The sequence below is a fragment of the Bombina bombina genome, chromosome 8, assembly GCF_027579735.1.
Source record: "Bombina bombina isolate aBomBom1 chromosome 8, aBomBom1.pri, whole genome shotgun sequence".
Lineage (NCBI taxonomy): Eukaryota > Metazoa > Chordata > Amphibia > Anura > Bombinatoridae > Bombina > Bombina bombina.
The window spans coordinates 100,890,867-101,035,045 of NC_069506.1; the positions used below are offsets into that span (position 1 = coordinate 100,890,867).

At 39.7% G+C, this 144,179-nt stretch overlaps 1 protein-coding gene across 1 annotated transcript; it reads right to left on the reverse strand.

Moving 5' to 3' along the window:
- Positions 1-22,876: 22,876 nt before the first annotated feature.
- On the reverse strand, positions 22,877-115,134 carry VSIG2 (V-set and immunoglobulin domain containing 2). Its single transcript, XM_053690967.1, has 6 exons — positions 114,993-115,134; positions 106,186-106,367; positions 95,623-95,830; positions 55,914-56,066; positions 32,247-32,366; positions 22,877-23,001 (listed from the first exon to the last, which is right to left on the reverse strand). The coding sequence occupies exons 1-6, from the start codon at positions 115,132-115,134 to the stop codon at positions 22,877-22,879; spliced, it is 930 nt and encodes a 309-aa protein (XP_053546942.1).
- Between the last annotated feature and the right edge of the window lie 29,045 nt (positions 115,135-144,179).

The window sequence follows — 144,179 nt, forward strand, 5'->3', positions numbered from 1 at the left end:
GCAACTGATTCTGCTACTGTCAGCAAAGGCCCTACCACCAAAAGAAAATCACAGTTTTATTCTATGCAACATAGAGGAAATGCGATTGAAACCTTTTATAATAGGGTTGAAAAGGACCTAATTATGTTAAAAGATAGAATATAGTGATTAGAAAAGCATATAAGGAGGGAATGAGAGTGGTATTAGACCGTACACACTATATACAGGAAATGTAATTTAAGTAATAACAAAGATTATTTGATTGTGAAGGGGGACCCTATGTCCCTTTTTCAACAAGAACTGAAACATCTTTTGCATGATGGGTTGGAACAGGGCATTTTGGACACTGATACGGTGGATTATCTATATAACATCCTAAAATTCCCCTATTCCACCACCTCCCAAAAGTTCACAAGTCCCTTGACAATATTCAGGGATGTACTATAGTCAGTGGGGTAGATTCCCTTCTGGCTATATTGTCTCAATGGCTGGACTAAATTCTTCAACCCCTGGTCTTGTCTTTCCCCTCTTATCTGAAGGACACTAAGCATGTCCTGAAAGTGATGAATGATCTCAAATGGAGTAATAAGTTTATTTGGCTCACTGTAGATGCAGTCTCTTTGTATTCTTGTATCCACCACAACAAAGGCATGGAAGTTATTTGCTTTTTCTTTTAAAATGTTACTGACCATTCAGAATCATTCAATCTCTTTGTGATTTGGGTTGTAGCCTTTTTATTGACACACAATTTCTTCCAATTTGAGGAGGTATTCTATCTCCAAAGATGTGGTACAGCCATGGGAGCAAAATTTGCTCCATCTTTTGCTAATCTATATCTTGGCTGGTGGGAGTTTTCCACATCTTTGGAGATATAAACCCCTATAGAGAGTTTATTACCATCTACAAAAGATATATAGATGATCTTCTCTTTATCTGGTCAGGTCCTGAACAACTTATAGAGTCTTTTGTGGATTGGTTAAAATTTGATAGAATTGGGCCTTCGTTTTACCTTTGAATCAAATAAAAAACAAATTATCTTTCTAGATCTTACTTTGGTGGGCCAAATGAATGGCACAATATAATCTACGGTGTACCAAAAACCTATAGCAGGTAATTCCCTACTATATGGTACAAGCTGTCATCCTAAACATATACCCTTTGGCTTAGCTAAAGGGCTAAAGGAGAATTTGTACACCTCAAAAGGAATTGTTTAGAGAATGAGGATTACAACAGACTAGCAGAGGAGTTAGAACTTAGATTGAGGGACAGAAGGTATCCCTCACAAGCAATTAAAAGGGCAAAATTGTCGGTTTAAGCTAGATCCAGAGAGGAATTGCTGGGTCAAAAAATGTTTTTGGGGTTGTGACAATTGTCACTGAGCATAGTGTGCAATATCCAGAAATATGCAACATTATCCGTAAACATTTTTCTATGCTGGCTGTGGAGGACAATATGGTTGAGGTAGTTAAACAAGGGCTTAGATGCTTATATAGGAAAAGTCCTACTCTAGGATCTATCCTCTTTCCCATACAGTTGAAGCCTATTAAGGAAAGTATGAGCTCCTTGTTAAAACATTTAGGAATGTACAGGTGTGGACATCACAGATGTAAACCTTTACGTTGTTTAAGACACACAAGCCTTATCATATATAGGGTCTTGTCTCAACTGCACCTCAAATTATGTTGTCTATTTAATAGAGTGTGCCCATTGTAGAGTCCAATATGTCAGACTTACAACCCGTAATGTAAAAACCATAATCAGGGAACATTTTTCATCTTTCAGTTTCATCTACCCTTCTTGTTCAACATTTTGGCATAAAATACCATAATAACTTAAATACCTTTTCATGGTGTGCCATTGAAAAAGCTCGGAAACCTAAGAGAGGGGGAGATCTAGATCATATGTATCTAAAAGAGAGGCATATTGGATTTTTACACTGGGCACAAGATATCCATCAGGTCTGAACTCCCGTTATGATGTCATGAATCATTGGCAATAGTCTCATCATTAGTATTTGAACTCCTGTTAAGATGTTATGAATCATTGGCAAAAGTCCAATCTTATGTAATTAGCTACCATTTGATATTTTCTCTCTCATATATTCCCTTAGATATCTTTAGTGATTGATACATTAATAACCAAGTTAACAATCTAGGCATGTATTGTTTAGGAGAATTATATCTAGTATTATCTTGCACTAGATTTAGTTTATTTTGTTCAGCTCAATGTATTAATTGAAAGGAGGATTTTTGATGATCTGGGAGTCATCTATTTCTCTTAGTGAGTATGTTCACTTTGAATAAAACATATGTATGAAATTACGTAGAAATAAGTCATCAAGCGCAAGTCAGAAAATTTGAATTAAATTGTATTACGGTATTGAAGATTGTATATCATGATTTGCCATAACACTTTATACTTTAATTACACTGATAAAATAGAGTATATATAATATTCAGGATGTCTGCATTATTGTATCTATCAGATGGTAAGAAACAAGAGCTTCAGTGAGTCAAATTAATACTTAGTCCATTATTTTTGCAATAATGTACCCACTAGATGGAAACAATTGTATAAAGATCAAGCTCTAGTTTGGTACAATGTATATGTAATCATATGTACTCACTTGGTACACTTCGCTTGTATATATTTCTCTATATTTTCTATAATTTTTTGTATCCATGCTATAGTTCATTCTGAGCAAGACAATGATACTATTGGCTTCCTCAACATGGGTGTAATTTAGTTTTAACCAATGATAGTGTGTTTAACCTTTTAAAAAGTTCCACATAGCACAGTAAGCTATGACTACGGCCCAGAGCCGAAAAGCGTTAGCCAGTCTGTGTTACGCTATGTTGATGTCTGTACAGGTTTGCTGTAACCTATTTTAATTTGTATTAATAAAATGAAGATTTATCGTTAGACGGCTTTTACTCTTTTTTTGACTACCAGCCTGATTGCCATCAGAACACTTATACAACACATCAGGGCAGGTGTTGCCCCATTGGACAATCACAGAGTCACGTGAGTCAAATGAATCGACAGGGTCTACCGTGAAGATGCCACTACTTGGAAGCTGGATGTTACGTCGGTGTGTTGGAAAGCTGTTTTGTTATTGCTCACACAGGACAGGCAATACCAGCAATGGTGAATTGAGCCAGCGGAATTGACCTACATGATAAGCCAGAATTAAGGTACTATTGTTGTCGACTTTGCTGTGTGGTCTGGGAGACTGAAAGCAGTGCTTCAGGGCATACCTTTGTTATGACTTTTAAATAATTTGATAATTTACAAAGGATTGTCTAGCATTGTTTGTTGTTTGATCTGTGTGTTTTAAAAACATGTTTTGTGTGTTTTTAGTGCCTGCTATGTGTTATTTTACCCTATTACTAATTTGTGACTCCTTATCCCACTACTTACTGACCTTTCCAGGAACCTACCACTATTTTTTAAAGTAGTACGTTCACAATTTACCATATACTGAGGCCTACTTATCAAGCCTTCAACTGTGCTGCATTCGCCGGCACCAATACGCTCGCCTGACATCACCTAACATTGCGGCCGCAGACCTGAATACGCTCTCCATATTTATATAAAAAGCTGTCAAAAAGCTGCGCGCCAAGTACGGGGCGATGAGCAGTGGATTGTTGTTAACTAACAGTCATCGATCTCGCTGCTATTTGACTTTTTCCCAGCTTTATTTATATACTGTAACTAAACACCGCCACTATACTAAACTGTTTAACCCCTATCCCGCCGCAACTAAATAAAGTTATTAACCCCTATCCCGCTGCTCCCGGAGCCCACCGCAACTCTAATAAACTTATTAACCTAAACCTAACAACCACTTAAATTTACATTAAATATTAACTCATCCCAATCTTATAATAAATTAAAACTTACCTGTAGATTTAAATTAAACTATTAATTAATCTACCCTAACTGTTATACTAAGATTACATTAAACTATATTAAACTATTAATTAATCTACCCTAACTATTAGACTAAAATTACAATAAACTATATTAAACTAATAATTAACCTACCCTAACTGTTATACTAAAATGACATTAAGCTACAAATTAAATTAAATATATTATATAGTTAAAAACCTAACCCTACTCAAATTATTTTAATCTACTATTAAAAATTACAAAGTTACAAAAACTAACAAATAAGTTAGACAAAATAACAAACACTAAGTTACACAAAATAAGATCCACTTACAGTTTCTGAAGACCCACATCCATCCTCAACGAAGCCGGCAGAAGTCCTCAACAAAGCCGGCAGAAGTCTTCATCCAAGCGGGCCGAAGTCTTCTTCCAGACGGCATCTTCTATCTTCATCCATCCAGCGCGGAGCGGCTTCATCTTCAAGACACCCGGCGCGGAACATCCTCTTCTTTCGACGTCTTCTTCTGAATTAAGTTTCCCTTTAAATGACGTCATCCATGATGGCGTCCCTTAGATTCTGATTGGCTGATAGATTTCTATCAGCCAATCGGAATTAAGGTTGAAAAAATCTTATTGGATGTTGCAATCAGCCAATAGGATTGAGCTTTCATCCTATTGGCTGATCCAATCAGCCAATAGGATTGAGCTCACATTCTATTGGCTGATTGGAATAGCCAATAGAATGCAAGCTCAATCCTATTGGCTGATTGCAACAGCCAATAGGATTTTTTCAACCTTAATTAGACTAAATAGAATTCTATCAGCCAATCAGAATCTAAGGGACACCATCTTGGATTATGTCAATTAAGGGAACCTTCATTGTTGAAGAAGACGTCGATTGAAGAGGATGCCTTGAAGATGGAGTCGCTCCGTGCCGGATGGATGAAGATAGAAGATGCCGTCTGGATGAAGACTTCTGCCGGCTTGGATGAAGACTTCTGCCGGCTTCGCTGAGGACTTCTGCCGCTTCGTTGAGGATGGATGTCAGGTCTTCAGAAACTGTAAGTGGATCTTTGGGGGTTAGTGTTAGTTTTTTTAAGGGTTTATTGGGTGGATTTTATTTTTAGATTAGGGTTTGGGCAAGGAAAAAGAGCTAAATTCCCTTTTAAGGGCAATTCCCATACAAATGCCCTTTTCAGGACAATGGGGAGCTTAGGTTTTTTAGCTTAGGTTTTTATTTGGGGGGGTTGGTTGTGTGGGTGGTGGGTTTTACTTTTGGGGGGTATTTGTATTTTTTTTTACAGGTAAAAGAGCTGATTACTTTGGGGCAATGCCCCGCAAAAGGCCCTTTTAAGGGCCATTGGTAGTTTATTGTAGGCTAGGGTTTTTTTTATTTTGGGGGGGCTTTTTTATTTTTATAGGGCTCTTAGATTAGGTGTAATTAGTTTAAATATGTTATAAATTATTTTTTATTTTGTGTAACTTAGTGTTTATTTTTTGTAACTTAGTGTTTGTTATTTTGTGTAACTTAGTTGTTAGTTTTTTGTAATTTAGTCATTTTTAATAGTAGATTAAAATTATTTGAGTAGGGTTAGGTTTTTAAATATGTAATATAGTTAATTTAATTTGTAGTTTAATGTAATTTTAGTATAACAGTTAGGGTAGGTTAATTATTAGTTTAATATAGTTTATTGTAATTTTAGTCTAATAGTTAGGGTAGATTAATTAATAGTTTAATATAGTTTAATGCAATCTTAGTATAACAGTTAGGGTAGATTAATTAATAGTTTAATTTAAATCTACAGGTACGTTTAAATGTATTATAAGATAGGGATGAGTTAATATTTAATGTAAATTTAAGTGGCTGTTAGGTTTAGGGGTTAATAGGTTAATTTAGTTTTTGGCGATGTGGGGGACTGGCTGTTTAGGGGTTAATAGGTTTAGTAAGTGGTACTGATGTGGGAGGCCAGGGGTTTAGGGGTTAATAACTTTATTTAGTTTCTGTGGGCTCTGGGAGCAGCGGGATAGGGGTTAATACTTTTATGTAGGTGTCGGTGGTGTCGGGGCGTCAAATTAGGGGTTAATAAGTATAATGTAGGTGTTGGCGGTGTCGGGCTGCAGATTAGGAGTTAATAAGTATAATGTAGGTGGCGGCGGTGTCGGGGCAGCAGATTAGGGGTGTTTAGACTCGGGGGTTATGTTAGGGTGTTAGGTGTAAACATAACTTTTATTCTCCCATAGGAATCAATGGGATATCGGGCAACAGCGGACATGAGCTTTCGCTGCTTTCAGACTACCATTGATTCCTATGACATCCACCGCCTCCAAGGCGGTAGATTGAAAAGAAGGTCGCTGGGCCGGAATAGTGGCGAGCGTACCTGGTAGATATTTGTTAACTAGCAAAAGTAGTCAGATAGTGCCGAATTTGCATTCGGAACATCTGTAATGACGTAAGCCTCAATCTGTGTCGGACTGAAACCGACGGATCGTATGTTACGTCACAAAATTCAACTTTTGCCGGTCTGTAGGCTTTGATAAATTAGGTACATCAAGCTTGACACAATTACGCTGCGGAATTCCAGCGTATTTGCGGTTGACGGCTTGATAAATAGGCCTCTATATCTCATCATATGAAACCTCACACTTTTTTTTAATTTTCTGGCCAAATGTCAACATTATTTTCTGCACATATTTAGCTTCATGCAGTTTACAAACCTCAATTCATTTCCAGGATAATTGTTTTTACGAGGCTTCTTTTGCTTTTTTCTGTAGTATAGCAGATAATATACTATAGCGGCAATCAACAGCAAAGCCAGTAAAACTCCTATCACAGCTCCAGCAATTGCTCCACCATCATAGTCTGGGGAAAAAAAAAAAAAACTCATTAAAGATGCAACTGCAAATATAAAAAGACATTAAACACATTGATATTGTACTATTAATATGTTTGGTTATGTATAGTAAAAAAAACTTTGCTTACTGTTTTATAATTTTTTTTTTACTTTTGTTATTTATTTTGTCTCTTTTTCCTGTAATTGAAGTCTGAATATTGGGAAAATACCTGATGAAGTGCAGATTTCAGACTTAAAGGGACACTGAACCCAATTTTTTTCTTTCGTGATTCAGATAGAGCATTACATTTTAAGCAACTTTCTAATTTACTCCAATTATCGCATTTTCTTCATTCTCTTGGTATCTTTATTTGAAATGCAAGAATGTAAGTTTAGATGCCGGCCCATTTTTAGTGAACAACCTGGGTTGTTCTTGCTGATTGGTGGATACATTTATCCACCAATAAAAAGAGTGCTGTCCAGAGGCTGAACAAAAAAAAAAGCTTAGATGTCTTCTTTTTCAAATAAATATAGCAAGAGAACAAAGAAAAATTGATAATAGCAGTAAATTAGAAAGTTGCTTAAAATTGCATGCTCTATCTGAATCACAAAAGATAAAATTTGCGTTCAGTGTTCCTTTAACACTGATATATTACACACATTCATTGTTTCCACACTCTTATGGCTCCTGAACAGCTGTTCCTGATTTACCTCTGCAAAGAAGGAAATTTAGGATTTTATATATGTGGGCTTTGCCCTTATTCAAGATGGTTGCTGCAATTACTGTATTAGGAAGAGTAATGGCTTCTGGGAGGGAAATGCTCTGGATACAAGACACAGAGTTTAAACTGAGATAGAGAGTAAACAGTTAAATTCTTGTCTCCAAGCTGGAAGAAGTGATTTAAACTGGATGTTCAACTATTAATCACAGCTCAGTCATTTCTACAACTGGATGCTGCAGAGATTGTGAGCACTATTTATAAACTGTGTATAATATTTGTATATGGGTTGTCTAAAAATACTATTTGTGGGATTTCCAAAATGCACTAGATGCTTTTACTGCTCATTTTATATCTGGATTGTTTTTATTTTATATATGGATGGTTAATAAAATAAAATGTTTAGGATTTTCAAATGCGTGTTAAATCCGATTTTAAATATTTTTGGGTCAGATTACAAGGGGCGCGTTAAATGCATTTTTCACTTGTGCGCTAACTGTTCTCAAAAGTCAATTTTAATGCGGCTGGGTTTGCATGCGTATTACAAGTTGAAAGTAAAAAGTTAGCGCACAAGCGAAAGTTCAGGCATAACTAACTAACAGGGCTTTGGATAAGGCTACCACTACACTAATTTCTCCCTATAGACTTCTATGGAGTTTGCTATTAAAAAAATCCTAGCAGTCATAGCTTGTGTGCTAACAGAACACCACACTAGACCAACAGCGCTAAACCCGAAATGAGTATAAAATACTTTACATTCCAATGTTCTTCACATAGAAGAAAATGTTATTTTTATATATATATATATATATATATATATATATATATATATATATATATAATTATTTTTATTGTAAATATATATATATATATATATATATATATATATATATATATATATATGTATATATGTATATGCCCGCTACCTTGTTTGGCTACGCTTTTCAATTAGGTAGGTTATTTTCACGCAATGTTGCTTCGGTTTACTACTCGAGGGGCGTGGACTTTGGGTCACTATGCGGCTACTGTGTTTGCCAGAGAGTATGCTGTGATGTAGCGATTATTTGTCTCCTGGGTTTACCATCTACATAGGATGGTTTAGATATACTTGTCACTAGATAGATGCACTTTTTGCACTGGGGATATTATGAATATGATTTACACTTATCCTGACATGATTGACATTTTTTGTATATATTATGCTGTGTTGATATTATCACCTGTATGCAATGATGATGATTTGTGATACCTTTTGTGATTGGTTGCAGGGGAAGTGGGAGGGACTTGTATGTTCATTTAAGCACTGATTTGTTCACTTTTTGGTTGTCTGAGGAAGGAGTGAATGCTCCGAAACGTTACACAATAAAAGGTTGCTGTGATTTAAATCCAGAGAGTGCAATTGCTGGACTGTATTTATTGTGAAATTTTTGCACCCTGGTATTTGTTCCTTGAGCGAGTGGGAGTGCGCTTCTTCACCTATATTGAAATATATGTATATGCTTATATATGTTAATTTGTGTATATACACATAAATATATATGTATGTGTGTGTATGTGTGTATATATACCCTGCATAACGTACCCCCTTCACTGCGCTAGGAGCTCTGTCGTGTCTATCAGCATCACAACAAGGCTTCCATTGGAGCCTATGGAAGGGCACTATTGTGAGTGTAAAGCTTCCATGCAATGGTGCTCACATTGTGCTCAACTTGTAATACCAGCCGGTATTACTGAATGGAGCGCAAATATCGCGCTTGCGAAAGCGCAATTTTGCGCTCCACTTGTAATCTAGCCCAAAATGGAAGAAGTGGCTTTGGAACTTTATTATCCTTTATGTTATGTTATGCTTTCATTCTAATTTATACTTGTTTGGAAGAAACCATCAGATTGTTTGAGAAGTGCCTTTTCATTACTGGGAATTTATGAGTATCAAATTATACCACTTAAAGGGACATTAAAGGGATATTAAACCCCACATTTTTCTTTTGTGATTCAGACAGAATATGCCATTTTTAAAAAGTTTCCAATTTACTTTTATTATCAAATGTTCTTCTTTCCCACAATATTCTGTGTTGAAGGGATACCTAGGTAGGCATCTGTAGCACTACATGGCAGGAAATAGTTCTGTCATCTAGTGCTCTTGCAACAATCTTGCAGAACTGCTGCTATAAAGTGCTCCAGAAATGGGCCGGCTCCTAAGAATTACATTCCTGCTTTTAACAAAAGGTACCAAGAGAATGAACAAAAATTGTTTATAGAAGTAAATTAGAAAATGGTTTCCATGCTGTATCTAAATCCTTAAAGAATAATTTGGGGTTTCCTATCCCTTTAAAGTAAAAATTTAACGTTTATGGTTTAGATAGAATATGCAATTTTAAACAACTTTGCAGTTTCCTTTAATTACTAAATTTGCTTTGTTCTCCTGGTATCCTTGCTTGAAATTTGTCTATGCAAGTTTATAGAAGCTCAGGAGTGTGCACATGTCTTTAGTACTCTATAGCAGCAGCGATTGTAACAGATGTTAACACTGCTACATAAAATGTTGCAAAACACTGCTGCCTTAGTGTACTAAAGACATGTGCCCGCTCCTAAGCCTATATGACCCTAAATAGATTTACTCTTTAACAAAGGATACCAAAAGAACAAAGCACATTTGACAATAAAAGTATGTGTGCATGAATGCTATTATTGTTCTGCTTGATGTTTTTTAGTCTTCCTGCCGAATTCCTTGAAAACGGATGTCGTAAATGCTACTGTAGTATAGTTTGAGTAGTGTATTTTGAATGAATTATCAAGATTCAGTACAAGGTAATTAGAACATTAAAGGGACAGTCTAGTCAAAATTAAACTTTCATGATTCAGATAAGGCTGCAATTTTAAACAACTATCCAATTTACTTTTATCATCAAATTTACTTTGTTCTCTTGGTATTCTTTTTTGAAAGCTGAATCTAGGTAGGCTCAAACTGATTTCTAAACCGTTAAACCCATCTCAGTGCATTTTGACAGTTTTTCCCAGTTAGACAGTGCTAGCATGTAGATAACATTGTGCTCCCTCCCATGGAGTTATGTAGGAGTCAGCACTGATTGGCTAAAATGCATGTCTGCCAAAAGCACTGAGATAAGGAGGCAGTCTGCAGAGACTTAGAAAAAAAGTAATCTCAGAGGTGATACGTGTATTAATATCACAGTGTTGGTTATGCAAAAATGGGCAATGGGTTAAATAGATTATCTATCTTTTTAAACAATACACATTTTCAAGTAGACTGTCTCTTTAATTATGAAAGGTGCACAGATCGTGTATATTTGTGCTTGACTTGTGCAGAAGTAGATAAAACATTTTAAAAAGTAGATCCCATGTGACTAAAGTCTGGGAGGCTTAGTGTTAAGCATTATAACTAAGTGTTCAACAGCACTGCTGTAAGGACACTTTTCTAACATTTTGGCCTAGTTTGCAAGTGGAGTGCAAAAATATAAAAATAACACACTTATCCCATACATTGCTTAAAGGGACAGTCAAGTCCAAAAAAACCTTTCATGATTCAAATAGGGCATATAATTTTAAACAACTTTTCAATTTACTTTTATCACCAATTTTGCTTTGTTCTCTTGGTATTCTTAGTTGAAAGCTAAACCTAGGAGGTTCATATGCTAATTTCTTAGACCTTGAAGGCCGCCTCTAATCTAAATGCATTTTGACAGTTTTTCACCACTAGAGGGCATTAGTTCATGTGTTTCATTGAGACAACATTGAGCTCATGCACATGAATTTACTGAGGAATGAGTACTGATTGGCTAAAATGCAAGTCTGTCAAAATAATTAAATAAGGGGGCAGTCTGCAGAGGCTTAGATACAAGGTAATTAAAGAGGTAAAATGTGTATTATTATAACTGTGTTGGTTATGCAAAACTGGGGAATGGATAATTAAGGGATTATCTAAACAACAGAAATTCTGGTGTTGACTGTCCCTTTAAGTTAAATCAATAACACTTTTATTTTTCAGCACATATTACAAGTTCAAAGTAATAAATTTGCGCTTGAGTGAAAGCCTAGGATTAGTTAAATCCCTATGGGGGTGTGCTGAAAAACTAATTTTGGCTTTTGTTCGAGCACTAAGCTGAAGGTGTGAAAACTGAAGTTCTTCGCTAACATTTAAACTATGCTTATTGAGATACATATAGCTTTTTATTGAAATAAATGTTTTAACAGTAATTTAAAGGGCTATGGTATATGACAAAGTGTTGGTTTGGGAACTGCTCAGAAATGTACATGCAGCAGAGAGGGGCATCCACCCAGGGCTCCGCAGTTTGGGGGCCCCGCAATGTCAAGGGTGAGAGTATGAGACGGTGCAACATATACCCTGTATTTAGTGCTTATGGTATTAGGAGGTGTCATTTAGGCCCTGATGTTCAAAATTGCTGAGATGTGGCGAAGTATATTCAAAAGGGATCCAACGCGATGTCGAGAAAGCTGGCAAAATATTCCAAGTGACTGACATTGTTTAAAGGCATTTTACTATACATTGCGATGGATGTCAACACTGGTGAAATATTCCAAGCATCATTGTCACTGACATCGGTGATATAAAGTAAAGGATCTATTTTAAATAGATCACCAAACCTAATAAACATAATTATGAACCCCTAAACAGCCAGTACCCCACCACAATAAACTCCCTACTTTGCTTAACCCCTAAACTGCCAATACCCCACCACATTATCCTCTTAACCTACTTAACCCCTACATTGCTAATACCCCACCCAATTATCCCCCTAATCTACTTAACCCTTAAACTGCCACAACCCCACTGAAAACTACCCACAAACTACCCTTAGACTATGGAACCCCCTAACAACTAATCCCCAAGACCACTAACCTAACACCCTCTAAAATACACAAAATAAAATAAATTAAAAAAAACTTGAGTTATGCGTATACTAAAAAAAATAAAAATAAAAAGCCCTATACTAACACTAAAACTAACTCTAAAAATTGCCCTAAGAAGGGCATTTTGTACTGCATTACCCTAAAGTGATTTATCTATTTTGTTTTTCAAATTAAAATCCCTATTCTAAAACCAAAGTAACCCCCACCGCCAAAAAAGCCTATCTTAAAAACCTATACAAAAAATTGCCCTTAGAATGGCATTTGGTTGGGCATTTCCGTTAGAAATCTAAGTTAAAAAAAAAAAAAGCTGCGTTAGGATTCTTTGGTAAATCTTTTTTACCTTTTGCTTGTATTACCAGACTATTGATTGATGGCCTTAAACTTTGCTGAACAGATTAATTGTGTTTCAGTGCATTACATGATCCAGTTTATTTCCTTTTAATAATGTACATATTTATATTAACAATATTAATCAAATATTGTATAACCTTCACATATTAACTTTGTGTGATCTTTTTATCTCATGTAATATATACTTTTTATGTGATCTGGAACCCAAGATGCAGTGAAGTTGATTAAACCACTCTTAGAGAAAATATGAAGGATAACAAACTTTTTTTTTTGAGTAAACAAAGGCAAAGGTGAAAGAGAACTAACTGAAACAGCTGGTTTTAGCTGAAGTTGCCCAAGACTGGATACAAATGTTGCAAATAGTTACAAAAATGAGAATCCTTTGCAGGAACTGGAGAATTTAGCTTAAGCAAATACAGGTTTAAAAGAGGATAAGGCCTAGGAACTCCTGACTGTTGCACAGTAAGGTTGAAAAATTACCAAGCAAAGTGTAAGTGAAGGTAAGTACCTTATATACGCTTGAAGGAGGTACTTGATGAGGCACTTAAAGGAATATACATAGAAATGCTAAGAACTGCCGAATATCTCTGACAGTATGCCCTACTTCAATGAGCCACTCCGTGGATCAAGGGCTAGGCTGCTCCGAATTCCGTCTATGAAATATAGACACTAAACAAGAGGCCGATAAGTTGTGTGAAGGTTCCCAAGTGTCATCATTGTGAGAAAAACCCTTCCAATGTACCAAATATTGTAATTGGCCACAAATCTTTCCAGAATCCACTATACATTCAACCTCAAAATCCTGATCTGCCGTGATCTGCAAGGGTGAAGTTTTGAAACCTATAGGAGGGTTTCTGGTAGGTTTATATGGTTTCAACAGCGAAACATGGAAGGTATGGTGAATCTTATATGTGGCCGAAAGGTCTAGAACAACAGCGTTGGCATTGATTATCCTGGTTATTTAGAATGGACCGATGAACAAGCCACTGAGTTTCTTGCTAGGTGTATTCAACTTCAAGTGTTTTGTGGACAACCAAACATGATCCTCAATGGTATAGGTTGGAGGTTTCGTTTGTTTTCTGTCATAATAGATCTTCTGTCGTAACTAAGCCGCTTTAATATTGTCTTGCAGGTTTTTCAGACCTTCTTTGAGATTGTTGATAACATCATTCACTAGGGGGCAATTGCTTTGATTATCTGGGAAGAAATGTGTTTTAGGATGGAAACCATAGTTTGAATAAAAAGGAGTAGATTAAATTGAGCTATTGGTTGAATTATTGTATGCAAACTCAGCAGTTGCAAGTAGGGTGGTCCAGTTGCCTTGTTGGGGGGGGGGGGGGTAAGCAGTGCTGTACCTGTTACTGATTTAGAACATCTTACATAGCTGGGTCCAGAATTTGGAAGTAAATTGTGATCCTCTGTCTGAGGTGATGCTTAAGGGGATTCCATGGAGTTTGATGATGTTTTCAAAGAAGAGTTGAGCAGTTTGACTAGCAGTGGGAAGGCAATGATAAGGAATAAAGTGGGCCATCTTAGTCAACAAATCCACAACCACCAGAATGGTAGTATTCTTACCGTAACAAGGTAATTCCACCATTCCTATGTCATCCCAAGGTCTGTTTGGTATGGGCAGGGACATGAGTAATCCATATGGAGGTGTCCGGGAATTTTTTAATTGTGCACAAGTACTACAGCCTTCAATGTATTCTTTTACTGACTGAAACATGTTGGGCCACCAAAATGATCTGGACATCAATTCCAGAGTTTTGTTAATGCCTGGATGTCCACTTAATGGAGAGTAGTGAATTTGTTGTAGGATAGTTGTACGCATGGATGAAGGTACATACAATCGGTTATGATGGTATAATAATCCATCTGTATGCAAATCTAAATTAGAAGGTCTTAACTAGGAGTCCTCAGATTTAGCAGTTTTGATTGCATCAAAGTTCTGGATGGTAATACCCAAGAAGTTATCAGAACTCAAAATGTTTGCTGGCTGTATCAAGGATTCAGGCTTGGGATCTTTCCTGGATAAGCTGCCAGCTTTTACATTCTTTGTAGCAGGTCTATATGTGATGAGGAAATGGAAGCATGCAAATAACTAACTCCACCTCAATTGTCTAGAAGTTAAAGTCTTGCTGGTCTTTAAATACTCAAGATTTTTATGATCAGAATATATTCGTATGGGTAAATCAGTGTAAGGTTTCCACTCCTGGTTTTCCTTTTTTCTTCTACAGCTCACCTTACACCTCTATTTAAGTCATGTCTCCGCCCCAAACAAGTGCTTAGTTATTAACTTCATATCAGCTAAGCTCTATGCATCTATTTCTTAACCTGTGCATTATTTCATGATTTGAAGATATTTGCTACTTCAAGTTATTGGATTACAATTACCAGCAGGAACTGTTACTACAAACTGCTACCCAGTGAACGAATTTATTTCATCTAAGTTACTTTTACTCTGAGGATTGGATCTTTTTCATCAGACACCTGCAAGCAGTACAAACCGGGACTTTCAAGGAATAACCGCAAGTAACATAAAATCTTAAGTTGCTGCCACACAGTTAACTGATATAAATTGCTGCAATTGTTATCATATTGCTACTTCTGTTTCAATATAACTTTTTGTAACAAACCAATTTCACTATAACGCTAAGGAACAGCTCTGACGTCATCAGCAGGGGAACTCCTGTGTACTTGACACGCCCCTGTCAGCAGCTGCAGATTTCTGTGTTCTCTCTCACTACATATTACTCGGTTACTACTACAATAAGGTTAACGGTGGTTAGTCCACATAACTCTTGCTACCTATTTAAACAAAGGTCTCAATATTGAAATTCACTGCTTATCAATCCTGAATATTATTTCAGAAATCTTGTACTTCATTTTCAGTTATATTTTGAAATATTGCTACACATTAATTGTAGCTTATCACTACAAATATATATTCATACTTCAATTCATCATATATTAAAACTCACTCTGAATCATCACAGCCTATGCTGAAATAATAGTCTGTATTTCAAAGTGAAACATTCACACTTTAAGGCAGTTGAGATCCAACATAATAAAACTCATTACAGAATAACTAAGCCATTATTATGGATCCAGCCGAACTCCCACAAATTGTCTTTAACCTATCACAAAGGGTAGACCAACTCAGCCAGGGTCTAAGAGAATTACAATTGGAAAATGAGACTTTGAGAAACGTTATAAAAGATTCCATCAATCCTAAGCTACCAAACCAAGAGACCTCTCCTGAACCCTTTGTTGCTCCTCCAGAATATTTTCAAGGAGACAGAAATCAATACCGCCACTTTAAGAATGCTTGCCTTCTTAATTTTTCTCTCAAGCCTAGGACCTATCCAAATGATAGGGTGAAAGTTCTCTGCATGATAAGCTACTTAAGGGGAGAACCCCGTATATGGGCTGACACACTATTTGAAACTAATAATCCGGTCCTATCCTCCTTTTCTGCATTTCTTGACGTCATGGATGAATTGTATAATGATACCAACCTCCAAATTACAGCTGAGAGCAAAATGAGGAAACTTAAACAAGGTTCCAGACCTGTGGAATATTACATAACTGAGTTCAAACAGTACTCCATTGACTCCCAATGGAATGCCATAGCCCTCAGAAATCAATTTAGGCTTGGTCTTTCCGATGCAGTCAAGGATGAATTAGCCAGAACAGAATTGCCAGAGACACTTGAGGCTCTTATGAAATTAAGTAGCCATATCGATAGAAGATTAAGGGAGAGAAGATCAGAACGGCAATACTCAGACCAGCCATACAAAAAGGAAAAGGTTCCCAGTTCTAACCAACCTACTTTTAGGTCTACTAGTCCCAGCGGAGCTGAAGCTATGGATATCAGCATCTTCAGGGGTCCGCTATCACCGGATGAACGTATGAGAAGAAAGACCCGGGGCCTTTGCATGTATTGTGGTGATCCAGCTCACAGTCTTAAGGACTGCCCTATCATACCTCGGAAAAAGAACAGTAAGTGTAGCACTAACTTTACCTCTCAAGTAGTACTTAATAAATCACTTCACTGTTCTCTACTTTTGTCTTTACAGTGGGCAAGTAAACAGATCTCAGTCCCTGCTATCATTGACACCGGAGCTCAAGGCAACTACATTGACAGCTCATTAGTCTCTATCAATAAAATACCACTGATTAAGAAATTGTCTCCTATTTCTCTTCGTGTTGTTGATGGCTCTGAGATTTCTTCTGGACCTATTACACATCATACCATTCCTCTTTCTGTCACAACATTAAACAATCATCATGAACATCTCTCTTTTGATGTGATTACATCTCCATTATTTCCAATTGTTCTTGGGTTGGCTTGGCTACAACTACATGAACCTCAGATCAGTTGGAAATCTTTAGACATACATTTAAACTCTCAATATTGCCAACAAACTTGTATTAGGCAGTCACTACTTTCTCTGAACCCCACTCCTGACATTCTTGTACCAATTGAATACAGTCACTTTGCTGAGGTTTTCAGTAAAAAAGAGGCTGAAACACTTCCTCCTCATCGATCCTATGACTGCCCCATAGAGTTAAAACCAGGTACAACTCCACCTATAGGACATTTATATCCTCTATGTCAATCCGAATTAGACCATCTGAAAAGCTATTTAGATGAGAATTTGAAGAAAGGATTCATTCGTCCTTCTGTCTCACCAGCTGGTGCTGGTATGTTTTTTGTCCGAAACAAGGATAACTCTTTACGCCCTATTATCGATTTTAGACAACTAAATAAGATCACCATAAAAAATCGCTACCCACTGCCACTCATTCCGGAACTCATAGAGAGACTAAGACATGCCACTATCTATACTAAATTGGATCTGAGGGGCGCATACAACCTTGTACGCATCAGAGAGGGGGATGAATGGCTCACGGCTTTTAGAACAAGATATGGGTTGTATGAATACCTAGTTATGCCTTTCGGACTCACCAACGCACCAGCAACCTTCCAATTCTTTATAAATGACATTTTTCATGATTTACTCGATATTTGTGTCATAGTTTATTTAGATGATATTCTGATTTATTCCTCCAATACTACTGACCACATCAAACACGTTAGTTGGGTTTTATCTCGTCTCCAGGTTCACCGACTTTATGCCAAACTGGAAAAATGCATTTTTCATACTACAACCATAGATTTCCTGGGTTATTCCATCAGCCCTGAAGGCATTCAAATGCAAGAAGGAAAAGTTGAGGCAGTAAAATCCTGGCCAACTCCTATGAACAGAAAAGATCTACAAAAATTCCTCGGATTCAGTAATTATTACAGGAAATTCATCCGAAATTTCTCGAATATTTCGAAACCTCTTACCAAACTTACTAGTTCCAATTGCGTGTTCAGATGGTCGAAAGAAGCTGCTGATGCTTTCAATTTCCTCAAGGAGTCCTTTTCCTCAGCTCCTATTTTAAAGTATCCTGATCCCGATCTACAATATATATTGGAAGTGGATTCTTCGGATTATGCACTCGGTGCAGTCTTATCACAACGTAAGACACTCAAAGAACCTCTATTTCCTATCGGCTTCTTTTCAAAAATTATGTCCTCTGCAGAAATGAATTACTCCATAGGGGATAAAGAATTACTCGCCATCAAAAGAGCTTTGGAATTTTGGAGACATCTCCTAGAAAGTACATCTCATCCCATCATAATTTATACAGACCATCGTAACCTTGAGTTTCTACAGAACAACAAAACTTTATCTGGGAGACAGGTTAGATGGAGCCTCTTCTTCAGTCGTTTTGATTTCCAGATTTTGTATAGACCTGGATCGAAAAATGGAAAGGCAGATGCACTCTCCCGCAGAGATCCTAGACCCATTCCTGAATATACACCTAGTTGTATCCTACCACCCTCTAAATTCCTCGCTTCATTATCTATATCAGTTCCAGACTATGAAGCCGCCTTAGGGTTGGAAAAACAAGCACTTCTGAACTCCCTAATTAAGAAAGATGGATTATATTATCATGGTTCTCAAATTTACGTACCTGAACCACTCAGAGCACAAATTATTAAAGAACACCATGATCCTCCCTTACTTGGTCATGTAGGTATCAGACGCACTAAGGAATTAGTAAGCAGAACTTACTGGTGGCCATCCATGGAAAATTCTATCAAGCTCTACATTCAGCAATGTATTACTTGCTCAGTATCCAAACCCGAGAGAAGACCTCCCTATGGACTCCTCATGCCTTTGGACATACCCAATTCACCCTGGGCTCACATTGGTATGGATTTTATCGTAGAATTACCACCAAGCTCTGGTTTCACCACCATTTTAGTCGTTACTGACCACTTTACTAAAATGGCACATTTTATTGCTTACCACAAGTTGCCTACTTCTTCAGAAACTGCACATTTGTTTCTGAACAACATTGTAAGGCATCACGGTTTACCGACTGTTTTGTTTACAGACAGAGGTAGCCAATTTACCTCAAGGTTTTGGAAGACACTCACTACAAGTCTGCAAATTGAACAACGGCTAAGTACTGCTTTCCACCCACAAACGAACGGACAAACTGAAAGATTGAACCAATGGCTCGAACAATACTTACGTTGCTACTGCTCATACCATCAACATAAATGGTCATCTTTTCTTGCTATGGCAGAATTTTCCTACAATAACACTATCAACAGTACCACCAATTACTCTCCCTTTTTTGCTAATTATGGGTTCAATCCTAGATTCAATTTTCAGCATTCCTCTTCTGAAAATACACCATCTGTTGACGAATTACTACAACGCCTATCTGAAAACTTCCATCATCTATCTACTAACATACAACATGCACAAGCATCTCAGAAAAAGTATTATGACTTAAGACGTAGAGTTGCTCCAAAGTATGAAGTAGGAGACTTCGTGTGGTTGTCAACCAAAAATATCAAGTTACATCTTCCCAAGAAGAAATTGGCTAGTCTATTCATAGGCCCATTCAAGATCACTCACATAGTAAATGAGAATGCAGTTACCTTGGATCTACCTGATAATTTGGTAATACACCCTACCTTCCATGTCTCTTTACTGAAGCCTTATACGGGTCGACACCCTCCTACTCCTCTCCTTCCTCCTGATCCGGTATGCCTGGACACTAACATGTACGAAGTTCAGGATCTCTTGGATTCAAGATATTATAATGGTGAACTTCAGTATCTAGTGAGATGGAAAGGGTTTTCATCTGAAGAAGACTCTTGGGAGCCTCATACTCATATTGATGCTACAAGGCTTGTTGCACGTTTCCATAGACGTTTTCCCCACAGACCAAAACATCCAGCCGTGGTCGGCTTGCTTGAGGGGGGGGACGTGTAAGGTTTCCACTCCTGGTTTTCCTTTTTTCTTCTACAGCTCACCTTACACCTCTATTTAAGTCATGTCTCCGCCCCAAACAAGTGCTTAGTTATTAACTTCATATCAGCTAAGCTCTATGCATCTATTTCTTAACCTGTGCATTATTTCATGATTTGAAGATATTTGCTACTTCAAGTTATTGGATTACAATTACCAGCAGGAACTGTTACTACAAACTGCTACCCAGTGAACGAATTTATTTCATCTAAGTTACTTTTACTCTGAGGATTGGATCTTTTTCATCAGACACCTGCAAGCAGTACAAACCGGGACTTTCAAGGAATAACCGCAAGTAACATAAAATCTTAAGTTGCTGCCACACAGTTAACTGATATAAATTGCTGCAATTGTTATCATATTGCTACTTCTGTTTCAATATAACTTTTTGTAACAAACCAATTTCACTATAACGCTAAGGAACAGCTCTGACGTCATCAGCAGGGGAACTCCTGTGTACTTGACACGCCCCTGTCAGCAGCTGCAGATTTCTGTGTTCTCTCTCACTACATATTACTCGGTTACTACTACAATAAGGTTAACGGTGGTTAGTCCACATAACTCTTGCTACCTATTTAAACAAAGGTCTCAATATTGAAATTCACTGCTTATCAATCCTGAATATTATTTCAGAAATCTTGTACTTCATTTTCAGTTATATTTTGAAATATTGCTACACATTAATTGTAGCTTATCACTACAAATATATATTCATACTTCAATTCATCATATATTAAAACTCACTCTGAATCATCACAGCCTATGCTGAAATAATAGTCTGTATTTCAAAGTGAAACATTCACACTTTAAGGCAGTTGAGATCCAACATAATAAAACTCATTACAATCAGTGCCTTCTAGAAGATGTCTCCAATTCTCCAATGATAACTTGATAGATAGTAGCTCTTTTTCCCCAATGGGATAGATGATTTGTGCGCTGTTCATAGTCTTCGAGTAATAAGCTACTGGATGGAGTGGTTCCTTTATGATTTTATGTTATGAGAGAATAGCCCCTACAGCGTAATCTGAAGCATCCATTTCTAAAGTGTATTGAAGTGCATTAACAGGAAAACTTTTCTTTAGTTGTTCAAAAGATGTCTGAGCTTCCTGTGACCATTGGAAGGATTTTTTCCTCCCAGTTAGTATGGTCAAGGGTTTACTTATGTCAGCGAATCCCTTGCTGAAGTTTTTATAAAAATTAGAAAATCCTAGAAATCTCTGAACTTCCTTTTTATTAGTAGGTCGGGGACAAGTTGTGATAAAATTTTAGACTCATCCATCTGAATCCCAGTGGAGGATACATGGTATCCCAGAAAAGAGATTTGGTTTGAATTGAATATTCACTTTTCGGGTTTGGCGTACAGTTGATGTGATCTAAGACGTGATAGAACTGAACACACATGTTTTTTATGTTCCTCATAACATTTGGAGTATATTAAAATATCATCTAGACACACGTCAAGAAAATATCGGAAAATTTTGTTGATAAAATATTGGAAAGTGGCAGGGGCATTACATAGACTGAACGGCATGACAGTGTACTCATATAAGCGATAACTGGTCCAGAAGGCAGTTGGCCATTCATGACCTGATTTGATGCGGATAAGGTTATAAGCGCCTCTTATCTAGTTTTGTGAATATTTTTGCACCCTGTAGCCGTTCGAACAATTCTGGAATCAGTGGTAGAGGATATGTGTTTTTTACTGTTCTTATTAAGTTCCCTATATTCTATGATAGGCCAAAAGCTGTTGTCCTTATTCCTTACAAAAAACGTTCCCACACCTGCAGCAGAGGAAGAAGGCCTGATGAAACCTTTTTTCAAAATTTCATCAAGGTAGGTCTTAAGATGTTGTAATTCGTCAGTTGATAGTGGAAAAATATGACCATAGGGAATTGTGGAACCAGGTTTTAACTCAATAGGACAGTCATAGATTCTATGGGGTGGTAAAGTGTCAGCTTCTTTTTTGTCGAAAATGTCTGAAAAGTCAATGGAATGGTAACTTCAGTTGTATGGAGAATGGTTGGTGAATTGTAACAGGTGTTCTTACAGTAGTCTGAGTCAAGGGAGAGGGATAAACTGTTCCAGTCTATAGTAGGTTTATGCAATTTGAGCCATGTCAACCCTAAAATGACTGGGAATAGTGGTGATGTGATAACATCAAAAGATAATAATTCTTTGTCACCTTTAGTTGTAGACATTGAAACGGGTATTGTGTGGTGAGTGCTAGGACCAGAGTGTATATAGGATCCGTCAATAATACGAATGACAACCAGAATATCTTTTTTTAACAGTTGCTATTTTATTTTTTATCTACAAGCACTCTGTCTATAAATATTCAGGATGCTCCAGAGTCTATGACGGCTTCAGTTGTTAAGTGTTGGTGATCCCACTTCAAGGAAATAGGTAGAGTACAATAAGACTTGTTGTTAGCATGGGAAGACAAACAATTCTCTATTTTGGGGTACTTACCCTTCTTTTGGCATCATAGGATGGGGCAAGACTTCACGTCATGTTCTTGAGTGGCACAATATAGACAGAGGTAGTTAGTCCTTTGTATAATCTTCTTTTCAGAAGTTAGGTGGGCTCTGGTAAATCCAGTTTCCATGGGCTCTACACTTTGTTTTAAATGAGGTGCTGGTGTAAACAAACCTTTTTTATAACATGGGTAATAGGAGTATTTCTCTGAACGTCTTTCTCAAATACGCCAATCTATGGTAACTGTTAGTGTCATTAGAGCTTCCAAAGTATCAGGTAAATCTTCCCTTGCAAGCTCATCTTTAAGTGTTTCAGACAATCCTAATCTATATTGATTCCTTAATGAAATCTTGTTCTATAATGTTTCTTCGGACCAGTGCTTGAATTCAGCTATGTAATCCTCTACGGGATGTTTTAAAGTCCTCATGGCAGACTCAGCACTGAGTTGTTTGTTAGGGTCCTCATAGAGCAACGCCATAGCTGAAAAAAATTGAGTTGATAATAATAATAGGGTCATTACCCTCAAAATATGTGTCTACCCATGCCCTGGGTTCACCCCTTAAATACGATACGGTTATCAAAACCTTCTGTCTGTCAGTATTGTATGTTTTGGGCTTTAGGGTGATCAAAAGCATACAGGCATTTTTAAATTAGCAGAATTCTGATCTTTCTCCTTTAAATATATCAGAAGGACATGCATGTGGTTATGGGCTGTTTTCTGGGGAGCTAGCTTTAGCAGCTAATGTTTCTTTAATGAAACTTCGTAAATTAGGATTCTCAGTTTGCTGGTCCCTGAGCAAGTAATTCTACTCTCTGTGTTAGGTTATTGACATGGTTAATGATCTCTGCTTGATCCATCTTTTAGGCTCGGTTATATGTGACAATTGCCAGGAATCCTCCTAGGATCTGTAGCAAAAATCCTGTAAGCAGGTAAGAGTCTCAGATCACAATAATCATGATCCCTTACAAGTTCAGAAAAAGTTGTTTTGTAGCTTAGGATAACACCACTAAAATCATTACTTAGAAATTGTGGAGTTAACGAATAAGCATTCATGTGCAAAAAATAGGACTGAAGCACTATTTTAGAAGTGTGGTTATGGTCCTTATTTTAATTGTTACTATATAAAGGGCAGAACAAGTGATCACTGTAATCAAGGAAGTAAACTCTAAATGAGAGAGGCTAAGTTTAATCTGAATCAGAAAGTAATACATAAAGTCAAGGTTACGGTCCTTTTACACAGCAAGCAAGATATCAGACTTAAATGAACGTTCAGGACCATAGAGGTTAATAGGTGGATACAATCATTTGTTGTTTTATAAGATAAGCAATACCTTTTGCAGCTGTAGGAGGTAATTAAAATAACTTAGAATACAGAGAGACAAGCTTGTATATTTGTTGAAGAGGTTGCTGAAAAGGTACTTGAGTAATCCTTATGCGGCTAGTGTCCGTTTAGATTCACAGTGTAATCTAGTGAAGGGAAGCCAGCAGGGAGAGATCAGCAGTCTGTGTCACTGCTACAGGATGGTGTGATGAGAGCATGCAGGCAAAACTCAGCTGATAGGAATTACACGATCTGCCCTGGAAGTGAGCTGAAGTCATCCAAGACTGGATACAAATGTTGCAAATAGTTGCAAAAATTAGAATCCTTTGCAGGAACTGGAGAATGTGCGCATAAAAAAATGCAGGTTTAAAGGAGGATGAGTCCTAGGAACTCCTGACTGAGCAACAATGTTGCACAGTTAGGTTGAAAAATTACCAAGCAAAGTGTAAGTGAAGGTAAGTACCTTATATACACTTGAAGGAGGTACTTGATGAGGCACTTAAAGCAATATACATAGAAGGGCTAAGAACTGCAGAATATCTCTGACAGCGTATCCCGTCCTCCTCTTCACAGAGCCAAGGCCATGCTAATAGGATGCTTGGCGCAGCAGCTCTCATGGCCTACACTAAATGAGAAGGTCCTTTAGTACAGGCCCTGGGAGCTGCCGCACTAAGGGGTTGATGTATCATGTGTCGGGCAGACATGATTCCCTATAGCTGGACATCGCTAGATGCGGACAGCTGCACAAGCATTTCATCAGAAATGCTTGTGCAATGCTGCCCCCCTGCTCACTGGTGGCCAATCGGGAACTAGCAGGGGCTGTCAATCATCCCAATCGTATTAGATCGGGATTAATTCAATCCGCCACCTTTTAGGTTTTACGACCGCTGCTTCTTAACTTAACGAGCCTGAAACAATAGGCCTCCGAAGCAGCATTTGGTGCTTAATAAATGTAGCCCTTAGTCTTCTGTTAGCGTGCGCCCGGGGCTCTGTGAAGAAGGATTGGGATTTGCGCTACTCTCCAGTGCACTAAAGGTAAGTATTTTACACTACAGGTGAACTTTTCCCCCGTAGCAAAGGAACATTTACATTCATTTAAAAAAAACTAATGTAAATTTTCCATGAATGGTCAGCATTTGTTTAGTTTAAAACAAGATAAATACTTTATAGCGCTGCCAACAAATATTTAAAAAAACACATTTTTTGAATGTTTGAAATGAAAGATTCAGCCCAACAGAATTTTTTGCCCCATGCATGCTTCTAAAGATTACTATGAAATCTTGTGTGATTATGGGGAAATAGCACAAGGTCACAGTAAAGCAAATGATAAACTCAGCACTCACCTTGCAGATGACAATAAAAAAATAGTAGCTGAAGGATAACCGCTCACAGAGCACTTATTCTGGTCAGCTGAGGAAATTTTTGAGGTAAAATATCTTCCTTTTTAAAATAGAGATGTTCATGTGATATTTTTAGTCAGCTTTTCACAGATATGCTACATCACTTTCAAGTTATTTAGCATTTGGATAAAAAAAAGTCATGTTTGATGACTGTTGCAAAAGACCAAAGTCAAAATCCTGGGCAGGTGTCGCCATAACAGATAAGATCCTTCCACTGACACCTAATCTAAATATTATTTTTAATAATAATAATAATCCTTCCTTAAACTGAGAAGGAAATAAAGTTATTGGGACAAGCATCCTGATTGGATGTGTAAAGATATGGCTGCTTAAGAAATTGTAAGGTAAAATATCTTCTTTTCTTTCATGTTATTGGCAAGAGTCCATAAACTAGTGACGTATGGGATATACAATCCTACCATGAGGGGCAAAGTTTCCCAAACCTCAAAATGCCTTTAAATACACCCCTCGCCACACCCACAATTCAGTTTTACAAACTTTGCCTCCTATGGAGGTGGTGAAGTAAGTTTGTGCTAAGCTTTCTACGTTGATATGCGCTTCTCAGCATTTTGAAGCCCGGTTCCTCTAAGAGTACAGTGAATGTCAGAGGGATGTGAAGGGAGTATCACCTATTGAATGCAATGGTTTTCCTCATGGGAGATCTATTTCATAGGTTCTCTGTTATCGGTCGTAGAGATTAATCTCCTACCTCCCTTCTTCAGATCGACAATATACTCTCATATTCCATTACCTCTACTGATAACCGTTTCAGTACTGGTTTGGCTGTCTGCTATATGTGTATGGGTGTCTTTCGGTAAGTATATTTTCATTACTTAAGACACTCTCAGCTATGGTTTGGCACTTTATGCATTAATATAAAGTTCTAAATATATGTATTGTACTTATATTTGCCATGAGTCAGGTTTATGTATATTTCCTTTTGCAGACTATCAGTTTCATATTTGGGGAAAAAACATATTTAGGAAATATTTTTCTTACATGGGGTTTAGTCTTTTTTCAAATTGACTACTTTTTTCATTAAATTTAGCGGGCAAAATTAGGCTTGTTAGGCGCAAAATGCCAAAGTTTATTGCGTCATTCTTGGCGCGAGAATTTTTTGGCGCGAAGGTACATCAGATGACGCAAATTCGTCATTTCCGGAGTCTTAGTTGACGCCGAGTTATTTGCACAAGGTTGCGTCTTCAATGACGCGAGTGTGTCATTTCCGGATGTTGTTAGCGCCAAAAAAAATTCAGTTGCGTTGTGCACCATACTTGGTGCCAAATAATTTCATTAAACCCCATTCCTATATGCCTCTTGCCTTTTTCTATGTCAGAGGGCTATGCTGTTTGCATTTTTTTCCCATTCCTGAAACTGCCATATAAGGAAATTCATAATTTTGCTTTATATGTTGTTTTTTCTCTTACATTTGCAAGATGTGTCAATCTGATCCTGTCTCAAAAATCACTGTTGGAACCCTGCTGCCTGATAACAGTTCTACCAAAGCTAAGTGCATTTGTTGTAAATTTGTCGAGATTATATCTCCAGCTGTGGTTTGTAATAGTTGTCATGATAAGCTTTTATATTCAGAGAATGTGTCCATCAGTAATAGTACAATGCCTGTTGTTCCTTTAACTTCTAATGTACATGATATACCTGTGAATTTAAAAGATTTTATTGCTGATGCGATTCAGAAGGCTCTGTCTGCTATCCTGCCTTCTAATAAACGTAAAAGGTCATTTAAAACTTCTCATAAAGTTGATGAAATTTCAAATGACCGACAACATACTGAATTATCCTCTTCTGATGAGGATCTATCTGATTCAGAAGATCCTTCCTCAGATATTGACACTGACAAATCTACTTATTTATTTAAAATGGAGTACATTCATTCCTTGTTAAAAGAGGTGTTGATTACATTGGATATTGAGGAGTCCTCTTGATATTAACGCTAGTAAACGTTTAAATTCTGTTTATAAACCTCCTGTGGTTACTCCAGAGGTTTTTCCAGTTCCTGATGCTATTTCTGATATGATTTCTAAGGAATGGAATAGGCCTGGTACTTCTTTTATTCCTCCTTCAATGTTTAAAAAATCGTATCCTTTGCCAGCAGTTAGATTGGAGTTTTGGTAAAAGATCCCCAAAGTTGATGGGACTATTTCTACTCTTGCTAAACGTACTACTATTCCTATGGAATATAGTACTTCTTTTAAAGACCCTTTAGATAGAAACCTGAATCTTATCTAAGGAAAGCTTATTTATATTCTGGCTATCTTCTCAGGCCTGCCATTTCTATGGCTGATGTTGCAGCTGCATCAACTTTTTGGTTGGAAAGTCTAGCACAACAGGAAATGGATCCTGATTTGTCTAGCATTGTTTGCTTGCTTCAACATGCTAATCATTTTATCTGTGATGCCATTTTTGATATCATCAAAATTGATGTTAAATCTATGTCTTTAGCTATTTTAGCTAGAAGAGCTTTGCGGCTCGAATATTGGAATGCTGACATGGTATCTAAGTCTAGATTACTATCTCTTTCTTTCCAAGGTAATAAGTTATTTGGTTCTCAGTTGGATTCGATTATTTCAACTGTCACCGGGGGGAAGGGAATTTTTTTTGCCTCAGGATAAAAGACCTAAGGGTAAATCTAAAGCTTCTAACCATTTTTGTTCCTTTCAACAAAATAAGGAACATAAACCTAATCCTTCCCCCAAAGAATCTGGTTCCAATTGGAAACCTTATTCAAGTTGGAATAAATCCAGACCGTTTAAGAAACCAAAGTCAGCCCCCAAGTCTGCATGAAGGTGCAGCCCTCATTCCAGCTCAGCTGGTAGGGGGCAGATTAAGATTCTTCCAAAACATTTGGGCAGATTCTGTCCAAAATCAATTGATTCAGAGTATTGTCTCTCAAGGGTACCGAATAGGATTCAGAGTAAGACCTCCTGTGAGAAGATTTTTTCTCTCACGCATCCCAGCAAATCCAGTAAAGGCTCAGGCTTTTCTGAAGTGGGTTTTAGACCTGAAGTTTTCAGGGGTAATCATACCAGTTCCATTTCAGGAACAGGGTCTGGGGTTTTATTCAAATTTATTCATTGTCCCAAAGAAAAATAAATTAATTCAAGCTAGTTCTGGATCAAAAATTTTTGAATCGTTATGTAAGAGTGCCAACTTTCAAAATGGTGACTATAAGGACTATTCTGACTTTTTGTTCAGCAAGAGCATTATATGTCCACAATAGACTTACAGGATGCATATCTTCATATTCCGATTCATCCAGATCATTATCAGTTTCTGAGATTCTCTTTTCTAGACAACCATTACCAATTTGTCGCTCTTCCATTTGGCCTAGCGACAGCTCCAATAATCTTTTCAAAGGTTCTCTGTGCCCTACTCTCTGTAATCAGAGAACTGGGTATTGCGGTGTTTCCATATTTGGAGGATATCTTCGTACTAGCTCAGTCTTTACATTCTGCAGAATCTCACACAAATCAACTAGTGTTGTTTCTTCAAAGACATGGTTGGAGGATCAATTTACCAAAAAGTTCCTTGATTCCTCAGACAAGGGTCACCTTTTTAGGTTTCCAGATAGATTCAGTGTCCATGACTCTGTCTCTAACAGACAAGAGACAAATAAAATTGGTTTCAGCTTGTCGGAACCTTCATTCTCAATCATTCCCTTCAGTAGCTATGTGCATGGAAGTTTTAGGTCTCATGACTGCAGCATCGGACGCGATCCCCTTTGCTCATTTTCATATGGGACCTCTCTAGCTTTGTATGCTGAACCAATGGTGCAGGGATTATACAAATATATCACAATTAATATCCTTAAATCCCAATGTTCGACTCTCTCTGACTTGGAGGTTAGATCACCATTGTATAGTTCAAGCGGCCTCTTTTGTTCATCCAACCTGGACTGTTATCACAACAGATGCAAGTCTTTCAGGTTGGGGAGCTGTTTGGGGATCTCTGACAGCAGAAGGGGTTTGAAAATCTCAAGAGGCGAGGTTACCAATCAATATTTTAGAACTCTGTGCTATTTTCAGGGCTCTTCAGGTTTGGCCTCTGTTGAAGAAAGAACCATTCATTTGTTTTCAGACAGACAATATCACAACTGTGGCATATGTCAATCATCAGGGTGGGACTCACAGTCCCCAAGCTATGAAAGAAGTATCTCGGATATTTTCTTGGGCAGAATACAGCTCCTGTCTAATTTCTGCGGTTCATAACCCAGGTATAGACAATTGGGAAGCGGATTATCTCAGCCATCAGACTTTACATGCTGGGGAGTGGTCGCTCCATCTAGATGTGTTTTCTCAGATTGTTCAGTTGTGGGATCTTCCAGAAATAGATCTGATGGCTTCTCATGTAAACAAGAAACTACCCAGGTACCTGTCCAGGTCCAGGGATCCTCAGGCAGAAGTGGTGGATGCATTATCAGTTCCTTGGTGTTACCAACCTGCTTATATCTTCCTGCCTCTGGTTCTTCTTCCAAGAGTGATTTCCAAGATCATCATGGAACAATCGTTTGTGTTGCTGGTAGCTCCAGCATGTCCTCACAGGTTTTGGTATGCAGATCTTATTCGGATGTCCAGTTGCCAACCTTGGCCACTTCCATTAAGGCCAGACCTTTTTTCTCAAGGTCTGTTTTTCCATCAGGATCTCAAATCATTAAATTTGAAGGTATGGAAATTGAACGCCTAGTGCTTAGTCATAGAGGTTTTTCTGACTCAGTGATTAATACTATGTTACATGCTTGTAAATCTGTTTCTAGGAAGATTTATTATCGAGTTTTGAAGACTTAAAATTCATGGTGTTCTCATAAATTCTCCTGGTATTCTTTTACAATTCCTAGAACTTTACAGTTTCTTCAGGATGGTTTGGATAAGGGTTTGTCTGCAAATTCCATGAAGGGACAAATCTCTGCTCTTTCTGTTTTATTTAACAGAAAGATTGCTAAGCTTCCTGATATTCACTGTTTGTACAGGCTTTGGTCCGTATCAAGCCTGTCATTAAATCAATCTCTCCTCCTTGGAGTCTTAATTTGGTTTTGAAGGCTTTACAGGCTCCTCCGTTTAAGCCTATGCATTATTTGGACATTAAACTACTTTCATGGAAAGTGTTGTTCCTTTTGGCCATCTTTTTTGCTAGAAGAGTTTCCGAATGATCTGCTCTTTCTTGTGAATCTCTTTTTCTGTATTTCCATCAGGATAAGGCAGTTTTGCAGACTTCATTAAAATTTCTACCTAAGGTTGTGAATTCTATAACATTAATAGAGAAATTGTTGTCCCTTCTTTGTGTCCTAATCCTAAGAATTCTTTGGAGAGATCCTTACATTCTTTGGATGTGGTAAGAGCTTTGAAATATGTTGAAGCTACTAAAAATTTCAGCAAGACTTCTAGTCTATTTGTTATCTTTTCTGGTTCTAGGAAAGGTCAAAAGGCTTCTTCCATTTCCTTGGCATCTTGGTTAAAGCTTTTGATTCATCAGGCTTATTTGGAGTCAGGTCAGGCCCCGCCTCAGAGAATTACAGCTCATTCTACTAGATCAGTCTCCACTTCGTGGGCTTTTAAGAATGAAGCTTCAGTTGATCCGATTTTCAAAGCAGCAACTTGGTCTTCTTTGCATACATTTACTAAATTCTACCATTTTGATGTATTTGCTTCTTTGGAAGCAGTTTTTGGTAGAAAAGTTTTTCAGGCAGCTGTTTCAGTTTCATTCCTCTGCTTATGTTTAAGTTTTTTCTTTTCATTATGAAAATAAACTTATAATTTGGGTTGTGGATTAATTTTTTTCAGTGGAAAATGGCTGTTTTTATTTTATCTCTCCCTCTCTAGTGACTCTTCTGTGGAGTTCCACATCTTGGGTATTACTATCCCATACTTCACTAGCTCATGGACTCTTGCCAATTACATGAAAGAAAACATAATTTATGTAAGAACTTACCTGATAAATTAATTTCTTTCATATTGGCAAGAGTCCATGATGCCCATTTTTTTTATGGTGGTTATGATTTTTTGTATAAAGTACAATTATTTCCAAATTCCTTTGTTGATGCTTTTTACTCCTTTCTTTATCACCCCACTACTTGGCTATTCATTAAACTGAATTGTGGGTGTGGTGAGGGGTGTAATTTATAGTCATTTTGAGGCTTGGGAAACTTTGCCCCTCCTGGTAGGATTTTATATCCCATATGTCACTAGCTCATGGACTCTTGCCAATATGATAGAAATGAATTTATTAGGTAAGTTTATACATAAATTATGTTTTTTTACATAGAGCTGTTTATGTAATATTTTCTAAACAGCTTTTTACAGATATGCTGCATCACTTTCAAGTGATTTAGCATTTGGGTATGCTAAAAAAACATTTTTCATGCATTTGATGATGATGCAAAAGATGTCAACACCCTGGACAAGTGTCACCATAACAGATATGATCTTTCCACTGACACCTAATCGGAATATTTATTATTTTTACATTTTAATAAAAATCGAATTTTTCAACTAAAAATGATCATAGATAATAATCTACCTGCTTTTTCCAAGGATAAATATATTAATAATTAGTTTATTTCATGCAACAAATAATAGTTTATCTACATGGGCTAGAAACTAGTTGTCTGAAAGAGAAATGTACAATGACAGTTTAAAAAAGATTTCTTGATTTCTTTCTTCAAAATAATTTACATCTATGAGCACTGTATGTGTTTGACAGCTGCTTATGTTTCAATATAATTTTTTGACTACATAGTATAGTAATTCTTTTTAGGGAAAAACTCATTGCAAGCCATTGATATGAACATTGTCATAACAAGATTTTGTCTAGGCAGTCATTAAAGAAACAAATATCAGTTATTTGTTCTATAAGTATATAGTTATATTGTCTGATTCATTCAGGTATTGTACTAGTTACTTTACATTTAATACCAATACATTTTCTTTTTGGAAATTAAAGTAAAATATATATTTATATATAAAAAACATATTATTAAAAATAAAATTACTTGTTACTGTTATGGTTATTTCACAGTTTGCATTGCCCATCTCATTTGAAGCCACACACTGGTACGTTCCTGAAATCGCTTGTGAGAGGTTGGTGAGAAGGAGGTTTCCAGTTATTTGATCTGTTTTAGGATAAACAAAAAGGAAATGAGTTTAAAGGGACACTCAAGTCAAAATTAAACTTTCATGATTCCGATAGAGCATATCATTTCAAAGAAACTTTCCAATTTACTTCCGTTAACAAAATGTGCACAGTTATTTTATTTTCACACTTTTTGAGTCACCAGCTCCTACTGAACATGTGCAAGAATTCACAGAATATACATATATGCATTTGACTGGATGATGGCTGTCACATGATACAGGAGTAGTGGAAATAGACATAACTTTGAAATTAATTAGAAAACAAATCTACTACTCATTTGAAGTTCAGACTAACAGGCCCATTTATCAAAGGGCTTGCGGACCTGATCCGACACTGCGGATCAGGTCCGCAAGACCCCGCTAAATGCGGAGAGCAATACGCTCTCCGCATTTAACATTGCACCAGCAGCTTATATATTTTCATGTGACAACACTCAAGAAATGACACTTTGCTACAATGTAAATTAGTGAGTGTACAGCCTGTATAACAGTGTAAATTTGCTGTCTTCTCAAAATAACTCAACACACAGCCATTAATGTCTAAATCGTTGGCAACAAAAGTGAGTACACCCCTAAGTGGAAATGTCCAAATTGGGCCTAAAGTGTCAATATTTTGTGTTGCCACCATTATTTTCCATCACTGCCTTAACCCTCTTGGGCATGGAGTTCACCAGAGCTTCACAGGTTGCCACTGGAGTCCTCTTCCACTCCTCCATGATGACATCACAGAGCTGGTGGATGTTAGAGAACTTGCGCTCCCCCAACTTCTGTTTCAGGATGCCTCACAGATGCTCAATAGGCTTTAGGTCTGAAGACATGCTTGGCCAGTCCATCACCTTTACCCTCAGCTTCGTTAGCAAGGCAGTGGTCATCTTGGAGGTGTGTGTTGGGGTTATCATGTTGGAATATTGCCCTCCGAAGGGAGGGGGTCATGCTCAGCTTTAGTATATCACAGTACATGTGGGCATTCATGGTTCCCTCAATGAACTGTAGCTCCGCAGTGCCAGCAGCACTCATGCAGGCCCAGACCATGACACTCCCACCACCATGCTTGACTGTAGGCAAGACACACTTGTCTTTGTACTCCTCAACTGGTTGCCACCACACACACTTGACACCATCTGAACCAAATAATTTTATCTTGGTCTCATCGGACCACAGGACAGGGTTTCAGTAATCCATCTCCTTAGTCTGCTTGTCTTCAGCAAACTGTTTGCGGGCTTTCTTGTGCATCATTTTTAGAAGAGGCTTCCTTCTGGGACGACAGACATGCAGACTAATTTGATGCAGTGTGCAGCATATGGTCTGAGCACTGATTGGCTGACCCCCACCCCTTTAACCTCTGCAGCAATGCTGGCAGCACTCATATATCTATTTCCCAAAGACAACCTCTGGATATGATGCTGACACACGCACTCAACTTCTTTGGTCGACCATGGCGAGGCCTGTTCTGAGTGGAACCTGTCCTGTGAAACCACTGTATGGTCTTGCCCACCGTGCTGCCGCTCAGTTTCAGGGTCTTGGCAATCTTCTTATAGCCTAGGCCATCTTTATGTAGAGCAACAATTTTTTTTTCAGTTCCTCAGAGAGTCCTTTGCCATGAGGTGCCATGTTGAACTTCCAGTGACCAGTATGAGAGAGTGTGAGAGCGATAACCTCAAATTTAACACACCTGCTCCCCATTTACACCTGAGACCTTGTAACACTAATAAGTCACATGACACCGGGGAGTTAAAATGGCTAATTGGGCCCAATTTGGACATTTCCACTTAGGGGTGTACTCACTTTTGTTGCCAACAGTTTAGACATTAATGGCTGTGTGTTGAGTTATTTTGAGGGGACAGCAAATTTACACTGTTATACAGGCTGTACACTCACTACTTTACATTGTAGCAAAGTGTCATTTCTTCAGTGTTGTCACATGAAAAGATGTAATAAAATATTTACAAAAATGTGAGGGGTGTACTCACTTTTGTGAGATACGGTATATACCATATATATATATATATATATATATATATATATATATATATATATATATATATATATATATATATATATATATATATATATATATATATATATATATATATATACATATTTCTCTTGTATAAATTATATTTGCAGGATAATGGTATCCTGTTGTATTCTGCATGTGGTACCTTATATAGGTTTGATCATCTTATTATGTATATTTCACTTAGGAGAGGAGAAGGAAAGGGAAAAACACAAAAAAAAAAACTAAGAAAATGTGAAGTTTTACTTATAGGAAGTTATTTGTGATGTAACATATATGATTGTTTCTCATTATCAATGTGACTGATATTACTTTTCTTTTTTGTATTTTTTTCATACCTTTTGAAATATTGCATGTTTGTCATGTTACATCTTAAACCTCAATAAAAATCATTTAAAAAAAATAGTTAAAAAAAATAATGTTCCACTTGAAACATTCTTCAGTTGACTTCAGATGCTTTAATTTAACATGGAATTCAAAATTAACCTTTTATTATTCACAAAGAAAAACTGTTTTGATCAAATCTACCTGTGTGGCATGGTATCCTTATTTGAAACATATCTCTTTTACATGAGAAAATAATGAGACAGGGTCATGAGCCTGAAAAAAGGAAAGTAAACAATGTATCTGTCATGATTTAGATACAATATGCTATTTTAAACAACTTTCCAATTTACTTCTATTATCAAACTTGCTTCTTTCTGTTGGAATAATTTGTTGAACAGTAAACCTAGGTAGGCTCAGAAGCAGTAATGCACTCCTGGAAGCAAGTTGAACTGTTGGGGTACTGCAAGGCTCTGTCTACGGTCCCCTTCCTTCTCAATCTATAAGTCCCACGGGTTCCAATATCATTTGTATGCAGATGACACTCAAATCTACTTCTCTGCACCAGACCTATCTTCTTTCTTGCTAACCGGTCTCACTAACTGTCTTTCTTACATCTCTTCCTGGATGTCCTCTCACTACCTTAAGCTAAATCTCTCCAAAACTGAGCTCCTTATTTCCCCCCCTTCTTCCAAAATCTCCACCCCCAATCTCTCTATAACTGTCAGTAGCTCCATCATTACCCCTACCCCGCATGCCCGACGTCTTGGGGTCACATTTGACACTGATCTTTCCTTCACTCCTCACATTCAGTCCTTGGCTAAGTCATGCCGCCTCCACCTTAAAAACATCTCTAAAATTAGACATTTCCTTAAACAAGACACAACTAAGATTTTAATCCACTCTCTCATCCTTTCCCGCCTCGAGTACTGCAACTCTGTCCTCCCCAGCTGCCGCCTAGCTCTTTTACAATCCATAATGAATGCCTCTGCCGGGCTCATCTTCCTTACACGTCGCTCTTCATCTGCTGCACCTCTCTGTCAATCCCTTCACTGACCTCCTCTTGCCTCCAGGATTAAACACAAAATTCTGACTCTGACATACAAGGCCCTCAACTGCACTGCTCCCCCCTATATCTCAGACCTTGTCTCCAGATACTCTCCCTCCCATCCCCTTCGCTCTGCTCATGACCGCCTACACTCCTCCTCTCTTGTTATCTCCTCACATTCTCGTTTACAGGACTTGTCCAGACTGGCTCCCATCTTGTGCAACTCTCTGCCTCGCTCCACAAGACTCTCCCCTAGTTTTGAAAGCTTCAAGCACTCCCTAAAGACTCTACTGTTCAGGGATGCATACAACCTACACTAACCTTTATTTATACCAGTTCCTTTTCTCCATTGCTACCCCCTTGAACCCCCTCAGCATGTAAGCCTAAGAGCCCAGCTGTTTGTAGATCAACTTCTTAAGAGCTAACTACAACAGTGCAACTCTTGGCAGGGCCCTCTACCCATTTGATCCCTATAAAAGTTTCCTTGTATACCACCTATGTTTATTGCGCTGCGGAATCTGTTGACACTCTACAAATAACTAATAATAATTAGGGGCTAGATTAAGAGTGGCACACTGATTGTTGCACGTGAGCTATAATGGGTTTATTGCAGGTGTTTGCGCTCACCAGAAGTAGAGCACGTATTACAATTTGAAAGTAAACACATTCGCTCAAACACAATTTAATGTAACGCATGTTGGGTTAGCGGGACATAAGAGTTCTGGTTAACTGTTATGTTAAAATAAAAAGTTGCACAAAAAAACATCAAAAATACATTAATAAGTACAGTGACACTCATAATAAAACCATCTAATATTTTTTATTTTTTTTAAATTGCATTCAAAAGTTATAAGGGCTCAAAGATATGAGGTCACAGGTGTTAGAGAAAAAAAAGGCAGGCAAACACAGAGATATATAGAAGATACATAAAGATGTATATGTATGTATATATATATATATATGTGTGTGTGTGTGGGTGTGTACATATGTATTTATATGTGTATATATGTATTTACAGACATATACACATATAAATAAATACATTTGTACACACATTTAGCCATATATAAGTACATTGGAGCCCTTTGATGTCAAGTAGCAATATTTATATTCAATAAAATGTTTATGTATTTACTGTAAATATTTCACATTACAATGTTCTTCGCATAGGGGAATATGTTCTAGGTATTTTTAAATAGATTTTCCTATATATGTGTGTGTGTGTGTGTGTGTATATATATATATATATATATATATATATATAATTTTACCAAAAATCAGATATATGTCGAAATATGTATTTATGAATAAACATAATATATTCTATGTGAAGAACACTGGAATGTGCAATATTAATTTTTTATGTTTTTTTTTATGTTGGGTTAGCACTCTTGGTTAAATTGTTGGGTGTAAGTTTTTTTCAACTTTTCATGCTCCATTAAAGTCTGTGGGAGAATATAAGTGGTCGCAATATTGTATCTTAGCGCGCAAAAGGCCTTAGTCGCAGTTAATGCACGAATAGGACTGATAATTAGTGCTCCACTCATAATTCAGTCCTAAGTGAGCCAGTGACAAGAGGTATATATGTACAGCCACCAATTCCAGTTAGCTCCAAGTAGTGCATTGCTGCTCATGAGCCTACTTAGGTATGCCTTTAAATAATGGATACCAAAAGAAGGAAACAAATTTCATTATAGAATTGTTTATAGTTGTTATAGTTTATAGTTACGACAAATTTGATTATAGAATTGTTTAGTTGTTATAGTTTATAGTTGTTTAAAATTAAATGCTCTGGGGCCTATTTATTAATGTGCGAGCGGACATGATACGATGTAGCGTATCATGTCCGCTGCACATCGATAAATGCCGATAGCATACGCTGTATCATTACCCAAGCAGTTCTTGAAGTGGCCTCTTGCTTTAGTCCGCCCGATCGTATAAGATCGGGCGGATGGAAGACTGCAGCCTCAGAGGCAGCGGACATGTTATGGAGCAGCGGTCTTTAGACTGCTGCTTCATAATTACTGTTTCCGGTGAGCCTGAAGGCTCGTGCGGAAACAGAGGCATCCAGCTCCATTCGGAGCTTGATAATTCGGCCCCTCTGTCTAAATCATCAAAGTTTATTTTTTATGAAAGGGATATTATATACAGCTCCAACATTGACAAGATACAAGCTCCCAAAATGAGATCCCTAAAAACTCAAAATAAATAGATATATAAGATAAGAGGGAGCACCAATAGGCTAAAATATCTGTATATACTACAATAATAGAAAGAGCAAAATATCAAAAAAAGTTAAGATATCAAAAAAGGTAAGACATACACATAATACATTTATTTTATGTTATACATGATATAGGGTACCCTAAAAATATAAAAACAATGGAAACAGTAAGCAATTACCAAAGAAGGTGAATGACTATCCTCAAATGGAGAGGATAATGTCCAAAGAAAAGTTCAATGTGAATAAATAAATGTCCTCTAAAAAGTTAATATCCTCTGTTAGTGTCCTGTGTATCCAAATTGGAAATCCTATATGGTGACTTCTGGTTGAAAAGTGTAAAAGAAAAGAATAAAAAATAATAATAATAAAAAAAAAAAAGATACAAATATAATGATCCAAAAATGTGATAAAAAAAAAATAAGATAAAAAAATAATGATCCAAAAATGTGATCAAAAGAGTGATGGACTAATAATCCAATGTATCGATACCTGTGAAAACAAAAAATAACATAGTGCAATATTGCTAACAAGTGCTAGAACTAATAGGAAATTAGCTTACCCTATTTGTAGACTCAAGCAGTGACTCTATAGATCGACGTGTTTTGGCCCCACCTTAGGCCTTCCTCAAGATGTCTACTGCTAATACTCATCAAACTTAAATAGTCTGTTAGGACCAATCATAGTCGAGACTTTTCCCGCCTCAATATTGCCCATTTCAGGTACCATTAAATCTAAATGCTGCCCTTAACTAAAATGGTGGCCCCCTCATACTGGAATGGTATCACTTCCGGTATCATTCATGTTTATAGAGGCCATTTCCCCATAGTCGTTATATCCCCAACAGAACATCAAATTGAAGTGGCCTCTTGCTTTAGTGGCCAGAAAAGAAATTACCATTTTGTGTGTTTGCAGATCCGATTTATCGAATCTCTAAATTTCCACGGACGATCGTCAACTTCCGGTATTGATATTAAATCACTTTCGGTAGATGCGTCACTTCCTGTTGTGGCGTAACTTCCGGTTTTGGAAGATATTCATCACTTACGGCAGCTGCTTTATCGTCATTACCGGTATTACAATATGGAATTATGGGAAGTGTAGTTTGGTGAGGGGACTTGCGGAAATACTTGGGCTAATTAATATATGTATTCTAAAAGATTATGAAATTATAACGGAGATAATTAGTTTGCTCGAGTCTTAAGCTGGGTAATAGACAATTACGTCTATCATTGAGAATTAAAATGTTATGTTATACATTCCAAAACTGAACTGGAGTATAATAATAAAACTCAATTATACAGGGAGTGCAGAATTATTAGGCAAGTTGTATTTTTGAGGATTAATTTTATTATTGAACAACAACCAAGTTCTCAGTGAACCCAAAAAACTCATTAATATCAAAGCTGAATAGTTTTGGAAGTAGTTTTTAGTTTGTTTTTAGTTATAGCTATTTTAGGGGGATATCTGTGTGTGCAGGTGACTATTACTGTGCATAATTATTAGGCAACGTAACAAAAAACAAATATATACCCATTTCAATTATTTATTTTTACCAGTGAAACCAATATAACATCTCAACATTCACAAATATACATTTCTGACATTCAAAAACAAAACAAAAACAAATCAGTGACCAATATAGCCACCTTTCTTTGCAAGGACACTCAAAAGCCTGCCATCCATGGATTCTGTCAGTGTTTTGATCTGTTCACCATCAACATTGCGTGCAGCAGCAACCACAGCCTCCCAGACACTGTTCAGAGAGGTGTACTGTTTTCCCTCCTTGTAAATCTCACATTTGATGATGGACCACAGGTTCTCAATGGGGTTCAGATCAGGTGAACAAGGAGGCCATGTCATTAGATTTTCTTCTTTTATACCCTTTCTTGCCAGACACGCTGTGGAGTACTTGGACGCGTGTGATGGAGCATTGTCCTGCATGAAAATCATGTTTTTCTTGAAGGATGCAGACTTCTTCCTGTACCACTGCTTGAAGAAGGTGTCTTCCAGAAACTGGCAGTAGGACTGGGAGTTGAGCTTGACTCCATCCTCAACCCGAAAAGGCCCCACAAGCTCATCTTTGATGATACCAGCCCAAACCAGTACTCCACCTCCACCTTGCTGGCGTCTGAGTCGGACTGGAGCTCTCTGCCCTTTACCAATCCAGCCACGGGCCCATCCATCTGGCCCATCAAGACTCACTCTCATTTCATCAGTCCATAAAACCTTAGAAAAATCAGTCTTGAGATATTTCTTGGCCCAGTCTTGACGTTTCAGCTTGTGTGTCTTGTTCAGTGGTGGTCGTCTTTCAGCCTTTCTTACCTTGGCCATGTCTCTGAGTATTGCACACCTTGTGCTTTTGGGCACTCCAGTGATGTTGCAGCTCTGAAATATGGCCAAACTGGTGGCAAGTGGCATCTTGGCAGCTGCACGCTTGACTTTTCTCAGTTCATGGGCAGTTATTTTGCGCCTTGGTTTTTCCACACGCTTCTTGCGACCCTGTTGACTATTTTGAATGAAACGCTTGATTGTTCGATGATCACGCTTCAGAAGTTTTGCTGCATCCCTCTGCAAGATATCTCACTATTTTTGACTTTTCTGAGCCTGTCAAGTCCTTCTTTTGACCCATTTTGCCAAAGGAAAGGAAGTTGCTTAATAATTATGCACACCTGATATAGGGTGTTGATGTCATTAGAGCACACCCCTTCTCATTACAGAGATGCACATCACCTAATATGCTTTATTGGTAGTAGGCTTTCGAGCCTATACAGCTTGGAGTAAGACAACATGCATAAAGAGGATGATGTGGTCAAAACAAGACAACATGCATAAAGAGGATGATGTACTCATTTGCCTAATAATTCTGTACTCCCTGTATACTAGGGGAATTATAATATTAATCTATTCTAAATCTAAATACTAGTAGTAGCAATGGAAGTTTAAAAACTCTTAAAAACATTTTGTATAAAAACGAATGTCATATAAGCAGAAACAAATTATTGCATCTAAAAAGCACCACTTAATAAGTAAACGGCAATATTGAAAATATTGAGAATATTTTAAAAACAACATTATAAAAAACATAAAAAAAATAAAAATAAATACAATGTTAAAAAATGGAGATGAATGGATACTGAATAATATATAATTTAAAAAGTATAAAATTAGTTAAAAAGATGGCTTGTTATAGTCTTTTGCCATAGTCTCCTCCTCTCCATTGTTTTGGTACATGGCAGATAGCCATATACTTGAGACTTGTATTTTTACCTCCATTTTTATCTTGGAAGTGTTTATATAATGGGACATCATCTCTGTTATGTTTAATGGCTCATAGGTGCTCCCTAATTCTATCTTTAACACTGCATGTGGTCTTTGCTCTCGGGTTGTTTATCTTTATATACCAACAAAGATTTTCTGTCTATTTTATTTACATCTTGAATAGTATTCTCCAATACATCCCCTGAACAGCCTCTTTCCAAAAACCTATCTTTCAAGTTTCGACTGCTCCACTTATATACCTTAGAGCAGTTTTTCTTTACTCTAAGTAGTTGTCCTTTTGGGATGTTGGATTTCCAAACATGATGATGGCAACTAGATTTGTGGATGTAGTTATTACAGTCGACTTTTTTGAAAAAGGTGGAGGTCTTAATTTTACCATTTTCTATCTCAATATTAAGATCTAAGTATGTAATGTTGGTATGACTCAATTCATAAGTAAACTTAAGATTTTGTTCATTTTTGTTCATTACCTCGATTGTGAATTTGAGATCTTCCTCAGTGCCCTGCCATATCATAAAGATATCATATATGTATCAATGGTAGAGGACCAGATCCGCGCTCGCTGGGCAGGAATCCCAAAATATGGTTTCCCATTTACCCATATAAAGGTTCACATGGCTAGGCGCGAATCTGGTCCCCATTGCCGTACTGCACAATTGTTTGTAAAATGTATTATCAAAGTAAAAATAATTATGGGTTAAAATGTAAAAAATACCATCCATAATAAAATCTTTTTGTTCCTCCACCATTGTAATATCTTTATCGTGAAAATATTGCGCTGCTTCTATCCCTTCTTTGTGGGGTATACTCTTATAAAGGGACGTCACATCACAAGTTACTAAAATGTATTTTTCATCCACAGTTATTCTATTTAGTATGTTCAGTAACTGTGTGGAGTCTTTAAGGTATGAGGGTAAGGTGCTAACGTATTTTTGTAAATTCTTATCTATATACTGAGATAAGTTGCTGGTGATGGATCCAATACTGGAGATAATGGGTCTCCCTGGGGGGTTAATTAGTGTTTTGTGTATCTTCAGCAGATAGTAGAAAATGGGGATTTTGGGGTGTTTAATTTTAAGATATCATTTAAAACCACTTTCTGTTTTATACCTTCCAATAATCTTTCTAATTCTGCCTTGAATCTGTTTCTAGGCTCCCCTCTCAGGATTTCATAGGTCTTGGAATCTCCCAGTATTCTCCTGGATTCCATCATATAGGCTTCTATGTCCAATAGCACAATCCCTCCCCCTTTATCGGCTGGTTTAATTATCACACTTTTATTGTTTTCCAGACCTTTGAGAACATTAATCCCCATTTTCTACTATCTGCCGAAATGGTGGAGGAAGAAAAAGATTTTATTATGGATGGTATTGTATACATTTTAACCTATAATTATTTTAACTTTGATAATACATTTTACAAACAACTGTGTGGTACGGCAATGGGGACCAGATTTGCGCCTAGCTATGCAAACCTTTATATGGGTAAATGGGAAACCATATTTTGGAATTCCTGCCCAGCGAGCACGGATCTGGTCCTCTAACATTGATACATAGATGACATCTTTATGATATGGCTGGGCACTGAGGAAGATCTCAAATTCACAATCGAGGTAATGAACAAAATGAACAAAATCTTAATTTTACTTATGAATTGAGTTATACCTACGTTCTTAGATCTTAATATTGAGATAGAAAATGATAATATTGAGACCTCCACCTTTTTCAAAAAAGTCGACTGTAATAACTACAGCCACCAATCTAGTTGCCATCATCATGTTTGGAAATCCAACATCCCAAAAGGACAACTACTTAGAGTAAAGAAAAACTGCTCTAAGGTAGATAAGTGGATGGAGCAGTCAAAACTTTTGAAAGATAGGTTTTTGTAAAGAGGCTACTCATAGGATGTATTAGGGAATACTATTCAAGATGTAAATAAAATAGACAGAGAATCTTTGTTGGTATATAAAGATAAACAACCCGAGAGCAAAGACGAGATCATTGTCCCATTGATCACTAAATATAGTGAAAACCGCACCCTGATTGAAGTATAGTTAAAAATAATTGGTACTTATTGAAACAAGACAATATCTTAGGTGAGAAATTGAGTAATGTCCCTAAATTTATCTATCGAAAGTCTGAAAACCTCAAGTCAATGCTGGCACCAAGTCTACAAAAGACCACAAAGAAAACATTTGAGGCTAACATCAAAGGGGATAGACTTAAAGGCTTCTTCTCTTGTGGATGGTGTAAGGTTTGCCAACATTGCACTAAAAGTGATACATTTGTATCTAACAGTAAAGAGGTTTTTAAGATAAATTACATTATTCGCTGCCAAGATAAAGGGGTGATCTACCTAATCGAATGTGGTTGTGGTCTCCAATATGTTGGACAAGCCACACGCAGTGTTTAAGATAGAATAAGGGAGCACCTATTAGCCATTAAACATAACAGAGACGATATCCCATTATATAAACACCAAGATAAACATGGAGGTAAAAATACAAGTCTCAAGTATATGGCTATCTGCAAAGTACCAAAACAATGGAGAGGAGGAGACTATGGCAAAAGACTATTACAAGCTGAAGCCAAATGGATTTTCTACATTAATTGTATATATCCTTTGGGTCATAATGCCAATATCGAAGTTTTCCATCTTTTTAACTAATTTTATATTTTATACTTTAACAGTATATTATATATTATTCAGTATCCATTCATCTCCATTTTTTTAACATTGTTTTTATTTTTAAATAGAAAATATTATTGTATTTATGTTTTTTATAATGTTGTTTTTCATGTTCTCAATATTTTCAATATTGCCGTTTACTTATGAAGTGGTGCTTTTTAGATGCAATAATTTGTTTCTGCTTATATGAGATTCGTTTTTATACAATATGTTTTTAAGAGTTTTCAAACTTCCATTGCTACTACTAGTATTTAGATTTAGAATAGATTAATATTATAATTCCCCTAGTATATAAGTGAGTTTTATAATTATACTCCAGTTCAATTTTGGAATGTATAAAATAACATTTTAATTCTCAATGATAGACATAATTGTCTATTACCCAGCTTAAGACTTGAGCAAACTAATTATCTCTGTTATAATTTCATAATCTTTTAGAATACATATATTAATTAGCCCAAGTATTTCTGCAAGTCCCCTCACCAAACTACACTTAACATAATTCCATATTGTAATACCAGTAATGACAATAAAGCAGCTGCCGGAAGTGATGAATATCTTCTAAAACCGGAAGTTACGCCACAACAGGAAGTGACGCGTCTACCGGAAGTGATGTAATATCAATACCGGAAGTTGACGATCGTTCGTGGAAATTTAGAGATTCGATAAGTTGGATCTGCAAACACACAAAATGGTAATTTCTTTTCTGGCCACTAAAGCAAGAAGCCACTTCAATTTGATGTTCTGTTGGGGATATAATGACTATGGGGAAATGGCCTCTATAAACATGAATGATACCGGAAGTGATACCATCCCAGTATGAGGGGCCACCATTTTAGTTAAGGGCAGCATTTAGATTTAATGGTACCTGAAATGGGCAATAATGAGGCGGGAAAAGTTTCGACTCTGATTGACCCTAACAGACTATTTAAGTTTGATGAGTATTAGCAATAGACATCTTGAGAGAGGCCTAAGGTGGGGCTGAAATGCGTTGATCTATAGAGTCACTGCTCGAGTCTACAAATAGGGTAAGCTAATTTCCTGTTAGTTCTAGCACTTGTTAGCAATATTGCACTGTTATTTTTTGTTTTCACAGGTATCGATAAATTGGATTATTAGTCCATCACTATTTTGATCAGATGCTTTAATCATTATTTTTGTATCTTATTTTTTTTTTTTAAAAATGTATTATTATTTTTTATTCTTTTAATTTTTATTATTTTTTCACATTGGGATCATTGAACACTTTTCAACCAGGAGTCACCATATAGGATTTCCAATTTGGATACACAGGACACTAACACTAACTAACCATTTGAGGATAGTTATTCACCTTCTTTGGTAATTGCTTACTGTTTCCATTGTTTTTATCTTTTTAGGGTAACCTATATCATGTGCAACAAAATAAATGTATTATATGTATGTCTTACCTTTTTTGATATCTTAACTTTTTTTTTATATTTTACTCTTTCTATTGTAGTAAATACAGATACTTAAGCCTATTGACGCTCCCTCTTATCTTATTAAGTTTAATTTTTACTTTACCCTCATTTTAACAATGTATTACAAAAAAACATTTTTATGAATATATCAAAATTCTTCCCCATTATCACACAGCTTAAAATGGAAGTTTTCATTTCCTATTTTAATTGATTGTTTCCTGAAATGTGATTGTAATATGTTATCTTTACTGATGTTCTATAGGTGCTTTATTTATTTAACCCCTTAAGCACCACAGCACTTTTCCATTTTCTGTCCATTTGGGACCAAGGCTATTTTTACATTTTTGCGGTGTTTGTGTTTAGCTGTAAATTTCCTCTTACTCATTTACTGTACCCACACATATTATATACCATTTTTCTCGCCATTAAATGGACTTTCTAAAGATACCATTATTTTCATCATATCTTATAACTTACTATAATTTTTTTTTTATAAAATATAAGGAAAACATTGAAAAAAACACTTTTTCTAACTTTGACCCCCAAAATCTGTTCCATATCTACAACCACCAAAAAACACCCATGCTAAATAGTTTCTAAATGTTGTTCTGAGTTTAGAAATACCAAATGTTTACATGTTCTTTGCTTTTTTGCAAGTTATAGGGCAATAAATACAAGTAGCACTTTGCTATTTACAAACAACTTTTTTTTTCTTCAAAATTAGTGCTAGTTACATTGGAACACTGATATCTTTCAGGAATCCCTGAATATCCCTTGACATGTATATATATATTTTTTTTAAGACATCCCAAAGTATTGATCAAGGCCCCTTTTGGTATATTTCATGCCACCATTTCACCGCCAAATGCGATCAAATAAAATAAATCGTTCACTTTTTCACAATTTTTTTCACAAACTTTAGGTTTCTCACTGAAATTATTTACAAACAACTTGTGCAATTATGGCATAAATGGTTGTAAATGCTTCTCTGGGATCCCCTTTGTTCAGAAATAGCAGACATTTATGGCTTTGGCGTTGCTTTTTGGTAATTAGAAGGCCGCTAAATGCCACTGCGCATCACACGTGTATTATGCCCAGCAGTGAAGGGGTTAATTAGGGAGCATGTAGGGAGCTTCTAGGGTTAATTTTAGCTTTAGTGTAGTGTAGTAGACAACCCCAAGTATTGATCTAGGCCCATCTTGGTATATTTCATGCCACCATTTCACCGCCAAATGCAATCAAAAAAAATAAATACAATTTTTCACAATTTTAGGTTTCTCACTGAAATTATTTACAAACAGCTTGTGCAATTATGGCGCAAATGGTTGTAAATGCTTCTCTGGGATCCCCTTTGTTCAGAAATAGCAGACATATATGGCTTTGGCGTTGCTTTTTGGTAATTTGAAGGCCGCTAAATGTTGCTGCGCATCACACGTGTATTATGTCTAGCAGTGAAGGGGTTAATTAGGTAGCTTGTAGGGAGCTTGCAGGGTTAATTTTAGCCTTAGTGTAGAGATCATCCTCCCACCTGACACATCACACCCCCTGATCCCTCCCAAACAGCTCTCTTCCCTCCCCCATCCCACAATTGTCCCCGCCATCTTAAGTACTGGCAGAAAGTCTGCCAGTACTAAAATAAGTTATCTTTTATTTTTTTAGCATATTTACATATGCTGCTGTTTAGGATCCCCCCTTAGCCCCCAACCTCTCTCATCCCTCCCCCTCTACCTTATTGGGAGCCATCTTGGGTACTGGCAGCTGTCTCCCAGTACCCAGTTTACAATAAAATAGATTGATTTATTTTTATTTTTTCTGTAGTGTAGCTTCCCCCCCAAAGACCAACCCCCACCCCTCCCAGATCCCTTAGATCATTTTATATTCATTCCCTTCCCCCTTTCTCCCACTTATTAACATTACATTTTTCTGTAGTGTAGCGGTTCTCACCCTCTCCCCCACGTGCATGCGTCCGTGTGTGCCCTCAGCTACCCTGCCCACGATCCCGCTCCCTCTTCAGCCAAGAAGCCATCCATGGCCGCCCACCCGCCTCCCACATCGGATCCCACCCACCAATGATTGCGGCCATCGATGTCCAGTGCAGAGAGGGCCATTGCAGAGAGGTTATTGCAGGATGCCTCGTACGTCCTCGGTCATTAACTGTATTTTTTTTGAGGACGTACGTCATACGTTGTCTGCCCTTAAGGGGTTAATGACCATTTTCACAAAGTGATTAGTTAGACATCAAAACTTGTGCACATGATTTATACATCAATATGTCCAATATGTCTATGACCAAAAGTATGTTGACACCTCTACTAAAATTATTGAGCCATACCCATAGCTAGCAGGTGCATAACATCCAGCACATAGCCATGAAATCTCCATATATAGAAATCTCATAAACTCACTTCTGGCAAAGGTGGCATTCTATGACAGTGCTGCATTTAAAGTCACTGAGCTATTCAGTACGACCCCATTGTACTGCCAATGTTTGTTGTCCTAGACTTCCCTCATCAACTGTAAATGCTATAATGAAGCATCTAGGAGCAACAAAAGCCCAGCCACAAAGTGGTAGACCAGGCAAACTCACAGAGCAGTGCCACTGGGGGCTGAATCTTACAACCTGTAACAATTGTCTCATCTTAGGCATCACTCACTACAGAATTTAAACTGCAAAAACTGTGTCTTCTGGAGCTTCACATCAACCTGAGCTGTTTTTCAATGTTTGGACTAGGCCCTTAGTTTAAGTGAAGGGTCATATTAATGCTACAGGATACAAAGACATTTTAGACCATTGGGTGCTTCCAGTTTTGTGGCAACAGTTTGAGGAAGGCACTTTCCTGTTGCAGCATGACTCTGCCCCTGTGCACAAAGTGAGGTCCATGAAGACATGGCACAGAGCCCTGACCTTAACCCTTTTCAATATTTTGGGATGATTTGGAGCACTGATTGTGAACTAGATCTTTTCATTCAACATTAGTTCATGACGAGCTTCTTACATTTAGCTGGAAGGTCTTTTTAGATGCCATTATTTAAATAGTCCCATAAAAAATCTCTTTACACCTCTCACCATGCCATAGAAGTAATCTTTAGCAGTTTCCTTGGTCTACAACTCCAAAATAAACAACAGTTTTCATCAGACTTTTCTATCTTGGTTAGATGAGACTCACGATTTGGAATAGAAGGCTGAACCTAACTAGGTTTAAGCCTTGTTGAATAACTGATACTATGTCTGATTAAAGCTATTGTCAGGCTTGTATGGCCAACAGATATGTGAAATACACTTTAAGCTTGGCATAAGCTCAAGGGGCTAACTGGTCTACTTTGTCCAAGCATAGCTAAAGAGGGGTTGTGTCTATCCAGGTGTATGCAAACTGTTTCTCAGCTTATGAGAACCTTCAAATATGAACCTGAACTGTGAGAAGAAAAATCTTTTGTGTAAAAAAAACATGACCTTATATAGAAAGAGAAAAATAATCCACCTATTAAAGCAAATATCAAAGAGTACCTCTAATCTCTCTCTCTCTCTCTCTCTCTCTCTCTCTCTCTATCTCTCACTATAGCTGCAGTGAAACATGATCTTAGATTTTTGTCATATTTTTTTTACAAGTACTAAAACTAGACTAATATTGCTGACACACCTGTAGGTACAATAGGCAGGAATTGGCCAGACAGGTAGTATTAGACAGGCAGGTAGTATAGGCAGGTACTGGGTAGGCAGGTGCAATAAGCAGGCATTGGTCAGTAAGGTATAATAGGCAATTAGGCGTATATTCACTAGGAACCGACAATAGGCCAATATTAGCCAGGCATGTAAAATAGGCAGGTACAGGCCAAGTGGGTGCTATATGCAGGTTTAGGTTAGACTATAAAAAGATTATGGTCACCAGGAGCTAGTCACAGGATCATTGAGCAGATAGACATGACAAAGAGAGAATGCTATTGGCTGGTAGCAATAGAAAGGGAGCTCTGCATCTCCATTGGAGAAACATACAACTGTACCTGTAGCATCACTTGAAATGTCATTCTACCTCCATGTGCAATGACTCATTAAATTACAATAACTATCTCAGCTGTTGGTTATCATTTAGTGACCCTATAAACAAAGTTGCTTTCTACACAAGCTCCTCAATCTCTACAAAAAGATTGATTTCTTCAAGTATAGTGGGATTGTTGGAGCCACTGTTAGCATGAAAGCCCTCTACATCCCTGAAGCCCTGATCTACAGGCACATAAGTATTACTTACATCACTCTGTCCATAGGATTTTTTTTTTACAATGCAATTGCTAAAAATCTCTAAGTTATTTACAATTCTTCTGCATTTCAGTTTTGTTTCTGGTGCACGTAGTTAAATTAAAAAGCTATGCTGTTACATTTAACATTTCACAATAAGTCAATATTATTGTGAGATGTTTATCCCAATCTTATTTGAACTATGTAAGTATATTTAGCAGACAGAAGTTTTCATTTAAATTTAAAAGCATATTTAACAGGCATTTTGTGCAGCATAAATATAAGTCAATATTATTGTGAGATGTCTATCCCAATCTTATTTGAACTATGCAAGTATATTTAGCAGACAGAAGTATATATAAATATGCTATAAATATGTGGACTTAAGTGGCTGGATGTGCACCAATACTTTTTTGTTGTCTTGTAATTGTTTTGGTCACTTTGGTAGCACTCCCACAATATGTTTGTTAAGATTAAACAGTCCTTTTGTGGTGTGCTTAACCAAAAAAAAAAAAAAAAAAAAACCCTTGTTGTAACTTTTGAATAGTGAGTTGACCAAATCCCCCCCCCCCCTCTTTTGATTAATGCACACCACCCAGCCCAGGTGTGTTCCAGACAATATAACTGTGGTATACATATAAAGCTAGGGAGTTTCACTCTGTGTAAACATGATTTGCTGCAGTGTGGAAACTGATTAGTGTTAGGACCAGTCTAATGTGGGACACCTTGTAAGTGGTGACTGGCTTAGCAGAATATGATCATATTGTGTGACTAAGATCCCTATTTTTAATTTTAATTTAAACAGGCAATTTTTTGCAGCATAAATATAAGTCAATATTATTGTGAGATGTTTATCCCAATTTTATTTGAACTATGTAAGTATATTTAGCAGACAGAAGTTTTCATTTAAATTTAAAAGCATATTTAACAGGCATTTTTTGCAGCATAAATATAAGTCAATATTATTGTGAGATGTCTATCCCAATCTTATTTGAACTATGTAAGTATATTTAGCAGACAGAAGTATATATAAATATGCTATAAATATGTGGATGTGCACCAATACTTTTTTTGTCACATATGAAATACTATAAGCTTTTACATGTAACGTAGGTCTTTAAATGTATAGCTTTATAAACAGTTTACAATTTGTTGAAGCATGTCAGTTTGATTTGAAGAAAATCCATGTAGCTTGCAAAAACCTTGTTTGTAAAATAATCTTGACTTACTATTTGGAAGCTTAGTCTTTTCATAGCAACACTGAATATATATATATATATTCTTATTTCTTTTCCCAGGTTTGATGTCAACCTCTTATTTAGTTTACTATAGAATCTTGTGACAGGCCTAATTACAGATCTTAGTATAGAAACACAAAACAGAATAGTCATGCTCAAAGGCAATAGGACCTTAAACAGCTTATTTGTACCCAAATATAATGTGACCCAGTAGTAAAATAATCTGCACCCAACAGTCATTCTAATATAAGAAAGAGTGAACAAAAAACATAATTAGAACAAGAGATTGCCTTGCTTAAGCACTTGAGGAATGTAGGCTTGAGGAGTTCTTATACAAATGGGTCTGGTTGCCTAGCAACTGAAAATATCTAGTACACTTAACATATACAGTACAAATGTCCTTTTTTTTGCCTAAAAAAGAATGTTAAAACTGTTTGAAATTAACAGGAAGTGAATGTTTGTGCAGTTTATCTATGGGACATAGGGTCACCAGTTAATTATAAAGACTCTCACAGCTTTATTAGTAGACACATCCCACAAACAAAAGAACACAAGTATCTCTAATAGATTATAAATTCTGATATTATACAATACAAATAAAAATAAATTATTATAGTAATAATGAAAAAAATATTTCTTCAGTACAGGACTGTAGTCTCACATTTTCATCAGAACTTGAATACAATGTAAAGAGAGATTTATGAAGAAGAAGAAACTTCTGAACATTATTTAAATAAAGTTTCTACCTACCCATCCTACTGTAAAGAATACATTCCATAGTCCAGTTGAAAAACATGACAGAAAACTATTTAACATTACTGGTCTATTTTGATACAAATAAAATAATTGCAAAGCTCATCTGCAATTTGTCCCTTAAAAAACTCAACTAACAGTATATCCACAGAAGCAGGGGAATCTGGGTAAGTGTCTAAAAAAGAGCATCACAATATTAGAAAAAATAAATTTTGAAGACTCCCTTGTAATACAGTGAAATGTATATTTATGTACCATATGTATTTGTGTCTTAAAAATATTTATACTTACTGGGGCCTAGATTTAGAGTTTGGCGGTAGCTGTGAAAACCAGCGTTAGAGGCTCCTAACGCTGGTTTTAGGCTACCTCCGGTATTTGGAGTCAGTCAGGAAAGGGTCTAACGCTCACTTTTCAGCCGCGACTTTTCCATACCGCAGATCCCCTTACGTCATTTGCGTATCCTATCTTTTCAATGGGATCTTCCTAACTCCGGTATTTAGAGTTGTGTCTGAAGTGAGTGTTAGAATTCTAACGACAAAACTCCAGCCGCAGAAAAAAGTCCGTAGTTAAGAGCTTTCTGGGCTAACGCCGGTTCATAAAGCTCTTAACTACTGTGCTCTAAAGTACACTAACACCCATAAACTACCTATGTACCGTTAAACCGAGGTCCCCCCACATCGCCGCCACTCGATTAAATTTTTTTAACCCCTAATCTGCCGACCGCCACCTACGTTATACTTATGTACCCCTAATCTGCTGCCCCTAACACCGCCGACCCCTATATTATATTTATTAACCCCTAACCTGCCCCCCACAACGTCGCCGCCAGCTACCTACAATAATTAACCCCTAATCTGCCGACCGCCACCTACGTTATACTTATGTACCCCTAATCTGCTGCTGCCCCTAACACCGCCGACCCCTATATTATATTTATTAACCCCTAATCTGCCCCCTCAACGTCGCCTCCACCTGCCTACACTTATTAACCCCTAATCCGCCTCACTCCCGCCTCAATAACCCTATAATAAATAGTATTAACCCCTAATCTGCCCTCCCTAACATCGCCGACACCTAACTTCAATTATTAACCCCTAATCTGCCGACCGAATCTCGCCGCTACTGTAATAAATGGATTAACCCCTAAAGCTAAGTCTAACCCTAACCCTAACACCCCCCTAAATTAAATATAATTTAAATCTAACGAAATAAATTAATTCTTATTAAATAAATTATTCCTATTTAAAGCTAAATACTTACCTGTAAAATAAACCCTAATATAGCTACAATATAAATTATAATTATATTATAGCTATTTTAGGATTTATATTTATTTTACAGGTAACTTTGTATTTATTTTAACCAGGTACAATAGCTATTAAATAGTTAAGAACTATTTAATAGCTAAAATAGTTAAAATAATTACAAAATTACCTGTAAAATAAATCCTAACCTAAGTTACAATTAAACCTAACACTAGACTATCAATAAATTAATTAAATACAATACCTACAATTATCTACAATTAAACCTAACACTACACTATCAATAAATGAATTAAATACAATATCTACAAATAAATACAATTAAATAAACTAACTAAAGTACAAAAAATAAAAAAGAACTAAGTTACAAAAAATAAAAAAATATTTACAAACATTAGAAAAATATTACAACAATTTTAAACTAATTACACCTACTCTAAGCCCCCTAATAAAATAACTAATTACACCTACTCTAAGCCCCCCAAAATAAAAAAAATGCCCTACCCTATTCTAAATTACAAAAGTTCAAAGCTCTTTTACCTTACCAGCCCTGAACAGGGCCCTTTGCGGGGCATGCCCCAAGAAATTCAGCTCTTTTGCCTGTAAAAAAACACATACAATACCCCCCCCCACATTACAACCCACCACCCACATACCCCTAATCTAACCCAAACCCCCCTTAAATAAACCTAACACTAAGCCCCTGAAGATCTTCCTACCTTATCAGAATCAAGTTCAATCCGATTGGCTGATCCGATCAGCCAATCAGATTGAGCTCGCATTCTATTGGCTGTTCCGATCAACCAATAGAATGCGAGCTCAATCTGATTGGCTGATCGGATCAGCCAATCGGATTGAACTTGATTCTGATTGGCTGATTCCATCAGCCAATCAGAATTTTCCTACCTTAATTCCGATTGGCTGATAGAATCCTATCAGCCAATCGGAATTCGAGGGACGCCATCTTGGATGACGTCCCTTTAAGGAACCGTCATTCTTCAGTTGGACGTCGTCGGAAGAAGATGGGTCCGCGCTGGAGGTCTTCACAATGGAGCCGGTCCTCATCGGATGAAGATAGAAGATGCCGCTTGGAAGAAGATGGTTGCCGGTCCGGATCTACTCTTCTTCCAGGATAGGATGAAGACTTTGGACCCTCTTCTGGACTTCTTCAGCCGTCGGATGATGGATGTCTAGCCCCCGCTTGGGCTTGGATGAAGATTTTGGAGCCAGGACGCATCGGTGATACCGGTGAGGTGAAGATAAGGTAGGAAGATCTTCAGGGGCTTAGTGTTAGGTTTATTTAAGGGGAGTTTGGGTTAGATTAGGGGTATGTGGGTGGTGGGTTGCAATGTTGGGGGGGGGTATTGTATGTGTTTTTTTGCAGGCAAAAGAGCTGAATTTCTTGGGGCAAGCCCCGCAAAGGGCCCTGTTCAGGGCTGGTAAGGTAAAAGAGCTTTGAACTTTTGTAATTTAGAATAGGGTAGGGCATTTTTTTATTTTGGGGGGCTTTGTTATTTTATTAGGGGGCTTAGAGTAGGTGTAATTAGTTTAAAATTGTTGTAATATTTTTCTAATGTTTGTAAATATTTTTTTATTTTTTGTAACTTAGTTCTTTTTTATTTTTTGTACTTTAGTTAGTTTATTTAATTGTATTTATTTGTAGATATTGTATTTAATTAATTTATTGATAGTGTAGTGTTAGGTTTAATTGTAACTTAGGTTAGGATTTATTTTACAGGTAATTTTGTAATTATTTTAACTATTTTAGCTATTAAATAGTTCTTAACTATTTAATAGCTATTGTACCTGGTTAAAATAAATGCAAAGTTACCTGTAAAATAAATATAAATCCTAAAATAGCTATAATATAATTATAATTTATATTGCAGCTATATTAGGATTTATTTTACAGGTAAGTATTTAGCTTTAAATAGGAATAATTTATTTAATAATAGTTAATTTATTTCGTTAGATTTAAATTATATTTAATTTAGGGGGGTGTTAGTGTTAGGGTTAGACTTAGCTTTAGGGGTTAATACATTTATTATAATAGCGGTGAGCTCCAGTCGGCAGATTAGGGGTTAATGTTTGAAGTTAGGTGTCGGCGATGTTAGGGAGGGCAGATTAGGGGTTAATACTATTTATTATAGGGTTAGTGAGGCGGATTAGGGGTTAATAACTTTATTATAATAGCGGTGCGGTCCGCTCGGCAGATTAGGGGTTAATAAGTTTAGGCAGGTGGAGGTGACGTTGTGGGGGGCAGATTAGGGGTTAATAAATATAATATAGGGGTCGGCGATGTTAGGGCAGCAGATTAGGGGTACATAGGGATAATGTAAGTAGCGGCGGTTTATGGAGCGGCAGATTAGGGGTTAATAATAACATGCAGGGGTCAGCGATAGAGGGTGCGGCAGATTTGGGGTTAATAAGTGTAAGGTTAGGGGTGTTTAGACTCGGGGTACATGTTAGGTGCAGACGTAGGAAGTGTTTCCCCATAGCAAACAATGGGGCTGCGTTAGGAGCTGAACGCGGCTTTTTGCAGGTGTTAGGTTTTTTTTCAGCTCAAACAGCCCCATTGTTTTCTATGGGGGAATCATGCACGAGCACGTTTTTGAAGCTGGCCGCTTCCGTAAGCAACTCTGGTATCGAGAGTTGCAGTGGCGTTAAATATGCCTGTACGCTCCCTTTTTGGAGCCTAACGCAGCCATTCTGTGAACTCTCAATACCAGAGGTATTTAAAAGGTGCGGCCAGAAAAAAGCCAGCGTTAGCTACGCGGGTCGTTACAGACAAAACTCTAAATCTAGGCCTGGAAGATTTGTTTGCATTATTACCATAAGAATTTAGTTTTATTTGTAATTGTACAATTTCATCAACTATTATAGGTAGGTTTTATGCATAATAATATGTAATATTTGTTTATTATTTATTATTAGCATTTTTATACAGTGAGAAAAATCTAAATTGTGCTATTGTTTCATTTAATAATGTAAATTATCTAGAACTAACTCAACTTACTTTCCATCATGCTGGGAAGCAGAGGTACCTTCGATCCCACAAAGGACCATTTGTATATGGGAGGGGGAACTCCTGATGAGTTGCAAGTAAGTGTTACATCACGTCCAGCAATAGTTTTTCCATTAAGCTGACAATTTGGGGTGGATGGAGGAACTGTAAATAGAGAAGACACATATATTAATGATGTCAAATTGCCTACAATGCAGTGAAGTAGGGCACCTCTAACAGCCTTTCTCTGGATAAGCAAAATCTTTTGTGGGTATTGAAAGTCTAAAGCATTTTCTGTCTATGGGGTCGATTTATGAAGCAGCGGTTGCTGTATCAACTACCCATCGTTTCTGGTCCTCTACAAACGGAAGTTAAGAAGCAGCGGTCGTAAGACTGTTGCTCCTTAAAGGGACAGTCAAGTCCAAAAAAAACCTTTCATGATTCAAATAGAGCATGTAATTTTAAACACCTTTCCAATTAACTTTAATCACCAATTTTGCTTTGTTCTCTTGGTATTCTTAGTTGAAAAGCTAAAGTTAGGAGGTTCATATGCTAATTTCTTAGACCTTGAAGGCCGTCTCTATTCTAAATGCATTTTGACAGTTTTTCACCACTAGATGGTGTTAGTTCATGTGTTTCATATAGATAACATTGAGCTCATGCATGTGAATTTACCAAGGAGTGAGCACTGATTGGCTAAAATGCAAGTCTGTCAAAAGAACTGAATTAAGGGGGCAGTCTGCAGAGGCTTAGATACAAGGTAATCACAGAGGTAAAACTTGTATTAATATAACAGTGTTGGTTATGCAAAACTGGGGAATGGGTAATAAAGGCATTATCTATCTTTTAAAACAACAAAAATCCTGGTGTTGACTGTCCCTTTAACTTCTCTGCCACCTTTTTAGGTGGCGGACTGAAATCATCCTGATATGATACAGTCAGGATGATTGACGGCCCCTGCTAGTTGCCGATTGGCCACGAGTGAGCAGGGGGTGCCATTGTTGTTAAATGCCGACAGCGAATGTGAGGTCAAGTGGACATGATTTGCTTGACCTGTAATAAGGATATCACTTCTAGAATTAGTGTACAAAGAGTAAGCTAACAAAGCATCTGAATCTGGAAGAAGGTGAATGCTCGTGGTGTTTCAGCTTTTGTTGGAGACTGATTTTCTGAAAGTGCAACACACTAATGTCTGTTGGAATCCAGATATTAGTGTATTGTAGTTTCATAAGAAGGAATCCGCCTCTGAAAAAAGATGAGCGCCACAAGCATTCTTCTGGGTTCGGATGCTTGCGAAACATCCAAATGCCCATGCTTAAAAGGAGATAAGCAGTATAAATGTATATTGCATAGCTTACTAAATATAGAGTCACATTAAATACATATAAATAATATATAGGATAGATATAATTTTAAGGGCCATTAAAAAATTACATGCTCTCATACGTTTTTCATACCCATGTCATTTTATGTCATGGACCCTGCAACTCTATGTTTACACCTAACACCTTAACATGAACCCCCGAGTCTAAACACCCCCCCGAAGAAGACTTCATTTGAAGAGGATGCTCTGCACCGGATGTCTTGAAGATGGAGCCGCTCCACGCCGGATGGATGACGATAGAAGATGCCGTCTGGATGAAGACTTCTGCCTGTCTGGAGGACCACTTCTGCCGGCTTGGATGAATACTTCTCCCGGCTTTGTTGAGGACTTCTTGCTGCTTCTCTGAGGACTTCTCCCGGCTTCGTTGAGGATGGATGTTCGGTCTTCAAAACTGTAAGTGGATCATCGGGGGTTAGTGTTAGGTTTTTTAAGGGTTTATTGGGTGGGTTTTAGTTTTAGATTAGGGATTTTGGGCTGAAAAAGAGCTAAATGCCCTTTTAAGGGCAATCCCCATACAAATGCCCTTTTCAGGGCAATGGGGAGCTTAGGTTTTTTTAGTTAGGTTTTAATTTGGGCGGTTTGGTTGTGTGGGTGGTTGGTTTTACTGTTGGGGGATTGTTTGTAAAAAAAATTTACAGGTAAAAGAGCTGATTTATTTGGGGCAATGCCCTGCAAAAGGCCCCTTTAAGGGCTATTGGTAGTTTAGTTTAGGCTAGGTTTTTTTTTTATTTTGGGGGGCTTTTTTATTTTGATAGGGCTATTCGATTAGGTGTAATTAGTTTAAATATCTGATAATTTCTTTTTTTATTTTGTGTAATTTAGTGGGTTTTTTTTTGTAATCTAGGTAATTGCATTTAATTTAGGAAATTTATTTAATTGTAGTGTAATGTTAGGTGTTAGTGTAAGACAGGTTAGGTTTTATTTAACAGGTAAATGTGTATTTATTTTAGCTAGTAAATAATTAATAACTATTTACTAACTAGTCTACCTAGTCTACCTAGTTAAAATAAATACAAACTTGCCTATAAAATAAAACCCTAAGATAGCTATAATGTAACTATTAGTTATATTGTAGCTAGCTTAGGGTTTATTTTACAGGTAAGTATTTCGTTTTAAATAGGAATTATTTAGTTATTAATAATAGGTTTTATTTAGATTTATTTTAATGATATTAAAGTTAGGGGGTGTTAGGGTTAGACTTAGGTTTAGGGGTTAATAAATTTAGTATAGTGGCAGCGACGTTGGGGGCGGCAGATTAGGGGTTAATAAATGTAGGTAGGTGGCGGTGACGTTGGGGGTGGCAGATTAGGGGTTAATAATATTTAACTAGTGTTTGCGATGCGGGAGTGTAGCGGTTTAGAGGTTAATATGTTTATTATAGTGGCTGCGATGTCCAGAGCGGCAGATTAGGGGTTAATAAGTATAATGTAGGTGTCGGCGATGTCGGGGCGGCAGATTAGGGGTTAATAAGTGTAAGGTTAGGGGTGTTTAGACTCAGGGGTACATGTTAGGGTGTTAGTGTAAACATAAATTTTGTTTCCCCATAGGAATCAATGGGGCTGTGTTACTGAGCTTTATGCTGCTTTATAGCAGGTGTTAGGCTTTTTTTCAGTTGGCTCTCCCCATTGATGTCTATGGGGAAATTGTGCACGAGCACGTAAAACCAGCTCACCGCTGACTTAAGCAGCGCTGGTATTGGAGTGCGGTATGGAGCACAATTTTGCTCTACGCTCACTTCTTGTCTGCTAACGCCGGGTGTATGAAAACCTGTAATACCAGCGCTGTAGGAAAGTGAGCGGTGACAATAACTTGCAAGTTAGCACTGCACCCCTCATACCGCAAAACTCATAGCCAAAAGTAATTGGAGTACAATCTTATAACAAATGATACATATAATCATACCAGCAACATATCAACACAGAATTGATATAAGCATAGTATCAATTTAAAGAAGGATAAACTACACATACAGATAATATTACAATACAATAAAACAAAATGAAATAAAATATTAAAAACAAAACATCCCAGATATGGATCCAAGTATGAATGCCAGAGGGTCTTTATATATATATATATATGAGTCTTCCGATATAGAGAAGCCAGGAACGCTGGAATACAAGAAGATTCCAATGAGAAGCGAAATACGAAACTACAAGAAAAGGTGTCAAGTCTTACTTGTCCGCTCTTAGCAGTAGCTTTTCAGGACTGTTATTGTCCGCATACACACTGTGAACCATCAACTTTGCCGAACATACGCTGTTCATATCAGCTCAGCCGAATCATCACAACTGTTTGGAAGCACTGTTTGCCTATGAGGCTCTTCATACCACACTCGGTGTAAGTAAGACTTATTGAAAAATAATATGTTTCAAATGGTGCCATATTAATTACATGGAAAGGACATAAGTCTCATGTTACTTCATACTGAATAACCTTGGGAAGTATACCTACATAAAATCTGTTACACCGAAGATAAAAAAAACATCCAATAAGAACTACTACAGCTTATTTTAAGTAGAAATTGTTTTAAAAAAAATACATATAACTGGAAATGTCGTCTACTAATCTGTAATGTAAAAATTTAAGATAGCAATAATTTCTGTAAAGTCTAACAGTTTTCTAAGTTAAAAAACAGACTTGGCCTCTATACTATAAAGAATAAATAAATTACAGGAGATCTGTGATTTAGAAGCCCCCCCTACAGCCCCCATAGTTATAGCTCTTTTTTTTAAGAGAGGTATCCTTGGGGAGTTAATATTTGAACCCTGATAATATCATACCTGCTTAAAGGGACACTGTACCCAAAAATTTTCTTTCGTGATTCAGATTGAGCATGCAATTTTAAGCAACTTTCTAATTTACTCCTATTATCAAATTTTCTTCATTCTCTTGGAATCTTTATTTGAAATGCAAGAATGTAAGTTTAGATGCCGGCCCATTTTTGGTGAACAACCTGGATTGTCCTTGCTGATTGGTGGATAAATTCATCCACCAATAAAAAAGTGCTGTCCAGAGTACTGAAACCAAAAAAAAGCTTAGATGCCTTCTTTTTCAAATAATGATAGGAAGAGAATGAAGAAAAATTGATAATAGGAATAAATTAGAAAGTTGCTTAAAATTGCATGCTCTTTCTGAATTACAAAAGAAAAAATTTGGGTTCAGTGTCCCTTTAAAGTAACTAAGGTCATAACCTAAACATATATAATTTGAATTACAATTTAGTTACTCTTAGGCTGAAACTTAAACCTGTTAAAGATGATGTTAACTGTATTGATTGTTATAAAAATTAAATAAGTGCAAGTTCTGAATCACTCAGAGTAAAGATCTACAGGTTAAGTAACGACTGTAACCTACTGATAAGTAACAAATGAGTTAGTAAATGCTTTGAATTGTACAGCTATAATCTGCAAGAACTGCTCCCTAAACCTTTTCATAATTTTTTTATGGGCATAGTTTAAACTAAATTAGAACGTGATAATGGAGGTTGTACTCTGAAAGCAGTGGCAGATAGAGTAACCACATAAACATACTGTAATAGGCCTATCCAACTTAAAGGTGACACTTCTAGAATCTTGCTGGCCTAAAAACACACTTTTTTTTCCCCCTCAAACATTTAGCACTTTTAAACTGTAAATAATTGAAGACTATTGTAAATATTTCACAGGCGTGGTTTATTTTCTCACTCACTTCTTTCTTTTAAACACATCACTCATATGGATAAATATATAGCACAGACTAAGAATACATCTCCAGCAATCACTTCTAGGATTAAGGACAAGAAAAGCAAAAATAGCACCGAAGCTATACCAGAGGCCTTAAAGGGACACTGAACCCAAAATTTTTATTTCGTGATTCAGATAGAGCATGCAATGTTAAGCAACTTTCTAATTTACTCCTATTATCAAATTGTCTTCATTCTCTTGGTATGTTTATTTGAAAAGCAAGAATGTAAGTTTAGATGCCGGCCCATTTTTGGTGAACAACCTGGGTTGTCCTTGCTGATTGGACAGCACCAATAAACAAGTGCTGTCCATGGTTCTGAACCAACAATTTGCTGGCTCCTTTCTTTTCAAATAAAGATAGCAAGAGAACAAAGAAAAAATTGATAATAGAAGTAAATTAGAAAGTTGCTTAAAATTGCATGCTCTATCTGAATCATGAAAGAAAAAAATTTGGGTTCAGTGTCCCTTTAAATGAATCTACTAGCTCAATAGACACACAAGCACTGATTAAAAGCATGTCAAACATCTTTCTGCCACAATTTGAACAAGTTAAATCAGAGATATCTCTATTAAACTAATGAGGTTAGACAGTTTTATATCAGATTATCAGATTTAGAAGATAATTCTGTTAATTTTGAAAAGAGGACTAAATCCAATGAGAAAAATTGTATTACTTTGCAGCAAAAAATAGATGACTTGGAAAACTGCTCTCGTAGAAATAACATAAAAATAACAGGAGTCTCAGAATCACTAATGTACAAAGATCTAGCTGGCTTAATATCAGAAATGTTACCAAAAATCCTGGAAATACCATTAGGCTCTAACCCAATAATAATTGAAAGAGTACATAGAATAGGCATATGGGCTGAAAACAAGCACAGGGAAAGGCCAAGGCCCATAATTGTCAAACTTTTCAATTATCAAGACAAGGTTAATATATTACAACATTATAGAAAAAGAATAGTGAAATTTACCTTGAAGGCAAAATAATTTTTCTATTCCAAAGGCTTTAATGCCTCCTTAATTTATCCTGCTAGTATTAGGGTTGAAACTGACTCTGAGACCAGGTTTTTAGAAAATATAAAAGAAGCATATGTCAGAGTTGCTGAAGTAACTCATGGGAAGTAGGTCTTTTAATATAGTTGCTGGGTTTTTTTTAGAGAACGTCAAATTCTTGCAATTATGGGAAATTTTGTCCTGGTGTATTTCAGTATTCACGTGAGCAGGGGAGGAAAGGGGAAGATTATGCTGTTGTTGTTGTTTTTTGAAAAAACTTTATTAAAGGTAAAGCAAACAAATTACTGAAAAGAGAAAATCAGTATGACTGAGACCAACTGAAAGAGGGTCACATTACAAAGTTGTTTGACACAATACATAACAGTGAAATACAAAGAACAGAAACAACATAAGATAAATATAGTGCAATGCTGTTCTCGCAGGAAAGTATTTAAGTGTCGGTTGTAGAGGAATTGGGATATATAATAAATGCTCATTAGTAGGATAATCCTTCGACCAACTGATTCAAAGCATATCTAATGCTGACTGGCTTGCAAACTGTTGGACAAGTAGTTAAGGAGGTATATATGCATTGGGTCTAGAGTGCTTGTGGGTACTAGAGGGGACGTGAGAAAGATTAAGTGTATTCATGTTGGTGGTGGTGCTTGATTTAGATATTCTTCCCAGAGGAAGCAAATGGATTGATAATCATCCAAACGTTTACTTTGTGTGTAGTGGTGTTTTTCTAGCTGGAGAGATTGGGTGGTTATCTCTCTCCAGGTGTTAACTGATGGGAGGTGCAGTGATTTCCAATTTTTTGGGATAAGTCTTTTTGCTGAGTTGACCATAATGGTCATCAATGTGAGTCTCAATTTACATTTAATCTTAGTAAATTTGTTAAAGAGGAAAAACCAGATGTTTAGGTCTAGATTCGTTGAGAGTGCCCTTTCCATTTCAGTCTTGATTGTCATCCAGTAGGATTGAGCGATGGGACAAGCCCACCAAATGTGAGTGGGAGTACCTTCTGTGTTACAACCTCTCCAACAAATTGGGGAGGATGTGGGGAAGATTATGTGCAGTCGGGATGGTGTGTAGTACCATCTGCATAAGAATTTAATATTCATCTCTAGTGTGTATATAAAAGATGAGGATTTGGTCATGGATGAGAAGATGTGGTACCATGTTTTTTGGGGTTGGTGTGTGTCGATCTCTTTTTCCCATTTGTCTACATAGGAAGGAAGTGAAGTAGTGTATGGGTGCATAAGAATTTGATATGTGGTTGATAGGAGACCTTTGTTTACGGCTTCTCTGGTACAGATACTCTCGAAATCAGTTAAGTTGCTCATGAGTTGGGTTTTGTGTGGATGTCTCATAAGAAAATCCGACATTTGAAGGTAGCGAAACCAATTTTCATATGCGGGACCTAGATAGGGGGTAATCTCAATTTGAGTTTTGGGTTTACCATTATCTATGAAGATATGGCAAGGGATGGACTTGGTTATGTGAGGTTTCAACACTGCTTGCTTTGGTTGTTGAAAGGGGAAATCTAAGTTTTCTAAAATGGGGGTCAGGGGAGAGGGTATTGTGGATATGTAACTGTTTTTTTAATTAATGTATCCCATAGATGAAAAGTTTCAGCAATTATTGACGGAAGAGGAACTGGTAGGTTCCTTGATTTCGGGGAGAGCCAACACTTGGTCCCAAGATGGCTAGTGTTGGATAGGTGATGTTCTAAAAGAACCCACTCTTTGCGCGGTGAATGCTTGCACCAGTTGATAGTTCTGGTAAGGAAGGTGGCCAATCTGTACTGTTGCAGATTTGGGATCCCCAAGCCTCCTAAATCCTTCAGGCGATAGAGGGTTGCAGTTGCAATTCAGGGACGCTTATGTTACGAAATATATTTCTTGATTAGTTTTTGCAGATTATGTATTAGTGGTAACGGTAAGGGAATGGGGAGGGTCTGGAAAGATAAAGTAGTTTTGGGAGAAGTATCATTTTAACAGCATTGATCCTGCCCACCCATGATAGAGGTTTGTTGCTCCAGGAACGTAGGAGAGCTTGTGTCGTTATGGTTATGTCTTTGAAATTTGTATCTAGTAATGTGGGCTTGTAAGGGGAGATGTATATTCCTAACTATTTAATGGATTGTTGCTGTGTGCGAAAATGAGCAAGTGATTGTATTATTTTCAGTACATCTGCCTGAAGCCCAATGGGAAGGAGTTCTGATTTGGAAATATTGATTCTAAAATTGGAAAAATTACCGTAGGTGTTTAAAGTTTGGAGGAGGGGGGAATGGAGGAAGCTGGCTGTGTGAGTGTTAAAAAGATATCATCCGCATATAGAGAAGTTTTATATTCATATTGATCAAATTTGAAACCTTGGATAGCAGTATTTTTTCGGATATGGGAGGCCAGAACCTCCATGGCAAGTACAAATAGTATGGGAGAAATGGGGCAGTCCTGTCTTGTACCATTGGAGATCTGAAATGGGCGGGATAATGTATCATTTAATTTGACTTTGGCTAGTGGTTGACTGTATAAGGAGAACATTTTACCTATAAAGGCTTGATCAAATCCGAATTTAGTAAGTGTCGTTCACAGGAATTGCCAATTTAGCCTATCAAAGGCTTTCTCCGTGTCCATAGAAATGAACGCAGAGGGTATATTGTGTTTATGGGCATATTCCATGAGATGCAAAATTTTAATAGTATTATCTTTTGTTTCCCTATGTGGGGTAAACCCTGCTTGATTTAAATGAATTAAAGATGCTAATACAGTGTTAATACAGGTTGCGAGTATTTTTGCGTACATTTTGATATCTGTATTGAGAAGAGATATTGGGAAGTTCATTGGAACGGTGGGTTATTTGCCTGGTTTGGGAATAACGACTACGTGGGCTTCCAGCATCGATTGGGGGAAGGGATTGTTATGGGACATTTCATTAAAAAGATGTGTAAGATGTGGTGTGAGTACTGATGAGAATGTATAGTAGTATTTGCCTGATAATCCATCCGGGCCCGGACTTTTCCCGTTATTTAATGATTTAATGGCAGCTAGCAATTCGTGATGGGAGATGGGCTTATTAAGGTCTTTGAGTTGGTCAGGTGAAATTGTGGGTAATTGTGCACTGGAAACATAGTCAGTCATGGATAGGGGTGATACTTGCGCTGACTTGTCTATTTGTAGATTATAAAGAGCGGCGTAGTGGTCATGAAAAGATTGAAGGATGTTTTAAGAGTAATTGAGGATTTGGGTTGATGGATTTCATAGATACACGACTTTAATTTTTTTCTTTTTCAGTGCCCTGGCTAATAATTTGCCTGATCTGTTACTTTCGTAGTAAAACATATTCTTTGTTTTTGTGCATAGTGTTTGATATTCAATTTGTAAAAAACTATCTAGTGCAAGTCGAGCTTTATGCAAATCGTTTGTTATAAGGGGATCAGTTGGGGATAGCTTATGGGCAAGGTCTAATTTAGCAAATGAGTCTGACAGGGTCTTATAGGACTGTCTATGTGTCTTTAAATGTTGAGCTTTAAGCTTAATCGTCTCTCCTCTAAGCACACATTTGTGTGCTTCCCATAAAGTGTATTTGCTGTCAACCGAGTGCATGTTGAGAGTGAAATATTCTTTGATGGTTTTACTAAGGTGTGTAATCGTATCTGGGTTGCTTAGGAGGTTTTCAGCAAGTCTCCATTGGTATGGTGTTATGGGAATGTTGTACCAAGATAGTTGGAGTTTCATGGCGGAATGGTCCGACCATGATTTGGGGATATGTCACATTTATTAACTAGGGCTAATGCTGCTTGGTTTGAGAGTATATAGTCAAGGTGGCTGTAGGATTTATTGGGGTGAGAGAAAAAAGTATAATCACGTGTGTCTTGGTGAATAAAACGCCAAGTATCATACAGATTGAGATTTCTCATTCCCTTCCAAAGAGTGTTTGTTATTTTTTTTGATATTTTAATGTTGGGGTTTGAGCTATGTAAGGGGATATTAAAGTCCCCAGCGATAAAGGTAGGTCCCTTAGTGATATCTGTTATTTTGTTAAGGATATTTTTGAAAAATGCAGTTTGATTAGTGTTCGGGGCATATATATTTATTAGTGTGATGGACCTGCCATAGAGTAAGCCTACCAGGCCTAGGTATCTGCCTTCAGTGTCTTTAGCAGATTGTATAAGTGTGAAAGGGATTGATTTATTAATGAGAATGCTGACTCCACCCCTTTTAGAACTATTGGAACTATGGTAATGGTTGGTAAAGGTCTTGACAAAGTATTTGCTTTCTTTGTTACGTTTAAAGTGTGTCTCCTGAAGAAACAATATATCTACTTGTCTTTTAGATAGATCGAGTAGAGCTTTCGATCTCTTATGGGGTGAATTCAAACCTCTTGCATTTTGGGTAAGAAGGGTTAACTTTTGCACTGCCTCTTTGGTGTTGTTAGCCATAACTATTACAGGTAAGGTGGAGGGAAATCTAGTGGTTGGGAAGGGGAAACATCTCAGTGGTGTAATGTAGATATGAGTACAAATGGGTTCCTGCAAATGAGAACATATTCAACAAACATTTTGATGATGAAAAAGTCATAAAAAACAGTGAAATATTAACAACAATATTAAACATGAAATTATGAACAAGGTGAACAAAAGGGGAAAAAACTCTCTTCCTATTATAGGACATAAATTAGAGTGGTTAGGGGGTATGACCACTACTAGCCCTATGGAATGTGGGTTAAGTTGGTTTGGTGGAGCCGGATACCCTGGCCAGAGGGGGTAAGAATGGAAGGGGTATGGGAGGGTATGGGGTATGGGAGGGGTAGAAGGTTGGAAAAGGGAGCGGAAGGGGGGCTGGGAGGGCAGGGATAGTTATAAGGAGATATAAGTACAGTTATTCATAAGGTATCAAGAGATTACAAACACATTGTACAGTTACTTGCCCGATATGACGGGGGATGTCAGTAACATGTCTGTACAATGTTCAAAGTCTGTGCAAACTAAAGGCGAAGAAGTTATTAGGTGGCATGAGGTGAAGAAGCAGGGCTGGAAGCTGTTTGGCTTCCAGGTGAGGCCACAGCTGGTTTATTCTTCTTTTGTAGGACAGTGTGCCAAGAATCAGCTGCTGGATTTCGCGTTTTGGGTAGAGAAGGTAGGGCGTGGGTGAGGGAGGAGGACCCAAAGGGGGGTCTAGGTCCAGTGTGGAGCAAAAGTTTGGGATATCTTCTGTAGTCCTACATATGTAGCGGGAATTGTTCCTGATGGTCCAGATGTGCGTTGGGTATCCCCAACTATATGGAATCTTTTTATTCCGTAACAGAGTGGTGATTGGGGCAAAATCTTTCCTCCGCTGCAAAGTCTGTGTCAAAAGGTCCTGAAAAAATTGCAGAACATTACCTCTGAACCGTATAGGTTGATTCTTTCTGGATTGAGATAAGAGCATCTCTTTTTCTTGGAAATTCTTAAAACAAATTACAATGTCTCTGGGTGGCACTGAGTCAGGTGGTTTAGGTCTTAAAGTCCTGTGTGCTCGAACCCAAGGGATCTCCGTTGAGAAAGATGAGTCATTTAGGTGTTGAAATAAGGCTTGAAGGTAAACTGGAACGTCTCTTGGTAACACAGACTCAGGTACACCTCTAATGCACATATTTTTGCGTCTACTGCAGTTTTCTATGTCATCCAGTTTTTCTTGAAGTGACACAATAGTTTCTTGCTGTGAGGTGAGCTGGTCTGTGAGGTGTTGAATATCTTCTTTCATAGAATCCTGGTTACCTTCCAAGGTTTCCACTTGAAAGCCAAGTGTATGTATATCCTGTCTCATCTCAGCCAATTCCTCTCTGATACATGACCGCACTATGTCTGTGATGTCCTGTTTCATGGGGAGATTCTGTAAGAATGTAGCTGGTAACTGGGAATCTGTTGTTTGGGGAATGCAGTGCTGCAAGTCCTGAGTGGTATTTGCTGCGATTAGTAGGAGACGTTTCTGCAGTGTCTGAACCTTGCAGGAATGAGGTCATTGTTAAAAGTTTACCTGTTGCAGGTTTCACCAGCTTATCTTGTTTTAAAGTGTGTCTAGTTGACATGTTAGATAATATAGATGTTCAACCTGAGTGTATGAGAACTTTCAGTCTCAGGAAAGTATTTATTGAAAGTTTCAATACAGTTACAAGTGAGGAATAAAAAAATCTTTCTTCAGGAGATTCCGGTTCCCATGCTACTTAAAGGGACACTGAACCCAAATTTTTTCTTTCGTGATTCAGATAGAGCATGCAAATTTAAACAACTTTCTAATTTACTCCTATTATCAATTTTTCTTTGTTCTCTTGCTGTCTTTATTTGAAAAAGAAGGCATCTAAGCTATTTTTTTGGTTCAGTCCCATGGAAAGCACTTGTTTATTGGTAGGTGAATTTACCCACCAATCAGCAAGAACAATACAGTGTGTTCACCAAATATGGGCCAGTATCTAAACTTACATTCTTGCATTTTAAATAAAGATACCAAGAGAATAAAAATAATTTGATAATAGGAGTAAATTAGAAAGTTGCTTAAAATTGCATGCTCTATCTGAATCACGATAGGAAAAATTTGGGTTCAGTGTCCCTTTAAGTAATGACTTAAAATTTAAAAATGTACTCATACAAAAATGGCAGGAATAATGCACACTTAATCAAGAATATGCTGATAACCCAGAGATTTTCTGGGAAGCCTCAAAGGCTGTAATAAGAGGGGGGGATTATAGCATTCGTTAGCAAAAATAAAAAGAAACACAGGAATAGAGAAAAGAAAATCCTAAACAGGTTAGTTTCAGCGTACAGCAGATATTTAGATAGTCCACTGAAAAAAAATTTGGCAGCAATATGAAGAAGCTAAAAATGCTAGGGATATGTGGCTGTTGCTCGTCTCTACCCAACAAGAACTTAGATTTAATGCAAGGTTCTACAGATTTGGAAAGAAGACAGGGAAATCTCTGGCTAGATTGGTTAATAAATGTAATAAAACCAATAATATAGCAATCATAAAAAATAAGGATAAAAAATGCAATAACAATGAAAATATCGTGAACTTATTTGAGGAATATTATCAAAAGGTTTATTATTCAAAAGGAGTGAATAAGGATGAAAAGGAAGGGTTTTGGACTAGGCTTAATACTCCTAAAATAGGATCAGATATAATGAAAGAGATCACTGCCCCTATTTCAGAGCTAGAAATAAGAAAGGCAATTTTTTTTTAAAGAATACAAAAACCACAGGTCCAGACACTACCAAATGAGTACTATAAAAACCTGGTAGATCATATAACACCAACGTTAAATCTTGTATTTAACTCATATTTTATGGAAGATAAAAAAATGTCCTCTAACTTTACAGCATCATGGACAACTTTAATACCTAAACCTGATAAAGATTGCGAAGAAATTAATGCATATAGACCAATTTCTCTCTTTAACAGATACTATAAAATCCTGGCAGGCATTCTGGCCGAAAAACTTCAAGCCCCTTTAAAATCAGTAATACACACCGACCAAACAAAATTTTTGAAAGGAAGGAATTCTGCATCAAATATTAGAAAGGTTTTTTTTAGTACTAGACAATTATAAAAAAAAAAAACTTATTTGTTAAATATCAAGCAAGATGCAGCCATTATCTTCCTTGATGCAGAGAAAGCATTTGACTTGGTAGAATGTGACCATCTTTTCACCTCTCTGCTTAAATTTGGATTCCATAGTAGAATAATATTCGCCTAGATTACGAGTTTTGTCGGTAAGGCTGTGTGGTGCTAACGAGCAGTTTTCCCTCACTGCTCACCTACAGTAACGCTGGTATTACAGTTTTTTAGAAACCCGGTGTTAGCCGCAAAAAAGTGAGCGTAGAGCAAAATTTAGCTCCACATCTCACCTCAATACTAGCGCTGCTTACGTTAACGGTGAGCTGGTAAAACGTGCTCATGCACGATTCCCCCATTGGAATCAATGGGGGAGAGCCGGCTGAAAAAAACCTAACACCTGCAAAAAAGCAGCGTAAAGCTCCTAACTCAGCCCCATTGATTCCTATGGGGAAATACTTTTAATATCAACACCCTAACATGAACCCCGAGTCTAAACACCCCTAATCTTACACTGATTAACCTCTAATCTGCCGCCCCCGACATCGCCGACACCTGCATTATATTATTAACCCCTAATCTGCCGCTCCGGACATCGCCGTCACCTACATTATAGTTATGAACCCCTAATCTGCTGGCCCCAACATTAGCGAACCCTACATTATATTTATTAACCCCTAATCTGCCACCCCCAATGTCGCCGCAACCTACATACACTTATTAACCCCTAATCTGCGGCCCCCAAAGTCGTCGCCACTATACTAAATTTATTAACCCCTAAATCTAAGTCTAACCCTAACCCTAACACCCCCCTAACTTAAATATAATTTAAATAAATCTAAATAAAATAACTATCATTCACTAAATTATTCCTTTTTAAAACTAAATACTTACCTATAAAATAAACCCTAAGATAGCTACAATATAACTAATAGTTACATTTATTTATTTGGATGAAGATAGAAGATGCCGCCTGGATGAAGACTTCTGCCCGTCTGGAGGACCTCTTCTGGCTGGCTTCGATGAAGACTTCTGCCCGTCTGGAGGACCACTTCGCCCGGCTTCGTTGAGGACTTCGGCCCGGCTGGGTGAAGACTTCTCAAGGTAGGGTGATCTTCAAGGGTTTAGTGTTAGGTTTTATTAAGGGGGGATTGGGTGGGTTTTAGAGTAGGGTTGGGTGTGTGGGTGGTGGGTTTTAATGTTGGGGGTGTATTGTATATTTTTTTTTTACAGGTAATAGAGCTGATTACTTTGAGGCGATTCCCCCGCAAAGGCCCTTTTAAGGGCTATTTGTAATTTAGTATAGGGTAGGGCTTTTTATTATTTTGGGGGGCTTTTTTATTTTATTAAGGGGATTAGATTAGGTGTAATTAGTTTAAAAAACTTGTAAATTTTTTATTATTTTCTGTAATTTAGTGGGGGGGTTTTTCGTACTTTAGATAATTTTTTTCAATTGTATTTAATTGTAGTTAGTTTAGGTAATTAATTTAATTATAGTGTAGTGTTAGGTGTAATTGTAACTTAGGTTAGGATTTATTTTACAGGTAAATTTGAATTTATTTTAACTAGGTAGCTATTAAATAGTTAATAACTATTTAATAACTATTCTACCTAGTTAAAATAAATACAAAGTTGCTTGTAAAATAAAAATAAACCCTAAGATAGATACAATGTAACTATTAGTTATATTGTAGCTATCTTAAGGTTTATTTTATAGGTAAGTATTTAGTTTTAAATAGGAATTATTTAGTGAATTGTAGTAATTTTATTTAGATTTACTTATATTATATTTAAGTTAGGGGGGTGTTAGGGCTAGGGTTAGACTTAGATTTAGGGGTTAACACATTTAATATAGTTTGCGGCGATGTTGGGGGCGGCAGATTAGGGGTTAATAAATGTAGATATGTGTCGGCGATGTTAGGGACGGCAGATTAATAAAATTAAACTCTTGTTTGCGATGCGGGAGGGTGGCGGTTTAGGGGTTAATATATATTTTTTAGTGTTTACTATGTGTGGGGGGGGGCTCGGTTTAGAGGTTAATAGGTAGTTTATGGGTGTTAATGTACTTTTTAGCACTTTAGTTAAGAGTTTTATGCTACGGCTTTAGCCCATAAAACTCTTAACTACTGACTTTTAAATGCGGTACCAGGCTTGACAGGAGAGGCTGTAACGCTCACTTTTTTGCACTCGTAATACCAGTGTTATGCAAGTCCCATTGAAAATATAGTATACGCAATTGACATAAGTGGATTTGCGGTATTTACGCATCTGACCGAAAAAGTTAGCGGTGAGCCTGTCATTTCAAGAATCGTAATACCAGCGTTAGGATAAAAGCAGCATTGGGACCTCTCAACTCTGCTTTTTAAGGCTAACGCAAGACTCGTAAGTTAGGGGTAAATTTGTTAGAAATATATATATAATTACCCTAGTACTGCCCTATTAATTAATTGTCAGCTCTATAAGAAGCTTAATTTAGAAAGAGGCACTAGGCAAGGGTGCCCCTTGTCCCCTTTGTTATTTGATATTGTGATTCAACCTTTGGCAATTCTTCTTAAAGAAAGAATACAGGGGATCAAGATTGGCAATGACGAATTTAAAGTTTTATTATATGCAAATGACATGCTAAAAAAAGAGCAGCATGGGGAAATAGACAATTCAATAAATGCCCAAAATGCTTCGTATATGCAGCAGACCTTCTTCATACAATATGGGATTGCCCTATGATTAAGCAATTTTGGTTAAAACTGGAATATTGTCTGAGTAACCTGTTGAATAGATCAGGTATTGTTTTTGTATGAGGATAAAGAGATAAGACAGGATGAGGCACTTTCATTCATCAAAGTTTACAAAGCAGCCGTTTTGATTAAAAACTTACCTTTTTTTCTTTCCATAGCCAGAGCAGCTTCCCCCTCCTGGAAATCCTCTCTTCACACGTCAGCAATGACTAATCCGGCTTCCTCCAATCACGGCTTTCCCCCCAGGGTAGTCATTGCCTGAGGCCATGCCATGATTGGAGGAAGCCGGATTAGTCATTGCTGACGTGTGAAGAGAGGATTTCCAGGAGGGGGAAGCTGCTCTGGCTATGAAAAGAAAAAAGGTACGTTTTTAATCAAAATGGCGGCTTTGTAAACTTTGATGAATGAAAGTGCCCCTGTTTTTAATAGTATTTTTAAAAAACTGGCTTTCATTCATCAAAGTTTACCTTCACTTTAAGGACCAGGGCTATTTTTACATTTCTGCAGTGTTTGTGTGTGCTTTAATTTTCCTCTTACTCATTTACTGTACCCACACATATTATATACCATTTTTCTCACCATTAAATGGACTTTCTAAAGATACCATTATTTTCATCATATCTTATAATTTACTATAATTTTTTTTTATAAAATATGATGAAAAAATGGGAAAAAACACACTTTTTCTAACTTTGACCCCCAAAATCTGTTACACATCTACAACCACCAAAAAACACCCATGCTAAATAGTTTCTAAATTTTGTCCTGAGTTTAGAAATACCCAATGTTTACACGTTCTTTGCTGTTTTTGCAAGTTATAGGGCAATAAATACAAGTAGCACTTTGCTATTTCCAAACCATTTTTTTTTTTCAAAATTAGCGATAGTTACATTGGAACACCGATATCGGTCAGGAATCCCTAAATATCCCTTGACATGTATATATACTGTATATATTTTTTAGTAGACAACCCAAAGTATTGATCTAGGCCCATTTTGGTATATTTCATGCCACCATTTCACAGCCAAATGCGAACAAATAAAACATTTTTTTCACAAACATTTTCACAAACTTTAGGTTTCTCACTGAAATAATTTACAAACAGCTTGTGCAATTATGGCACAAATGGTTGTAAATGCTTCTCTGGGATCCCCTTTGTTCAGAAATAGCAGACATTTATGGCTTTGACATTACTTTTTGGTAATTAGAAGGCCATCAAATGCCGCTGCGCACCACACTTGTATTATGCCCAGCAGTCAAGGGGTTAATTAGGGAGCTTGTAAGTTTTGATCTAGGCCAATTTTGGTATATTTCATGCCACCATTTCACTGCCAAATGCGATTCACTTTTTCACTAACTTTAGGTTTTTCAATGAAATGATTTACAAACAGCTTGTGCAATTATGGCACAAGTGGTTGTAAATGCTTCTCTGGGTCCCCTTTGTTCAGAAATAGCAGACATATATGGCTTTAGCATTGCTTTTTGGTAATTAGAAGGCCGCTTGTATTATGCCCAGCAGTGACAGGGTTAATTTGGTAGCTTATAGGGAGCTTAAAGGGTTAATTTTAGCTTTAGTGTAGAGATCAGCCTCCCACCTGACACATCCAACCCCCTGATCCCTCCCAAACAGCTCTCATCTCTCCCCCACCCCACAATTGTCCCAGCCACCTCTTGCGTGCACCCGACACTCGTTTCCGACTGCTGGCTGAAAGATTGCCAGCGATGGGCCGCCCACCCACCTCCCTGCAGCTGCTCCCACCCACCAACGATCAGCACCATCGCTGGCCAATGCAGAGAGGACCACAGAGTGGCTCTCTCTGCATCAGTGTTTAAAAAAAGGTATTGCAGTGATGCCTCAATATCGAGGCATCACGGCAATACCTTGAAAGCGGCTGGAAGCGATCAAGCGGTATCAGAGTCCCAAGCCGATTCAGACTGATACAAACTGCAGGCTCCATTTGGAAAACCACTGTGTGTTTCAAAGTAGATGCTAGTACAGAGCACTTTGTATAAAATATTCAATTGTTACACAGCAACTTGTAATACATCTCATCAACACGTTTCAGCTTAATCCATCTTATCAACGCGTTTCTTGGTAAAGGCCTTTGCCTTTGCATTGACCCCAGACGACAAGGAGGTTTAGGCATGAGAGTATTTTTGTGGGCGTTGCTGCGGCACTGCTTGCGGTTCGACCACCTCGTCCACCGGAACAACCCGGGCTAGATAGCGCACATTTGGTATTCTTTTGCACATATTCTGGATCTAGACTTTCAAACCGAAAACTGAATACTCTCAAACAAAGGAATTCAATATGTTTTTTAGACTTTATTTGGATTTTTATTTGAGTTCATATCTACCGGTGGCTAAACTTTGGCCTTTTTAATAACATATATTACATATTTTTTTATTGCCTGCTTTATGTGTGTATTTATTAAAGTGTAGTATATTTTATACTGTTAACACTTCTTGATTATATCTGTGTGTATAGCTGCTTGCTAGCACTCCCTATTTTTTGTTGCATAATTTAAAGTGAGAATAGTTGGGATAATACTTTTTTAGGGAAGCTGTGCTATATTTTCCGTCAGGTTACATGCAAATGTAAAGCATTTTATAAATATCAGCAAAACCAGGAGGTGGCACCATGAGCATCTCACAGTTCCCGTTATGTATATTTTATTTTATGCATAAAATAATGCATAAAAAGAAATACACAAATTGGGGCTGATTTATGAAAGTGCAAGCGTACATGATACGATGTAGCATATCATGTCCGCCGCACATCATACGCTGTCGGCATTTATAATTGCACAAGCAGTTCTTGTGAACTGCTTGTACAATGCCGCCCCCTGCAGATTCGTGGACAATCGGCCGCTAGAAGGGGGTGACACTCAGCACGATCGTATAGGATCGGGCTGAATGATGTCCGCAGCCTCAGAGCAGGTGGACAAGTCATGGAGCAGAGGTCTTTAGACCGCTGCTTCATAACTACTGTTTCCAGCGAGCCTAAAGGCTCGTGGGGAAACAGGGGCATCAAGCTCCATTCGTAGCTTGATAATTCGGCCCCACAGTGTTCAAATAATAGATTACTTTGGACTGCAATGCATTAGTTTGCTTTTATGAAATATTTTTAAGTTTCATACAGCTTCTCTGTCTGTTTGTGAATGAGTCTCTATATCTCGTCATTGTTGTGCTCCTAAGGGCACACCTCAGATGAGATCATGTTCAAAGTTCCTTGAGGCTCATTTCATTTATGTTTTTTAGCTGATCAACCATGGGCATTCGCCAAAAACATTAAGGGCCAGATTACAAGTTGAGCACAAAATATCGCCTCTGCGAAAGCGATATTTCCGCTCAGCTTAGTATTAACAGTGCAAGCAAATGTGAGGTGCAATGCGAATGCGACCTCGCGTTTGCATTGCACGGACGCATTGCGCTCATAAAAGCGCGCTTCCATAGACTTCAAAGGGAGCCTCGTTCTCATGCTGTGTCCCAATAAATATTTGCATGGATAGAGTTGTCTATACAATTCTGCAGATGCAAAAAAGGTCCTACAGTAGGTGTTCTGAGCATTCTGGTCCATTAAATGTATCTCGTCTTGCACTTATGTCTCACTATATTAAAGCTGACAAGGTTTTCTAGTTTTGATTTTTATCTTTATATTTTTTTCAAGTTTTCTTCAGCAGGTGCTAGAGTTAGCTGTTTTATAGAGGCTTGGTTTTTTCATTTTTGTTTGTTTAGTAATGTTTTTAATACATTTTTGTAATCTTGACATCCATTTCTGAGGAAGTGGTTCTATGCCATGAGAAGCAAGCATCTCCATTGATATCAGTGGAGTTAATGTCACTACTCGTTTCTCTGATAAATGGCGGGTACAAATCTTTTTGAATCTCGCAATTTTCCAGCAGTGATGTTGTAGCAAGTTTTTATTGTTCTAAGCCTTGGTTTCTTTTCTTATAGACACTGGGCTCCATTTATAAATTGTCGAGCAGACGTATTTGCTGTTGCACAAAATGTAAGTGTAACAAAACTCTTTTTTGCAGTGCTATATTGCATTGGGCTTGTTTCTCCTTCACATAATGTAGACAACACCCTTTAGAGGAGAATAGCAAAAAATGCCTGTCTAGGATCTTGTGGGAGATCTAGCCGTGTTGGAAGGTTCCAACCTTTTTGTTTTAGCATTTATTGAGTTTATTCCCTGTGAAGTCTGCACTATGATTTCTCCCCAAGCAGGAGAATCATTTATCATCAGGCCTTAAATTATTATTATTATTATCGGTTATTTGTAGAGCGCCAACAGATTCCGCAGCGCCAACAGATTCTTTAGACCGCTGCTTCATAACTTCTGTTTCAGGCTCGCCAGAAACACGGGGCATCAAGCTCTGAACGGAGCTTGATAAATATGCCCCTTAGTGTCTTGTTTTGTGTGAAAAGCATGTAAGAGTTTGTATTTATGCACAAATGTTAAATGAAAGTTTGTCATTTTTATTTGTATTTACGTCTTTTAATGGAAAACATTGTTGTATGTGCGCATAACAAATGTTAGACACTGTTCCCTTTTATTCAACAGTTATCTATACTATGATGAAGAATCATTGACATAAAACACATGTAGGCACTGTCATGGCAACATTTGGTCAATTTCTTAAAATGAAGTTCTCCAGCAAGAAGATTGAGAACTTTTTTCTGTATGTTTTAATGAAGATTTCTTCTTTTTAAAATAGATTTCTTCTGTTATGTGTGATCAGTCCACGGGTCATCATTACTTCTGGGATATTATCTGCTCCCCTACAGGAAGTGCAAGAGGATTCACCCAGCAGAGTTGCTATATAGCTCCTCCCCTCTACGTCACCTCCAGTCATTCTCTTGCACCCAAAGACTAGATAGGAGGTGTGAGAGGACTATGGTGATTATACTTAGTTTTTATAACTTCAATCAAAAGTTTGTTATTTTACAATAGCACCGGAGCGTGTTATTACTTCTCTGGCAGAGTTTGAAGAAGAATCTACCAGAGTTTTTCTTATGATTTTAACCGGAGTAGTTAAGATCATATTGCTGTTTCTCGGCCATCTGAGGGAGGTAAAAGCTTCAGATCAGGGGACAGCGGGCAGTTGAATCTGCATTGAGGTATGTAGCAGTTTTTATTTTCTGAATGGAATTGATGAGAAAATCCTGCCATACCGTTATAATGACATGTATGTATACTCTACACTTCAGTATTCTGGGGATGGTATTTCACCGGAATTACTCTGTAAAAGTACATTAAACCTTTTAATAGGTATTTAATTCATGTTAAACGTTTTTGCTGGAATGTAGAATCGTTTGCATTTCTGAGGTACTGAGTGAATAAATATTTGGGCATTATTTTTCCACTTGGCAGTTTGCTTGTTTTGATTATGACAGTTTCGTTTCTCTCTCACTGCTGTGTGTGAGGGGGAGGGGCCGTTTTTGGCGCTCTTTGCTACGCATCAAAAATTTCCAGTCAGTTACTCTTGTATTTTCTGCATGATCCGGTTCATCTCTAACAGAACTCAGGGGTCTTCAAACTTCTTTGAAGGGAGGTAGATTCTCTCAGCAGAGCTGTGAGACTTATGTAGTGACTGTGTTTTAAAAACGTTGCTCTGTGATTTTTATGTTTAAATTTAATAGTGTTACTTTACTAATGGGAACAAACCTTTGCTAACAAGTTGTGTTGTTTTTAAAGAGTGATGCTATAACTGTTTTTCAGTTCATTATTTCAACTGTCATTTAATCGTTTAGTGCTTCTTTGAGGCACAGTACGTTTTTTGTTAAATAAGATTGTAACCAAGTTGCATGTTTATTGCTAGTGTGTTTAAACATGTCTGATTCAGAGGAAGATACCTGTGTCATTTGTTCCAATGCCAAGGTGGAGCCCAATAGAAATTTATGTACTAACTGTATTGATGCTACTTTAAATAAAAGCCAATCTGTACAAATTGAACAAATTTCACCAAACAGCGAGGGGAGAGTTATGCCGTCTAACTCGCCTCACGTGTCAGTACCTGCGTCTCCCGCCCGGGAGGTGCGTGATATTATGGCGCCTAGTACATCTGGGCAGCCATTACAGATAACATTACAAGATATGGCTACTGTTATGACTGAAGTTTTGGCTAAGTTACCAGAACTAAGAGGCAAGCGTGATCACTCTGGGGTGAGAACAGAGTGCGCTGATAATTCTAGGGCCATGTCTGATACTGCGTCACAGCTTGCAGAGCATGAGGACGGAGAGCTTCATTCTGTAGGTGACGGTTCTGATCCAAGCAGATTGGATTCAGATATTTCAAATTTTAAATTTAAATTGGAAAACCTCCGTGTATTACTAGGGGAGGTCTTAGCGGCTCTTAACGATTGTAACACTGTTGCAATACCAGAGAAAATGTGTAGGTTGGATAAATACTTTGCGGTACCGGCGAGTACTGACGTTTTTCCTATACCTAAGAGATTAACTGATATTGTTACTAAGGAGTGGGATAGACCCGGTGTGCCGTTCTCACCCCCTCCAATATTTAGAAAGATGTTTCCAATAGACGCCACCACACGGGACTTATGGCAAACGGTCCCTAAGGTGGAGGGAGCAGTTTCTACTTTAGCTAAGCGCACCACTATCCCGGTGGAGGATAGCTGTGCTTTTTCAGATCCTATGGATAAAAAGTTAGAGGGTTACCTTAAGAAAATGTTTGTTCAACAAGGTTTTATATTGCAACCCCTTGCATGCATCGCGCCGATTACGGCTGCGGCAGCATTTTGGATTGAGTCTCTGGAAGAGAACCTTAGTTCCGCTACGCTGGACGACATTACGGACAGGCTTAGAGTCCTTAAACTAGCTAATTCATTCATTTCGGAGGCCGTAGTACATTTAACTAAACTTACGGCTAAGAATTCAGGATTCGCCATTCAGGCACGTAGGGCGCTGTGGCTAAAATCCTGGTCGGCTGATGTAACTTCTAAGTCCAAATTACTTAATATACCTTTCAAGGGGCAAACTTTATTTGGGCCCGGTTTGAAAGATATTATCGCTGACATTACAGGAGGTAAGGGCCACGCTCTACCTCAAGACAAAGCCAAAGCTAAGGCTAGACAGTCTAATTTTCGTCCCTTTCGGAATTTCAAAGCAGGTGCAGCATCAACTTCCACTGCACCAAAACAGGAAGGAGCTGTTGCTCGTTACAGACAAGGCTGGAAACCTAACCAGTCCTGGAATAAGGGCAAGCAGGCCAGAAAACCTGCTGCTGCCCCTAAGACAGCATGAACCGAGGGCCCCCGAGCCGGGACCGGATCTAGTGGGGGGCAGACTCTCTCTCTTCGCCCAGGCTTGGGCAAGAGATGTCCAGGATCCCTGGGCGCTAGAGATCATATCTCAGGGATACCTTCTAGACTTCAAATTATCTCCCCCAAGAGGGAGATTTCATCTGTCAAGGTTGTCAACAAACCAAATAAAGAAAGACGCGTTTCTACGCTGTGTACAAGATCTATTATTAATGGGAGTGATCCATCCGGTTCCGCGGTCGGAACAAGGACAAGGATTTTACTCAAACCTGTTTGTGGTTCCCAAAAAAGAGGGAACTTTCAGGCCAATCTTGGATTTAAAGATCCTAAACAAATTCCTAAGAGTTCCATCGTTCAAAATGGAAACTATTCGGACAATCTTACCCATGATCCAAAAGGGTCAATACATGACCACAGTGGATTTAAAGGATGCTTACCTTCACATACCTATTCACAAAGATCATTACCGGTATCTAAGGTTTGCCTTCTTAGACAGGCATTACCAGTTTGTAGCCCTTCCATTCGGATTGGCTACGGCTCCAAGAATCTTCACAAAGGTTCTGGGTGCCCTTCTAGCGGTTCTGAGACCGCGAGGAATTTCGGTAGCTCCGTACCTAGACGACATTCTGATTCAAGCTTCAAGCTTTCAAACTGCCAAGTCTCATACAGAGTTAGTTCTGGCATTTCTAAGGTCGCATGGATGGAAAGTGAACGAAAAGAAGAGTTCTCTCTTGCCTCTCACAAGAGTTCCATTCTTGGGGACTCTTATAGATTCTGTAGAAATGAAGATTTATCTGACAGAAGACAGATTAACAAAGCTTCTAAATGTATGCCGTGTCCTTCATTCCATTCAACTCCCGTCAGTAGCTCAATGCATGGAGGTGATCGGCTTAATGGTAGCAGCAATGGACATAGTACCCTTTGCACGCCTACATCTCAGACCGCTGCAATTGTGCATGCTGAGTCAGTGGAATGGGGATTACTCAGATTTGTCCCCCACTCTGAATCTGGATCAAGAGACCAGAAACTCTCTTCTATGGTGGCTTTCTCGGCCACATCTGTCCAGGGGGATGCCGTTCAGCAGGCCGGACTGGACAATCGTAACAACAGACGCCAGCCTTCTAGGTTGGGGCGCTGTCTGGAATTCTCTGAAGGCTCAGGGACAATGGAGTCAGGAGGAAAGTCTCCTGCCAATAAACATTCTGGAATTGAGAGCAGTTCTCAATGCCCTTCTAGCTTGGCCCCAGTTAAAGACTCGGGGGTTCATCAGGTTTCAGTCGGACAACATCACGACTGTAGCTTACATCAACCATCAGGGAGGGACAAGAAGCTCCCTAGCAATGATAGAAGTATCAAAGATAATTCGCTGGGCAGAGTCTCACTCTTGCCACCTGTCAGCAATCCACATCCCGGGAGTGGAGAACTGGGAGGCGGATTTCTTGAGTCGCCAGACTCTTCATCCGGGGGAGTGGGAACTTCATCCGGAGGTCTTTGCCCAAATACTTCGACGTTGGGGCAAACCAGAGATAGATCTCATGGCGTCTCGCCAGAACGCCAAACTTCCTCGCTACGGATCCAGATCCAGGGATCCGGGAGCGGTTCTGATAGATGCTTTGACAGCACCTTGGAACTTCAGGATGGCTTATGTGTTTCCACCCTTCCCGCTGCTTCCTCGATTGATTGCCAAAATCAAACAGGAGAGAGCATCAGTGATTCTAATAGCGCCTGCATGGCCGCGCAGGACTTGGTATGCAGATCTAGTGGACATGTCATCCTGTCCGCCTTGGTCTCTACCTCTAAGACAGGACCTTCTGATTCAGGGTCCATTCAAACATCAAAGTCTAACTTCTCTGAAGCTGACTGCTTGGAAATTGAACGCTTGATTTTATCAAAACGTGGTTTTTCTGAGTCGGTTATTGATACCCTGATACAGGCTAGGAAGCCTGTTACCAGAAAGATTTACCATAAAATATGGCGTAAATACCTATACTGGTGTGAATCCAAAGATTACTCCTGGAGTAAGGTTAGGATTCCTAGGATATTGTCTTTTCTACAAGAAGGTTTAGAAAAGGGTTTATCGGCTAGCTCATTAAAGGGACAGATCTCAGCTCTGTCCATCTTGTTACACAGGCGTCTGTCAGAAAATTCAGACATCCAGGCCTTTTGTCAGGCTTTAGCTAGGATCAAGCCTGTGTTTAAAACTGTTGCTCCGCCATGGAGTTTAAACTTAGTTCTTAACGTTTTACAGGGTGTTCCGTTTGAACCCCTTCATTCCATTGATATAAAATTGTTATCTTGGAAAGTTCTATTTTTAATGGCTATTTCCTCGGCTCGAAGAGTCTCTGAGTTATCAGCCCTACATTGTGATTCTCCTTATCTGATCTTTCACTCAGACAAGGTAGTTCTGCGTACTAAACCTGGGTTCTTACCTAAGGTTGTTTCTAACAGGAATATCAATCAAGAGATTGTTGTTCCATCCTTGTGTCCAAATCCTTCTTCAAAGAAGGAACGTCTTCTACATAATCTGGATGTAGTTCGTGCCCTCAAGTTCTACTTGCAGGCAACTAAAGATTTTCGCCAAACTTCTTCCCTGTTTGTCGTTTATTCTGGACAGAGGAGAGGTCAAAAAGCTTCTGCTACCTCTCTCTCTTTTTGGCTTCGTAGCATAATACGTTTAGCCTATGAGACTGCTGGACAGCAGCCTCCTGAAAGAATTACAGCTCATTCCACTAGAGCTGTGGCTTCCACTTGGGCCTTTAAGAATGAGGCCTCTGTTGAACAGATTTGCAAGGCTGCAACTTGGTCTTCGCTTCATACTTTTTCCAAATTTTACAAATTTGACACTTTTGCTTCTTCGGAGGCTATTTTTGGGAGAAAGGTTCTTCAGGCAGTGGTTCCTTCTGTATAATGAGCCTGCCTATCCCTCCCGTCATCCGTGTACTTTTGCTTTGGTATTGGTATCCCAGAAGTAATGATGACCCGTGGACTGATCACACATAACAGAAGAAAACATAATTTATGCTTACCTGATAAATTCCTTTCTTCTGTTGTGTGATCAGTCCACGGCCCGCCCTGTTTTTTAAGGCAGGTAAATATTTTTTAAATTATAATTCAGTCACCACTACACCCTTGGCTTCTCCTTTCTCGTTGGTCTTTGGTCGAATGACTGGAGGTGACGTAGAGGGGAGGAGCTATATAGCAACTCTGCTGGGTGAATCCTCTTGCACTTCCTGTAGGGGAGCAGATAATATCCCAGAAGTAATGATGACCCGTGGACTGATCACACAACAGAAGAAAGGAATTTATCAGGTAAGCATAAATTATGTTTTTCTACACAGTATGGTTGGCTGGGGTGTGAATAATTGCAACTGTGTATTTTTTCATGAATCAAAATCTCATTTAGGGAAGTGTCATAGATGTGACTACATACGAGCAAGTTCACCACTAGAAATGTAGGGCCCTTTAGTAAACAATACCACAATAAAAACACCATACCACACAACACACACCATACCACACCACATACACAAGACACACACCATATCACACACACTATACCACGCACATGCCACACCACAATACACACACAACACCACAGCATGTAACATACCATAATATACACACCATACCACACACACACACACACACACACACACACACACAATACACACACCATATAACACACATAAACACACCATACCACACATACACCACAATAAACTCACAATACCACACCACACACCATTCCACAATACACACACCATACAACACCACACACACCGCACCACACCACCACACACAAAGCCAAATACAAAATGAAGGTGGCGCAAAATAGAATTGCTATTCCCCAGTTTCTAGTTACAAATGGAAAAAATATATATGTTATATGTACTCCTGTAGATATCTATCCATATGGTTAAGATACAATGTTATATTGAATAAAACAGTCTAGTGATGGCCTCGAAAATATAATAAAACTATTTATTGATCAATTAATGGGTATATACCCAAATGGATAAAAAAATCTTATATAAAAAAACCTGCGTATAAAACAGTTTGTATAAAACCAATCTAGACACCGGTGTCTGTTAATAATCTCAATGTCAATAAATAATGTTTATATTAAACATATGCTAGGCTAAACATAAACTAGGCTAGACATATACTAGGTAAGCCAAAATACATAATAAGCCAATTATGGGCTAAAATTCCGTCCGTTCTAATATATGGTACGTAAATATACGCTATAATCCTACAGTGAGAATTATACAGATACTAATGTTTATTAAAACAAAATTACTTTCTAGTTGACATAGATATAATTAAAACAAATCTAATTGTAGCGGCCACCGAATATATATATAATTCATTAGAGATGCGTGAAGCTTTGAATTGTGAATATGACGATAAAGTTTCAATTTTGTATCAATAGTGTATTTCTTTAAAACAAACTTGCATTGATGTGTATTTTTAAGTACATTATTTTCGTTTTCCGTTGTAATGTATTGTGTTACAGTAGTGTTTATCAAGCTTCCAAGGTGTAGGTGGATATTCACACTGTATTTAATGTGTGTCTTCAGCCGTACGGCCAAGATAGTACCTTAATTTTGTGATGTCTTAGTCGTCCTTGTTCACAGTGCACTGTAAAGATGATGGTGTTAGCGGTTGTGGGTGAACCTCTGGTATCCCCGGTGGAGTATCGTTTGTGCAGTCTCCCCAATGGAGTGTGGTCTGTATGTGCCTCTGTTTACCGGGTGTTGGTTACGTCACCCGCTTACTTCTTTTGCGGCTTTGCTTTTTGTTCTGATAGCAGTTCTGCTCCAAGATGTTTCTTTCTTTCTGCTAGCCGAAACGCGTAGAACCTGATAAACACATTGAAGGATTACAGATCATACAGAGGAGGCAAAGACCCGGTTAACAGAGGTCATACACGGAAACACCTCGGCTTGCTTAAAAACCAAAGAAACATCTTGGAGCAGAACTGCTATCAGAACAAAAAGCCGCATAAGAAGTAAGCAGGTGAAGTAACCAACACCCGGTAAACAGAGGCAGATACAGACCACACTCCATTAGGGAGACTGCACAAACGATACTCCACCGGGGATACTGAAGGTTTACCCACAACCACTAACACCATCATCTTTACAGTGCACTGTGAACAAGGACGACTAAGACATCACAAAATGAAGGTACTATCTTGACCATACGGCTGAAGACACACATTAAATACAGTGTGAATATCCACCTACACCTTGGAAGCTTGATAAACACTACTGTAGCACAATATAATGGAAAACGAAAATAATGTACATAAGAATACACATCAATGCAAGTTTGTTTTAAAGAAATACACTATTGAAACTTTATCGTCATATTCACAATTCAAAGTTTCACGCATTTCTAATGAATTATATATATTCAGTGGCCGCTACAATTAGATTTGTTTTAATTATATACATGTCAACTAGAAAGTAATTTTGTTTTAATAAACATTAGTATCTGTATAATTCTCACTCTAGGATTATAGCGTATATTTACATACCATATATGAGAACGGATGGAATTTTAGCCCATAATTGGCTTATTATGTATTTTGGCTTACCTAGTTTATGTTTAGCCTAGCATATGTTTAATATAAACATTATTTATTGACATTGAGATTATTAACAGACACCGGTATCTAGATTGGTTTTATACAAACTGTTTTATACACAGGTTTTTTATATAAGATTTTTTTTATCCATTTGAGTATACATCCATTAATTGATCAATACATTTTTTATTATATTTTCAAGGCCATCACTAGACTGTTTTTTTGTTTTGTTTTTTTTTCATTTCTTTTATTGAGAAAAAAAAGTAACATACAGAGAATAAATAAAACAGTCCTTCCATGTTGTGATTCAGTAAACAGTGACTGTGTCAAATATAGCCAAATTGATTGAAAGTCCAGAAGAGCATTCACTCCATGTCTAATAGAGGCGTGGAGGCCAAAAGTTCTGGATAGACTATAGTGCATGCAATAACTCCTCTCTAGCGGTTAGGCCCGCCAGTAGGGATTTATAAATTAACCCAGTATATGCCAGGGGGATTAAGATGGAGGTGACTCTGGGGCTGGAAAACATGGATAAAACATTTAGATTACAGTGCTGATGCAGGCGTATGTCAGGTAGGCTGGGGTCCATTCCACTGTATCTTCTGGTGCAGACCCTTCACATTTACAAATACATACATGTGAAAGCTTAACCTGACTTGACAAAGTTGTCATCGCTGCCGGGCGCGAGTGGACAAGGGAGTGGGTGGTAATGTGGCAGGAGGAAGAGCTAGGGTCAGACATGAGGTAGAAAGGGTGTATACGCTGTGGGGAGGGTCGTTGACCTTTTAGTTTTATTGGGCAGTCTAAGTGGGTTTGGAGACGTTCCACCTCATAAGCATCATTTCATGTGTGGCTATCTTTCCTATCTTAAAATAATGGTATCTCTCAAGTGATAATAGCACTCTCACTTGCTCCATCCACACCTCCAATGTAGGGATGTTTTGGTTTTTCCATCATTGTGGAATCAAAATTTTCGCGCTACTCAGCATTATGTACAGTAAGGATGTTTTATCTTCGTCTTGGAAATTTGGTAGGTCAAGTAAAAGTACGATGCATGGGTCCTGTGGGATTTGTGAAGAGAGTGTTCTGTTCATGTGTGCGAAGACCTGGGGCCAAAAGGAGCCCAGTCTGGGGCATGTCCACCATAAATGTAGTAGGTCAGCAGTCTCCCTGCATCCACGCCAACACCTACTTCTAGCGTGTTTGTATATTCTGTGTATCCTTTGTGGTGTGAGGTACCATCTGGCTTAGAACTTATAGTTCATTTCCAGAATTTTTGCTGAGACTGAAGACTTTTTATGGTGTTTGAATGCTTTCCCCCATTCTTTCCTGTAAATTTCTATACTCAAGTCTTTACACCATTTATGGCAATAGGCTGGAAGGTCCTCAGGACCTGTGTTTGATAGGATTCTGTATATGGAGGAAATTGTATGGCGCGGAATGAAGGGAAGTGCACACAGGGCTTCAAACTCTGTAAGTAACTAAAATAATGGGTTAGCTGTGTGTAGGAGTACCAAGAAGAGGGGAACCAAGGTTCCCCCTCCCTCAGCTCCTGCCTTGAGTTGAGTTTACGATCCTTGGTAATATTTTTCCAGGTGTGAACAGGAATTTTAGGGGCGTGAGGCGGCGTGTATTGTATGGGGGGAAGAAAAGGAATCTCTGGGTTATTGAATAGTGGAGATAATGGAGATGGTTTAGACGTGACATGGGTGGTAGTTGCAACCAATTTGTCCCATTGTTTGAAAATTCTAGGAGGAGAGGGTAAGCATTGATCACCTTGGGTCTATCAGCAGTTTGAAGCCAGCACAACCAACCTGCATTTGGAGTTTTGAGCATTTCTCTGTCCAGTTGTATCCATTGTTTGTGGCTGGCATTGTGGCACCACTCTGTGAGTCTTTGTACTAATGTGGTGTGCCCAATATCTCTAAGTTTGGTACACCCAATCCTCCCCTGTCTCTAGTCATATATAGTGTCTTTCTGGGAATTCTCGGTCTGGTGGGGCCCCATATAAATTGTTCTATATTGCCTTGTAGTTGTGTTATGTAATGTTTAGGTAGAGGGATTGGAAGAGTTTGCATGAGATATAGAATCCTGGATAAGATGTTCATTTTGACTATGTGATTCTGCCAATCCACGAAAGTGGCTTATTTTTCCAGCAAGATAAGTCTCTAGTGATGTCTGTTAGGAGTAATTTATAATTTGATGTAAATGAGGCTTGAGTATCTGCAGTCAAAAAATACCTAAATATTTTAGCTGAGAGGTCTGAACACGAAGGGGACATGTTTTTTCCAATTCGACAGTGGTGAGGGATGTGGTATTGATGTTTAATAATTCTGATTTGTTTAAATTCAGGTGGAAGTTTGAGTGTTGACCATAATCCCTAAACTCTTCCATCAAAGGGGGTAGTGAATTTTCTAGGTCTGTAATGGTATGAAGGATATCGTTGGCGTACATTGGCAATTTGTATTCTGAATGTGACGTATGAATGCCTTTTATAAGTTTTTTTTTTCTAATTTTGTGTGCTAGGATTTCAATCGATAATGCAAATAAAATGGGCGATAGGGGGCATCCTTGTCGGGTGCCATTTCTGATGTTGAAGAGCTCCGATAAGATGGAATTAATTTTAATTCTAGCCGTGGGTTCTGAATATAAAGAGAAAATTTTGTTTATAAATGCTTGACCAATGTTAAATTTAGACAGGGCAGCTCTGAGAAAATCCCAGTCCACCCTGTCAAATGCTTTTTCCGCGTCGGTGGAAATGAGGGATAGTGGGATATGGTTAGCTTGCGCGTAAGCAACTAATTGAGTGACCTTCAAGGTGTTGTCCCTTGCCTCTCTATTGGGGATAAAACCGACTTGATCTGTTGAGACGATTTGGTTAAGGATATGATTAAGTCTGTCCGCTGGGATTTTGGCGAAAATTTTAACGTCCGTATTCAGGAGGGAGATGGGTCGAGTCAAGTTTTGTGAAATGTTAGGGGGTTTTCCTGGTTTTGGGATTACGGTGATGTGGGCTTCTAACATGGATTTTGGGAAGCTAATTCCTTCCTCTAGCATCCCGAATGTTTTTCATAGTCTGGGAGCTAGGATCTGGGAGAATTTTTTATAATATTTAGTGCCAAACCCATCTGGGCCCGGCATTTCCCAGTTGGCAAGCTATTGATGGCTGTTATTATTTCTGCAATTTCTATAGGAGAGTCTAGTTTGAGGGACTGTTCCTCTGTGAGACGGGGAATGTTAACATTATCTACATATTGATGCAATTTACTTTTTTTAGTTTCTTCAGAGTGTAGTTGTGGTTGTGTCCCAGTTAAATCATATAATGTTGTATAGTAGTTAGACTACTTTTTTCTCCTCTCCTTCTTTGTTTTTAACTACGTGTATGTATGCTTTAAGTTGTTTCCTACGAATAGTTCTAGCCAAGAGTTTGCCTGACCTATTTCCTTGTTCAAAGTATTTTTGTTGGAGAGTGAACGCTTGTTTCTGGTATTCGTATTGCATATAATTGTTAAATTCTGACCTAGTTTCTTTTAACTCTGTTAGTAGAATATCATTTTGAGGGGAGCACTTATAAGCTAATTCTAGTGTGTGAATTTTATCTAGAAGGTTTTCACGTCTGAATCTATGTTGTTTAGTAAGGATGGCTTTATGTTTTATGAATTCACCTCTCAGAACGCATTTATACACTTCCCAGACATTAAAGTATGGTGTGTCGGTATCATCGTTATGTAGGAAATATTCAGCTAACCCTATTTCCTGGCTAACAATTGGGTGGTCAAGGAGGGTTTCCATCTAGTTTCCATTGGAAAGGAGTCACTGGTTTTTCTGGCCAATTGATTGTGCAGGATACCGGGGCATGATCTGACCAAGTGATGAAATGTATGCAGACATTTTAAACCAAAGATAATGTGAGTGCATCTGTTAGTATATAATCAATGCACGAATAGGTGTTGTGAGGATGCGAGTAGAAAGTATAGTCTCATGTTGTAGGGTGAAAGGTATGCCAGGTGTCATGCAGTGTAAGGGAGTGCAACTGGTTGTTGATGTATTTAATGTCTCGTTGTGGAATGTGTGAGCAACCGGACTGTGTGTCTGTCGTGGGGTCCAATGGAACATTAAAATCGCCCCCAACAATAAGCATCCCTTTTTTATGGTCAATGATGCTATTAGACAGTTGTCGCATGAAGGCTTTCTGAGCTCGATTCGGGAAGTAGGCATTGACTATGGTGAGAGGTCTATTGTACAGTAATCCTGATAGGATCATTAACCTGCCATTTGTGTCTTGTTCTAGGTGGATTTTTTGGAAAGGTATATCTTTTCTAAAGAGGATGCCTACTCCATTTCTTTTAGTAGGGCCTGATGCAAAGAAGGCTGTGGAATATTTGTGGTGAAGCCAGCGCGGTTCTTTGCCTTTTTTGAAATAGGTTTCTTGGAGTAGTATAATTGCACTGTTTTGTTTATGTAAATCTGTAAGTACAATGTTTCTTTTTTACGGAGTGTTAAATCCTTTGACGTTAATAGTGGTGAAGGTGATGAGTTGGGCTTTACTTGTGTTAGGCATATTGTGAACCCAGGTGTGTAGAGCAAGGTTAAGACCAATAAGTATCAAACTAAGATATGAGTTATATTTGAGGGTCATGTCTGACCCTTTAATAAGAGAAGAGGAAGGAGGGGGGAAGGAGTGTGGGGTAGGTACAAGGGTAGAGTACCGCTCGCGCCCGACTCAATCAGTAAAATTGTCCAGAAAACTCATAATTACCAACTAGCGATAAGGTCAGAATGGCTAAGGCAGGGTATATTACAATTCTCTGGAGTTATGTAGATAGGTATTCAACAGGCCCAAATTGGGCTAGCAAGGAATATCAATAGCAATATAACAATATCAATATAACAATAAACTGTTAACAATAGATTGCGGGGAATGAGACTTTGTATTGCCTATTTGTTCAGTTGGGTAGAAACATGTGGTCCTTTGATATCACTTGTTAATGTACTTCAAGTGTGTCCATTCGCTATAGTAGGGTGGAGGGGGTCATTAGTGTAATTGAGGGGGTTAAGGCAGACGGGGGGAGTCAGTCAGTAGGGGTGTCAATGCATATCATGGTGTTTCCCATGAGTGCAGTATATAGTGTCACAGGATAGGGCTGTATGAGTCTTATTAGAGTATCTGTAGAGAGGTTTAGGTTACGATCTAATTTCCTGTTTTGCCCAGGGGTTTGGATTCGACTATATACAATACTGGTTTGTTGTCATTTGACAAAGCTGGTATGAGTCTAGTAGTGGTGTGGTGGTGCTGAGTGAGCAGTTGCTGTGTGGGTCTGAGCGGTGTAAGTGTATACATGTGTGTGTGTGATAGAATATATGAACAGTTGGTAAAACAACACATTTGAACAATTGTCTAGTTAGTGAAGCAGATAAATCATAATAGTAAGATAAATTAACATGCAAGGCGTGAGTAAACAAAACCATGATAAACTAATTAAGTAACTTTCTACTCATCTGATCATTGTTGCTTCTTGTGAGTCTCTCAGGGAGATCCCCCTTAGTAGCTAGAACCAGTCCTTTATATTCTGCAGGTAGTGTCCATTTAGGCAGAGACCCAGTGGGTCATATTGAAAAGTGGACATTGCGAACTCCAGTTGTCGCTCTGTATCAATCTTCTTCTTCCTGTTCTTGGCTATTGTGGTCCGATGACCAACGCTTGTTGCCGGGTCCAGGCTGAGGTGTTTTAACTCTTTCTGGATTGAGGTTTGAAGGTTCATGTAGCCTGCTGGTAGGAGGTGTTCGAGTCTGTGATGGAGGTTCTATGTTGGGCTCCCTGTTCTGAGTGATACCCAGTGCTTTAAAGAAATCTGGGAGGTCGTGTTCCATCCTATAGACAGCCGTTTGACCATTGTGGTAAGCAATTATGCTAAGAGGGAAGCCCCAGCGGTATGGTATTTTATGAGTTCTGAGGATTTTGGTGACATGTCTCAGTTCTCTTCGCTTTTGTAGCGTTGCAGGTGAAAGATCTGAGAAGACCTGGAGTGGTATCCCTGCATGTGTTAGTGGGCTTTTGGTTCTGGCTCCCTTGGCGACCTCTTCCTTGTCCACATAGCTTAGTAAGCGTATTATCACATCCCTGGGTGCTTTGGGGGATGGTTTAGGTCGCAGCGATCTGTGGGCTCTTTCTATTGGAATATCTGGGGAGGTGGGGGTGCTTTTAATTACTCTGAAGAGATCTTGAAGATAGCCAATTAGTGCAGTAGGGGTGACAGATTCAGGGATGCCCCTAATACGTAGATTATTCCTCCTATTGCGATTATCGAGGTCCTCAATTTTTTCCATGAGGAAACTGATAGCCTCATTTTGCTGAGTTAAGGTCTGGGAGTTACTATTAACTTCGGAATGTAGTGTGCTTTGTGATTGCTCTATAGTGTCAACCCTTGTATTAAGCTGGGATAAGTCTTTCTTAAGTTCACCAAAAAGCCCCCTTACCTCGGATAAAACTTCTTTGATGTCATCCTTAGAGGAGAGTAATTTCAGATCTTCTCTAGTGATAAATTGGGCTCCTGACTGCTCCATTGTTAGCTGAATATGTTTATTGCTTGGTTCTGGAGGCTGTGTGCTCTGATCAAGTGATTGATCTGTAGTTGCTGTGTGGGGCTTAAGGTACTGGCTCATAAGTAGCGAGGAAGCCGGCTTATCTGCTTTGGGGGCACGTTTGCAGGGCATGCCCCTAGGAATGGCACCTCAAGAAGTGCCTTTTGTTGTAAACAGATTGTGTCCCTGTGCCTTCAGTAAAGCGTTTTACTGTTGGTGCTAATAAGATGATTTCCCTGTGTCCCCCAAGCTGTGATCTGTAAATAGTTACCCTGGGTCTAGAAAGAGGTACAGCGGGTATACCGCTATGGGGTTGCTTCTTTTAATAGGGACCGGTATGCTCTTTATCGCAACACGTGGCCAGCTAATGGAGGCTTAAAGTGTACTGCTCGTGTTGCGTAGTCTCACTCAAACTACTTCTACCTTCTTGTCGTCCTACTCTCACCTAATGCACCACAAGATCTGCCGATGGTGGTAGTAAAGGCACTCCCAGGGCGTCGCAGTACAGAGACACTGCATGTAAGGGCTGCAGCGCCTAAGCGGCCTCTGAAAATCTGGAGAACTCCTTATCGTGCCCACTTGCCTGCCAGAGTGACTGCCGGATTGTGTTATACCCCAGACAGTTATATGAAGTTCCGTCTTGCTGTGTCAAAGCGGGAGTTACAGGCGAGGTCCCCTTCAGTGATGCGCAATAGCAATGGCGCGGTTTAGCGAGTCCCCTGAGTAGCTTATTTAGATGGGGGTATGGTGACATCAATGCTCCCGACTGCTGCCTAGGCTGTTTGTGTTGTTGCCCCCTCCGATCCCAAGCGAATGTCGTTTAAATTTGGGTCATATTATCCTTAGGCAATACTCCGGTCTACAGAGCCGTTTTAGTATGCGGCCATTAACCTGGGCTGCTAGGCTCCGCCCCCCATCACTAGTTTTGTTTTATTCAATATAAATCCATATCTACAGGAGTACATATAACATATATATTTTTTTCCATTTGTAACTAGAAACTGGGGAATAGCAATTCTATTTTGCGCCACCTTAATTTTGTATTTAGTATTTTTAACGTTTTTTGGGAGAATGTTTTAAAGGGAGCTCATTTCCCACGTTAACCAGATATAACCCATCTCTTTTGTTGCTAGACTATACACACACATATTCCTACTCTCTACCGTGCTTTCGTCTAAATTGATTCCTTTCTTTGGTTTGCACAATAGCACTGATTAAGTAGTGTGCTACACTAGTCTGCCTGTAACTGCCTACACTCACCACACCACACACACACACACACACACCATACCACACCACACATACACACATCATACCGCAATATACACACACCATACAACACCACAAACACACTACATAGCACACTACACAATATAAAGAGGGGAAACAAATGCACGGTAAAAATCATACTGTGCTCTATTCTAGTGGCCGTCCCCTAAACTCGCAATAGAATGTGAGCTCAATTCTATTGGCTGATTGGATCAACCAATAGGATTTTTCCTACCTTAATTCCGGTTGGCTGATAGAATCCTATCAGCCAATCGGAATTCAAGGGACGACATCTTCGATGACGTCATTTAAAGGAACCTTCATTCGTCAGGAGTCGTCGGAAGAAGAGGATGCTCCGCGTCGGATGTCTTGAAGATGGACCCGCTCCGGATGGATGAAGATAGAAGATGCCGCCTGGATGAAGACTTCTGCCCGTCTGGAGGTCCTCTTCTGCCCAGATCGGATGAAGACTTCTGCCCCTCTGGAGGACCACTTGTGCCCAGCTGGGTGAAGACGTCTCAAGGTAGGGTGATCTTCAAGGGGTTAGTGTTAGGTTTTATAAAGGGGGGATTGGGTGTGTTTTAGAGTAGGGTTGGGTGTGTGGGTGGTGGGTTTTAATGTTGGGGGGGGTATTGCACTTTTTTTAAAGGTAAAAGAGCTGATTACTTTGGGGCAATACCCCGCAAAAAGCCCTTTTAAGGGCTATTTGTTATTTAGTATAGGGTAGGGATTTTTATTATTTTGGTTGGCTTTTTTTTTATTATGGGGATTAGATTAGGTGTAATAAGTTTAAAATTCTTGTAATTATTTTATTATTTTCTGTAATTTAGTGGGGGGGGGTTTCCGTACATTAGTTTATTTATTTTAATTGTAGTTAGTTTAGGTAATTAATTTAATTATAGTGTAGTGTTAGGTGTAATTGTAACTTAGGTTAGGATTTATTTTACAGGTATATTTGTCTTTATTTTAACTAGGAAGTTATTAAATAGTTAATAACTATTTAATAACTATTGTACCTAGTTAAAATAAATACAAAGTTGCCTGTAAAATAAAAATAAATCCTAAGCTAGATAAAAATGTAACTATTAGTTATATTGTAGCTAGCTTAGGGTTTATTTTATAGGTAAGTATTTAGTTTTAAATACGAATTATTTATTTAATTGTAGTAATTTTATTTAGATGTATTTAAATTATATTTAATAGGGGGGGTTAGGGTTAGATTTAGATTTAGGGGTTAATAACTTTAATATAGTGGCGGTGACGTTGGCGGCGGCAGATTAGGGGTTAATAAATGTAGTTAGGTGGCGGTGACATTGGGGGCGGCAGAGTAGGGTTTAATAAATAAAAAGTAGGTGTCGGCGATGTTGGGGGCGCAGATTAGGGGTTAATAATATATAAGTATAATGTAGGTGGCGGCGGTGTATGGAGCGGCAGATTAGGGGTTAATAATATAATGCAGGTGTCGGCGATGTCAGGGGCGGCAGATTAGGGGTTAATAAGTGTAATATTAGGGGTGTTCAGACTCGAGGTTCATGTTAGGGTGTTAGGTGTAGACATAAAATGTATTTCCCCATAGGAATCAATGAGGCTGCGTTAGAAGCTGAACGCTGCTTTTTTGCAGGTGTTTGGGTTTTTTTCCACCGGCTCTCCCCCATTGATTCCCATGGGGAAATCATGCACGAGCACGTTCAGCCAGCTCACCACTGACTTAAGCAGCGCTGGTATTGAGGTGAGATGTGGAGCTAAATTCTGCTCTATGCTCAACTTTTTGCGGCTAACGCCGGGTTTAAAAAAAACTGTAATACCAGCGTTGTCTGTAAGTGAGCGGTGAGCATAAACTGCTCGTTAGCACCCCACAGCCTCTAACGCAAAACTCGTAATCTAGGTGTATGTATTTGCAATTTTGTTGTGCAAGTTATGATTTTGCTGCAAGATTTTTCAGCGAGATACTACTTTCAGTAAAAACTTTTTTTGTGTCTAGGCCATTGGCTTTGTCTCCTGGTACACAGTTTGCAACATTGTAATGTTTATTTTTTTACATTTATATATACAATATATCTCATTATTTGTGGGAGAAAAAACAAACAAACAAATGATTATAGAGACTATCTACTTGAAAAATATTATTGTTTTTTTTTAAAAAAAATCCCCTTAGTACCCATTCCCCAGTTTTGCATAACTAACACTGTTATATTAATATACTTTTTACCTCTATGATTACCTGTATCTAAGCCCCTACAGTGTTTATGCATTTTTAACTAATCAGTGCTGGTTTTTGCATAACCATTTTTATTCTCCACTGGAGTGAGAGCAATATTATCTATATGGCACATATGAACTAGCACTGTCCAGCTATTGTGCAAGATTTAACTTTAACTAAGAGGTTATAAAGTATATTCATATAACAATGTTGGTTATGGGGAATGGGCAGTAAAGGCGTTTTCTGTCTTTTTAAACATAAAAAAGCAAGTAGACTGTCTCTTTAAATATATGACAGATGATATTACCTGTCATGCACATACAATTATAGATAACTATATGTAACTACTAAAACTTACCTAAAACTGTAAGTTTTATCATTCCTGATCCAGTGCCAGAGAAGTCTGGGGGGTTGCTCACTTCACACACATAAGACCCACTGTCAGATGATCTGATATTACTTAACTGAATTGATGCAATTCCTGTTGTTGGGGGATTTTGAGAAATGCTCAGTCTGTCATATTGAGATCCAGGCTTGTAAGAATTCCCATTTGTGTAATAATAAATCTGTAAAAGAAATCAACCGTTTAGTTAACTGAAATGCTTGTATTAAACTATATGTTGAAATAAACAACAAGAATATTACAGCATAGTAATTCAGCATGCAGGATTTATACTTGTAATGAAGCTAAATCTATGTTAAATAGTTTACATAGTTAAATAGGTTGTTAAAAGTTTTAATAACTGATTGCATACTACAAAGTCAACAATTAAGTTTGCCAAAACTGCCTAATTATTTAAAGATAATGCAGCTCATCATTTTTAAGAATACATTTTTCCTCTTTTGTGTGCCCCTAAGCAGTTAAGATTTAAAGGGACATGAAACCCCAAATTTATCTTTCATAATTTAGAAAGAGCATGCAATTTTAAACAACTTTCCAATGTAATTCTATTTTTCTAATTTGATTCATTATTTTGATATCCTTCGTTGAAAAGCATATATAAATAGGCTCAGTAGCTGCTGATTGGTGGCTGCACATAGATGCCTTGTGTGATTGGTTCACCCATGTGCATTGCTATTTGTCAACAAAGGATATCTAAAGAATGAAGCAAATTAGATAATATACGTAAATTGTAATGTTGTTTAAAATTGTATTCTCTATCTGAATCATGAAAGGAAAAAAAAATGGGTTTCCTTTCCTTTTAAAGGGACAGTTTACTAAAAAAATGTCTCCCTTTCAATTTGTTGCCAATGATCCACTTTACCTGCTGGATTGTATTAAATTGTTTAAAAGTATTTCCTTTACCCTTATATTGGCACTTGAAATAGTTAATTTAGCTAATGGTATCCCCACCTATTCTGAAAGTGTTTGGCCTTAGGGCCAATCTATAAATAAGATGTGTAAACACAGCCAGCAGAAGAAATTACACTCTCAGTGGGGTATAGAATAGATAAGGTAATAAAATGTTAATTTTCCTTTGTTTCTCCAAGTATTGGTATTTGGTTTACGAAGAGATATAAGATAAAGAAGCAGGTATATGTACACAATGTGATAAAGTAATGAGATCTGATTATATCTACAAGCTCAACCCATTTTATTAGGTTGTGGCTTTAAAACACAAAACCAGCTAATTCATATACACAATTAAGCCTTAAAAAGCAAATCTCATACATTTTATACTCTGCAACTGGTAAAAAAAAGTAATTGGCAACACATTAAGGGAAAAACAAGTTTACAGTATACTTTCTCTTTAAGTTAAGAATTTTATTGGAGTTTCTACCCCCTGCATGCAAAGCATTGAGGATGTGTGTCTGCCATAAAGTACTTCCCCAATGCATATGACATAATGGCATACTTATTGTTCCCAGTTATTGTCCTTCAGCAACAAGCAAACCTGAAAGTACAACAGACATTTGCTCCTTTCATCCAAGTGCTGCTCAGTCTCTCACCTCCTCTGACCTGTTTTAACCGTATTGCCCTCCGTACCTTACTTTCTTCTCTCTAACCGCATATACATTAATAATTTTGTGCTTCATCTTAGTGTCAACAATAATTTGGTTTCTTATAATTTAAGGTATCTCCTTGCTTGACAGAGAGAGCAGAAATGCAAAGACTCTTCATACTATTTATTATGGATTGTGAGAGATTTGACTCCATAATATTTACTTTGCATGTCAATAAATTATTATTGCTCATAATTTCTTAATTTTCCAATGCATTAGCACTTTCAGTCCTTGAATACATAGTCAACCCGGTGCTCCTTTGCCGCTCCAGGTTAAGATACTGGTGAGCCAATCAGAAACGGGTATACATGTGTATGCTTTAGTCACTAGTCATCTCCTCATCTGAAGCACAATAGGGGTGTTTTAGGAGTGCAACCTGACAGCATGTTAAACAATTCTGAATGGGTTTAAGACATTGTTTAAAAATTAAATTTCACAAACTCCCCTTTTTTTTTACTGATGACCTGGCTTGCACATGATGCTCCTACTTTCTCCATGGCCTATAAATAAAAACTTGTAGGATTGGCTCTGTCACTATCATGGGAATGGTTCTCTGTTTAAGAGCTGCCGTTATTAATATTAAACTCTACGTGAATTAAACCAAACACTTCAATGCCACCCCAAGCTGCTAATACACACACGTAAATAGATTACTTCTGTATGTGCAGCTAAGATTAGTGAAGACACCCACAGATTGACTGTCACTGATGCCAGGAGGTCACAGCTCGAAACCCAAGGACCTCCATAAATGCTGGTAATTGTGTACATTGCCAGTACCTTTAAAAAGTCAGGCAGAGGTACACTGTACCAGTGTCACTTGGGAGCTCCAGCACATTCCCTGCATCTTCTCTGCTACATGTCAGTGCCGCTATGTCTGCAAAGGAGATTGCAATCTTCTACTTACTGATCCGCATGCTCCTCCAGTTGGTCCCTGACCACGGTGCTGAGCAGATGGACCGGCATACTGCAGAGCGGTACAACAAGCACCCACCTGCTATCGCGTGGGCCAAAAACATGTTACTTGATCCACGTGCAGACTGACTGCAAGGATATTATTGGGTGCAAGCATGTGAGTGACATAGTAGGCAGGACCCAATAGGTGGTTTTAAAAAAAAAATAGTTGGGACTCGAGTAAAAGGCGGGCCCCCTTATGCAAGCACCAAGCCTGGCGGAGGGGCACACAGGGGCACAAGGAATAATCCAGGGGGGCAATTGCCCCCCTGTACCGACGCCTATGTCGGTCCTTAACAAACTGGCCCCTCTTACCATAGCTCGGAAATCATACACTTACTGGCCAGTTAGTTCAGAGTAGTGTGTTGGAGCTAGTTCTCTTCTAGCTCCAGCACACTACTCTGAACTAACTGGCCAGTTAGCGTGATCATTAGCACTCCCAAGACTGCCTTTTTGTGAGCAGCCGAATACTATCATTAGGCTATCGGAGGATAGCTAATTTTTTCAAACACAGATAACATTGAAAGGTGGAAATTGCATTCACAAGAAAAAAGAAGATTCTAACACAAAGACTGAAAGAAAAAACACCACATCCGGTAAGAGTTCAAGGACGCCGCCACTATCAGGACGAGCCCGGTCAAGCAGGGTAAAAATACAGAAACCAACGAACGGATCGATCATTTTGAAATACCCGCCATATCCGGTAAGAGTCTTGGGACGCTGTCAGCATTCAAATAAGTCCGGACAAGCAGGGTAAGAATAAACTAACCACCGTATTATATACATTATCTACGGATTACCGTTTTATTATTCAAGGGGAGAATTATTTTAAAGGACACAAGTAAGCCTCGCTTGTATCTTAATTTAAGCTATGGTGTAAGATTTCAAGTGGAGAGAAACTCAATTTTAAGAAAGTAAATCTCTGTAAACAGCTTAAAAGGACACTTTTTATTTAGCCTCTTTTTTGGACTTACAACATCATTACATAGTTTTTTATACAATATAGGAAAGTGTTACCTCTGGGATGCAAAGTATCGCATTCTGAAATCATCTAATAATAAACAACCTTCCAGCATGTGCAATATATACAAATATCTAATTTAAAAATATACTTGGAAGAGAATTGAACCCTTTTGTATACCACAAGAATTAAACCAACAACACTGTAGTTAGCAATCAATTTGTTTGCTGAAGACAGCATCAACTGCATATATATTTTTTGCTGCATATTTTTTTCTGCATTTTTCTTTTTTTTTTTTCTTTCAAAAGGCTTTATTGAAGTGAGAAGATACATAAAAACAAATTTGTAAGTCATACAATAAGTAGTCATATGTATTATTCGTAACATCAATGGCATTCAAAGAAAACAAAACATACAATGCAAAGATGTACCAAATATAAACACTTCAACAATAATCTTGTACAACTCACCCGGGGGACCACGTGGTGGGCTTTCAAAGGTGTGAGTAATTTTTCAAATTTTTATTCTCTTATCTCGTGATAGTTCAGAGGTATCGAGGGTAGTGGAAGAGAGAGGGTCAGAAGCAGGAAAGAGGAAGTTGGGAAAATAGGGGAAGAAAAAAAAAAAACTGCAGTCCAAATGTAAATGCTGTGTGCCTAGATCTATGCCTAGATTGGTGCCTAAAGTGTGCCCTGCCATAGTGCAACCAGTATCTCATATTGCACCATGTTATGATTTTTTAGATAGTGATACCTCTCTAGCAGCAATGTGTCCATCACTTGGGTGTTCCAATCCTTCAATTAGGTGGTATCTAGAAACTACGAGGGGGCGCTGTGAAGGTACAAGCCAAGCGAGGGTACCCATATTGTTTAGTTTTAAGATTTGTCTATCTAGATCGATCCAAGCTTTAGTTATAGAATTTTGTGCCCATTCTGCTATTCTTTGTAGGCTTATCGCCCGCCTATAGGAGAAGATATCTGGTAAGCCCAAACCTCTCCTATCTCTCGGTAAATACATAGCGCTTTTAGGTATCCTAGGTTTAATATTAGCCCAAACGAATTGTTCTATTAGGGTCTGCAACTGCAACTGGGAAATATTGCATTTTTATTTTTATATATTTTTTATATTCATTTTTATTTATTTTTATCTATTTTTGCAAATTTTTGCACTATTTTTTCAGAGCCATATTTGTCAAATGATACTTTTTTAATAAAAATATTGCATTTGAAAATTAATTGTTATACACCGGTGTATCATCACTATCTTATTGTATTTAGTTGTGTATCCTGAGTTAGATATCTGAAACTTCCAGTGCTTAACGTATTATTTGTTACATATTTTAATAAATACAAAAAATAATTATTATATGAAATGGTATGAATTCTTTTTATAAACATTATTTAATGTATTAAGGGTACACATTAGATTAGTTAGACCTCCAATACTTAGAGTATATTTGTTCACCATACTTATTTTTGAAAGCCACCTCTACAAACCTCCCCCACTGTCTAGCTTTTGTTGCTAATCTGTGAGAATTAGCAACTATTGAGGTTGGCAACACTGTTTTCTCATACAACAGTTTGATAAACAGTGAACACACCTAACCCCTTCTTTTACATCAATTTCTAGATTGAACTGTAGGTCAGGATCAGGATGGCGGAGCACAGGAGCAGAACAAAAGACCTTTTTCAGGTTGAGAGAAAGCATCCACAGCTACAGGAGGCCAATTATTGCAGTCTCTGTTTCATTTAGTAAGCTCAGTGAGTGGAACAATGATTTGGGATAAGTTCTTTATAAACTTGCGACAATAGTTGGAAAATCCAAAGAATCTCTGTGGTTCCTTTAATGATGTGGGAGAGGCTATTCCAGAAGTGCGGTTAGCTTTGTAGGATCCATGGCAAAACCCTCCTTTGAGATGACATAGCCGAGAAACTGGATATGAACTTTAACCAAACTCACATTTCTCCAGCTTGGGTACCAGAGAATTGTTTTTGAGGCAAAGAAGTACCTGTTTTACATGCTCATGATGCTCCTCAAGGGTGGAGGAAAATATGAGGATGTCATCCAAATAGAAGATGACAGTGTGATTAAGGAGGTCACAGAAGATATCATTGACGAATGCTTGGAAGACAGCAGGGCCATTGCACATTATGAGGTATTCGTAATGCCCTGATCTCGTGTTGAAGGCAGTCTTCCACTCATTTCCCGGGAAGATACGAATGAGATTGTATGCCCCACGTAGATCCAACTTTGTAAAGTAGCAAGCATTTTAGAGCGAATCATATAATTCAGTGATCAAAGGAATAGGATAACAATTCTTGATTGTAATGTTGTTTAGGACTCTGTAGTCGATAGAGGGTCTGAGACTACCATCCTTTTTACTGACAAAAAAGAAGCCAGCCCCGACAGGAGAGGAGTAAGGGCAAATAGAGCCATTAGCTAGGTTTTCTTGGATATATTCCTCCATGGCCTTGGTTTTGGCTTTGGAGAGCGGACTAAGTCCTTCCTTTAGGAAGTGGGGCTCCAGGAAAGAGTTCAATGTTGCAGTCATAAGGACGGTGAGGTGGCAGCACATCAGCTGCTTTCTTTTCAAAGATATCCATAAATTCTGCATATACTGAGGGAAGACTAGAAGGCTGACTATAGGGATGTGATGCAGCGGAGTAACTTTAGCCAGACAGGAGTGAAAACAGGATTTACTCCAGGAGGCCAACTGTCCCTCAGTCCAGTCAATTGAGGATTGTGTTTACATAGCCAAGGATGACCAGGGATAACTGTTTGTGCAGGAGAATGAATGACATTGAATTGCAACTGTTCGGTATGTAGTACTCCCACAGTCATGGTTAGGGGTGCTGATTCTTAATGGATTAAACCTGATCCAAGGGGAGTGCCATCCAGAGTGGTTATTTTAAGACATTGTTTTTTTCTGAAGAAGAGGCAACCCTACGTGAATCATGAAACAATGATCGAAGAATTTTTCAGCTGCCCCTGAATCAATAAAGGCTTGAGCGTGGACAGAATTCTGAAGAAAGGTAAGGGTAACAGGTACCAGGATCCAAGAAAAGTGAGGGGAATTAGTAGTGGCCAGGCTTAGAGGTACCCCACTTTTATCCTCTAAGCGTTGGCTTTTCCCAACAGTATATCACAATAGAAACAGTCTTAATCTCCTTCTTCTCTGTCTTTCAGATTCAGAGGGCTTAAGGGAAGAGAGATCCATGGGTTCTTCTTCAGAGGTAACTGGAGGTGCTGTAGGGGTAGAGGATAGTCTAGAGACTGGACGGGTAGAAGGACGAGAGGGAAGATTTCTGCAAGTTCTCTCTCTCTGTTTGTCTCTCCTGAAAGCGATAATCCAGACGGTAGTGCCATCATACTTGTCAGGCAACGGTATCCGGGGTATACTACCAGAAACAGGGGAGGAGGTTGCAGCACTAGTAGCAGGGACCGGCTGTGTGGCAACAGGAGCGGCGTTTTTCTCTGCATCCAGTGAGGAGAGCATAGCTGTTATAGCCTCTAGTTTAGAATTCACATTGCATGGGTTCCCAGGGTCTGTCCCTGAAGAGAGACTGCTCTTGCTACCTCATTTGGGTCCATAGCTCAAGTATAATGTAATGCACATGGGATATTTCCCTATCAGACCAAACTTGGCCAGTAGTCTTCTTATCCCGGTGTCAAGTAGAAGGATAAGGAAATATCCCAGAAAAAAGTGAGTTTAAGAAATGAGGTAAGCAGTACTCACAGTAGACAGGGTAGTCCTTCACGGCAATAAGGGTAAGGCAGAGAATGGTCAGAGACAGGCAGAGTTTGGCAACAGAAAGGCAATCCAGCAGTTCAGGTGTTAACCAGTAGAATAGTCAGAGACAGGCAGAGTTCGGCAACAGAAAGGCAATCCAGCAGTTTAGCAGTTCAGGGGTAAACCAGTAGAATGATCAGGAACAGGGAAAGCTCAGCAACAAAAGGCAATCCAGCACTTTAGCAGTTCAGAGGTAAACCAGTTGAATGGTCAGGAACAGGCAGAGATCAGCAACAAAAGGCAATCCAGCACTTTAGCAGTTCAGAGGTAAACCAGTTGAATGGTCAGGAACAGGCAGAGATCAGCAACAAAAGGCAATCAGCAGTTTAGCAGTTCAGGGGTAAATCAGTAGAATGGTGAGGGACAGGCAGAGGTCAGCAACAAAAGGCAATCAGCAGTTCAGGGGTTAAGCAATAGAGTAGTCTAGAAACAGGCAAAGTTCAGTAACGATAAAGTAAGAAGCAGTTCAGCAAATAAGCACCCAGGAGCACAATAGTAACACCTATACTTGGGCAAAGAGAAGAGGAATACTCGTACTTACATAGGCGCAGATCCGCGCCATAAGAGAGCCCACAGGTGATCCATGGCAACAGGAGTGGCGTGACACAGGAGCCGACACAGGAGCCGCGTGACAATATATTTAGCTCTTTAACCCCTGTTACTGAGGAAGAAGTTTCTGCACTTATACTGCGCTCTCACCTCACTACCTGTCCCCTCAATCCCATCCCCTCACAGCTACTCCCCTCCCTCTCTTCTACCCTTACCCCTATACTCACACACATTTTTAACCTCTCCATCAGCACTGGTATATTTCCCTCATCTCTAAAACATGCACTGGTCATGCTATCCTTAAAAAAACCTTTCCTCAATCCAACCTCCCCATCCAACTACTGCACTATTTCCCTACTCCCTCTTGCCTCAAAGCTTCTTGAAAGCTAGTTCATGCACACCTATCCAATTTCCTTACATTACATTCCCTCCTTGACCCACTGCAATCTGGATTTCGCCCCCATCACTTCACAGAAACAGCAATCGTTAAGGTTACCGATGACCTACTTACAGCAAAATCCAAAGGCCACTTCTCTCTGCTTATCATCCTTGATCTGTCTGCAGCCTTTGATACTGTTGACCACCCTCTTTTGCTCCAAACCCACCAATCATTTTGCATTTGTGACACAACCCTCTTGTAGTTCTCTTCCTACCTGTGTAACCGTACCTTTAATGTAGCCATCTCTGGGGCGTCCTCGGCCACGTTACCACTTTCTGTTAGGGTACCGCAAGGCTCTGGGTGAATGGGGAGCAGGTGTGTTAAATGTGGTGTTATCATCTCACACTCTCTCATACTGGTCACTGGAAATTCAACATGGCACCTCATGGCAAAGAACTCTCTGAGGATCTGAAAAAAGAATTGTTGCTTTACATAAAGATGGCCTAGGCTATAAGAAGATTGCCAAGACCCTGAAACTGAGCTGTAGCACGGTGGGCAAGACCATACAGCGGTTTCACAGGACAGGTTCCACTCAGAACAGGCCTCACCATGGTCGACCAAAGAGGTTGAGTGCATGTGCTCAGCCTCATATCCAGAGGTTGTCTTTGGGTAATAGACGTATGAGTGCTGCCAGCATTGCTGCAGAGGTTGAAGGGGTGGGGGTCACTCTGTCAGTGCTTAGACCATATGCCACACACTGCATTAAATTGGTCTGCATGGCTGTCATCCCAGAAGGAAACCTCTTCTAAAGATGATGCACAAGAAAGCCCGCAAACAGTTTGCTGAAGACAAGCAGACTAAGGACATGGATTACTGGAACCATATCCTGTGATCCGATGAGAACAAGATAAACTTATATGGTTCAGTTGGTGTGAAGCGTGTGTGGCGGCAACCAGGTGAGGAGTACAAAGACAAGTGTGTCTTGCCTACAGTCAAGCATGGTGGTGGGAGTGTTATGGTCTGAACCTGCATGAGTGCTGCCGGCACTGGGGAACTACAGTTCATTGAGGGAACCATGAATGCCATCATGTACTGTGACATTCTGAAGCAGAGCATGATCCTCTCTCTTCGGAGACTGGGCCACAGGACAGTATTCCAACATGATAACGACCCCAAACACACCTCTAACACGACCACTGCCTTGCTAAAGAAGCTGAGGGTAAAGGCGATGGACTGACCAAGCATGTCTCCAGACCTAAACCCTATTGAGCATCTGTGGAAGGTGGGGGAGTGCAAGGTCTCTAACATCCACCAGCTCTGTGATGTCATCATGGAGGAGTGGAAGAGGACTCCAGTGGCAACCTGTGAAGCTCTGGCGAACTCCATGCCCAAGAGGGTTAAGGCAGTGCTTGGACATTTCCACTTAGGGGTGTACTCACTTTTGTTGCCAATGGTTTAGATATTAATAGCTGTGTGTTGAGTTATTTTGAGGGGACAGCAAATGTACACTGTTATACAGGCTGTACGCTCACTACTTTACATTGTAGCAAAGTTTAATTTCTTCAGTGTTGTCACATGAAAAGATATAATAAAATATTTACAAAAATGTGAGGGGTGGACTCACTTTTGTGAGATACTGTACATATGGTATACATCTCTATGAAAGAATGGACTTCCCAAGTGAAGTTTATAGCTTTCTTGCTGGGTTTATCAATCTAAACGTATTCCACAACAATACTGGACAATCTGCTTGTGACTGGGCACACGGTAGGCAAGATCACAAAAGCGCTACCTTAATCCCCAATCTTGAACCCACATCATACATCAAATGGGTTAGTATCAAATAATACTCACTCTTCCTTGTAAGGGGACAGTTGGACATTGGTATTTTAATCAATAAAATAACAATGTACAATAGGTTTTGCAAGATTGTTAGACTTTGCAAATTTACTTTCCTGAATCCCTGATCTCTGGTTATGACAAAAATATGAGAGAAATATTAACTTGTATTGTTATGCTTGTGAAGCTGAGGACAGAAAACCCCAAAATTTTCTTTCATAATTTGGATAGAACATACAAATTTAAACAACTTTCCAATGTACTTCTTTAATCAAATTAGCTTCATTCTTTTGTTATCTGTTACTGAAGATAAAAAGCACATTTGAAAATGGAATTGAATTATAAAGTGTCTTAAAATTACATGCTCTATCTGAATCATGCAAGTTTAATTTTGATTTTCCTATCCCTTTAATATATGATATTTCATTAAAACGCAATGTAATTTTACCTGACTTCCACTTGATGTTTGCGTTGAACCTGTTGCAAACCTCCATTCTAGAACAAAATGTGAACCTACAGATGTTTTATATAAGCATGGTAAGGTCACAGTGGAACCTGTTTTCCCCACAACGGCTGCTTCAGGAATTGTCACCTCCACTGATTGTACAGCATCTAGAAATAATAAAACATCTGTTTGAAGTTACATTATTAATAACAATATTAAATAATTATATTTCTGTTTTCATTTTAAAGGAACTATGAAGGATTGCAAAATAATTTAAAGCCACATTAAACTGATGGGTACCAAGGCCGGATTGGCTTACCAGTAGATTTCCCGGTGGGCTGCAGCAGCTGAGGTTGGAAAGCAACAATTTAAAGGGGTGGTTAATGGATGCAGCTGGGTTGTAGAGTGCCTGTATAACAACACTCTGGCATTTTAATACAAACTAATATAATTCTGAAAAAAAATATTGGGAGAAGAAGTATCCCAGTAATTCCCTTTTTAGTAAATGGGCCTTGCGCATTTTACTTACTCAACGGAAAATAGGGCTGTTCTCCAAATTTTCCAGGGTTGCTTTTTTTTTTCTTCTTGAGGTTGAAAACTCTTTATTTATTTTTCCTGAACTCTATAACTAGAATGATTTTTTTGGCATTTCCTCAGCTAACAATATTTTGCTTTTGCTTTCTTTCATTTAAAAAAAAAAAAAAAAACTTTATTGAAAGTTAGCTTCAATACAGAATAGTAAATAACATGAGGCAACAGAAATTAGGCATTGAATGTAATAATAACAAGAATGTTGCATCCGTCAGGATAATAATGCTGCAACGAGTATCTCCCTTAATTGTCTATAAATGTCCATGCGGTATTCATTTACTCCACCTTTGTTAATGTCTAATGAGAGGAGATGCTAAAGTCCAGCAACTTAAAGGTACCAGAGCAAGAGAGAGAAAAAAAAAAATAACAAGGGTGTGACTAACATTTTGTTGCATCTTCAATAATAGCTAACTGCATAACTAAAAAAGTTGTTCATTTTATACATTTCAAATATAAATGTGCTTAACAATAACAATAAGCAACTAAACAATTCTTTTCAGGTGGGGGGAGGGGGAGGAAGGGAAGGGGAAAGTCTGGTTGGGTGGTGCACAGTGTTTTATAAGGCACTACTCTCATGTGTCCCTTGTGGCTGGTGGGATGTGGATCAAGGATTCCAGTAAAATAAAATCTCCTGAAAGAAAGCTAAGCATCCATTTTTATAGAATGAATATTCCTCCACAGAGAGGATTTCTGAGGTATTAAGGATCCATTCCTGTAGTGTGGGAATGTGTGCTGTTTTCCATTTACGTGTAATTAGTGTCTTTGCGCTATTAAGGCTGAATTGTAACAATTTCCATTTAATTTTACACATTTTATCCTGCTCAAAATTGAGGAGAGCAGTAATTGGAGTTAAGGTGAATGTGGTTCTCATTAAACCCTTGAAGAAAGCCTTCACTTCTCTCCAGAAAGGGGATAGTAAGTGGCATTGCCACCAAATATGTGTCTTTGTGCCAGGAGACCCACAGCCCATCCAGCAAGTAGCATTGGCCCTGGGACAGATTTGTTTAATTCTCTCAGGTGTAAGGTATCAACGAAACATGACTTTATGGTTTTATTCTAACACCCTGGGGGAGGATGAGGATTTATAAGGATTATAAAAAATATTTTGCCACTGTTCTTCAGAAATAATCATCCCTAAATCTGTATGCCAGTGTGATTTATACGAGGGGGATGGCAGGGTTGAGGCGGCATCTAGTAATTGTTTTGCTGTCGATAATGAACCTCGGGGTGACCGACTAAACAAGCACAAATTTTCGAATTGAGTTAATTCTCTAAGCAAGTCATGCCTGTGAGTTGACGTTCCCACCAGGTGTGTAAGATGTGCATATTTGAGCCAAGGACTGAAAACCACCCGGCTATATCTGCCATCTGCAATCGTGTCTTTAATGTTTGCTTGGAGACCAGCCTAGCAAACGGTATTGTGCAATCTATTCCTTTGGGATACGTTTTTTCTGCAATTATACCTCCCGTGAATTCCGCATTATAAGAAATTGGGGTCATGGGGGATATAGGGGAAGAAATTGCCCTAATTTTATCTCGTATTGTGTCCCATGTTTTAAAAAAATGGGCATATAGTGAAGATGTACTAGCAATAAGGGGTCTGGTGAGGTGTTTAATCCAGCTAAGGGGACCTATTTCAGTTGAATTTAGGATGAAGGAGTCAATAGATGCCAATGATTTAGCGTTTGTCCGTTCATGCCATTCTATCTCTCTTTGTAGCACCACAGCCCTATAATATTGGAGTATGGATGGTATCCCTAAGCCCCCTGTGCCCAGCGGCTTTAATAGGACCTTTTTATTGATACGAGGTTTGATGCTGCCCCAAATAAATTAATTTATCAGTGATTGTAGTTGGTTGATGTAAGTAGTTGGTAGATGCATTAGTAATGCTTGCAGAACATAGAGTATCTGTGGGAGGGTGGTCATTTTTACCGCTTGTATGCGGCCCCACCAGGACAGCGGCCTACCTTGTTAATGTATAATAGGAATATAGTTATATTTAGAATATTTACTGCTGGCTGGCGTAAGATAAGTTCCCAAGTATTTGATTTTATCGTTATTCATCTTATACGGACAAATGCGTCTTAGATATTGATATTGAGGACATCTGATTTTTGTGCATTTATGAGAAAGTTAGAGTGGGCGCTGAATCTCTTAAACTCCTCTATAGATATGGAAGTGATGTATTTGGTGTAGTGAGGAGGATTAAGACACTGTCAGCATACAATGTTATTTTATATGAGTTGGGGCCTAGTTGGATTCCTGTTATATCAGAGTTGTTTCTGACATGCTATGGCAATACCTCCATTGAAATTACAAAGAGTAAGTGCTAAGGGTGGATTCGGTAGATTGTATAGTTTGTTTTAAAAAAGTTTAAATTGGTTTGTAATTTGGTGACTACTTATTAAGTTTTGCCCTGAGGGGTCCGTCAACCTATGTATCTAGGAGTAAAGCTTCTGTTCTTTGAGGGTTCTTCCTAGTGTGGGTCCTATTTTATTTGAATTCGCTATGTACATTTTCCCAAGGTATAGCGCCCTTTTGTGTGCTTCTTTATATAATAATTTATTTAAATAATTTCTTGCCTGTCTCAATTTACTAGCGAGGGCTCCGTCCCGTAGGCCGCTTAATGTTGTAATTCTATATTGCGAATATTCTGTAAAATGGACATATATGTTTCCCAGTATTGTTTAGTCAGACAAGCTTTATGCTTTATTAATTCACCCTGTATAACCGATTTGTGTGCCCAGTGGCGTCACTAGGGTTGGTGTCACCCGGTGCGGTAAGTTATGGTGTCACCCCCCCCCCCCCCCCAGAAAGCAGACACACACAAAAACACAGGCAAACACACATACAAACACTCAGACACACTTAAAACATACTCAGATACACTCGGAAACACACTCAGACACACACACACACAAAAACTCAGACACACACACTTACAAAATATGTAAACTGCACTGCATTAATTATAAAGCACATGCCTAGAGCTGCTCCCTGGCTCAGCAGAGCATCAAATGAAAGATAAACAGAGCACTCGAAAAATAAATCACTAAAGAAAAGTTTTAGGTGCAAACTATGAAAATTCTGCTCTCTGACTCTGTTCCAAGCCTGTCAGTGCACAGCCCCGGGCCGCGTGCCTACCGCTTCTTATGGCCAATCCCCTCTGCACTCTACCCACCCCCAGACCCCCGCCCGCCCTCCTACCTGTTCAGTGTGCACTTAGTGTACCGTAACCGTAATGGTCTTTTGGGCATCATACGTGGCTCCTTCACTTTAAAGACAGTGTCAAACAGTCATGTGGTCAGGTGCCAGGCATCCCCTCATGATTTGCCAGTTCCCGTTTAGAGAGACAGCACAGCAGTGAGTGACTCCACTGCTCCACATGTCACTGAGCAGTGAGCACAGATAGGCAGGCAGGTTTAGGCTAGCAGCGCAACTTTGCAAGCCCCACGGCATGCCCACAACATTCATAGCGAAATTGGGCAGGGGAGAAGCAAAGTACAAACAAGCAAAAGCAGCCGGGAAAACTATTTGTTGAAATTGCAGCACTGGCTCAAGGGGCAAAAAAATTGTGTCTACATCTTCCCCAGTCCCACCAATGTTCACAAATGCCAGCCCCTCTAATAAAAAAAAATCTATGCATCTCAACATTGTATTTCTTTGAAATGGAGGGTGTCACCCGGGTGCGGCCCGCCCCCCCCTAGTGACGCCACTGTGTGTGCCTCCCATAAAGTATGCAGGGAAATGTCTGGTGTGTTGTTTAATTCAAAATACTCCTTTATTATTTCTACGAGCCGAGAAGAGAATATGGGGTTTTTTAATAAGGATTTATCCAGTCTCCACATAAAAGGGGACAGGGGTGCATCAGTCCAGTTCAAAGTGAGTTACCATGGCATGATCGGACCAGCTAATTGGCTCTAAATCTGAATCTCTAAGGCCTAGATTTGGAGTTTGGCGGTAGATGGGCTGTTAACGCTCCGCGGGCTTTTTTCTGGCCGCACCATAAAATTAACTCTGGTATCGAGAGTTCAAAAAAATGCTGCGTTAGGCTCCAAAAAAGGAGCGTAGAGCATTTTTACTGCAAATGCAACTCTCGATACCAGACTTGCTTACGGACGCGGCCAGCCTCAAAAAAGTGCTTGTGCACGATTCTCCCATAGGAAACAATGGGGCTGTTTGAGCTGAAAAAAAACCTAACACCTGCAAAAAAGCAGCGTTCAGCTCCTAACTCAGCCCCATTGTTTCCTATGGGGAAACACTTCCTACGTCTGCACCTAACAATCTAACATGTACCTCGAGTCTAAACACCCCTAACCTTACACTTATTAACCCCTAATCTGCCGCCCCCGCTATCGCTGACCCCTGCATTATATTATTAACCCCTAATCTTCCGCTCCGTAAACCGCCGCAACTTACATTATCCCTATGTACCCCTAATCTGCTGCCCCTAACACCGCCGACCCCTATATTATATTTATTAACCCCTAACCTGCCCCCCACAACGTCGCCACCAGCTACTTACAATAATTAACCCCTAATCTGCCAAGCGGACCTGAGCGCTACTATAATAAAGTTATTAACCCCTAATCCGCCTCACTAACCCTATCATAAATAGTATTAACCCCTAATCTGCCCTCCCTAACATCGCCGACACCTAACTTCAATTATTAACCCCTAATCTGACGACCGGAGCTCATCGCTATTCTAATAAATGTATTAACCCCTAAAGCTAAGTCTAACCCTAACACTAACACCCCCCTAAGTTAAATATAATTTACATCTAACGAAATTAATTAACTCTTATTAAATAAATTATTCCTATTTAAAGCTAAATACTTACCTGTAAAATACATCCTAATATAGCTACAATATAAATTATAATTACATTGTAGCTATTTTAGGATTAATATTTATTTTACAGGCAACTTGGTAATTATTTTAACCAGGTACAATAGCTATTAAATAGTTAAGAACTATTTAATAGTTACCTAGTTAAAATAATAACAAAATTACCTGTAAAATAAGTCCTAACCTAAGTTATAATTAAACCTAACACTACCCTATCAATAAATTAATTAAATAAAATACCTACAATTACCTACAATTAACCTAACACTACACTATCAATAAATAAATTAAATACAATTGCTACAAATAACTACAATTACATAAACTAACTAAAGTACAAAAAATAAAAAGGAACTAAGTTACAAAAAATAAAAAAATATTTACAAACATAAGAAAAATATTACAACAATTTTAAACTAATTACACCTACTCTAAGCCCCCTAATAAAATAACAAAGACCCCCAAAATAAAAAATTCCCTACCCTATTCTAAATTAATAAATGTAAAAGCTCTTTTACCTTACCAGCCCTGAACAGGGCCCTTTGCGGGGCATGCCCCAAGAAAATCAGCTCTTTTGCCTGTAAAAAAAAACATACAATACCCCCCCCAACATTACAACCCACCACCCACATACCCCTAATCTAACCCAAACCCCCCTTAAATAAACCTAACACTAAACCCCGAAGATCTTCCTACCTTGTCTTCACCATCCAGGTATCACCGATCCGTCCTGGCATCCGGTCCAGAAGAGGGTCCAAAGTCTTCCTCCTATCCGGCAAGAAGAGGACATCCGGACCGGCAAACATCTTCTCCAAGCGGCATCTTCGATCTTCTTCCATCCGGTGCGGAGCGGGTCCATCTTGAAGCAGCCGACGCGGATCCATCCTCTTCTTCCGGCGTCTCCCGACGAATGACGGTTCCTTTAAGGGACGTCATCCAAGATGGCGTCCCTCGAATTCCGATTGGCTGATAGGATTCTATCAGCCAATCGGAATTAAGGTAGGAATATTCTGATTGGCTGATGGAATCAGCCAATCAGAATCAAGTTCAATCCTATTGGCTGATCCAATCAGCCAATCAGATTGAGCTCGCATTCTATTGGCTGATCGGAACAGCCAATAGAATGCGAGCTGAATCTGATTGGCTGATTGGATCAGCCAATAGGATTGAACTTGATTCTGATTGGCTGATTCCATCAGCCAATCAGAATATTCCTACCTTAATTCCGATTGGCTGATAGAATCCTATCAGCCAATCGGAATTCGAGGGACGCCATCTTGGATGACGTCCCTTAAAGGAACCGTCATTCGTCGGGAGACGCCGGAAGAAGAGGATGGATCCGCGTCGGCTGCTTCAAGATGGACCCACTCCGCACCGGATGGAAGAAGATCGAAGATGCCGCTTGAAGAAGATGTTTGCCAGTCCGGATGTCCTCTTCTTGCCGGATAGGAGGAAGACTTTGGACCCTCTTCTGGACCTCTTCAGCACCGGATGCCAGGACGGATCGGTGATACCTGGATGGTGAAGACAAGGTAGGAAGATCTTCAGGGGCTTAGTGTTAGGTTTATTTAAGGGGGGTTTGGGTTAGATTAGGGGTATGTGGGTGGTGGGTTGTAATGTTGGGGGGGGTATTGTATGTTTTTTTTTACAGGCAAAAGAGCTGATTTTCTTGGGGCATGCCCCGCAAAGGGCCCTGTTCAGGGCTGGTAAGGTAAAAGAGCTTTTACATTTATTAATTTAGAATAGGGTAGGGAATTTTTTATTTTGGGGGTCTTTGTTATTTTATTAGGGGGCTTAGAGTAGGTGTAATTAGTTTAAAATTGTTGTAATAGTTTTCTTATGTTTGTAAATATTTTTTTATTTTTTGTAACTTAGTTCTTTTTTATTTTTTGTACTTTAGTTAGTTTATGTAATTGTAGTTATTTGTAGCAATTGTATTTAATTAATTTATTGATAGGGTAGTGTTAGGTTTAATTATAACTTAGGTTAGGACTTATTTTACAGGTAATTTTGTAATTATTTTAACTAGGTAACTATTAAATAGTTCTTAACTATTTAATAGCTATTGTACCTGGTTAAAATAATTACCAAGTTGCCTGTAAAATAAATATTAATCCTAAAATAGCTACAATATAATTATAATTTATATCGTAGCTATATTAGGATGTATTTTACAGGTAAGTATTTAGCTTTAAATAGGAATAATTTATTTAATAAGAGTTAATTAATTTCGTTAGATTTAAATTATATTTAAGTTAGGGGGGTGTTAGTGTTAGGGTTAGACTTAGCTTTAGGGGTTAATCCATTTATTATAGTAGCGGTGAGCTCCGGTCGTCAGATTAGGGGTTAATAATTGAAGTTAGGTGTCGGCGATGTTAGGGAGGGCAGATTAGGGGTTAATACTATTTATGATAGGGTTAGTGAGGCGGATTAGGGGTTAATAACTTTATTATAGTAGCGCTCAGGTCCGCTCGGCAGATTAGGGGTTAATAAGTGTAGGCAGGTGTCGGCGACGTTGAGGGGGGCAGATTAGGAGTTAATAAATATAATATAGGGGTCGGCGGTGTTAGGGGCAGCAGATTAGGGGTACATAAGGATAACGTAGGTGGCGGCGCTTTGCGGTCGGCAGATTAGGGGTTAATTATTGTAAGTAGCTGGCGGCGACGTTGTGGGGGGCAGGTTAGGGGTTAATAAATGTAATACAGGGGTCGGCGGGGTTAGGGGCAGCAGATTAGGGGTACATAAGTATAACGTAGGTGGCGGTCGGCAGATTAGGGGTTAAATATTTTTAATAGAGTGGCGGCGATGTGGGGGGACCTCGGTTTAGGGGTACATAGGTAGTTTATGGGCGTTAGTGTACTTTAGGGTACAGTAGTTAAGAGCTTTATGAACCGGCGTTAGCCCAGAAAGCTCTTAACTCCTGCTTTTTTACGGCGGCTGGAGTTTTGTCGTTAGAGCTCTAACCCTCACTTCAGAAACGACTCTAAATACCGGCGTTAGAAAGATCCCATTGAAAAGATAGGATACGCAATTGACGTAAGGGGATCTGCGGTATGGAAAAGTCGCGGCTGAAAAGTGAGCGTTAGACCCTTTAATCACTGACTCCAAATACCGGCGGTAGCCTAAAACCAGCGTTAGGAGCCTCTAACGCTGGTTTTCACGGCTACCGCCAAACTCTAAATCTAGCCGTAATTGAGCTATATGTAAGTTGGTCAGTAAATATATAATGTATGCAGGAATAGTTTTGATGTGGATTTGAAAAGAATGTATAATTCCGCTGCCCCGTGTGTTGTGCTCACCATGCATGGCTCAGAGTAAGTTTGTGTATATGGGTTCTGATGTCTAGTAAAGTTTAGAGGGCACGCTACCTTGTCCTAATGAACAATCTAAGTCTGGTTCAAGTGCAACATTCAGGTCTCCTGCCACAATTAAGGAACCTTTCTGAATTTTAATTAATTTACGTGTAACTGTCTGGAAAAACTTGGCTTGTTTGGTATTCTGAACATACATGTTGGCTAATGTTATTGGTCAGTTATGGAGGAGACCAGTTAGGATGAGCCACCTGCCATTGGGGTCTGCCTCGATTTCAGATAATTGGAAGGGTAACGTCCTATTAAATAGGATTCCCACTGCGCCACATTTTTTGGTGTGTGACGCAAAGTATCCAGTAGGGAAGTCTCTATTTGAAAATTTGGGGGGGGGGGGGCTATCTTTTAGGAAGTGAATCTCCTGCACAAAGACAATCTCTGCTTTAGATTTTTTGAACCAAGAGAGGGCCACTGATCTTTTTGTAGGTGAATTTAAACCTTTAGCGTTTTGGGTTATAATTTTTTTTTATTTTTTTATTGGTTCAATTCATGGCATACATTCTTAGGAAGTCAATTACTGGTAGATGGTACAGAAATAAACATTTACAAAGAATATAACCAGTATAAGACAAACAAAACAAGAATATACATGACATGCTCATCTAACATTTTAGATAGACAATGTATACAATATTTGCCTGAAAACGGTATACCTCCTATCTGACTCACGAGGCCACTCTTGGACCTCTCAAAAATGTAGAAATGGAACAATATAGTCGGGAACCTGAAATAATAAGAGACCACTCATGGGTCTCAACTGTTGAACCATGTTTTTCTTTTATTTAGATGAAATTATAAGTAGGGCTCTACCTGCGATATGATTAGGGTGAACCATTATGATTTTTAGTTTGAGATGAAGTTGTGCGTACAATCAATAAACATATCTATATAAGTTGTAGGGGCTTACGAGTAAGAAAAAGTTATAGGCAATATGCATAAGATTTAATGGGGTGTAGGCCACTAGTTTAAGATAAAAGGGAGACTCAACAATTATCAACCCCGGAGGAGATCACTAGTTATACTTCTATGTTTGTATTGTAGTACCATATCAGCCATATATAGGACAATAATATTTCTCCAACAAAATTTAAAAAAAAAAAAAAAAAAAAAAGGAAATGGATAGCCTTTATGAATATGCTGAGGTGTAAACAATAACTAAGGCTCTAGTATCAAGCTCGATAAATCTAAAATAGGAAACCACACACTGCCCCGGCCGATGGCAGCAAAGCGCCCACTTTAAAATACTGACTAGAGGAATAGAAATAAAAATAAATAAATAAATAAATAAAGCTCAAAGGCTATCCTGCATATTTGGGGTATAAATGCGGGAATGGCTGTATACGTCTGTTGCGAGTTTTGAAGAACAATATAAATTGGGCACTGTTAAATGTATAGGCATACCACAATTGACGTTAATAAACCCTTAAACATGTAAGAGCAGGGCAAGAGACCCGCAAACACATGTCCAATAAAATTTTCTCATGGATTAGATATTAGGGAATGAGGTGTGGATTATTTAATCTATTATTCATCAATTAGATAGACACTCTTCTAATCTGCAGCTATGTTGAAGGCAAGCACAAAATATATAACACGATGATTACATGATATAACTTTTACCTTGTTGAACCTAGCTAGGATCTTTTAATTTTACCCTTTCAAAATAAAGAGAGGAAAAAAGAAAAAAACAATAGGTAAAGGGACCTGTAGATGTAAAACAAATAGAATATCCTCCCTAAATTGGCATGAAATGATATCCCATGGATCTTGAAGCACATATTCATAGAGTACATATATACACCTTTCAACACTGAAATTATAACAACAACACTCACAAATACAAAACAAAATGGCTCAAGGATATAACTCTAATATAATGAGATCTAACTCTGATCTTTAACTTAATAACCTGAAATGAGCAGTGAAAACAATTATAACTCATAATAGCAGCCCATTATGTCTAGGTTCTACCTAACCTGTCTTAAGTTAAACATATGTTATATAAGAATAATTTCAGCTGCAAGGGTAAACATTGAGTAAGTTGAAAACTCGATAATAATCTGTGAGGACCTTTGCTGAAAACTTGTCAGAATAGTCTTAAGCAGGTATAATCAGAGTCCTTACTGACTTCAGTAAAAGAAAGTGTCTCTTAAATGGCAATCTATATTAAGCATGCTGATCAGTATTACCCCACTCCTATTCTGTTATATGCTCTCCCATATTTTTGCAGGACATGAAGAGAGTGTTTCACTTTCAGGGCATAAATCCCACTGCAATCTTTCAAAGGACTCAGTCTGATGTGGGACCTTGAATGAAAAAAACACCTGCTCCACAAGGTAAGTACTTGTAAACGGCTCATTACATCAGCAATACTACCTCCGTGAACGGTAAAGATTGCTCCACTCGATTTCCCTCCAGCTCCAGGCTAATTAATGGGTGGAGGAATAGGAGAGAGCAGAGCGTGGGAATCAGACATGATAGATCCAATGCGGGTTTGATTCTGCTCCTCGGCTTCGGTCTTATCTACCTCTCGGGGATTGCACGGGTAAGCGGAATCCCCTGTTAAAGCAAATAGCGCCTTCACTTGCCTTTTATTTCTCCCGGTTTCAATCTGCAGTTTAAGTATAGGCGGCTTCACTTCACAGGTCCCGGCTTCCACAACCACATGGCCTTTCAAATGGGAGTCCAGAGTGAGTGAAAATTTTTCGCTATCTGAGCTTATATCACCCATCTGGTTATAGGGAGGGGAGATCTGTATGTTAGGCTCACCGGGTGTAATGGACACAGGTCCGCGATCTGGCACTTCTACATGCGAACACCAGGTAGTGTCCAATGGTCTGCAGGAGTTAGGCGTACATGTGAGGTTATATTCATTTGGTAGTACTGCTGTGGCAGCGGGCCCTAGGAAAAGTTTACATAACTCTATTTCTAGACTCCGGTAATGGTCCTGTATAAGCTGCGACATCACACTTTCCCATCTGTTTAGGGCCTCCATTTTTTTTGTTTTTCTTCAAACGATATTTGTATAGCTCCCCTTCAAATACTCTTACAAGCAGTTATGTCCAGCAAGATGGTTCCCTACTTTAGTATATAAGAAGGCAGTCTTTATCCTGTTACAGGATTTCTTAACCCCAGAGTTTGGGGGGGGGGGGTAACTGTACGGCAACCCCAGACCTATGCTTCAAACACCCTCCAGGCCTTGCTTCTAGAGATCCTCATGCTACTCGCATGCAGCAGATTGCAAATGGCTTCTAGGCCCGTGGGGACGAGTGTTGCACAGCTGTCTCAAAGAACATAGGAGTAAACTCAGTCGGATCTTCCACTCTTAACATCTGCTGGATCTCAGCTGAACAGATGTTGACATTGGTCTATTATATGGTAGATTTACTATTTGAAATCCACCTAGAATCTTTTCAAATCTGAGGAGCTTCATAAAGACACGTCTATCCGCAGTGAGAACAGGCTCCGCCCCTTGGGTTATAATTTTAACTGTGCGAACCCCCATTTGAAAAAGGTATTGTATGGCTAATTGTGGTATGTGGAGTTGATAATTGACCAATGTACCTATGTGTGTGGGCTCTCGTGACTCTGTGAGAGTCGTATAGTTTGGTGTGAGTGTGGCTTACCTGAAGATAAATAGTTGTAGAACCTATATTGTCCCAACCAGACCAGAGAAGGAAGGAGAAAATAGGGAGTATAGATGAGGGTAGTTAGTAGTAGGAGTTTCTAGAATGGTAAGCGGTAAATGTGAATACATCCACATAACATAACATATAAACAAAAACAATGAACATAAATGCTCCTAAGTGTAAGGAGGGGTAAAAATTACTGCTACAACTTGTGGTAGCAGCTCGGCAAAATTACAATGAACTGAGAGGAATGTAGGCTCAAAACATATAAAATTACTAATAAAGCCCTAAAAAGGGCACATTTCTACATCTGCACATTTTGCTATTACTTGGATTCTAAAATGTGTTACTTATTGCATTAATTATAGAAGAAAGTAAGAAAACACATTACTACAATAAGTGATGCCAGGTTTGCGGAGGAAGAAATAAAGGGCTAGTAATTCCCTTCCACAAGTCATAAGGTTTATGACGCTGACTGTACATAATACTTAGCAAGGAGTAGTCCCTTTTCAGGTGATCGCTTCTTGACTTTCGGTCAGTGGATCTGAGGAGTTCTTCATTGGAGTTTTGTTTTTCCTTCTGTAGGCAACCTGCATCCATTCCTGCCTTTGCGATTTTGGGGTTAGCTTTTCCTGAGAAGTATCATGTAATGCAGGAAGTGTAGAATTCTGGATATTAAGCTGAGAGCAAAAAGCGTCCAAATCTTTAGCAGTTGCAATGCAGTTGAATTGTCCTTGATCACCTTGAGGCAAAAGGGGAACCCCCATCTGTAGGGTATTCCGATTCCCCTGAGGTGCAATGTAAGAAATCTGGTTTCACGTCTTTTGACTAACGTCAATTGGCTAAGGTCTGCGTAGAATTGAAGGGAGCAGCCATTGTATGAGGTGATTTCTTCCTTGCAGCTGTAAGAATAATCTCTTTGTGATGGATACCCCCGGCTACCCCGACTGGGTAACTCCGCCAAACGGGTCCTGCTTCCTTCCTGCCGACTGCAGCTATGTAGCTGGCAAGTGACCACAGCCTGTAGCCACCCCTGATGCCCGACAGCACCAGTACTCAGGGTCCCACCCTGTGGCAGACTCCAGCTACCCAGGCTGGATAGCTCTGCCTGAGGATCCTTTCTCTGCCTGGAACAGGCTTCTATGTAGCCCAGGAAAGTGATTTTAGCTGGAACCAACCCAAATAACTAGACACACTAGCATTCAGGTTAGACAGGAACTGATTTTATTGAAAATACACACTCCTTTTATACAGTCAGCTCATCTTGATAAGACCCTGGACAATCCCACTATTTTCCCGCCATTCCTGCCCCTCCAGACAGCCTGGCACCTCCATAGGAGCCACAGTCCCACATAATCCCAATATATATGGGTGGCGGTTTCGAGGTGATCCCGGTGGAGCAGCGGCACTTCCAGGGTGTCATTTTTAAAGCTCTCAAAATTTCACAGTCCAAAAACCAGCATGATTCATTACTGGGGACCGGAGTTACAGTCCGTTGAAGTTATGGGGTTAGGGGTGTCCAAAACCCTGGTTCCCAAAGGAGCTCTCCTCCGGCAATTCCACCACGCCTTGTACTCCCCAGGGGCTACTAATCCCAAAAAGAACGGAGCTCTGGGGCACATAGTTGATGGAGCGACCTGGGTTAAAGTTACCGGGTGTTCTGCTGTCTTGGGGCCGACCAGGAGTTCCAGGAGCCTGGCCAGCCTGAGAGGGGTTGGGCGGGTGTCCGTTGTGAGGTTGCCGACCGGGAGTTCCAGGAGCCCGGCCAGCCTAGGAGGGTTTTCCTGGTCATAAACCAACTCTTCTCTGAACACAAAAGGAAGCAAAAACAAAGCAAACAAACAGCTTCCAGAGATGGTGGTTGCTCTGAGGAGCCCCAAACCACTGAGAAACAACAGGGGTGAGGTTGTAGGGTGGTGGGGATTTAACCCTTGCAGCCCAGTATCCGTGACAACTCCCCCCTTCCAGTTCGGCAGACCCAGCTAGATCCCCATGGGTCTACTGCGGGATGTCCGAGGAGCATTCTATTTCAGTCTGCCGGGAAAGTCCATCGGCATTCCCATTGCTCTTTCCCGGCCTATACTGAACATTAAAGTTAAAGGGCTGCAGGGCTAAACTCCATCTTAGTAGACGTCCATTATCTTCCGACACTCGATTAAGCCACACCAGGGGGTTGTGATTGGTGAGGACAGTGAAGGGTCTTCCATAGAGGTACGGTTGTAATTTCTTGAGGGCCCATACCAGTGCCAGGCATTCCTTCTCCACCGCCGCATAGCCTACCTCCCTGGGCAGCAGTTTCCTACTGATGCAGGCTATGGGGTGGTCTTGCCCTTCTTCATCTAGCTGGCTTAGTACTGCTCCCAATCCAAACATGGAGGCATCTGTGTGGACACAAAAATGTTTGGTGGGGTTAGGCGCGGCCAGGACTGGGGCACAGATCAAGACAAACTTGAGGCTCTGAAAGGCGTTTTCACATTCTGAGGACCACAGTACCTGTCGGGCAGTCTTTTACGAGTCAGGTCAGTCAGGGGTTTGGCTAGGGTGCTATAATTGTGGACGAACCTTCGGTAATAACCGGTGGTTCCTAGGAAGGCTAAGATCTGGGTTTTAGTTCGAGGAGTGGGCCAGTTTGCCACTGCCTCATCCTTGGCAGGCTCCGGACGCTGCTGCCCACAGCCTACTCGATGGCCTAGGTACTGGACTTCCAAGCGGCCTATGGTGCATTTCTCGGGTTTCAGGGTCAGCCCGGCGGTTCTGAGGTGATCTAGAACGATGCCCAGGTGGATCAAATGATCCTCCCAGGTGTCGCTAAAGATGGCGATGTCGTCCAAGAAGGCACAGGCATAGTCTTGGAGGCCATCCTGCAGGCGATCCACCATCCTCTGAAAGGTGGCTGGAGCATTCTTCATCCCAAACGGCATGACCTTAAACTGGTAGAGGCCGAAAGGGGTGATGAAGGCGGACTTGGGAACAGAGTCAGGGTCTAGTGGGATCTGCCAACACCCCTTGCAGAGGTCAAGGGTAGTTAGGAAGTGACCCCTGGCGATTCTATCTAAGAGGTCGACGCGGGGCATGGGATAGGCATCGGTTGTGGTTCTGTCATTGAGCCTACGGTAGTCAATGCAGAACCGGGTAGTACCATCTTTCTTGGGGACCAGCACCACAGGGGAGGACTGTTAGACGGTTCAACAACACCGAGGTCCAACATTCCTCGGGGCTCCCAGTGCATACTGTCTCTGACAGCTTCAGGTACTCTGTAAGCTGCCTGTCTCAGGGGAGCTAGTCCCGGGGTTTCCACTCGGTGCACAGCCACTGTGGTGTATCCAGGGACATTGAACATCTCCTTGCGGTCCTCTAGTAAATGCCAGATCTGCTGTTTCTGTCCAGCTGCTAACCTCTCATCCAAGATAATGTTGGCTACTCCTTGAGGGGTCTCATCCGGCCTGGGGAGCTCTGGCATGGGAAGGCTCTCCGAGTCTTCTATAGCCGGGGCACAGATAGTGGCTACATCTTGGGGTCTTTCTACATACTCCTTGAGCATGTTCACATGAAAGGTCCGTTGGACCCAATCATCGGGGCATTTTGCTACAAGGTAGGTGGTGTTATTCAATTGTTCCACCACCCGGTAGGGCCCTTGATTTTGGGGTTAGCTTTTCCTGAGAAGTATCATGTAATGCAGGAAGTGTAGAATTCTGGATATTAAGCTGAGAGCAAAAAGCGTCCAAATCTTTAGCAGTTGCAATGCAGTTGAATTGTCCTTGATCACCTTGAGGCAAAAGGGGAACCCCCATCTGTAGGGTATTCTGATTCCCCTGAGGTGCAATGTAAGAAATCTGGTTTCACGTCTTTTGACTAACGTCAATTGGCTAAGGTCTGCGTAGAATTGAAGGGAGCAGCCATTGTATGAGGTGATTTCTTCTTTGCAGCTGTAAGAATAATCTCTTTGTGATGGATACCCCCGGCTACCCCGACTGGGTAACTCCGCCAAACGGGTCCTGCTTCCTTCCTGCCGACTGCAGCTATGTAGCTGGCAAGTGACCACAGCCTGTAGCCACCCCTGATGCCCGACAGCACCAGTACTCAGGGTCCCACCCTGTGGCAGACTCCAGCTACCCAGGCTGGATAGCTCTGCCTGAGGATCCTTTCTCTGCCTGGAACAGGCTGCTATGTAGCCCAGGAAAGTGATTTTAGCTGGAACCAACCCAAATAACTAGACACACTAGCATTCAGGTTAGACAGGAACTGATTTTATTGAAAATACACACTCCTTTTATACAGTCAGCTCATCTTGATAAGACCCTGGACAATCCCACTATTTTCCCGCCATTCCTGCCTTTCTAGACAGCCTGGCACCTCCATAGGAGCCACAGTCCCACATAATCCCAATATATATGGGTGGCGGTTTCGAGGTGATCCCGGTGGAGCAGCGGCACTTCCAGGGTGTCATTTTTAAAGCTCTCAAAATTTCACAGTCCAAAAACCAGCATGATTCATTACTGGGGACAGGAGTTACAGTCCGTTGAAGTTATGGGGTTAGGGGTGTCCAAAACCCTGGTTCCCAAAGGAGCTCTCCTCCGGCAATTCCACCACGCCTTGTACTCCCCAGGGGCTACTAATCCCAAAAAGAACGGAGCTCTGGGGCACATAGTTGATGGAGCGACCTGGGTTAAAGTTACCGGGTGTTCTGCTGTCTTGGGGCCGACCAGGAGTTCCAGGAGCCTGGCCAGCCTGAGAGGGGTTGGGCGGGTGTCCGTTGTGAGGTTGCCGACCGGGAGTTCCAGGAGCCCGGCCAGCCTAGGAGGGTTTTCCTGGTCATAAACCAACTCTTCTCTGAACACAAAAGGAAGCAAAAACAAAGCAAACAAACAGCTTCCAGAGATGGTGGTTGCTCTGAGGAGCCCCAAACCACTGAGAAACAACAGGGGTGAGGTTGTAGGGTGGTGGGGATTTAACCCTTGCAGCCCAGTATCCGTGACAACTCCCCCCTTCCAGTTCGGCAGACCCAGCTAGATCCCCATGGGTCTACTGCGGGATGTCCGAGGAGCATTCTATTTCAGTCTGCCGGGAAAGTCCATCGGCATTCCCATTGCTCTTTCCCGGCCTATACTGAACATTAAAGTTAAAGGGCTGCAGGGCTAAACTCCATCTTAGTAGACGTCCATTATCTTCCGACACTCGATTAAGCCACACCAGGGGGTTGTGATTGGTGAGGACAGTGAAGGGTCTTCCATAGAGGTACGGTTGTAATTTCTTGAGGGCCCATACCAGTGCCAGGCATTCCTTCTCCACCGCCGCATAGCCTACCTCCCTGGGCAGCAGTTTCCTACTGATGCAGGCTATGGGGTGGTCTTGCCCTTCTTCATCTAGCTGGCTTAGTACTGCTCCCAATCCAAACATGGAGGCATCTGTGTGGACACAAAAATGTTTGGTGGGGTTAGGCGCGGCCAGGACTGGGGCACAGATCAAGACAAACTTGAGGCTCTGAAAGGCGTTTTCACATTCTGAGGACCACAGTACCTGTCAGGCAGTCTTTTACGAGTCAGGTCAGTCAGGGGTTTGGCTAGGGTGCTATAATTGTGGACGAACCTTCGGTAATAACCGGTGGTTCCTAGGAAGGCTAAGATCTGGGTTTTAGTTCGAGGAGTGGGCCAGTTTGCCACTGCCTCATCCTTGGCAGGCTCCGGACGCTGCTGCCCACAGCCTACTCGATGGCCTAGGTACTGGACTTCCAAGCGGCCTATGGTGCATTTCTCGGGTTTCAGGGTCAGCCCGGCGGTTCTGAGGTGATCTAGAACGATGCCCAGGTGGATCAAATGATCCTCCCAGGTGTCGCTAAAGATGGCGATGTCGTCCAAGAAGGCACAGGCATAGTCTTGGAGGCCATCCTGCAGGCGATCCACCATCCTCTGAAAGGTGGCTGGAGCATTCTTCATCCCAAACGGCATGACCTTAAACTGGTAGAGGCCGAAAGGGGTGATGAAGGCGGACTTGGGAACAGAGTCAGGGTCTAGTGGGATCTGCCAACACCCCTTGCAGAGGTCAAGGGTAGTTAGGAAGTGACCCCTGGCGATTCTATCTAAGAGGTCGACGCGGGGCATGGGATAGGCATCGGTTGTGGTTCTGTCATTGAGCCTACGGTAGTCAATGCAGAACCGGGTAGTACCATCTTTCTTGGGGACCAGCACCACAGGGGAGGACTGTTAGACGGTTCAACAACACCGAGGTCCAACATTCCTCGGGGCTCCCAGTGCATACTGTCTCTGACAGCTTCAGGTACTCTGTAAGCTGCCTGTCTCAGGGGAGCTAGTCCCGGGGTTTCCACTCGGTGCACAGCCACTGTGGTGTATCCAGGGACATTGAACATCTCCTTGCGGTCCTCTAGTAAATGCCAGATCTGCTGTTTCTGTCCAGCTGCTAACCTCTCATCCAAGATAATGTTGGCTACTCCTTGAGGGGTCTCATCCGGCCTGGGGAGCTCTGGCATGGGAAGGCTCTCCGAGTCTTCTATAGCCGGGGCACAGATAGTGGCTACATCTTGGGGTCTTTCTACATACTCCTTGAGCATGTTCACATGAAAGGTCCGTTGGACCCAATCATCGGGGCATTTTGCTACAAGGTAGGTGGTGTTATTCAATTGTTCCACCACCCGGTAGGGCCCTTGATTTTGGGGTTAGCTTTTCCTGAGAAGTATCATGTAATGCAGGAAGTGTAGAATTCTGGATATTAAGCTGAGAGCAAAAAGCGTCCAAATCTTTAGCAGTTGCAATGCAGTTGAATTGTCCTTGATCACCTTGAGGCAAAAGGGGAACCCCCATCTGTAGGGTATTCCGATTCCCCTGAGGTGCAATGTAAGAAATCTGGTTTCACGTCTTTTGACTAACGTCAATTGGCTAAGGTCTGCGTAGAATTGAAGGGAGCAGCCATTGTATGAGGTGATTTCTTCTTTGCAGCTGTAAGAATAATCTCTTTGTGATGGATACCCCCGGCTACCCCGACTGGGTAACTCCGCCAAACGGGTCCTGCTTCCTTCCTGCCGACTGCAGCTATGTAGCTGGCAAGTGACCACAGCCTGTAGCCACCCCTGATGCCCGACAGCACCAGTACTCAGGGTCCCACCCTGTGGCAGACTCCAGCTACCCAGGCTGGATAGCTCTGCCTGAGGATCCTTTCTCTGCCTGGAACAGGCTGCTATGTATCCCAGGAAAGTGATTTTAGCTGGAACCAACCAAAATAACTAGACACACTAGCATTCAGGTTAGACAGGAACTGATTTTATTGAAAATACACACTCCTTTTATACAGTCAGCTCATCTTGATAAGACCCTGGACAATCCCACTATTTTCCCGCCATTCCTGCCTTTCCAGACAGCCTGGCACCTCCATAGGAGCCACAGTCCCACATAATCCCAATATATATGGGTGGCGGTTTCGAGGTGATCCCGGTGGAGCAGCGGCACTTCCAGGGTGTCATTTTTAAAGCTCTCAAAATTTCACAGTCCAAAAACCAGCATGATTCATTACTGGGGACCGGAGTTACAGTCCGTTGAAGTTATGGGGTTAGGGGTGTCCAAAACCCTGGTTCCCAAAGGAGCTCTCCTCCGGCAATTCCACCACGCCTTGTACTCCCCAGGGGCTACTAATCCCAAAAAGAACGGAGCTCTGGGGCACATAGTTGATGGAGCGACCTGGGTTAAAGTTACCGGGTGTTCTGCTGTCTTGGGGCCGACCAGGAGTTCCAGGAGCCTGGCCAGCCTGAGAGGGGTTGGGCGGGTGTCCGTTGTGAGGTTGCCGACCGGGAGTTCCAGGAGCCCGGCCAGCCTAGGAGGGTTTTCCTGGTCATAAACCAACTCTTCTCTGAACACAAAAGGAAGCAAAAACAAAGCAAACAAACAGCTTCCAGAGATGGTGGTTGCTCTGAGGAGCCCCAAACCACTGAGAAACAACAGGGGTGAGGTTGTAGGGTGGTGGGGATTTAACCCTTGCAGCCCAGTATCCGTGACAACTCCCCCCTTCCAGTTCGGCAGACCCAGCTAGATCCCCATGGGTCTACTGCGGGATGTCCGAGGAGCATTCTATTTCAGTCTGCCGGGAAAGTCCATCGGCATTCCCATTGCTCTTTCCCGGCCTATACTGAACATTAAAGTTAAAGGGCTGCAGGGCTAAACTCCATCTTAGTAGACGTCCATTATCTTCCGACACTCGATTAAGCCACACCAGGGGGTTGTGATTGGTGAGGACAGTGAAGGGTCTTCCATAGAGGTACGGTTGTAATTTCTTGAGGGCCCATACCAGTGCCAGGCATTCCTTCTCCACCGCCGCATAGCCTACCTCCCTGGGCAGCAGTTTCCTACTGATGCAGGCTATGGGGTGGTCTTGCCCTTCTTCATCTAGCTGGCTTAGTACTGCTCCCAATCCAAACATGGAGGCATCTGTGTGGACACAAAAATGTTTGGTGGGGTTAGGCGCGGCCAGGACTGGGGCACAGATCAAGACAAACTTGAGGCTCTGAAAGGCGTTTTCACATTCTGAGGACCACAGTACCTGTCGGGCAGTCTTTTATGAGTCAGGTCAGTCAGGGGTTTGGCTAGGGTGCTATAATTGTGGACGAACCTTCGGTAATAACCGGTGGTTCCTAGGAAGGCTAAGATCTGGGTTTTAGTTCGAGGAGTGGGCCAGTTTGCCACTGCCTCATCCTTGGCAGGCTCCGGACGCTGCTGCCCACAGCCTACTCGATGGCCTAGGTACTGGACTTCCAAGCGGCCTATGGTGCATTTCTCGGGTTTCAGGGTCAGCCCGGCGGTTCTGAGGTGATCTAGAACGATGCCCAGGTGGATCAAATGATCCTCCCAGGTGTCGCTAAAGATGGCGATGTCGTCCAAGAAGGCACAGGCATAGTCTTGGAGGCCATCCTGCAGGCGATCCACCATCCTCTGAAAGGTGGCTGGAGCATTCTTCATCCCAAACGGCATGACCTTAAACTGGTAGAGGCCGAAAGGGGGGATGAAGGCGGACTTGGGAACAGAGTCAGGGTCTAGTGGGATCTGCCAATACCCCTTGCAGAGGTCAAGGGTAGTTAGGAAGTGACCCCTGGCGATTCTATCTAAGAGGTCGACGCGGGGCATGGGATAGGCATCGGTTGTGGTTCTGTCATTGAGCTTACGGTAGTCAATGCAGAACCGGGTAGTACCATCTTTCTTGGGGACCAGCACCACAGGGGAGGACTGTTAGACGGTTCAACAACACCGAGGTCCAACATTCCTCGGGGCTCCCAGTGCATACTGTCTCTGACAGCTTCAGGTACTCTGTAAGCTGCCTGTCTCAGGGGAGCTTGTCCCGGGGTTTCCACTCGGTGCACAGCCACTGTGGTGTATCCAGGGACATTGAACATCTCCTTTTGGTCCTCTAGTAAATGCCAGATCTGCTGTTTCTGTCCAGCTGCTAACCTCTCATCCAAGATAATGTTGGCTACTCCTTGAGGGGTCTCATCCGGCCTGGGGAGCTCTGGCATGGGAAGGCTCTCCGAGTCTTCTATAGCCGGGGCACAGATAGTGGCTACATCTTGGGGTCTTTCTACATACTCCTTGAGCATGTTCACATGAAAGGTCCGTTGGACCCAATCATCGGGGCATTTTGCTACAAGGTAGGTGGTGTTATTCAATTGTTCCACCACCCGGTAGGGCCCTTGCCAGGAAGCCTGTAACTTGTTTGTTTTGACAGGTTTTAAGGCAAGAACCCTCTGCCCTACTGTGAGAATTCGGCTACGAGCATTACGGTCTTACCACCGTTTCTGTCTCCTTTGGGCGCTCTGCAGGTTCTCCCGCACCATGGCAGTGAGGTCCTTCAGTCGATCCCTGAACTTCAGGTCGTACTCCACAACAGAGGGTCCTTCCTCCCCTGCTGATCCCTCCCAGTGGGCTCGCAACAAGTCTAGGGGCCCTCTTATTTTCTGGCCATACAGCAGTTCAAAGGGTGAAAACCCGGTGGATTCCTGGGGTACCTCTCTGTAGGCAAATAGGAGGTGCAGCAGGAATTTTTCCCAGTCTTTGTGAGTAGCCGAGAACGTCTGAAGCAATTGTTTCAGTGTCCCATTAAACCGTTCACAAAGCCCATTGGTCTGGGGGTGATAGGGGGCACTGTACAGGGGTTTTATCCCACACAGTTCCCATAACTTTTGGGTGACCTCTGCTGTAAAATGGGTCCCCTGGTCAGAGACCATTTCTCGAGGGAAGCCTACCCGGGTGAATACCCGGAGCAACGCACTGGCCACCGTCTCCGTCTGGATATTCGCCAGAGGTATGGCCTCTGGATACCTAGTGGCATAGTCTACTACTGTTAGTATGTATTTTTTTCCAGAGGGACTAGGTCTAGGTAGGGGCCCTACTATATCCACAGTGATTCTGCTAAAGGGTTAGTCAATAACGGGGAGAGGGTTAAGGGGGGCTTTCGTATGGTCCCTGGTCTTCCCTACCTTTTGACACACTATGCAGGTCCTACAATATTCCTTAATTTCTCACGTGATTCTGGGCCAGAAAAAGATCTGAGTAAGGCGATGGTGTGTTCGGAGTTGCCTAAATGCCAAGGGGATATCGTGCCCTATTCGCAGCAGGTTGGACCCATATTTTTTTGGTACCACCAGCTGACGTTTGGGCACTGGCCCTTTCTTCCGCCGGGAGACCCGATACAACAGGCCGTTTTCCCATTGGAACCATTCTTCCCCGGGGCCCTGGGGATCAGTCCCTACTCAGTCTCGGAAGGGGGTAAGGGTCTGGTCGCTCAGAGTCTCTTGGGCAAATTCAGAAGAGGAGGCCCAGGATAGTTGGTCAGGAAGGAGGGCAGGGAGTGGGGTTGGGAGTTGGGGCGTAAGGGTAGGCCGTCTGGGAAGGAGAGGAGTCGGGGTGGGGGGTCTTACCTGGGTCCCCAGCTGTGGTGTATTGGCTTACCGCTGAGCTTGCCTGCGGGTGGTTACTGGGCAGGTGTCCAGGGGAGTGTCCCCCAAAAAGGTGGAAACAAGTAGGCCGAGGTCATTTCCTAGTACAACATCTGCAGGAAGATCTGGCATAATGGCCACGTCGCTCCAGCACCCCAAGCCAGATGGACACAGGCCATAGGGACTCGTATCGTGGCACCTCCGGCCACTCGAACAGCAAGAGTTCTCCCAGTAGCGGTAGAAGCGGAGGCCAGATGGGGCTGGATCAGGGTAATGGTGGATCCAGTGTCCCATAACCCCTGAGCCACTTTTCCATTGACCCAAACGGTCTGGCAGTGATGCTGACGGTTGTCTGTGGACGCCAGGTAGGCTTCTTGTAGGTGCCAAGCTCCTCTTCAGCCCATTCAGGATAGTCAGCCGGTGCATAAGCATAGTGGGTAGTGGCTGGGTAGGTTGGGGCGGGAGCTCTCACCCAAGCTGTGGGCTGGAGGTGTCTGGGCTGAGTGGCTGGCTTTTGTCGGACCCAACTTGGGCATTCCTGCCTGAGGTGGCCGGGGTGTCCGCAGGAAAAACATCCCTGTGAGTCCCTGACTCCGGCCAGAGGGGTAAAGGCCGGATGGCCCGGAGGCTTATTGGTAGCCACTGGGGGTCGGACTACCACCGAAGCTGTGCAGGGAGTCGATTGTGGGTTAGAGCGAACTTGGCAGCGGGCATCTGTGTACTGATCTGCTAGGACAGCCGCCTGGTCTGCTGTGGTGGGCCACCGGTCCTCGACCCATTATTTAATCTCGACTGGAATATGATTATAAAAATGTTCTAGTAGAAAAAGCTGTGCCACTTCTGCCCCAGTAGTGGCCTTGCAGCTGGTTAGCCAGGACATCAGCGACCTGGTGAATTGGTGGGTCCAGTCTGTGCAAGGCTGTTCATCCTTCTTCCTTAGTGCCCGGAACTTCTGCCGGTGGGCCTCTGGTGTGAGCCCATATCGGGCAAGGATACGGTCTTTCACCTTGTTATAATCCTTTTGGTCCTCAGAAGGGGTAGCATGGAAAGCTGCCAAAGCCCGCCCTGACAATTTACAGATCAGGACAGACAGTCTATCGGCATAGGCTACCCACTGCAGTTCGCATTGGGTCTCAAAGACCTGAAGGAAACAGTCAATATCCTCCTCCTCTTCCTTGTAGGCTCGAAAGGCCCCATGGGGTAGCTTGTGCGGTCGAAGAGCCGGCACTCCATGGGCTGATGGAGCACCTCCTATGGACTGGTGGATTTCTGCTAACTTGAGCTGGGTAGCATCCGAAATGATCTTGGTGATGACCTCCTCTGGTGGCCGGGTGTCAAATAACGCCAACCGCCACTGCACTAAACGCTGTACATCAGATGTGGATGTCCCCGGAGTAGATATTGTACTTGCGGCTGAACTTGGCGTTGTAACGGATAGCTCATTGCCCCAGTCGTCATCCGAACCGCCGGCCGCCTGGTCCTCTCCCAGCATTTCTCTGGTGGGGGGTAGTTCTGTTCCTGGTACCCGCAGTCTTTCCTCGAGTCTCCATTCAAAATTACTTCTAGCTGGTGGTTTGAATGTCCCAGGAAGTTGGAAGCATCCCACCACTGCCTGCCAATGTGACGGATACCCCCGGCTACCCCGACTGGGTAGCTCCGCCAAACGGGTCCTGCTTCCTTCCTGCCGACTGCAACTATGTAGCTGGCAAGTGACCACAGCCTGTAGGCTGCTATGTAGCCCAGGAAAGTGATTTTAGCTGGAACCAACCCAAATAACTAGACACACTAGCATTCAGGTTAGACAGGAACTGATTTTATTGAAAGCACACACTCCTTTTATACAGTCAGCTCATCTTTATAAGACCCTGGACAATCCCACTATTTTCCCGCCATTCCCGCCCCTCCAGACAGCCCGGCACCTCCATAGGAGCCACAGTCCCACATAATCCCAATACATATGGGTGGCGGTTTCAGGGTGATCCCGGCACAGGGTGTCATTTTAAAGCTCTCGGTCCCCAGATTTTACAGTCCAAAAACCAGCATGATTCATTACTGGGGACCGGAGTTACAGTCCGTTGAAGTTATGGGGTTAGGGGTGTCCAAAACCCCCAGTTCCCAAAGGAGCTCCCCTCCGGCAATTCCACCACCCCTTGTACTCCCCAGGGGCTACTAATCCCAAAAAGAGCAGAGCTCTGGGGCACATGGTTGATGGAGCGACCTGGGTTAAAGTTACCGGGTGTCCATTGTGAGGTGGCCGACCGGGAGTTCCAGGAGCCCGGCCAGCCTAGGAGGGTTTTCCTGGTCATAAACCAACTCTTCTCTGAACACAAAAGGAAGCAAAAACAAAGCAAACAAACGGCTTCCAGAGATAGTGGTTGCTCTGAGGAGCCCCAAACCACTGAGAAACAACAGGGGTGAGGTTGTAAGGTGGTGGGGATTTAACCCTTGCAGCCCAGTATCCGTGATACTCTTTATCTCTGAAACTGGTAATATTAATGATGATGTCCCTCGGCGGGGCTGTCTTTCGGGGGTTGTTTCAGGGCCCTCCAGGTCTTCTTTTAATTCCCAGTCCGGCCTTCATTACTACTACTCAATGTGATACTGTTTTAACCCATTACAGAATGATTTTGGTAAAGTGCCGCCATCTTGGTATGCATCCAGTGACAGAAGCAATGCGCTTTTACAGATCAGTGATAATACTGGCTTCTTGACAGCTGTACCTGGGGCTTTGGATTAACTTGCACAATATAAAGCATAAGAATGATATGTTTTCAGTTTTTTTTACACAGTTTAAAAAAAAGCTCTCATCAGAGGCGTAACAAGAAACCACAGGGCCCAGGTGCAAGAATCTAAGAAGGGCCCCCCCACCCCTCCCTCCTACCCCACCCTCCAAGAAAGGTGAATCTGATTACATGTCTGCAAAAGGAGGTACCCTGACCCCACAGTCTGTGAGATAGTCTGACCCCCCTATTACTGTATATAGTGACAATGTTTAACCCACCAGTACTGTATAAAGTGAGTTAGTGACACAGTCTGTAATCTGCTGGTGAGTTGGCTGGCCTGACCCTACCCACCCCAGTACTTTATAAAGTGACCACAGTAGTCAGTGAAATGTTCCAGCCACCCCCCTGTACTGTATATTAGGGTTGCCACCCATCCCTTAAAATACAGAACACTTATAAGTTACACATACTGCAGAATATGCGGGAGGAATATGAATAGTGCTGTCCAGAAACACAATACATGTTCCTCTCTGCCAACCCTGCAGAATGTGTAACTCATAGGTGTCCAGGAAAACATGGCTGAGGTGGCAACCCTAACTGTATATAATGGTACTGTATAGTGACACTGTTTACCCCCTGCCCCCCCCATGCTGTAGTAACAAGGTCTGTAATTTGCTGGTTCCACAAATATACACACACACACTGTCACACACATACACACACACATAAACACCAATGGGTAAAACAGAAACACTAACCCCTGTAGTCAGAGACACTAGTGAAACATCATCTCACACTCACATGATATCAGTGCAGGCAGTGGCAGGTCAACGTTTTTATTAAAAAAAGAAAAAAACTTATTTTTTTTAATGCCCAGTCACAGTTGCGACCTCTGCACCTCCTGTAGTTTCGTCCCTGGCCCTCATGAATAATACAGAAGAAAGCAGCCACTGAAAAAATGTAAAGCTCCAGCTTTGTATTGTACACGCTAAACAGAAGTGAATGATACGGCTTGTCAAGAAGACAGCAATATCACTGAGCAGTGAACATGCACCACTTTTGTCACATGGTACAAGAATACTTACAATTCAAGATGGCAGCGTCCATAGTTAAGATGAAGAACTTCACTAGTCAGCACTTTTTAAGGGTTAAAGAAAAGAGAACAATAACTTTCAAGACAGCTGCAGGTACATGAGGAAAAACAATAGCATGGTGAGTTTTAACTATGCTGCTGTAGTTGTACCCAGCAGTTTAATGTCCCTTTAATAGACTTGAATGGTAAACTGACATTAGAAAATGTACCTTTATTTTTTTTAAAGGTTTTAAATATACATTATAGCCACAAATTGGATCACAGGCCATTTTCAAATGGGACCAGCTGGTCTCTGAGACCATAATTTACCTGCTGAGATTTAATTTAACTATGTGTTTACCCCTTTGCTGTGGTTAAACCCATAGACTGCAAGATTCAGTAGGGTTAAAAATTACATGCATGAATGAAAAATTAATTAAATCATGTCATTTTTGTACAATAATGTCCCTTTAAATTGATGTAGTTTGTGATTTGAACCTGCAATTCCCTTCCTACAGAAACTGTTTTGGACAAAACTGAAAACTAATCCAGATTTTCCCTGGATATATTTTGTATTTGAACGTTCTTTGAAATCTATTTTGCTTAAAGGTGGCGATCTTTTGAACACAAACACATCTAGATTCAAATGATTAACTATAATTAAAGGGATAGAAATGCCAAAATCTGAATGTGTGTGGATGTATTTAAATTTGAAATAGAAGCATTTTCTCCAACATAGGTGTGTCCGGTCCACGGCGTCATCCTTACTTGTGGGATATTCTCCTCCCCAACAGGAAATGGCAAAGAGCCCAGCAAAGCTGGTCACATGATCCCTCCTAGGCTCCGCCTTCCCCAGTCATTCTCTTTGCCGTTGTACAGGCAACATCTCCACGGAGATGGCTTAGAGTTTTTTGGTGTTTAGAAAAATCTACCACAAAATATGGAAAAAATATATCTGTTGGTGTGAATCTAAAGGATTCCCTTGGGACAAGGTAAAAATTCCTAAGATTCTATCCTTTCTTCAAGAAGGTTTGGAGAAAGGATTATCTGCAAGTTCTTTGAAGGGACAGATTTCTGCCTTGTCTGTGTTACTTCACAAAAAGCTGGCAGCTGTGCCAGATGTTCAAGCCTTTGTTCAGGCTCTGGTTAGAATCAAGCCTGTTTACAAACATTTGACTCCTCCTTGGAGTCTCAATTTAGTTCTTTCAGTTCTTCAGGGGGTTCCGTTTGAACCCTTACATTCCGTTGATATTAAGTTATTATCTTGGAAAGTTTTGTTTTTGGTTGCAATTTCTTCTGCTAGAAGAGTTTCAGAATTATCTGCTCTGCAGTGTTCTCCTCCTTATCTGGTGTTCCATGCAGATAAGGTGGTTTTACGTACTAAACCTGGTTTTCTTCCGAAAGTTGTTTCTAACAAAAACATTAACCAGGAGATAGTCGTGCCTTCTTTGTGTCCGAATCCAGTTTCAAAGAAGGAACGTTTGTTGCACAATTTGGATGTAGTTCGTGCTCTAAAATTCTATTTAGATGCTACAAAGGATTTTAGACAAACATCTTCTTTGTTTGTTGTTTATTCTGGTAAAAGGAGAGGTCAAAAAGCAACTTCTACCTCTCTCTCTTTTTGGATTAAAAGCATCATCAGATTGGCTTACGAGACTGCCGGACGGCAGCCTCCTGAAAGAATCACAGCTCATTCTACTAGGGCTGTGGCTTCCACATGGGCCTTCAAGAACGAGGCTTCTGTTGATCAGATATGTAAGGCAGCGACTTGGTCTTCACTGCACACTTTTACTAAATTTTACAAATTTGATACTTTTGCTTCTTCTGAGGCTGTTTTTGGGAGAAAGGTTTTGCAAGCCGTGGTGCCTTCCATCTAGGTGACCTGATTTGCTCCCTCCCTTCATCCGTGTCCTAAAGCTTTGGTATTGGTTCCCACAAGTAAGGATGACGCCGTGGACCGGACACACCTATGTTGGAGAAAACAGAATTTATGTTTACCTGATAAATTACTTTCTCCAACGGTGTGTCCGGTCCACGGCCCGCCCTGGTTTTTTAATCAGGTCTGATAATTTATTTTCTTTAACTGCAGTCACCACGGTATCATATGATTTCTCCTATGCAAATATTCCTCCTTTACGTCGGTCGAATGACTGGGGAAGGCGGAGCCTAGGAGGGATCATGTGACCAGCTTTGCTGGGCTCTTTGCCATTTCCTGTTGGGGAAGAGAATATCCCACAAGTAAGGATGACGCCGTGGACCGGACACACCGTTGGAGAAAGTAATTTATCAGGTAAACATAAATTCTGTTTTTCCAATACACTAGAAATGCTTCTAGTAATAGATATTACTATTTTTCAGCAGCATACGCACATATGCTGTGAGGGCCACACCTTATCTGAAATTCAGCAGTGGCATCTATGATGCAAATTGAAGGGACATGAAACTTATATTTTTTCTTTCATGATCAGGAAAGAGCATGCAATTTTAAACAACTTTCTATTTTACATCTTTTATCTAATTTGCTTCATTCTCTTGATATCCTTTGCTGAAAAGCATATCTAATAGGCTCAGTAGCTGCTGATTGGGGGCTGCACATAGATGCCTTGTGTGATTAGCTCACCAATGTGCATTGCTATTTCTTCAGCAAATGATACCTAAAGAATTAAGCAAATTAGATAATGGAAGTAAATTGGAATGTTATTTAAAATATTATCCTCTATCTGAATTATGAAAGAAATGTTTTGGGTTTAATGTCCCTTTAAGTCTTTGCAGTGTGCTGCAGTTTAATTCGGATAAATCTATAGTCAAAACAAGTTGAATGCCTCAGATCACTAGCATTTTTGGCATTGGATTCACTAACGAATGACAAAAAAATGCACAACCCTAGCAGACACGTTCAAAATTGTTCCAGCTAGATACTGGATAATTAAAGAAATGTGTCACAAACACAGGTCTTATGAAATATATGTAGTGGATATTTGTATTATTTATTTATTTTACTGGCTAGCAATACAGATACGTATATCTAGGCAACAGATTGCATGCTAATTAAAATATTATTAAAAATTACCACTAAATTGTCTGTCTTTGAAAAAACTTATTGGTGTATATGAAACCCATTTGTTTTCTTTTATGACTCAGAAATAAATTAAAAAGTTGTTTAAAATTGTATGCTCTATTATCAAATTGGCCTCATTCTCGTTGTATTCTTTGTTGAAGGAGCAGCAATGCACTGCTGGGACCTAGCTGAAAACATTGAGTGAATCAATGACAAGAGGCATATATTTATTGTTGCTCCTGAGCCTACCTATGTGGGCCTTTTAACAATGGATACCAAGAGAATTAAGCAAATTAGATCATAGCAATAAATTGGAATGTTGTTTAAAATTGTATGCTCCCTGATTAAAATGAAGTTTAATTTTGACTTTATTTTCCCTTTTAAATGTATTATTTTACCCATATATTTCTGAGATTTAGTTGTACTGTCACCAGATTTTCTACTATGAAAGTAACATTTACTCCTGACAGCCGAGATACTGACATATTATTAAAAAAGCCCTTGAGTACAGATTTGTGCTGAAACTATTTTTGAAATATATATTCAATTCTGCACCTAGGTAGCTGTCTCTTGCAATATTTAATATGTAGAATTGAACGCGAGACAATGCCAAATAAAAGCTGTGTTGTAACAACACTTCTTTTTCGTAGAAAAATATATTTATTTTATTCTTATTTGGAAAAGTTTTGAAAATACATGCTAAGGTCTACATTACGAGTGGAGAGCTATTTATCACTCCTGCTCGCGCGTTAACACCTAACAAAGATTTCTTTATGAGCATGGGTAAGTTTCTAAAATTAATTACCTTGACAAAATTAGAATTTTGTGCAGTGCTGAAAATGAAGAAAACAATCCTTGCGTAGGTAGATATTTTAGTAAACTAATTAATAGAAATTTCAGCATAAAATGTAGCATACTGCTAAATGACACAAGAAAAATAAAAATGTATCTTCTAATTTTAAATTGTGTTTTGTAATCAGAAACCATAGATACAGAGTCCTACGTGTTGGTGTTTAGAAACTTGTTTTAATGGAAAATGCAGAGAGCGCTATTAGCACACTCATTGCGCTCCTATTACAAGTGGTGGGTTGTGTTGTACTTGAGTGCAAATTTAAAATACCCCTACAAAATGTAGCAATTTTATAGACAAAGATTTATTAATGGAAATTTTTTTTTGTGGCAGAATTAAAGGGATATAATATAAATCAAAGGGAGGTACTGGGGAGGGATAAAAGATATATGTAGCTATGTGTTTTATATTTATGTTTCATTAAAATAGTATAGCAGATAACTAAATGAAGACCTCTATTACTTAATCAGATTTTTGCAACTGTTTAGTTCTCAAGCGTTATCCAAAATTAATTTTACTGTGCACCACCATAGAAGTCTATTATAGGGAATTAATGCACCCACAGTATCTGACATGCAAATCACACTAGACTATCACTGTAGTAATAAAGAATAACTTTTGACTTTTAATATGAATGCAAAAATGGATTGTTTTTTTTCAAGGTGTTATATGAAGCCATAATGGACTCAAAGTATTGCTTTACTCCCCTAGGTGTAAAGGGTCTAAATTACCTTTACTAGTGTTACCAAAAGTAAAAATAATTAAAATATTTAAAACGCACATAAATTCAATAAACAATATCAATATTGTTGATGAAGAAAAATATACAGATGGCCCTCGTTTTACAACGATTCAATTTACACCGTTTCAGAATAACAACCTTTTTTTGACTGCTACTGAAAAGCATTGAGAAGCAGTGCATTTATTAAAATAGCCAGTAGGTGGAGCTGCCTGCTTGTGTTGCAGCAAAGCCAAGCAAGCTGAAATTAATCCGTTTAACCAGACCTGAGCTATTGAGCAGATTTCAAAGGAAAAAGATCTTCTTGTCTATAAATCAGTCCAGATTGGAATGCATAGAAAGAACTGTTTGCAGAAAAATGCAAGTGAATTATATATTCTGTGTTGTGTGATTATTTTATTAGGTTTATAATGCTGTTTAGCATTTAAAGTCTTCATTTCAAAGCTTTAAAAATAATGTATTAGATGTTACTTATTACAGTTTTGAGAGGGGCCTGGAACCTATCTCCCTCACTTCCCATTGACTTACATTATAAACTGGGTTTCAATTTACAACTGTTTCGATTTACAACCATTCCTCCTGGAACCTAACCCCGGCGTAAACTGAGGGCTACCTGTACTAACTAAACATAGGAGTCTGACTGTACTAACTAAACATGGGAGTCTGACATAGAACTAAATTAAATAGTTTATTAAAGGGATATGAAACCAAAAAATGTTCTTTTGTGATTCAGACAAAACATTAAATTTTAAAAAAGTTTCAAATTTAATTTCTATAATCAAATTTGCTTTGTTACCATTGTATTCTTTATTGACAAGACACCTAGGTACCTGGTGCAAAACATGGCAGGAAATAGTGCTGCCATCTAGTGCTCTTGCAAATGGATAACATTCTTGCACTGCTGCCATATAGTGCTCCACACATGTGCATGCTCTTGATCTAAAGTCCCTGCATTTCAAAAATAGATACAAGAGAACAAAGAAAATTTGATAATAGAAATAAATAAGAAGGTTTTTTAAAATATGAATCATAAGAGAAAAAAATAATGGATTTCATGTCCCTTTAAATAGTTTTAAATATATTTGCATATCTATAGCATCTGAGGCAATCAGAAAAGAAGGTGGTGCACCCAAAACAATTAGGGTAGATAGATTTAACCTTGGACCTCTGTTGCTGATTCTCTCTCAGCCTGTTGCTCTGTCTCTGAACCATTGGAGGGCTATGGCTCATGCTGAGAGTTTATTTGTGCTGCTACCTGCATTCACTAGCTCTCTGGCTCCACCTGCTTGCCAGTTACTGGTAGTTTTTCTTCAGTATTGCTATTTAAGGCAGCCTCACAGACCACTCCCTGCCCTGACATTGTGGTTTACTAGCTTTATTTGTGCCTCTGTCCAGTATCTTTACTCTGGGATCCTGCTCCTGTACCCAAGCCCTGCAAAGGGCACCTACCAAGCACTGTTATTCTGTTCCAGTACCCTTGCCCTGCATAGAGCAACTGCCAAGCACCGGTATCCTGCTTCATAAGGTTTAGTGCTCATGATGGGACTGTCTGATACCTCTACACATGAGCTCCAAACCCCTGAACCCGCTCTGCCAAGCGTTATTTTTTAAGCCCAGAAACATTGCACTTCAGTGAACCAATCTTATGTAACAAATATAGCCTTGAACATCCTTTTTACCGCACCTTAAGCAATTCTTCTCTTTTAAAGAAATATGTGGTCACATCATGGTTAACTCATTTATTTTAGTGATATTTATTTGAGTTCTATCTAAACTGTCACAATATAAGGCAATGCAGACACTGGCTATTAAAACGTATCAAATTATTGGTTCTACAACAAACAAAGCATTTTAGAAACTGAGTGGCCATTATCTCTGAAAGACAGAAGACACTGAACACACACAAAATACTCTTTGGCCCCCCATGTACTAAGCAGCAAGCGGACAAGCTTCTCAACTCGAGAAGTTGTCTGCTTGCCTTCGCTATTTATGGGCTATATATGTCTTGTCAACAAAGAATACAATGGTAACAAAGCAAATTTGATTATAGAAATTAAATTTGAAACTTTTTTAAAATGTAATGTTTTGTCTGAATCACAAAAGAAAATTTTTTGGTTTTATATCCCTTTAATAAACTGCTGCCCGTATGTATCATTACACGCTCAAGTGAGTGTGTAAAGCCCGCCCCTTCTCTCACACAACCAATTGTGTGAGAGAATGGACTGTCAATCACCGAGAGCGAGCAAGCTCTTGGTGGCCTCTCTCAATCCACCCCATTCCCTGCTCACTGCGATGGACACTCTATTGATCTAGTATTCTCCTATCTCTTCTCTCTCTCTGATGTCACCTGTCACCCATTCCCCATCTCAGACCACCATCTGATCATCTTTAATCCTAATATACAGGCTTAACTGACTTTTCTCCCTCGCCCACGCACCTGTAGAAATCTGCACACTGTGGATCCTCTCCAACTTTCCAGCCTTTTTTAAAAACGCCTCCCCCAAACTTCCGCTATACCCTGCCCCAACCTTGCTACAACCCACTATAACAATACTCTCTCCTCTGCACTTGACACTCTTGCTCCCCCCTCCAAATATGCAAAGCTCCACGTCGTCCGCTCCAGCCCTGGCACTCTTGGGAAACAAGCCACCTACCCCGTGCTTCTGAACGTGCCTGGAGGAAATCCCGTTCTGAACCTGATTTCATCCACTATAAGTTTATTCTTTATTCTTACACCTCTACCCTTCACTTAGCTAAGCAAACCTACTCTTTTCTTATATCTACTCATCAAACCCAAAACGACTCTTCTCTGTTTTCAACTCTCTCCTCTACCCACCTGCACCACCCCCTTCATCTGCATTTAGTGCTCAAGACCTGGCTGACTACTTTTTCAATAAAACACTTACCATCCAAAGCAACAACCTAACACAAGCCTGCAATCTCCCAACTTGGCTCCCAATCAACCCCTCTAGCACTCTCTGCACCATCCCCCCAACCACTGAGAGTGAAGTGGGTTCCTTATTATCTTCCTCACTACCTGCCCACTTGAACCTATTCCTTCACATCTAATACCTTCTCTTTCTTCCACACTCACTCCAGTTCTTACTCCCATATTCATCCTATCCCTTTCTACTGGGTCATTCCCATCTTCCTTCAAACATGCAAAGGTCACCCCCATCCTCAAAAAATCCTCCCTTGAGCCTAACTCTCTTGCAAACTACCGCCCCATATCACTGCTTCCACTAGATTCAAAAGTCCTTGAAAAACTAGTTTTCGATCACCTAACCCACTTCCTGTCCTCCAACTCATTGCTTGACCCCCTGCAATCCATTCCATCCCCAACACTCAACTAAGACTGCCCTCACCAAGGTTACTACCGATCTCCTTTCTGCTAAAAACAATGGCTATTACTCTATACTCATCTTACATGCCCTCTCTGCTGTCTTTGACACTGTTGACCATCCCCTCCTCCTACGGACTCTCAGCTCTCTTGGGCTCTGTGACACTGCCCTCTCCTGGATTCACTCTTATCTCTTTAACAGATCCTTCTCTGTCTTTTTTGCTGGAAACTCCTCCTCTCCATATCCTCTGTCTGTTGGAGTACCTCAAGGCTCTGTTCTGGGCCCTCTACTTTTCTCTATTTACACTTCTTCACTTATCAACAGCTATGGCTTCAAATATCACCTGATAACCAGTCTCTCCTTCTGTCAATTCTCACATCAGCGACTGCTTATCTGGCATTTCCTCCTGGATGGCCTTTCACCACCTAAAAATAAACATGTCCAAGACTGAACTACTTTTATTCCCCCCCTCTAATTCTACTCCAGTTTCTAATTTTTCTATCACTTTTGGTGGCACCATTATCTCCCCATCTCCCCAAGTCCGCTGCCATGGAGTTACACTTGACTCAAATCTGTCTTTCATTCCCCACACTCAATTGCTCTCTTCATTCTGCCACAACAACCTACGCAATATCTCAAAAATTTGTCAGTTTCTGAGTGCTGAAACTATTAAACAGCTAATCCACTCCTTGGTAATTTCCCGACTTGACTGCTGTAATAACCTACTAACTGGCCTCCCTCTCTCCCGCCTCCCCCCCTCTTCAATCTATCCTAAATGTTTCTGCCAGGCTAATCCACCTCTCCCGACTCTCTGTATTCGCTGCACCTCTCTGTGAGTCCCTTCACTGGCTCCCCATTCTTAGCAGATTTAAATTAAAAATTCTCACCCTGACCTACAAAGCCCTCACCAATGCTGCCCCACCGTACCTGTCTTCCCTCATCAACAAATATACTCCAGCCCGCCCCCTAAGATCCAACAATGACCTGCTCCTTGCCTCCTCTACCATCACCTCCTCCCATGCTAGACTACAGGACTTCTCTCATGCGGCACCAACTCTCTGGAATGCACTTCCTAGAGCTTTCAGACTTTCCCCTAACCTGTCCTCCTTTAAACACTCCCTAAAGACCTTTTTGCTCAGGGAAGCTTATCACCCAACTCACTAACAAATTAATTTCATTTAACCAACAGTTGCCCTCATCTAACTCCTCACTAAGATCATTCTCACCATTGCAGTCCCGACCTCCTGTTTCTCATCCTCCTACCCATCTAGATTGTAGGTTCCCATGGGAATGGGGCCCTCATTTCCCCCTGTATTTGTCTTGTATTGTTTCACTGTTGTACTTATATCTTCGTACCCATGGACAGCCCTGCGGAATCGGTTGGTGCTTTATAAATAAAGAATAATAATAATAAAAAATTCCCTCACCAACTCAGAGTTGGTGTAGAGTGTAAGAAGCAGCAGCCTATTGACCGCTGTTTCTTACATTGCAGGAAGCAGGCTCACATATGCGAACCTGTACCACAATGGCTCCGGAGCAGCTTTAGCTGCTTAGTACATGGAGCCCTTTATCTTAAAGATACGGTTCCCATATTTAAAATAAGGAGCTCATGCCCTTTAGGCAAAAATAATGGGGATTGCTTAGTACCTTCCTCATCTGCTAAATTACACAGTGAGATCACACCCTTGGTGGACCTGAGCCTTTTTACATCTATATTACTATGTAGCATTCCTCCTTAAAATGACTGGTCAAGAGTCTGTCTAGCAACCAAGTGATTGTCAAGACAATGGGAAATATCTAATAGCATTGTTCCTATTTTCAGCAGTTTGGCAACATTTAATAAATTCCAAACCACATAAATATATTATAATACTGAATATTTTATTTTCCCTATAACTGTCATATGATTATCACAATAATAATGCCCATTAGCCTTATTTTGTTTTATTGTTAGTGTCAGGGCCCAATAATCCTTATAATTATGTATACAACGATAGCCTAATAAATTGTAGTTATTGGTTTGCAATGCTAAAAGGGTTAGGGTGGGATAAAATTGATCTTTTTTTTTTTGCCGTTGTATCTAACATGATAAGGTATGTGCTTCCTACTGATTTTCTGCATAAGTGCCAGATGGTGCAAATTGACATAAAATGCATGTTAATTTCTAATTTTCAAATATATATTGTAAAACGTAATCATTAAAGTCTTAATGTTCTTGCTTTTTTAGGGGGAGGGGGGAGTGGAATTGCTGTTAAATGTTGAATCATAAAGTGGTTGATAAAAAATTTAAATCAAACACTGTGTGCCGTGTACATTCTGGATTTGATGTTAAATTCAATTGCAAATGTATAAAAACAGCTTTAGCATAAAAGTATGACATGACTCAGTTATGACGGCGTTAATACAGGGCATTATGTTTGGGTATTACAAGGTCATTTTTATCACTAACATTTAAATTCCTAAAAACATTAATGAACATCAATAATATTTTTAAATGTAAGACATAAATCATAGGTTATGATAATTGTATTGAAAACATTTTGATACTAAAATATTTTGGCACAAAACAAATTCTATTTTGAAAGATTCATATCAACAAAACCTTGAAAATGTTAACATTTATTCGTCAAGGGTTCAGACTCTAAACATACCACACCCAGAGTTTAATATTAATATTATTAAACAAATATTCTGAATTTGAAGATAGGGTAATTTGCAGAAAAAAAGGAATCCTTGGATAATTTACCTTCTCTTATGAATCATACGTATGAATTAAATGAAAAGACATACATTTAGGAATCTAATTAGTACAGTAGTTTGTGCTAACATCAAAAATCAATGCAAATAG

Excerpts from the sequence above, each read along its gene's own strand:
- VSIG2 (XM_053690967.1), bottom strand. The coding sequence starts at position 115,134 with ATGTATGTTCAGAATACCAAACAAGCCAAGTTTTTCCAGACAGTTACA. Across the intron at positions 106,368-114,992 it reads AGATTGTTCATTAGGACAAG|ATGTTTTATTATTTCTAGAT; the intron begins GTAGCGTGCCCT and ends AACTTCAAACAG. Across the intron at positions 95,831-106,185 it reads AAACATCAAGTGGAAGTCAG|ATTTATTATTACACAAATGG; the intron begins GTAAAATTACAT and ends TTTCTTTTACAG.